The sequence below is a fragment of the Citrus clementina genome, unplaced genomic scaffold (assembly GCF_000493195.1).
Source record: "Citrus clementina cultivar Clemenules unplaced genomic scaffold, Citrus_clementina_v1.0 scaffold_8, whole genome shotgun sequence".
NCBI classification, from domain to species: Eukaryota; Viridiplantae; Streptophyta; class Magnoliopsida; order Sapindales; family Rutaceae; genus Citrus; species Citrus x clementina.
Window position 1 is genome coordinate 1,954,908 of NW_006262022.1, and position 122,244 is coordinate 2,077,151.

Here is a 122,244-nt window from a genome sequence, read left to right on the forward strand (position 1 = left end):
TTACATATTATTTTAATTTATTATTTTGAATGTTTAATTGGCTTTTTTTTTGGTAATTAGTTTTGTGATTTATTAGTTTGAGTTGATTTATTATTGTTATTTTTTCACTAATAATATTTTTTTTAAAATGGAAAAGATGAACAAAATTAATTGTTTAATTTATTTTAAGCATGCTAATTAAACTTGTAATTATTAATTAATTTATTAATTCTTATGTAGTTTCATGTTATAGTAATTCATATGTTATAATGTCCGTTAAATTCAAGTTAAGAAAAACTCTTCTTTCATTCTTTGCCAAAATAGATGGTGGTCAATCATCAAATGAAACAAGTTCTCCGTGCAATATTGATGCCTCAAGTTCTCTTAAATCTCAAAGAGCTGAATTTGAGAAAGTTGACATTCCATCTACTATTGACACCCCATATTTAGAACGTGATCCCAGATTACGCATCTCAATTAAAACTTATCCTATTGATAAACGTTAAAATGTGTGGATGGCATATATAAATATTGGATCATTCCAACTCGAACTACAAAAGTACCCATCAACTAAACATGGTATACAAAATCGTTGATTTTAATTTTCTTGGTTCTCAAAATTTCCTTATCTTGAGTATTCCTTATCAAAAGATAAAACATTTTGTTTTCCATACTTTCTTTTTTATGATACATCAACTAAGTATGATGCATTCATTGTTGATGGTTGTCAAAATTGGAAATATTTTTCTTGTGACAAAAAAATGTTTTTTTGCACTGCATGAAGGGAGTCATGGTTCTTTTCACAATGTTGCCATGGAAAAAAGGAGTAAGGATCCATTTAAACATATTGATAAAAGAATAAATGCACAATCTTCACAACAAGTTTTAGAGAATAGGTTGCAGCTAAAACCCTCAATAGTAGCTACCAAGTGGTTAGCAAAACAAGCTTGTACTTTTAGAGGCTTTTAGAGGTCATGATGAGTCAATTTATTATCTTAATCGTGGAAATCTTATTGAATTAATCAAGTTATTAGCAACAATGAATGAGAAAATTAATAAAGTTGTGTTAGAAAATGCTCCTGAAAATGCCCAATACATATCACTTAATGTTCAAAAAGAGTTATTGAAAATCTTGCTAATAAAGTGTGATACAAGATTCGGAAGGAAATTGCAGATACTATTGATTCAAAATCCATAATTGATGAATTCTATTGTTTGAAGTCGCGAAAAGTACAATTTTAGTTATATTTTTGTTTTCAATTACATTTTTATTTTCTATTTTTATATAATTATTTTGTTTAAATTAATTATTATTTGGTGTAATATTTCTGATGTCCTCATCTTATTATGTGTATTTTATTTTTTTTATAAAATTTTATGATCACTTTACAATATAACTTTTTTTTAAATATATCCTAGGGTACTTTAAAATCTTGAATCTGCCTTGTGCCTTGCAACAAGAAAGTATTTAATGTCACTATTAATTAAAGTGTTTCTTTGGGTGAGATGGTCTTGATGGTGAAACTATTACCTTAAACTTCTTCCTCTTTAATCTTTATTGTTTTTCATTATACTTTCAATCATTTGATCGTCACTCAAGTGAAAATCATATCACTAAGTTTGAAAGAATCATTACACTAATTATATTACATTTATACATCATGAAAATTATAACCACAAATTTTTGTACAAATTTATTTTGTACAAACTGATGTGGCATTAAATCATTGGTTAAATTAAATATCTCTTGGCCACATGATTTATTTATATTATTTTATATTTTCATTCAATAAATGAATTAATGCTATATCAGTTTGTACAAGATAAGTTTGTATAAAAATTTGTGGCTGTATCATCACTCTAAAAATTTATGTTCTAAACATAATATTATCTTCATAGATTAATATTATTAATTAATTAATTAATTATTATCTATCAATATATTAATATTCGTTAAATCAATAGATTTTTTAATTTATCTGGATGGTACTATATTAAATTATAATACCACGACATTAGTGTATACATTCATATATTCCATTACTGCATGTTCTTAATTAAAGGTGAAAGAACTTTCTGAATTGAAGTGCGCATAATTTCTTTTGCCTTTTATCACACTCACACACACATATATATATGCACAGCACATGCATGAATGTAGCACCATATCTCATCTCCTTGTAAAACATTTTTGGATTACACCACCTTTTATTTCCTAATCTTTATCTTTCTTTTTTTTTGTTTGACTTTTCCTTTTCAGTCGCAGTGGCCAGTGCCATTTTGATGGGCAAATTTGAGTTCAAACTTCCAACACATTGCAACGACACTATTTTCATGCTATACAATTGTTTGGCATTAGAATCTCTCCTTTTTCTTTTTTTTTGAAATGGAATTTCATTAAAAACATAAAAGCATTACAAATAGTTTAATAAGCACAGAGGTGGAACACGACTCAACTCTGCAGGACCTGACATAAAATCTTATGCTCTAGCAACAAAATGGGCAACAGAGTTCACAGATCGGTGCACAAACGAGAAATGAACTTCTCCTAAAGACATGGCTAGGGATCAACACTCCTCAATGATAAGTCCAAAACTATTAGGGTTGGAAAAATTCTCAGTTAGAGCTTGAAAAACTTGAAGGTTGTCTATTTCGATAATGACACTTGGCAACTGCAGTCTTTAGAATCTCTCTTATACATAAAAGTAGAGCAGATATATATTCTTTTATATATGAATGAAAATTTAAACTATGTCATAATAGAATTAATTTAGAAGATAATCTCAATATATTCTTAATCATAAATGTGTAAAAAAAATTATATTCTTTTATATACATAAATTTTATTCAATGTTACGTTCAATTCATTTTTTTATATTTTTATAATAGTTTAATAATAAAATTTATGAAATATATATGACTTTCATAATACTTTTAAAAATAAATTTACTAAATATTTAATTAATAATCTGCACAATGCATTACCAACTAGCCTAAGACTTAAGAAGAGAATCAGGCATAAAGACAATCAAGATTGATTCATCATTGGCGCTTGTTGATCAATATGCAAGTTTAACTTAACATATAACATAACATAATCTTTTATTCATATAATCATCGAATTTTCTTTTGAATTACGTTGAAAATCAACGATGACAATTTCTCTTAACTTAAGAAATTCAGCAAAGGTTCCTTCCGATGAGAGCAAGCTCCTTATACAACGATCTGTTATTACTGTTGTTATAATTATAATCATCATAACCCATAAGAATGTGATAGGCTTGCCGTCTTTTTGTATTGGAAAGAACCTCCCAAGCTTCATTAATAAGCAAATTTGCAGTCTCAGCAGCGACAGAAGAACATTCATCAGGACGAAACAACTGTGCCAAGCCCTCATAACTCTGCCTGATTTCGTCCTCTCCGGCTTTATGATCTTTGATACCCAGAACCAAATACCAGCTTTTGGTTTGCACTGCGACTTTGTGCACCATGTAAGAGCTTAAGTAGTTATCGAGGCCCTGAAGATTAGGGTTCTTAAGCCGTGCTGTTTTAATGGCGTAGAGTGCGGCATCAATGTTTTTGTTTATGAATAACTCCTCTGCCATGTCTCTGCAGGCTTCAGCTTCCATATTTATGAGCTTCGGGAATAGAGCCTCTGCGGCTACTGGATTGCACAACGGAGGAGGCATTGTTGAATTGAAAAACAGGGCCAGAAACAGAGAATGTAATGTTACTTCGTTGGGTAAGTGATAAAATAGGCTAGTTTTATCATGTAGAATAAGGATTCTTTTTTGGCCTTTTTTTCTCTTTCCTAGTAAAATCAGTAATCAAGATTTAATTTTAAATGTTGATATTGACAATCAACTAACTTTTTTTTCACTTTATTTACAATTAAACTATTTTTTGTTATTAAATTTAAAAAGATTAGAAAAGAAAACACTATGAGAGAATTTTTTTTTTTTTTTGATAGGCACTATGAGAAAATTTTAATCCTATTACAAATGTAGAGGCTTAATCCGACAACGTTTTTGGTTGGTGGGTTTGCAAGGTTTTGTGTTACTCCTTAATTGCCTAGGGGCGGGTAAAATTCTTGGATTCTTTTACCGAATTAAATAAGAAAGAGTGCGTAGAAATTAAGAAACGATCCACTAATAAGATTCTCAGAATCGGATTCGCCGAAGGGATGGCAATATATATAAAGATTCGAGGTTAAAGGATAGTTGATTATTTGACCTTCAACAATTTTCTCAATTTACGGCAAATTAGTGTAAAGATTGTAAACTATAAACTTTTTTCGGATCCTTTACTTAAATACAAATTTAGAGTCATGTTCACGCCCCACATTAGCATTTTCACTGGATGCAACTTTCAAGCTCGACAATGTATATGGGTTGAAGTTTGTGTACATTATGCTCGATAAAAGCAGCGAGAGAAGTTCCAATAAAATAATAGTAGAAGGAAAAAAATACTTCGAATTTTCATGTTTGAATTCCAATTCAAATGACATTTTCGTTCATTTAGAATCTGAGTTCTTCTGCTTATGAGAACAAAGAATTTGAATTAAACCCATTATATTTATTTATTATTTTTTCCCTTGCTTTGTGCTCAAAGAGATATATTCACAATTGACTAAAATTGTTGACTCCACCATTCAACAATAGTAAAATAAAATACTATTATCAAACAATAGAAAAACGAAGATTAGTAAAAGGTAAGGGTAATCATTAATTAAATTGTTCCTGAAGGTTCAAACCATTTGAAAACCTCAGGAATATTTGTTGCCCACAATCGAAATATGGTCAGATAACTTCATGTATCACTTGGGTGAGTTTTTATTTATGCTTGCGTCATACACATATAATCATTTAAGATAAAACATATGCCTTTTGTTGAATTCTCAATGTCATGTTTGCCTAAAAATAAGATTGTAGATTAAGGACCGTTTGGGAGAGTTTTAAGGAGATTTAAAAGTAATTTTAAAAGATAAAAGTTAATTTTAGTATTCGATAATTTTTTTAAAAAATTACTCTTGGTAAAATCACCCCATTCTCTACAACGAATTTTCGAAAACATGGAAAAAATAATTTTTAAATTCGACTTTGAGAATCAATTTTATACTTAATACAATTTCATATATATCCTTATATAAATTATACAAATTCAAAATTATCTTTATTAATTAAAAAATAAAATTGTTAAATTTAAAGGAATTATTATTATAATTACCAATTATATTGAGATGGCAAAATAACAAATAAAAAATAAAATTAATAATATAAAATATTTATCTTAGTTATCAATTATTATATACACATAATAAAAAATATTTTATATACATATTTGTATGTTTATATATGTTAAATAAAATTTATGTTCAACTCAATCATTTACGTTTATACAACAGTTTGTCACCGGAATTCCCCGCATCTTGACCGGAATTCCTTCTCATAACCAAAACCTTCTTCGTCTTATGAGGGAAACTCGACGGCAATGACGACGACGCCGACGACGCAGCAGGGCTCGATGTGTTTCCCCTAAACCTTCCTACTAATGTAGGCTTAGGCTTAGGCTTATCATCATTATTATCTTCGGGATCTTGATTCTCCAATTTGACAACAACGTTCATTTCAGGATCTTGATTCTCGGCATGAATATGAACAGTTTTATCAAAACCCATCAACAAATCATAAGCCTCCCTTCTTTTCGGATCTGACAACACTTCCCACGCTTCGTTAATTAACTTATTAGCAGTATCTGCCCTGACGGACGAACACCAATCTAGTTTAAACAACTAAACTAGAGCCTCGTAACGTTTCTTGATCATGTCGACTCCGGCGCAGTGGTTTTGTTGGGAAAATATGCACTTTAAAAGCATATTTGTTTATTTAATTGTAATAAACAATTTTTCTTATTAATAAAATAAATTAGGTATTTTATTTAAGTATGTTAATTGCATTAATATTTTGAGTAAAGTCCATTTGATCATATTATATGCATTTATGTGATCACCATGTGGATTCACAGAAGACATAAATACAAGTTATCTTATTATTAAATAAATTAGTTCGTAGTTGATAAATAAAGTTGGACACTTTATTTAGGTATAGACTGTAATGAATTTATTGAATGATTTGTCTTGATCATGTATGAATTTATTGATGTAGTACGACTACATTGAACAATATCACATATGAGATTTAATTAATTTTGTAATAACTGTCAGACTTATTAAATCTCATATGTATTGATTTTACTGTAATCTTAATCTTGAGTTAATTATGATTACATGATTGTAATTATTATTCCATTTGAGTTACCAATTGGCACGACACATACTTGTAGTCAAGATTACTCGATATCTTGGTGGAAACAATTATGAGTATTGGAGTTATAGATTAACAATATAGAATTTGTACAACACATCTCTTGATGGGTTTCCGGCACTTGATCATAGAATTATCTGACCAGAGTGTGTCAACATATTTAGTATGTTGAAAATAATCATTAGAGAAAACCAGTAAGTATTAAGGAACAAGATGTAATTGAGATATCGATTTAATTAATGATGTGGTACTAATGATTGTGCAATAAAGAAATCAATGTGACTTAAGACGAATTATTGTTCGAACATACAGTTGTGAAGGTCAGTTCCAATCTTATAGTAGAGTAGAGTTGGAATTAAATAATTAGGCTTATTTAATTACAGGCTTAATTGTTGTAGCCATTATTGTATGTTCCAAAATGATCCCTAGGTTAGCTCATTTAATTGGCTGCACCACTACATGACTAATAAGCGAGATAACTAGTTATTTAGGTCAAAAGCCTAAATATATTATTTAGTGAGAGGTTACATTTAATATGCTTGTGTGTAAGGGGTCTTATGTTATTTATAAGGTGGGCCTCCTATAGAAAAAGCAAGTAACCTGACTTTTGATTTTTATTATTTGGAGTCTAAGGTTTTCACTAAAGGGAGATATAAAAAAACTTATTTTCTCTAAATAAAAAAGAAAGAGGTCACATTATAGATATCAGAGAAAAAGATTCTCTCTCTCTAATTTCGAGAGAAAAATTTTCTCTTGCTAGTTGCTTTTAATGGTGATAAAAGCGGTCACACGTCAAGTACATATCAAACCTGAGTCATAACTTAGAAGATTATTTAGTCATAACCTATAAGATTATTTAGTGGTAGATCGTGATTTAACAAGAGTTGTGGTGACGAATCGTGATCTGAGAGTTTAAATCACTTCAATAGAAAAAACAAAGATTGTTTATCGTCTCAGATTTTCAAGATATAATTTCTAAATTATGAATTCTTATATATGGAATGAAATCGATTCTAAAAAAAAATTTAATTAAAAAAACTGATTTTACCCCAACAGGGCTCTGATCCGGAGCACCGCGTACCAACTCTTCTTCGCCGCTAGCTTGTGCACCACGTAACAAGCGAAGTGGCTGTTCAGCCCATGATGGTTTGGGTTCTTCATCCGCAGTCTGTCCACGACGCAGAGGGCGGAATCGATTTTTTCTTCTTTGAATAATTCTTTTGCCATGTGTTTGCTGGCTTCCTCTTCCGTGTCTGCCAACTTGGAAAACAGAGCCTCCCTGGCTTCTGGATTGTTAAATGGGGAAGAAGACAGAGACGAAGACGACGACATCTGTAACAGCCTCCATCGGACGCGTGGTAGATTTATTTGAAGGCTGAAAAAAGATAGGAGATTTTTTTTTCTCTTTTCAGTAGCAATCTCGTGTTTATTATTATTATTATTATTTAATTAATAGCAATCAAGATTAAAAATCAAGTTAATTTGATGTTTATGAAGAAAAGAAAATGGGGAGGGGGAGCTGGAACGCAAATATACTTATGAAACATATTCCTCAATACTCCTTTACTGTAATTTTCAAACTTAAAACTAATAAAGGTTACAAGGGAATCTCATGAGATAAAAGGTGGGTGCGGAATCACTAACTATTGCTTTCTCGCATCTTATATTTTTTTGGGGGGCCACGGAACCCCCCCATTACATCAAAGTGCTGGTCCTATTAATGTGAGTTACCGACTTTGGAGTTTTGACACTGGACACTGCTCCTATTACTAACTCTGTACGAAACTTACTACTATAATTTTAGACACTTGCAGAGAAATTGTGAACTAACATTCCTCCTGCACGCCATCCGCGTTGTCTAACGCCTTATGGACTTCCACTCTGCATGGACCATAAGCCTTGCAGCAAGCAAGAAAATATACAAAATTAGCCATGTTTAAAGCAGAGAGAAGCCAGAAGTAGTGATCATAATGACCCTTGTTGATATTGCTTGGAATCCACCCCTGCTTTCCTCTACTTCTTGTAATACCATCGACTGAATTCATTATCAAGCTCGCTACCAAGCTTGCCGCTGACAACCCCACTCCGAGATAGGCGGAGGCTATGCTGGACATGCTTTTAGGCAGCTCGGAGTAGTAGAATTCCGTCTGCCCAATCATGTTGAACGCCATGGCCAAGCCGCTGAGCACGAGGTAAGGTAGTAGCCACATGGCCGACATTTGCACCACGGCTCGCGGGTCATCTGAAAGTCCTTCATCAATTGCAATACGGCGGCGAACCGTCTCTGTGATTGCCCATGCCGCCATTGATGCAGTAGAGAAAAGCAGTCCTATCCCCATCCTCTGCTTCAAGCTTAGTTGACACGGCTTCCCTTTGATTTTTGATGCTAGAGGGAGAAGGATACGATCATAGAAACCGACCCATAATGTCAGAGTGATAATCGTAAATATGCAGAAGGAAGCAGCTGGGATTTCAAAGTTGCGACTGACGTGTCGGTCCATGGAGCTTGCCTGGAGTACTGGAAATGAACTTTGGCTGAGGGTCACACCAATCATTATTCCAGTAGACCATAAAGGAATTACCTTGATCAATGCTTTTAACTCCTCTACTTGATCGACTGTACAAAGACTCCATGGATCTGAGGCTCTTCCATCTGGAGTCAAGTCTTGTTCCGGATATTTGATTATGCAAGCTTTGTTCAAACACCTGGACATAAAAATAAAATTTAAGAAGATGCAAGAAAGAATTCTAATTTTCGGTAGCACCTGAAAGCAACTGCTACCTTAAATTTTCACTTGGCACGAGACGCACGGATCCTTCTCTGTGATGGTACCTTTCTTCCGCAGCCTGAGGTGATGATAACTTTATATGTCGATTCTTATACGAGGCAACAAGGACTTGAATTAATCCAGAAAGCAAGCTTGTGTTAGCTTTTGACTTGACATAAAAGGGGGAAGCCAGGAAAAAACAAAGAGCCGATAACAACATTATTGCGGCAGGAATTCCAAACCCCACCTTCCAGCCCAAGTTATCTTGAATATAAACAATTAAAGTTACGGCAACCATAGATGACGCCGAGACAGAAACATAATACCAGCTGAAGTAACTCTTTAAGGCACTTTCACTTTTACTTTTGATGCCATCTCCCTTTTCCAACTGCTCAGCACCAAATGCCAAAGAGGATGACCGTATGCCACCACCTCCAAGCGACATAAGACCAAAAGCCAAATACAATAGCATCAATTGAGACCCTGTAGCGGATTCACAACCATCTCTTAGTGGATGGTCACAAGCTAGAGGCCTTGCATGGGGGAAGATTGTCGTCAGCCATAACAGAACCATCCCCTGTTAGTCAATCATTCAGTCCTTTTATATTTTACAGCTTCCATAAAAAAGAACTATTGCGAAATGTTAATTAAGATTAACAAATAAGTATAATTTAAACTTGATAGCTACTTGATGCAAAATATAAATTACAATAAACATAAATTTTATCACCTATTGAGGAAAAGGGCCTTGAGGTGGTCGAAGCAACAAAAAAGGCAAAAGGTCTAGTCCACGCAATTCGAAAAAGTACCTAAGGGCTGATTAAATTCACAAGAAGCGCCACCAAAATGAAAACCGTAGATGTGAACGTGGAAGTGAAAGATTACCAAAAGGCAAGTGATGCAACCGAAACCGATCATCAAATACCGGCCCACGTAGGAATCGGCGAGAAAGGCCCCAAGAATCGGCAGAAAACTCGAAGCAGCTGACCAAAAGAAGAGTACGTTCGTACCTTCTGTTATTTTCATGTTATATTCTCTGCACAGATACAGTATCATGTTTGGCATAAACCCAGTACTCGCCATACTTTCAAATGCTTCATTTGCTGTCCACCAAAAATAAAGCAAATAAAATAGAATACACACAATTGATCAAAAGGGTAACAACATCAACATGCATGCATGTAGTATTACATATTAAAAGAAAAAGCACAAGATTTTTATTTTTTTGGGGGGTAAAATGAATAACTTACCTATGATGAAAGGCAAGGTTCTGATGCCACCCTTTGGGTTTTTGTTGATCAAGAGTGGCTCTGTGATCATTTTCTTTTCTTCTGAACATGTTTCCATTTTGATTCTTTGTTGCTGTTTGCTTGCTTAGTCTCCTGTTTCTTTGTGTTTATGGAGACTAATCTATGTAAGGAGATTTTACACGTAGTAGATAAGAGAGTGTATTGGCACTCACCGAAAGTGAGAAATGCTAACATGCATGTGGAAAGCACTGATACGATAGAAAGTGGAAGAACATCAACGATGCAACCAATTAACTAAATAATTTGTTTTCTTTTTCTTTCTTTTGAGAGGTACTAATTTAATTAAATAATTAAGATGCTGCGTATGGGGGAAAAATATTTTAAAAACAACTGTTTATCAAAGGAATAGCCAATAATCTGTGATTAGTTAATGAATTGGGATATTGTTTTGAATTCTTTAATCGTCCGATGTGACTTCCACTTTATGGGATGTTGGAAGTTACGCCTAGTCAAAAGAAAGAAGTGGGAAATTAAAAAGATAAATATGTAAATAAAGAAGTGGAATGACTAGAGAATGGCGGAATAACACACAGATCCCTCTATTTGTATATTATTTTATTCAAACTATACTTGGTCTATTTGCGTAAAACAGGTTCCCGACACCTTCGGAAATGATGGTTACTCTCATTTAGGGCCGAATTTGAGCAGTACATTAGTAATAGAGTCATGTCCTCACTAAACAGTCTAAACCTAAAGCATAATACAACCCTCGCTTATCTTATGGTGTGAAGTTTTGCAGCTCTCTCATCTTTTTGTATAAAAATTATTAGCCTAAGATTGTATAAAAAAAATTTAACCTCAATATAAAAATAGTCTCTAAAATTTTAATAGTACAAACTATTATTGTATTTCATATTATAAAGATCCCAAGTAAATATCAACAAAAGGGGAGTCTAGATTACTAAATATATATGGAGAAGAAAGAGTATAAAAAATTAATAAATTAAAGGGAAATCTTCAGAGAAAGGAGGATCATAATATGATTTTTTTTTTTTGGGTAAGGCATAGTCAAGTTAAGACAAAATAAAATGGGAGAATTATCGTCCCGTTCATATCATGACATATCCAGTGACCTAATTTAGTAGGAGGTTCTTAGAAAACATGAAGGTCAAAGGGTAAAAAACCGGCATTCTTGACCAAACAATCAGCTGCAAAGTTGGTTTCATGATAAATATGTCTAATGGACACAAATCAGTTCCTTCTTAGAAGATTCTTAATCGATTTTATTAGAGGCGTGTGCACATTGGGGCTATGATCTCAGAATCAATCATTTGAAGGATGCAAAGGTTGTCTACTTCGGCCTCTAAAAATCGAATGCCGCGGATCCATACGAGTTGGAGTCCTTGGTAAAGCCCCCAAAATTCCGCCATACAAATGGAACAAAATCCAATGTTCATCCCAAAACCTGTAACCCATTTTCTGTTGGAATCACGAATTAAGCCCCTTGCACTAGTTGCTCCATTAATAGACATGTCTAATGATATGATTTATTTGAAGAACATATTCATGAATACAAGAAAGATGACTGGACTAAGGTGTGGCTGCTCATATCTTGGCTATTTTAATTGGGATTCAGGACTTGTTTGATATAAAATGATAAAATGTGGCCGTTGTTTTAGAAAATAAATAGAGAACAAGGGATACAGACGTTATTATCTATGCTCAAGCTCAACTAAACAGGAGTTGCTGGAGTCACGACACCACATCCTTTGAATTTACTTAAAGTAAAACAGTAAAAATAAAAAAAAACAAGGGTTAATTTTGTCCTGTCTCCAAATGTTTCAACATTTTTTACCGTGTCCCCAAATATTTCAACAATACTCACTCCACACCTAAATCCGTTATTTTGACCATTTATTCTAACGGTCAAAGGGTAAATTTGAAAATTTATATCCTAAATATTATTTGATGATGTTAAATTAAATTTATTTAATAATTTAATTGATGGAATTATTATTAATTACCTTGAAATAAAATTTTTTAATGTAAACATTAATTATTAAATTAATATTTTATCTCATTTTATTTTTTTCTAATTCAAGATAAAAGGTATTTCGGATATTTACTTAAATTTCAAATAGCTCCGTTAAACATAACGATCAAATTAATAGAATTAGGTGTGGAGTAAGTATTGTCGAAATATATAGATGTGTGGTGAAAAATATTGAAACATTTGGGGGCGGCAGGATAAAATTAACCCAAAAAACAACGAAAATGCGACACCACATTCTTGGAATGCGGGCCACCTTATCCTCGCTTTTCAACTTCTTTTTCATTTTTTCAAACGCTAAACTTGCGCACTTGGTTACACGTACCCGTGTCGGTATTTTAGTATCGCTTTCAGTCAGTGCTGTGGTTGCCCTCGGCACCGTGGTCCCCGGTCGGTGGCGTGATGACGTCATGAACGAGAAGAATCTACGCATTAAAAAATTGGTTAAGTAGAATTTCATTAAATTTATAATCGATAAAGGTGTTAATTTGATTGAATAAAAATTTTTATTGTTCTCGATTTTAGGCTTGATAAATTAATAAATTAATTAATTAAAAATTTAAAAGAATCTCAATTTTCTAATAAGCTCCCATTAATACATAAATTAATAATTAACTAATTTGAATATAAATACTATGAGACTTTTATAAAATAAGTTTCCAATGTCCCTTTCTTCTTTTAGAAATTGATTTGACTTGATTTTCATCTTTAATTTTTGTAATGCTAAAAGAAATTCCAGCATGGTGTAGTCGTTTTATGACAAGAAATTATTTAATGTCAATATTGATTAAATTGTTTCTCTGCGTGAGATAGTTTTTATAGTAAAACTGTTATCTTCAACTTCTCCCTCTTTAATCTTTATCATTTTTCATTACACTTCCAATCATGTGATCATTGCTCAAAATGAAAATCATATCACACAGCTTGAAAAAGTCATTACTCTAATTATATTATCTCTATACTTCATAAAAATTTATGCTCTAAATGTGATATTATCTTTATAAATTAATATGATTAATTTATTACCTATTGGTAGATTAATATTCGTTAAATCAATATATTTTTAATTTATGTAGGTGGGACTACATTAAATTATAATATCACAACGTTATTGTATGAACTCATGTATTCCATAGCTGCATTTTCTTGATTAAAGGTGAAAGAACTTTCTGAATTGAAGTGCGCATATTTTCTTTTTCTTTTTTTTAATATATATGCACAGCAGCACGTGCATGAATGTGGCACCATATCTTATCTCCTTGTAAAACATTTTTGGATTACACCACCTTTTATTTCCTAATCTTTATTCTTTATTCTTTTTTTTTTTTACTGAGATGACAAAATAAAAAATAAAATTAATAATATAAAATATTTATTTTAATTATCAATTATTATATATACGCAATAAAAAATATTTTATATACATGTTTATATATATTAAATAATTTTTTTTTCAATTCAATCATTTATATTTATACAACAATTTAACAATGAGATTTACCAAACATATATGATTGTATAGTTGATTATTTATTTAGTACAACAATTTTTTAAAAAAAGATACAACATTACCAAATTTGCCCTAACTCATAATAAAAATAAAAGGATCTTTTATTGAGTGGGAGAATCAGAAAAAAACATATGAGATCATTCCAAACATAATTATAGTTATTTCTAATATTTCCCAAATCAGGCAAATATCTCAAATCCTAATATAACAATAACTGACTTAAATAAAAAAAAAAAAGCAAAAAGAAATTAAATAGTAGAATCTTTGACCTAAAATTGGGTAGGGTTTCCCAAGTGAACGTGATCTCAATAATCTATAACCCATAAGCATATTGTAGGACTCCCTTCTTATTGGATCCGAAAGAACATCACAGGCACCATTTATAAGCTTTTCAGCACTATCAATCATGACAGATGAAGGACATTGATCCTGCTGATGATCACTGAATGAATACTTTTGCTAACTCCTAATGTTTCTTGATTTTATGAAATCCAGTGCTGTGATCTGGATACCAAGAATCGTATACCAGCTCTTCTTTTCAGTTGCAAGCTTGTGCACCGCATAGGCTGCGTAGTATTTATCAATTGCTGAAAGATTAGGGTTCTTGGAACGTGCTCTCTTGAGGGTGTAGAGTGCGGAATCAAATTTTTTTTCTAAACTATGAACTCTTCAGCCTTGTTTATGATTACGGAGTGGGCCTCTTCTTCAACTATTGAGTTTTTAAATTTTGATGAATAATTTTTGCATCTTCCTCTTCTATCATTAGAGTGAAAGCCCTTGCGGCTTTTGACGAGTTATTGTTTAATATTTGAGAAGCCATATTCTCCAACTTTGATGAGATTATAATTAAGAAGCGTTTTCTGTTATATTAAAATATGGAGAGTCAAAAACCGACATCGGTTTGATTTAATTTTTTTTTGCATGGGTGGTGGGTTTGAAAGGGCGTGTCCAGTCACTTTTTTTCAATATGAATGTTATATAAAATATGGAGAGTCAAAAAGCGACATCGGTTTGATTTAATTTTTTTGCATGGGTGATGGGTTTGAAAGGTTCGCAAATAAACTCCTAATTTGACCAGGAGAAGGATCTTCTTCAAAATTAAATTACAATACGTACAAATTAATTGGATTGGGATTTGGTGTTGATATGAGATTTTGCTCACAATCTAAGGAGATAATGACATGCGCCATTTATTGTTGTCAATGGCCAAGATTTATTTTCCTCATTTATTTTTTCTCTTCGGTCAATCTTAAACGACAGCGTATTATTAGCTACTTCTACATATGGATTTTTCCCAAACTCAAGTCATGAGCGTAAAACACCAACAAAATATCTTAGCACCAGACCAGCCACCACATGAAGGAAAGGCTTAAAGTAAAAAGTTTTTTAGATTCCGATTTCAACAAGCAGAATAAACTTTGCCATTTTTCTTAATTTGCTTCTTGGGTGGGTTTGTAGAAGTTTTAAGATTTTGATTTCATTGAGCAAAAAAAGAACTTTTGTACTGTGTAATTGGGTCTTTGTTTAATTTTGTATCTCACTTTCTCCTTCATCATCTATATCTTCATCCTCACATAAGCGGAAGAAAGATTAGGGAAAGATTTTGATAAAATTTAAGAAAGTTTTCATTTCTTTTAAAAATACACATCTTTGACATTTAAAAGATCTAATTCCATATATATAGTGTCTTATATAAGTTAGTATTTGAGTGCTTTTACGTACATTCTTAACTAATAACACGATCACAAGAGCACCAAGAATGCCAATTTTCAATTACTATATTTTCAAAATTAATAACAACTTATATCATTCACTAATTAATTTTAGTATTTAACTGATCATAAAATTAAGTTTTGAGTTGTGAAATAATTACAAGTCGGCAATTTGATAGACAAAAATTATTTCCCTGACTTGAGCAATAAAATCAAACAAAACCAGGAGAATTGTTATAAAACAATCTTTTACAAGGAAAGAACAAAATTGATCCTTAATTATAGGAACAAGTTTGGCGATTTCGGTGGTGGTCTACTGATCTTGACAATCTTCCTGGTGACGGCACGATGATCAAGAAGCGGCAAAGGCGACGATGCTGTTGATGAGGATGCAGAGCTGGGGTTTCTGAACGTTTCTGATGATTTAACGAACTGAACATTAATAACATTATTATTCTTACGATTAGTAAAGCCCATAAGCAGGTCATAGGCTTCCTTTCTTCTTGCATCCGAAAGAACTTCCCAAGCTTCAGTTACAAGCTTGTTTGCATTCTTTACTTCAACAAAAGAGCACATGTTCGGCTGCTGAAACAATGTAGACAGGACCTCATAATGTTTATTGATTTCTTCAACTCTGGTGGCGCCGCCGCCGCGACCTTCTTTCAGGCCAAGAACTCCGTACCAGCTTTTAGTTTCGGATGCAAGCCTATGCACCAAGTATGACGCCGTGTATCTACCAAAGCCAGGAATGTCATTAGGGTTAAGGTTCTTGTTCTTATTAGTGTCGTGCAGTACTGCCACAATGGCACGTAGTGTGTCTCTGCATGCCTCTGTATCCTTATCGATCAAGTACTCTTTTGCTATGCCATCTGCAGCATCCTTATAAGCCAACGGAGAAGCCATCGTTGAACCCAAACTCGCAAATAAGACTGAGAGTGGAGCAGGTGTGTGTTCGTTTTGTTGGAGATGATGTGAAAGCGTCTGTATCTGTGATGTGCTTTATATAGAATCAAAATCCGACATCGTTTAGGTTTCCTATGAATGCACGGTTAGGTTTCCTTTTATCCGCTTGTCTTTAAAATTAAATAAGAAACCGTCTACATCAAGATACTATAATCAAAATAAATGGTAATTAAAATAAGGAACAGAGTCAAATGAGAGCCGATCTTATTTCATAAATTTTACCACAAAGAATCCAATTTTTTACAAGCAGATAAAAGATTTGTAAGATGTAGTAGCTTAGTAAGCAGATCAAGTTATACAACTTGTGTACTGAGATGGAATACTTCTATACTTTTTTTTTCTCTTTTCGCCCAAGTCATTGTCCATGATTGGAAAAGCACCATGTCCAACAATTTCAATACCCTCTGCTTATTCATTTTCAAAACTATGATGAAGGGAAGAACCTGCTGAGGTTACAGGGCAGTGAATAGAAGTCACTGGTCCTGGCATCTCGATTAAAATACTGGAACTTCCCCCACCAATGCCTGCCACAGTCTTGCCGCGTTGCGCTGTGGCCTAGACTGTGAGTGCAATCCAAGAAGTACGCAACAATGATTGCCACGGTTGCTGGTGACGAGAAAATCACTTGCATCATGTTGTTGAACTGTATGCACAGCAAAAATCAGAAAGTTAGCTTCACTGTTGTATGGCAAGTACTCTGAATATTGCTGTGTATCGATTATACGCACTGATGTTGAAGCAGTGTGCACAGGGTCGTGTCCGGAAATGTAAAGGTATTCGTTGAAGTAACGTGTCACGGAAAGGCCTATGAAGAGGGAGAAGCCTAAAATGAACTTTGACCTGAAGCTGTTGAGGTTGCAGAATTGCAGGAAACCTAAACCTGCCGAAGCTGCACATCCCACGGTTCATGACAATCAAAAAGTCAAGTCTAAATGTTACGTGTTAGTAGAGATCAAGTTACGCCCTATGCATACCCACGTAGGCGAAGAGGACACAGGACAAGGCTGCCACGATTGGCAATGGGATAGAAGCTAGAATAGCACCGAATTTGCCTGTTAGCAACATGCATTGTGACACCATCAGACTCACGAGTGAAAAAAAAACAATAGAAATGTTCCAGGACTAGCTTGTACTGCCATATGGAGTACCACACCTAGTACAGAGAAGAAAAGCATAAATCCTGCTGATATCTGAACAACTCTACGACTTCCATTCCGTGTTAATCCCAAAAGACCTGCATTTTCACTAGAAAAAAAGCAACAAAACTTTTGATAGCTCATAGTGTCTTGGAGATCATTTTGCCAGGATAGGGACATGCACTGGCTAAAACACCAAGCGCGGTAATCAAAACAAACTCAAAAAGTTAAAAATCTCCCTACACTGAAGCGGCGCAGCCACTTCCTGTGCCAAAGGCTCCATCCAGCAATAAACCTAATCCCTGAAATTCAATAAATCAAACCAATGACCCTGATTTTAGAATCCACAAATATGAAACATAGATGACAATAGTGGAATGGCGAGAATCCTTTGCTAATACCTGCCAACCAATGCCGCGGCTGAGTACACAAGGTGGCATAGGAGTGGCACTACCATACCTTGATGCTGCAATAAATGTACCCGTAGACTGCCAAAGAAAAGAATGAAACAAGTTGATCTCAGTAGAATCATAATGCAGATTCTCGATATACAGGTTTTGAAACCCATGGGCGATAAGCTGAAGCAAAATAATTTTCGCAAGCGTTCAAATTTATGATCTATGTCTTGCAGGTTCCAGCACCATGCTTAGCTCCCCACAAAGCCGAAAACATTAAAATAAAAATCATTTCATGATCTTCAATTCCCGTAACAGCTAGTCACATAATAAGAATTGCTCTTTATAAATCAAACCTCAATAATAGCAACAAAAGAAGCAGCCATCATGGCAAAAGCATCACCAGCATTGAAAAGAGGGGGACCCCATTGAAGAGGAAATGGAACCATTATCCTGTGAAGGAGAAGCAAAACATTGTTGAAGGTCATAATAATACCACTAGTCCTCAATGAATCATTTACGGTAGCTAATATTAGATAAATCTCTTTAAAGAAAACTTTATTGAAAAGAATAATTTTACCATGGAGCGGCAGTAATGAGTCCAGAGCGATCAGTACGACAGCTAGTTTGTGTGCTTGGAGGTCTATTATCATATAGTCCGGTTAAGGTCAAAATTTCAGCATATCCCCACACAATAGCAACAGTGAATAGGATTGCAAATCGGTCAAATATGGCTCTTTTGGATTTCATCACATGGGGAAGATACTGCATTGAATCAGCTATAAAAAAGGATTAGACAAAATAACACCTGGAGTAGAGAGAGCATAAACAGGACAATAGGCAGCGGTCAGGAACTTTAAACCGAGCACCCCATGCTATGTTCCAAGGCGGAGTTTTTCAAGTAAATATACAATTTCAGTTGACTGAAAGACGAGCAATTAAAGAATAGAATTGACCTGGGACAAAAGAACCAGTATTATCAATGCTGGGAGTCCAACCTCGATGCATTTTGCCAGCTACAAGCACAAAACAAAGGATAAGCTAACTTCTTCTGTTTTTGCTTTGAAGAAAGTAGCACAACCCTATGCAATTAGCAAAAGCACTTTAAATGGTTTGGGCTCGCTGTCTTACCTGTGGGAAGCCATGTGCATACAGTCCTAGTCCAGTTAGAGTTACTAGAGGGACCGCGGCAAGAGGGTTAAGAAATCTGCATCACAAGAAACCGAAGCAAGTAAATATTGAAATTACTGAATGCAATGAGGCAGCTTTCGTGACATTCTACCTTCCAAATATTGTTCCGAATCCAAAAAATCCAATTAGCATGTTGAAGAGTGATGCCATAATGAGTGCCCCTTGCATAGTTTTCATGGATTCTTTGAACCTCTGAAAAATGGAACCATCAAAGACAGGCACTTTGTTAACCATCTATGAGCTTAACAAAGCAATAACCAACCTGTTCAGGATCTGTGTATATGTTGAATCTATTGGAAGCAGCAATGGATATAGAGGTGATATTGAAAGCATAGGAACCACCCATCACCACAGGAAGCCGGGTTCCAAACGAAGTTTGCAAGAGTGTGTTTATGCCCGCAACAAAGAGCGAAGTGTTGATTACTTGAGCCTTCTCTACCTATTATTATCAAGATGATTAGTGAATTTGAACGAATAATAATTAAAAAAAAAATGCATCTAATTTTAGAAAGTTTTCGCTAAAAGTCATTACATTGCCTCCACCCATTAAAGGAACAAGTGTTGTCGGAATGATCACAGTGGTTCCAAGCATTACTAGATAGTGCTGGAATCCTAGAATCATTGCTTCAGCTGCAATCAATGTAATAAATATTAGCACTTAATAATTTAACATAAAAAAACTATGTATAAGTAAATCAGAGTACTGTAATTTTTCAAATTATCACCTTCTAAGATTAAAAAAAAGCACAATTCAATTAAACTAGAAGCAAAATTTGAACCGAAAAGAAAGCTTGGAAAGGAAAAACAGAGTATTCAAGCCATGGAGCCACACTGATTATATAAAAACATGAGGAAAGGCTGTAAAATTACACCAAGGGGGTGAGCTGGAGACACAAAAGTCGACGCCGGGAAGCTGTTCTTTAACAGGATGTGGCTGACACTCATCAGGTTTTGATGCCATTCTGCTCTCAAATCAACGACTTCCGCAGCACTTTGTGTCACTGGTTTCTGTCTTAAAGAGCTTCGCAGATAGAAGAAGAGTGTAGTCTAAGGAAAAGGGAAAGCACTAGTGCAAAAATGGGAACTATTTATTGCTGAATTAAAATCGTTTAAAAAATCTTATAATGATTCTTATAAGTTACAGAATATAAAGTACAGTCATTACATAGTTATTACTAATTCTTAATATCACAACTAGCCGTTATTCTTTTAATAAGGTCATAATTAGCTTAACATCAAGGCTTAAATTATAGGAAACGATATTCCATATAATATCACATACATAAACTAAGTATTATGCTTTGAGCAACTATGAAATTGAAAGTATCTTGCAGTTGAAGGAACTGATAGTACGCGCGAGGGCGTTGCCTCTTTGTTTTTGTGACACAGCTTTTTAGTATGTCTCGTTTTTCTTAATTTAAGTTTATAATATTTAATGCTACCGAAAGAAATAGAGAGAATTGCAAAAGGGTATTTTTGTAAGTTTTGCGGATCTTATGGGATGTACTTCATAGATTCAAATACCACAATGAGCATTACACGAAAACAAGTCACATCAAAGATTCCAAGTTAAAGGGCAATCGATTTTCCTTCAACACTATTTTCTTTACATCAAATGTCAGGTTTGTAACATAGTAAAGGGATTTCTGATCCTTTACTAGAACCTGTAGTGGCAAATTCTAAAGCATCTATAAAAGACTTGTAATTACAAGCTTGGCCAGCGGCTCAAGTTTGTTGCATCATCTCTGATTTTACATATTTTCAACAGAGCAGCCATTGTAAAACCTCCAAACTTAGAATGAAGGGAAGAACCTATTAAGGTTCCATGGCAGCGAATAGAACTCTTCGCTCCTGGTATCACGCTCAAAATAGCGGAACTTCGCCCACCAGTGCCTGCCACTGTCACGCCTTGTTGCACTGTGCCCAAGACTGTGAGTGCAATCCAAGAAGTAAGCAACAATGGTTGCTACAGTTGCCGGGGATGTGAAAATCACTTGAATTATGTTGTTGAACTGTAATCATTAAGGGAAAAAAAAAATAGAATTGGTTTATGGTACTCTTAGTAAAAAGTAAACAAACAATGGCGAGGCTATCAAACAAAGCTATGTGTCTACTATACCGATGTTGATTTAGTGTTCACTGGGCCGTGTCCAGAATTGAGCTGATACTGATTGAAGTACTGTGCCACTGAAAGGCCCATGAAGAGGGAGAATCCTAAAATAAACTTTGACCTGAAGCTGTTCAGGTTGCAGAATTGGAGGAAACTCAAACCTGCCGCAGCTGAACCCGAAATACAAAATCAGATGGTGTTGAGATTGCAGTAATTCACTCAAGAGACTAATTCAGCCTTTTTTTTAATTTTTTTTTATAAAGATGTAGACGAGATACATACCCACATAGGCAAAGAGGACACAGTACAGAGCTGCCACAATAGGTAATGGAATAGAGGCAAGAACAGCCCCAAATTTTCCTGTCAACAACATTAATTATGATACCATCGGACGCGTAAGTACCTCTTTTGCCATATATTTAACTAAAAATGAAATATGCTCAATTCTAAGATCCTATTTCAAGGGAAATGCACTTGAACTGTACTGAGTGATCAGTTAAGCCAAATTAGAGAACAACACAAGAAATTCCAGGACTATTTATATGGACACATAAAGAACCTCACCTAATATGGAAAAGAAAAGCATAAATCCTGCTGATATCTGAACAACTTTTCGACTTCCATTTCGTGTTAATCCCAAAAGACCTGCATTTTCACTGAAAAAGCAACAAAACCTGTTAGCTCACAGTTTTGGAGGTCATTTTGCTAGGATTGGCACATGCACAGGGTTACACACGCAAGTGTGGCAATTTCACTGACAGCTGTGCACATTCCGAGCTATGTGAGATTTTACAAATAAATCAAAGTATCCAATATTAATTACAGATTGCCATTAACCAATTTTACTGTTTCATTTGATGCACTTAATTACAGTTTATGCAGGTATTGAGATTCTATGCCTAAGCAGAGAGGAGTCATAGTGGAGATGCCCTCATCATAAAGACTTCTTTACAAAAAGCTATTCACTAACTTCAAAAGTTTAAACTTTCTTACACTGAAGCAGTGCAGCCAGATCCTGTGCCCAAAGCACCATCCAGCAAAAGACCTATTCCCTGGAATTCAGAAAATCAAACCAGTGATCTTGATTTGAGAACCCAGAATTATGGACTATATATAATAAAAGTGCACATAGCAGAATCCCTTACTTGCCAACCAATACCGCGGCTTAGTACAGACGGTGGCTTAGGGGTGGCACTCCCATATCTTGAAGCTGCTAAAAACGTACCTGTAGACTGCTCAATAAAAGAAGGAAAAAGGTTCATCTTATTAGAATCACAATACAAATTATCCTTCCTTATGATTTAAACCTTGCAGCACCACTCTTAACTGCCCCCCCCCCCCGTCCCCCCCTCAACAAACCAAACCAAAAAACAAAAAGAAAAAAAAGGCAAAACAGCTTGCATCATCTCATAATCTTCATTCCCAGTTAGGAGTTAATCACATGTTCAGAATAGTTCTTTATAAATCAAACCTCGACAATAGCAACAAAAGAAGCAGCCATCATAGCGAATGCATCACCAGCATTGAAACGGGGGCTTCCATACTGAAATGGATATGGAACCCGTATCCTACGTAGGAGAAACAAAATTAAAGGTCATAATAATGCCAGTACTCCTCAAGGAATCATTTGCACTGGCTAATATCAGATTAGATAAATCTCCTTTGAGCAAAGTACAAAAGAATAATTTTACAAGAATTTCAATTGGGCTGTTATGTATAAGCTCACCATGGAGCAGCTTTAAGAAGTCCAGCACGATCTGTACGACAGCTAATTTGAGTATTTGAAGGTTTATCATCATAAGCACCAGCAAGAGTCAAAACTTCAGCATATCCCCATACGATAGCAACAGTGAAGAGGACTGCAAGTCGGTCAAATATGCCTCTTTTGGATTGCAACATATGCGGAATATACTGCAAATTAAGAATCAGTCATCCACATTGTTAGACAAACCAAAATAAATTCAAGATAAACTCCATTAAGTGAACAGTGAAAAGGATCATTGTTTTTAAATTTTTTATAGATTTAAAGACAAGAACAACTAAGAATAGATCTGACCTGGGATAAAACAACCAATATGATTAATGCAGGGAGTCCAACTTCAATGCACTTTGCCAGCTATAAGCATTCACCAAAGAGAAGAGAATGTCATTTTCAGAAAAGGGATAATTGTAGAGGTGAAAATGCAACTCAACACAAAGAGTTATGCAGAAAATGGAAGTCAACAAAGACTTTCTAACCATATCACATGTAATTTAAAAGATTAAATCAGTGAGACACAAAGCCATAAAGATCCCTCGGTCGAAATTTCATTACAACAAAGATCCAGAACCAGCATTTTAAGATTAGTAATCTAATGGTTCTTGGGCAAACTATTCAGAGATGTTAATTAGCCTGGAATTCTGTGTCTGTGACCAGCTCATTGTGACATTGAGCAGCAACTAAGCATGATAGGAACAGATAAATGTTAGTCACAGAATAAGTACATTAAGGAGTGCAGGAGTTATTCTACTAATATCAAAAGTTGTCCCCAAAAATCCAGCATATGACTACAAATAAACATAAACAGCTGACTAGTAACAGAAGTGATACTCTTGACCGCCTAAACTTCAACGCTACGTTTTTGTAATAGGCAGTGTAAATTTATATAAGTTAGGGCACAAGGGACTTCATTTTTGAGCTGGCTGAAAATTCTTTCGAAGCCAACAGTATGGATGTAGGAAAAGAACTAAGAAAATTGCTTCTTTAACTCGGGAAATGACTCCAAACAGTTTGGAAGCAGAGAAGCATAATTAACATTAGCAAATAAGGTCATCGAAATTGAACCAAAATTCCCCATTTCAAAACAAGATGAAAACGTATATTAAACTAGCCATTTCTGTTTTTGCTTTGAAGAATGAAGCAAAACCCTTGACATTCTTACCCTTGGGAAACCTAGTGCATATAGACCTAGTCCAGTAAGGGTGACCAGGGGAACCGCAGCAAGAGGGTTAAGAAATCTGCATCACAAGAAACCGAAACAGAACCACAATATAATATCAGCTTCATGGCAAGATAAGACTTCACCGAATCTATTAAGGCAGTTAAGCTACATCCTACCTTCCAAATATTCTCCAGAAGCCAAAAAAACCAATTATCATGTTGAAGAGTGACGCCATAATAATTGCTCCTTGCAAGGTCCTCATGGATTCCTTGAACCTCTGCAAATAGCAAAAATTCATTATATTAATTAACAACCAACTCATCCTCTTGATATCCAAAAAATTAGAGAAGCGCAGAAGAAAACGGCAGACCAACCTGATGGGGATCAGTGTATTGCTTGAATCTGTTGGACGTAGCGATGGACACAGCAGGGATAATGAAAGAATAGGAACCCCTCATCACAACCGGGAGCCGAGTTCCAAACAAAGTCTGCGAGAGTGTGTTGATGCCCGAAACAAAGAGCAAATTGTTGATGACTTCAGCCTTCTCTACCTGTTCATCAAGAACATTACAGAAGCATTTGAGTCAACAGAAATTGTAAACATGAATTAGAACTTTTTCTCAAAACACTCCTTACATCGCCTCCGCCCATTAAAGGGACAAGCATAGATGGAATGATAACTGTAGTTCCAAGCATTACTAGATAATGCTGAAATCCAAGAATTATCGCCTCAGCTGCAATTAATGCAACAATTAATAAGAAGAATTTCATATTAAAAGAAAAATGCAAAACATTTTCCTTCACTTATTTATATTAGTTTCAATTTCTTCAGTCTATCTCTTATTCTTTACATGCATAGAGGCGTATCCAAGCAATGCATTATGCATGCATTATTTATATTTTGAACGAAAAGATAGAAAAGTTACGCCAAGGAGGCGAGCTGGAGACGCAAAAGTCGATGCCGGGAAGCTGATCTTTAACCGGAAACGGCTGAAACTCATCGGCTTTCGAACCTCCTCCTCCTCCACCGCTGCCCGCCATTGTTGCGCCGTTCCGCCTTTCTTTCCTTTGTTTCTGTTCAAGCAAGGAAGCTTTGCTTGTCTTCAGATATAGAGGCGAGAGAGCGAGAAAACGTGTCGTGCAAGAAACAGCCAGAGCAAGCACACTGATGACGGATTGATGATCATGGTGATGAGCTGAGACACTTAAACAATTAGGACAGGTTAGGCCGCGTCGTTATGACTTATAATCACTAATATGTTTTTGCAAAATTATACTTGTTTACTTATGAATTTTGCTACAGTTGTTGAATCGTTTCTTGCTTTGATTTATTAGCGGAGACTAGAGAACGAGAGAAAGAGATCGGAAAGCTACCTACTGCAGCTGCATGAGTGTGACAGATTCTTCACTGACACAAATTAAAAAGCTAGCTCTTTTTTGCCTTCTGACAGCATCCACACTGCAGAATTGAGATTAATTTTTTAAAAAAAATACAACAATGAACTAATTAATTAGTATATTTTAGAAGATGCTGAACTAACTTGTAAGTTTGATACCACCATAATTCAAAATAATAATAATAATAAAAGGGTCTGATACCACCAGCATGTTGTTTGTTTTCAAATGTGGAAGAGTATGAAGATGACATGGAGCTTGTTGGTGATGAGTCGTTTTAAAGCGTTACTACTTGCGTTTTGAGCTTTTTTGCCTTTCTTCTAAAAAGATTCGGACAATTCCAATGCTCGCTAATTGCCCTGAGAAGCTGAATCTGAATGGAATTTGAATTTTTTTTTTCCTTTTTTTAATAATTTGTTAATTCCTTACTAACTAACTTACAATGTCTTCAAAATATGCCCCAAAAAAAATATATAATATTCAAATAGGATCCGCTTGAATTTTACATGAACCGTAGGTTAAAACTTAGCATCACCCGTTAGTTACACTTCGATTTTTGAATATTGTTTTATTTTTTATTTTTTTGGTACGTATGGCGTCGCTTGTAATTATTACAGGATATTTACAGGTCAGCGCAGCAGAGATAATGTGACGGACTCGCAGACATCTCCCTGTCAGTACTCAGTAGCTGCAGAAAATCCTTCACACGTGTTACTAGACAAAGACCAAAAAGTTCTCGAAATCTATTAAAATCTCATATTTGCCCTCTCCACGTTTTACATACTTAAAGAAATGACAATTCAAAATAATAATAATACTCACACGTGAAATACGACACGAAGCTAATCAAATTAACCCCCCAATAATAACTTATATATCGAACTTTAGGTTAAAATTATTCATCAAACTTAACAATTGAGTTGTTGGTAATATTCAAAACTAACGAGATTTGATTTTTTTTATACATGTTTCAACAACAATTCAACCGAATATTCTTGAAATTTTGAATGGTAGATAAATTCGGACCTCCAAATATGAACATTTTCCCCTAGTGCATGGTTTTTCAATTTGTCAAGTTAATCCAAATTACTTAAAATTAGTTAACCATTTATGATTAAAGTTTTAAAGTGGATTTACATTCATTGCACTTTCCGTAGTTTTTTTTTTCCCCCCCTTTTCTTTTTGGGTTAACTGAACTGTTTTAAGTTTTCTTGATTTCCCACTCAAGCACTCAAATGGAGATTGATTAGAAATTTATTTGTAGAAAAAATAGCAATGTAGAAGGCACAAAATGCAACAAATAAATAATAAAGTCAAACGCTGGTTTCTTTTTGCAAAAGTTTGTCTTATAGACACGGAACTAGTAGTCAAAGGAAAGTGTGCCAACCATTATACTTTATTCCTGATTGATTTACTTGTTGAACAATAATAATCCAAATTGGACAATACAAAGGGGAATAACACATGCCCAATTTTGACGTTTATTTTATTCGTTCATTTATTTATTTTAATATTACTTTACAATATTTACAACGAGACATTTATAGAAACTCTTAATGACTTGATCAATTGTGTGATGGCGCAATTAAAAAATAAGCAGTGCTACACATCCCAACATTTTTAACCTAAAAAGTTATTCCAAATGATGTGGCATTTATCAATTAGTTGGTGAGATAATACAATTAATTCACTTAAATCTTGTAAATAATTATCAACCACTCAATTAATGACGCATCACTTGAGATCAAATATATATTTAAAAACTATACAGGCATCCTAAATTTTTTTATCCCAAAATTCTATCTCAAATGATGTGTCATTCATTGATTTGTTGATAATTCTTTAAAAAATCTTAGTGGGTTAATTTCTCACTAACCAATTGATGAATGCCACATCATTCGAGATAGTTTTTTAGGATAAATAATTTGAGATGTGAAGCACCGTAGCTCAAAACAAGCCAAATTTACTTTCAAGTTTGAAAGAAAATCAAGCCAACCAATTTACACGCGGCGAGTTGATGTTTTTATTAGTTAATCACTTTCACTTTTTTTCTTTTCTTTTTTTGATTTAGGGATTTATGGGCTTGGGGGTATCTTGGTTCCATTAAAGTGGGCTAATGAATAGGGGTCGTGGATAAACTTGGACCAAATGTTTCAGGCCCACCGTATTCTACATTTGAGAAGTCACCGTACATGATACAGTTCTTGTTCTTTGCCAACTTTGCACTTAATAAAGGCCAATTGCGTCTGTGTATCCGCCAAAAATAGTATTGGATTTTTCAAATCGTATATTAAAGCAAAATAACAATCTTTTATTTAATTAAAAAATAAAATCTAAAATCTAAACACATACAGGGGCAGATATTCTGTAGCGTTTGGCTATAGCCCCAACAAATTAGAACATACTCCATTTCATTCAATGCTGAAATTATTTTAAAATTATAATGGTAAGGCGCCGGTCGGGTCGGGTCATATTTTAATTTTATGATAATATATATATATATATAATCAAGTTAGCAAGGTTTTTAACTGGTCACACACAAAAGGGTGGTTTGTTGAAAACAAAATATATAATTTATTTTATGATTTATCACCTACTCTACGTTTGCATCGTCCAAAACTCCCCTAAATGAACCTTCCTATAAATTAAAATTCAAATACGAGTTGAGTTTGTCTATTGAATGATGACTTAAGACTTTATAAAATTAAGATAATTTTTTTAAAAAAAATCATATTCGCAGGCTCTCCTCGCTGTTTGGTTTGAAAATGGTTAGGGGGCCGGGCAGCCGAGAAATCATCTATTCAAATGGTTTTGGTGTCAAATTTTGAGTGGACTAGTAATTCATATTATAATTGTGTACAAAAATTTGTTATTACATAAGTAAATTTAGAGGATATTTTTTAAAATGAGAGTTCCCTTGTTTTAATAAAATAAGGACTAAATTAAACTATTAAAAAAATTACAGACTTAATACAGCGTGTTTTGTCACACAAAATATCTCGCCAACGGAAGATTCCACATAACTTCAAATTTATCAAGCTTTTTGTGCAACTAAGAGAATTTCTAGAATTCATTTGATTTGATTAATACTGAATTAACAGCTAAACTACCATTAATTTGTCTAAATGTGACAGGTTGCTTTCAAAAGTTTCTATCAAATATTGATTTGCCATTTTGCCTGATCCTTGCCTGTATGCACCATACGCGTGGCTAAAACGTTTTCCACGTTTTGTCAAAATGACACTCTTCAAAATAATGCCTTTCTTTGTATTTTATTCCACGGTTAATTAGCATATGGAAGTCAGTTGCTTTTTTATCTTTTAATTCCATTCACGTTTTAAAATTATCTATAAGTCCACACTTAGAGCACTACCCTAGCTTTTTATATAAGAGTGATGATACAATTACAAACGCTTATATAAACTTATCTTGTATAAATTGATGTGACATTAATTCATTAGTTGAATGAAAATATAAAATAATAGAAATAAATCATGTGGGTCAAGAGATATTTAATTTAACCAATGAATTAGCGCCACATCAGTTTGTACAAAATAAATTTGTACAATAGTTTGTAACTATATCATTACTCTTTATATAATATCATCAGAAAAATTGAAAAAAAAAATATTAGAATGAATTTTGATCAATACAATAATTTCAGGATTTTGGGGAAAGAGGAAAAGAAAAAAAAAACAAAAAAAAAAACACGTATCTTGTTATGCTAACGAACGAGGCAAATTATTACAAAATATGCTCAATTCCACAATATTGTCAAGGCTTCGAAAATTTCACAACAAGAGGTGCATAACGTTACAAAAACGTGATAAAACAAAACATAAAGTTTTATAGAATCGCTATAAGCAATAACACAATCATCAATCAGAGGTGATTAGATGATTATTTAATATAACTTATCTAATGATCATAAGTACTTATTTAATCTCATAAGTTCTTATTAAAATTTTTATTGTTATTTGGTTTTTTTTTTAACAGTAGAGCTTTTGATGACTAAATAAGATATTTTGCATTTACTAGTAAAAACTCAAATTTTAGGATTTTGAGAGTAGAGTTTGAAAAGCTTTTTTTTTTAATGTTAAAATTTCAAAAATATTATTTACTTGTTTAATAATTTTATTTCATTCTTTTCATAACATAACTTTAAAAAACTTGTTTGTTATAAAAATTTTATAATTTTGAATAAAAACTCTCATTGACAACGAAACAACTAAAATTTTTTAGGTAGAACCTTTGTTTATAAAAGATCTACTAACATAAATTCTATTTAAATAAATACTATTTGAAAGGTTATATCAAACCAAGCCTAATTAAAAAATGAAAAACACTTTCCTCTATTGTATTTTCAAGGATAAACCTATTATCCACAGTAAGGTCAAACAAATAAATTTAAATAAAAAATTGATAAGATAGACATAAATTACTTACCAAATATGATTTTTTTTAAAAAAATTTAAATAAGAGGTTAAAGGAAGTTAAAACTCTAATTTCCTCTAACATTATTACAACATCATCATTTATCTTGTGCACGTGCATCCTAAAGAGAAATTCTATGACACCTTTAATATATTATAATCAATTGATGCATACATAACATGTGTAATTAAATTTAATATAACTACTACTAAATACATATATATATCATATCATTATTTACTTATTATATGATTAAAATGGTACATCTGCTGCATTCTAAATTTTCTCATACTTTACAAATGAATCGAGCAATAACGTTGAGTACCTACGTATTGCTCAAAATAGTGTTGCATTGTTAAAAAAACATTGTATAAATCGAATCAATTTCTATTTTATAAATTGCATACGTTCACTTCCAAGAACTCTAAATTATATACATTATTTGCCATCTCAGCGACTCAGCCCCACGCTATCCCTCTTCCGGTATAAAATGACAGAAATTTTGATTCCATAACTTGAATGTCATTCTTCAAATATATATATATATATATATACATTCTATTTTAATCTAGAATTAGAATTGCACACGCGTCTACCTCTTTTGCATGAGATGGAAAAGCTTAAAATAGCACCCTATGATGACTTTGCATTAGTTCGGCTCTAAAGAGATTCAAATTATGAAACAAGAAACCCAAAGCTAAAGCTAATTATTCGAGCCCAAAATATGATCTGTTTGTTAATTATTACAAGAAGGCAATGCTAAACAAAAAAGAAAAAAAAAACATTATGGAAAATTATTATTATTATTATTATTAAGCTAGAGCTACAAAATATAATTGTGACACATAGCTAGCACGTGAAGCCAATTCAGCCAACGTGGGATGAGATTGTTCTCAAATTATATATATCAACCTCTCTAAATATTTTTAGGCCCTATTTAGTATTGATGTGTTATATCTTTTAAGTTACAATTATTGTGAAAAAAAAGTTGTAATTATAAAATAAAAATTAATAGTATGTAATAAATATTAATTTTAAATAATAACTTTGACAAAATTAATAAAAATATAATATATTTTTCATCATATAAGCATAAAAGAAAATTAACTTACCTTCTAAGTTATAACTGTTAGTGTTTAATAAATACTTTAATACTGTAATTTTAAAATTATAATTATCCAACCTTAATCCTAAATTGAGCTTTCGTTGTTCAACTTTTCCAGGTGCGTTTACTTGCTTGCACTTTTGTGATGTCCATTAACCATTTGGTGATATTGAGTTTTCAATTATTAAAGTAAGAGATGGATTGAAAGTTGGCCGGCCATTAGTAAGGTGAAAATACATATTTATTAAGTTAATACCACAAATATTTTACTAAGTTAATACAATTTCTATTTAGTGTAATTTTACAAGTTACGTCTGATACACCCCGAGCTATGTTATCACTGTATAAATTGATTCGCAATAAATCATTACTTGTTACGTGGAAGGATTGTAATATAAATTACGAATGTATATATATATATATATATGGTAAATGCTAAGTTACAATAATTGTAACATATATTTTTTATGTGAACCATACAATTTGTGGGTCCTATAATTTTGTGTGGTTCACGTGAGGGATGTATGTTACAATTATTATAACTTAGAGGCTCCCTCTCTCTCTCTCTCTCTCTATATATATATATATATATGTTAAAAGTGAGTTCTTTCCTAGAAAAGAAGCAGCAATTTTTAATGAATTTCTTTAATGAAGTTTACGAAACAATTATTAACAATATTATATTATAGACAACCAAAACTTTTAACTACAACCGAGGAAGGTATATTTAAACAAAATTATCGTATTGGAGACGGTAAACTGATGATACATTTATGGATAAATATTTGTTCACATTAATGCAGTTAGCGTACAAAACCAAAACTCAATGGTATGAAAAGTATTATTAGTTCAATAGTTTGTAAGAGGCAGATTGAATGATGTTGGTGTTGCGAAGCAATTATATGTTTGATGCATAAGTCGATTATTTTAAGAGCAATGTTGTTGTTGTTGTTGTTTTTGAATTCTGTTATATACAGATTGTTACTGATATTATATCAGATATTATAATTAATATTGATAATCATATTTTACAATTAGGACTACCGTCGTACATTGATACACTGAAACATTTGTCCAAATGTTTTAAACTCTATTTAATATTCGAGGAAGATGGATGCATACTCTACTCATATTTCGTAAGGAATAGATTGTCTTCACTCAATTAATTAATAATTGAGTAACTATTGAAACTAACCTCCATAAATTTTTTATGAAGACTCGAATCTTTACACTAAACAATGTTGTTTAGATTAAAATAATAAAAAAATAATAAAAAAGATAAAATATTGACAAATACAATATAAGATTGATGGATTTATTCATTTAATTTATAACACCGAAAACCTGACTCGGCCGGGTACATTGTTTTTGTCGACATTTTATAACCGTTTTGATTCACAAACAACTGTTAACCTGTACAATTCCCAAGGAGATAAAAGAACCGGATTTTGCTTCGACTGGACCATAATATAAAACAACAATTCTTGAAGGGTCATATCATAAATGTAATGAATTATAAAACTAATCTTCTTTATATGTGTATATATATATATATCGATATGGTTGGCTCTTCCCTTCATTGTGCATTTCCCTAAGCAACATCCATTTTATCGACGCGTTTTGAACACGTAATTTGCCTTAAATTACCATATTGGCCGAACTTCAACCTATCGGGACTCTCAGATTTACCACGTCATCGACGCCCTGATCTCTCTGTAATTTTCCTTTTTTAAAAACTATAAAAATATCTTCTTCATCCTCTCTTGCATATAAAAATTCGTACACAGCTCTTTCTCATCAACCTATTCTTCTTCTCATCCAATACTCGTAATAACTCTCAAACAAACCAACAGGAAAATAATAAATATAATAATAAGAAGAAGAATCAAATTTCTTTAGCAGAGGATCATCAGGAGCAATGAGTTACTACAATCAGAATCAGCCCCCTGTTGGTGTACCCCCTCAGCAAGGTCCTCGCATTCTTCAATTCATTCAAGTTGTTTATCTGGTTTTTCATTAATTTTTTATTATTATTTTGGATCTGGAAACCATTTTAAGTTTTTGTTCTTAAATTTTGGATCTGTTATTGACTTTTTTTTTTGTTTTTTAATTATGGATGTGTTTGGAAACGGGTGTTAGGTTATCCTCCAGAGGGATATCCGAAGGACGCTTATCCTCCACCGGGATATCCTCCTCAGCAGGGATACCCCCCGGGTGGTGGCTATCCTCCACAACAAGGATACCCTGCGCAGGGTGGCTACCCGCCTACTCAGTACGCTCCTCAATACGGCCAGCCTCCCCCCCCGCAACAAAAACAAAGCGTTGGTTGCCTCGAAGGATGGTGATTCTCTCTCTCTCTCTCTCTCTCTCTCTATTGTACGTGCATGTATGTGTACACTGTGCCGGACCTTTGATCTTTTGATTTGATAGTGTTCTTCGTAATAGAGAACTGACAAATTTGGGAAATCCCATCATACAAATCTGTAAATACGACGGGTCAACATGCAAATCTGAAATTATTTAGGTCATCATTAGGTGAATTTTCATGTTGGCTCCCCCCCGATTTACCCATATCACGACATGGCCTTCAAAGGTTTGTTAATTTCACTTTTGAGGCTCCCGGTTGTACTTATATGATGGTGAAGGTTCCGCGCCACTGGCGGTGGCGACCGGTGAGTGAAAAGAACTCGGTAGATCTGACTTCTGAGTTAACTCGTAGGGTGAGCGTGCGTACGTTAGCAAAACGTGCGCAGTTTTGGGTTTCGGGTTGTCTCTGTTGGGAATTGGGATTGGTTTTGACCGTGGTTCATGTCGAGGGTTGAGTTGTTCTCACATGGAATTAGGTGAGTTAGTTGAAGGTTGTTTCGGACATTTTACCAGTTACAACTCTATGTGGCAGTTTTTGTTATTCCCAAGAAATCCTCTTTGTCCGATGGCATTTTGGGTATTTTTGCAATTTTGGTAATCTCGTATAAGAGAGAATCTGAGGGTAAATATCTATTCACCACCTAATATTTTATATTTTATTAAATATACACTAGTTTTTTTTTTTTTTTTTGTAGTTTTTCATCTGAAATTTACAAAGTGTGTTATTTATCTCCTTTTCTGTTAATACCATTGAAGGATTTAACAAAAATATTAGTAAATTAAAAATTTTATCCATGAATGTAAAAAAGCTATTTTTATTAGTTGTTATTTTTGATACTTTTGAAATGTGCTGTTATTTTGGACGGATGAGAACAAACAGTAAACTCTAAGTTTTTCATAACTGGCTGTTATTTTTAATTAATGGGAACAAAATATGTTGTTGACTGTTTCTCATTACTGGTTTTTTAATTATTTTAATAGAATGCTAATTTTAGTGATTTTATATCTTTAAATTACCAAGTGTGATGAGTTTATATAGCTAATTTTGTAGCCGTTATTGGTCCCAACAGCTACAGTATATATATATATATATTTAATTACATTCAGGGGCAAAATAGCTATTTTATGAATATTCTATTGAGTTATCGGGTAAGTGATATATTTTGTAAACTTAACTTAAGGTGGATAATTGCAAAAGAAAAAAAGTTTGTGTATTTTTGATAAAGTTCGAACCATATGGTGGTCGGTAGACCCTAAAAATAATTAGTTGTATAATTAGGTGATGGCTCATTATTAGTAAATGTTATTCTTGCTATTATTTCTAGTTCAAAATTAATCTAAATTTAGCTGAAGCGTGATAATAACTACAAATAATTTGTGAGCTGTTGCATTGGTTAAGTCACTGCCGGCCCAAGGTTCCGAGGGCGAGTGCCTTCTCATCTCTCAATTTACAACAATCATTTAGCTTGGCTGCATTGTAACTTAAAAGCATTGATCACGAAACTTGGTTTTAATTTGGTTGTGTAACATTTGCAGTTTGGCTGCCCTGTGCTGCTGCTGCTTGCTGGATGCTTGCTTCTGATAAACAATGAGTAGCAGCTTGATTGAAGTTTGGTACTAAGGCGAATTAAATATAATTCAATTCTTTAGTGTCAAATCACCTGTTTGTGACTTGTTTTTAGTTTCTCATGTGTATTTTTTTTTTTTCTATCTTTCAAATACCCTTACTGCCGTTTATTTTCGTTAATAAGATTTGAGACTTTTGTTTGGAAGATTCCGTTTCTATTATATCATATGATCAAAGGGCAGCTCACATTATGTAAATAACCATTGGAGATTCATATGAAAGAAAGCTATAACAGCTGTATTATCTCTAGATTGTTCTTTTTTAATTTTCATTCTTTAGTTAATGGGTATCATTTTTGTCAACTTTTTGTACGCATATTTTAATTAATTGATTAATTATTAAGGGGCGGGGGCCATATTATGGACTGCCTGGCTGGAGAAAGGAACATATGCTTTTTTAGGTTATGGAAGAAGACAGAAGAATGTCTTTGTTGGACTCGTGAAATTTGATTTTAGTTTGGATAGAATCAAATGGCACTTTGCTTTCATTTCAAGGGACATTCAGGGAATGAAAACGAGGAAAGAGAAGATGAGATGTGATACTTGTGCTGTTTTCTAAGCCAAGTCAGTTGAAATAATTTTGCATCATTATCATCAATTCACCATCATCAACTGGCTCCTCCAAACCACAAAGAGACTCGCTAGTTGGTAATCTCACCTCCAAAAAATGAAAAAAAAAACAATAATTTGTTTTGGCTTGTTACACCTTGCTTGCTTATTGCCTATTCTATCGGAGGATGACGACCTATTCTTGCACTAATTAATCAGTTTCCACTACAAAAAAAGTGTGCAACTGAAAAAGTGATATTCCCGTTCAGCTTTGCCTTTGTTTGGCTTTTGGTAAAATATCATTGACCTCCCTAAATATTTGATTGAATCACATGAAGCTCCTAATTTCACAATTTATTAAGAATATCCTTTAAAAATTTGAAATGTTTCATAAACCCCCACTAAAAGCGGACGGCAAAATGAAAAAAGTGATTTCCGATCGAGCTTATTATATGTATTCAAGAAGTAAAGATAAAATTGGAATAATGTCGTGTTAAAAATAAACATACACGTCATATATTATGATCAACCTCATCTTTTAAATCTTGCAATAACAAGAAAAAAAAATTGCACAAAACCTCTACATTTCCCGTTCGACCAACAAACAATGGGTCATTATTTGGGTTTTAGAATAGATTAGAAATATGCCTAGTAGAGCTTGAGTATGTTGCATGCATGATTGATGAATATACTCTCTTTAAAGTATCTGTTTTGCACTAATTTTACACCATACGTTAGTATGGTTTTAATTGGTTTGTTCACCCATTTACTATGGATACTTGTGATATGCGGTGCTATATATGACTCATAGGTGGTGTATTTTTAAAGAAAAATGAAATCTCAAGAACCAAGGATTTAGCTCCCTTGTAACCCAGCCCAAAGGCCTCTCTCCACCTCAGCCAGTCCCCAAGATCTGTTTTAATGTGAATCAGATTAAAGTCACAAGGGTATTCATAATCCAATCCAATCTGCTTAATCCATTTGATTCGTAAAAAATTTATATATGGATTAATGAATTGAATTGAATTGAAAATTTAAAAATTCGCAATCAGTGAATTGAATATAAATTTATTTTTGTAAATTCAAAAAAAATTATTTAATTAAAAAATAGAACTTATAAATGTAGCATTACTATATACTAATAAATAAATAAATAAAAATATAGTTAAATTAACGCCATAGTATGTCTTATTCGATAATAATACAAAATAAAAAATAATTAAATATTTGAATAACCAAATAAGTAAATATATCTTCCTAAACATTAAAATTTCTAAAACAGAACAAAAACTCTAAGCCAAACAAAACATTTTAGCACATAATGCCAAACCTCTACCCCGCTGCACACACAAGTACTTATAATTTTTTACTTTTTTTCCAAGCTCTTCAAGATTCTTAATTTTTGTTTGTTACATCTAAGGTCTCAAGTTTCAACTTTTGTTTATATTTAAATTCATTATTTTAGTTAATTTTTATGTATTGATCTAAGCAAGTGTGATTTTTTTTTTTGGCATCTTATATTTTGAAACTTTGAATGTATTATTATAGCTTAATTTAAACAATTTATTTCTTTAATTTTTATTCAATTTAGAATTTAATCGGTAGTAAAATTATTTTTATACTAGATTTTTTAATTTAATTACTTCGGAGACTGAACAAAATTAAAAATTTTAAATTCACAAATCAATCTGTAAAATGGTGAATTGGATATGGATTGAGTCAAATTCGTATCTAATCCGCAGACATATAAATTGAATTTAAATTGAGTTTCATCAATATATGAATTTGATTGAATTAAAATTTTATAATCTGCAAAATCATAAATTGAATATAGATTAATGTCCAATATGTAAAATTGATCCGCGAATACTCCTAATTAAAGCCTCCGCAAGTAAGGCGGTAAACCGGTCATGAGAACCAATAGTGACAAATTTAATCTGGAAAATTAACTTTTCTATTTAATATTTTTGGTAATTTTATCAGCAGAATTAAAAAATAAAAAACTCATGATTCTTGAGACTGAAACTTGCAGTGGGCTCTTGGGCTCGTGGTGCGTGGTTTCTTTCATCTCCTAATTTATAGTAAATTTGTTCCTACTAATTTGTAGGTAAAATAATTTTTTTTTATTAATTTAGATGAGTCTTATAGGTTATTTGTTAAATGTTTAAAGTCTGAAATTTTACTAATTTCAAACTTTTTTAAAATTTATTTGTTTGTTTTTTATAACTTATATATGAATAAAAAAAATACATTTTTATGATTTTTATCTGAATAAAAAAAATCTGAATAATAAGTAAGTATTATATTTCAGAAATATCTCTATAAAATAACTTATTTCCTAAACTATAAAATAAAATCCTTATTTTTATTTTAATTTACAATGACATAAATATTAAAGAACTAAGTTTAAGATTTTTTTATTATAAAAACAAACAAGATGTCACTTATTTTTAAGTATTAAAAAAAATAAATATATAATTTAAATTTTCGTATTCAGACCAATTCAGATTTTAAAAATATTTAGACCCATTTATATTTCAGACTAAAAACACAAATTTTACCTTAGACTTGTTAGTAGGAGTCTGATTACAAAAATAATAGTAAAATTAAAACTTCGTTGCCACAAGATCTGTATTTTCAATCGAAATTCGTTTTTATATTTGGGATGACTATTTTGCAATTCGAAGACCAATATATATATATATAAGATTAAGATGAAGAACGATGCTATTTTTCGATAAATTAATGAAAATTGTGTAAGTCGGTCAGAAACCTAAGCCCCTGAATCGTGAACACACAGACACCTAGGATTTCGTTTGTAACAATCAAAGATGCACCCGCTTCCATCGTCCGAGACTGACTGAGTCCGTGCCCTAATTGCCACCTTCTTAAAATACCGACACGTGTACAACCACCTGTCCCTCTCACCCTCCGTAACCTTAATTATCATTTAACGCCGTGCCCTTGCCTCTCGCCTTTCCAGCGTAACCAATTTCACAAACAGGGGTCAGAAATTCCAAGGGGCGAAACACACGTGATCCGTTTCTCAACTGAAATTTGAACTCAAATTAAACAACAAACCCTAAAATACAAATAATTCAAATAAATTTAAAATTGACTGTAAGCCTCGATTTTTATCTTCTTCTTTTTTCCCGCGTAGCTTTAGAGTTCCCGGTAAGCTCCTGTCTTCTTCGTGAATTTTTTAATTAAATTTTGTATCTAATTGCAAATTTGTCAAATTTGTTGTCGGCTTAGGGTTTTGTGTTTAATCTTTTGTGTAATTCGCTGTTGTTGGATCAGATTCTTAGCTCTGGTTTATTATTTAATTACCTTGTTTTAATTTAATTCCTTCTAAGTCACTTGCTGTTTTAAGTGCATTATGAATTTAGTAGAATTTGATTTAAAAATGGTGATCTTTTAGCTGAAATCTTTCGTTTGATTCGAAGATAATGATCAAAATGATGTATTATTGGATGATAATTGGGAAAAAAAATTAGTTGTTGAGCGAGTTCAATAATGTGCTGATAATATTGTGCTTTACATACGTTTGCAGTTCAGATCCTTTCAGTAGTTTCTTTTAGCTATTCTTTATGGGTGCCCCGAAACAGAAGTGGACACAAGAAGAAGAAGCCGCTTTGAAAGCTGGGGTTATCAAACACGGCGCTGGCAAGTGGCGCACAATACTTAAAGATCCGGAATTCAGTGGCGTCTTGTATCTGCGGTCTAATGTTGATCTCAAGGTTATTTGTTTTTCTACAATTCTTGTGTGTCTATAATGCTAGGACATGCATTTTGGTGAACTAGATAATAGTGTTAATGGTGATTGATTTCTTTGGTTTTGATATGGGTTAGGACAAGTGGAGAAATATGAGTGTGATGTCAAATGGATGGGGGTCGCGAGACAAATCTAGGTTAGCTGTCAAAAGAATACCGCATATTGCAAAATCGGAAGAGAACTCTTTGGCTCTGAGTTCTACCATTGTTCAAAGTGATGAGGAAGAAATTGTGGATGCTAAACCACTCGCAGTTAGTGGTGCTACGCCACAGATTGCTGCTGCTCCAAAGAGATCTATTGTAAGGTTGGATATAGTTGTTGTTTCACTACCACGATTGTGAGGTTGTTGGTGAAAAATTTTTTTTCAGCTCTGTCACTTAAAAACATATCAAAGTAATTTAATGATGTGTTTCTACTTTGAAATACGTTATATGGTCCAAAATCCAATGCCTTTTGTGGTTATAATTTGTATGAAATGGAAGTATAGAACAATAGCAAGATTGTCTTTCCTTTTTGTGAATTGTAAAACATAAGTTCTTTGTTTTTACTTTTTATAGGTTGGATAACCTTATAATGGAGGCTATAACTACGTTGAAGGAGCCTGGTGGTTCTAATAAAACAACTATCGCTGCATACATAGAGGTACTTCTCTATTTGAGGGAAAGTTGCGTTTTGGAATTCTAGATCATGACATTGCAAATTGACATGTTCGTTGTTGGTCCTGGAGCTTTTCATGTGTTTTATTGAGATTATAATTTTTGGAAAAGATAATATGTATCTGCATTTTCATTAATTTATTGCGTACTTAACTGACCTTTGCTGAATATTTATTCTGCAGGAGAAATACTGGGCACCTCCTGACTTCAAGAGGCTATTATCAGCTAAACTAAAGTATTTGGCAGGAACTGGAAAACTCGTTAAGGTACTTATGTGCTACAAACCTGTGGTGTAATGGTAACTAATTGGATTCCTGGTAATGCTTTACTTGGATGCTAGGAGCCTCGTTGAAATCTAATTGTAATACGTATTGTTAGTGACTATGGATCTTTTAATCTTTTAGCGTTGTGTTCTTAGAGACTTTGGAACTGTTCTTCCGTATACCAGTTTAGATTGGGACAACATTGTTTGGAATTGATTTAAGTATGATATATCTACGACAATAGCTATCTTAATGGTATCTTAATTTTAATTGAATTTATTATTGCACAATTGCACCATTTTTTGGTTTGATGCTTGAGTTGGGCAAGTCAAGTAATTTTAATCCATAATTATGATAGGGTCATGCGGAATCTCTCTGTCTAGGAACTGGATGTAGCTTCCAGAATATTGGTTTGTTGTCCTAGTGACAGTAGTTGGACTGTGTCAGGATTGGATTTGATGCCGGGTTGTAATTTTTTTTCCTTGCAGATTAAACGTAAATATCGGATTGCACCTACTCTTCCTTTTCAGGACAGAAGAAGGAATTCAATGTTGCTTCTGGAGGGAAGGCAGAGGATTTCTCATAAAGTTAATAATGATGACATCAATGTTCTTACAAAATCTCAGATTGATCTAGAGTTAGCCAAGCTAAGGAGTATGACTCCACAAGAGGCTGCTGCGGCTGCTGCTCGAGCAGTTGCAGAGGCTGAAGCTGCTGTGGCAGAAGCTGAAGAAGCAGCAAGGGAGGCAGATGTAGCAGAAGCTGATGCGGAAGTGGCACAAGCTTTTGCAGCAGCGGCTATGAAAACACTGAAAGGAAGGAACAACAGCCAAAAGATGGTAAAATTCATTGCTATAAGTTGTTAGTAATGTCAATCATATTTGCTAAACTGTTTTTGCAAGAAAAAATTTACAAAAAAAAGGGTAAAACAACTAGTGATCCACCTCAGGAAAATATTATTATTTTCTAAATATTGGTTTTGGCTTGAAAAGTTCAGGCTAGAGATTGTCAACGGACAAAAATGAGTCATTACTAGATTTTGCCTATTGAAGTTTTGGTGAGAAGGCTTTTTCTAGCTTTTAAGTTGATGCAGCTTTTTGTGAAATGTGCAGATGATACGAGCTTGATGAATACTAATGGGCAACAACTTGCAACAGTGGGTTCAATTTTTTGACAGATTTGTTGTTTCAAGCAAGTCCTTTGGTGACATTGCCTGTATTTGTAAATATGTTTAGGCCTTTTCAGCAGGATGACCTTCACCAGCTTATTTTGTTAAAATGGTAGATGTTGTTTCCCTGTCAGAATTTTCTGGTATGTAGCTGATCTTCATTGAAATTTGGGAACTGAAAAAAGAAAATGTAGTAAATTGTAGAAATTATGGTGTAGAAAGGAATAAAAATAATTGGATTTCGACTGATCCCATGTCTTTTAGGTACCTCTTTGATGGAAAATGAATGTACTGTTCATATGCAGCATTGAATTTGAATTCTGCCCTTGTTTTTTTGGGGTTTAATAATATAAACAGAAATTATATTTGTAATTTATATAGTCAAATGGCTTTCCCTAATCAACACTATAGAAGAAACCGGTATTCTTGCACAGGCTACATGAGTTTTATAAAGAAAACAGCATTCTTGCACATAGGCCACATGGGTTTTATAAAGAAAACAGCATTCTTGCACGTAGCCCACGTGGGTTTTATCGAGATATTTTTAAGTAGTTTTATTTAATTTTTAAATAGATTTATTTAGCCTTTTAGTTTGAATTTTTAGAAGTGCTTGTTTCGTATGGTTTATCTAATAGTCATGGATGCTTATTTAAATATTTAATGCCATAAACTCTTTTTAATTTTTTTTGTTATTGTTTGATTTTTTTAGTAGACTTTTTAAAGTTTAAATAAATTATTTTATCTCTACTATTAAAAGGTCAAAATTTTTACATTTAGGGGTCGAGGTTGAAAAACTTTTTAAAAATTTAAAATGTTTAAAATATCATTTATTTATTCCGTAATATTATTTCATTTATTTCATAACATAACTTTAAATAATTTGCTTATTAAGGTAATTTTATAATTTTTAATAAAAGTTTTTATTGATAATCAAATAATTAATTTTTTCATTAAAATTTTATTTGTAAAATTTTTATTAACAAAAACGCTCTATTTGAAAAGATATAAACAACAAAGTGAGTTAAAAAATTAACTTACTTGTTTTTGATCAATTTAAATAGAAATTTCTAAAAAAAAATTATACTCTTTTTACATAAGATTTTATGAACACGCAAGTCCGCATTGCAATTAAGAATAAATATATATTGCTCCGGATTTTCCTAAACTCTTAGAAGGCAGCCTGTTGCCGCGATCGCCCCAAGTGCCGCCTTCATGTTTGAGCAGTAGCTCGACGAGCTTTGAAGTCACACTCTGTTTATTTAACTATGAAGAGTAAGCCAAACAAGTCTCGAAACTTACCCTTGCCAAACACGTAATTTCACATGGATATAAAGTTAACAAGAGGCAGCAGAACAAAGAGTTGTGATATTTTAATCTCTTTTAATTTATCTTTGCAGTCCTTAGTTATTAATAAATTCCATTCCCATCCCAAATTTTAAAAAACAAGTTCTCTCCCAATAGAGTCCATGTACTCGCTAATTTATCTCAGTATTATCACTTTTCGGTGAAGCATAACTCCAAAGATCTTACTCACTAAATATAATATAATCCATGCTAATTTAGTATTTTTTTTTAAGTGCTTGGTGTTTCTCATCAACAAAGAATGGATTCAAAGTGATCAGTGCATGTTGGTAGCCATCATTAGCTTGGTGCAATTTTGCCTATTCAGTTCCATGCAGCCAAAGTTGCACTTCTTATTGGTTGCGACATTGGCTTACAATTGTGATATCATTTTAGCTATGTTTGGTACTATTTTTTAAGTAGAGCTTATTTAAACGGAGTTTTTATAAGTAAAGTTTTTACTCAAAAATTTTAATTATTTAATTGTTAATGAGAGTTTTTAATAAAAATTATAAAATTATTTTAATAATCAAGTTTTTTAAAGTTATGTTATGAAAATAATGAAATAAAATTATCAAATAAGTAGTGAATATTTTGTTCTCCGACAGTGCAGACCAGACTAGTGTCTATTCAGGATCATCTCTGGAATTTACGTCGTCGGTTTCCCGTCAATATACTCAGATGGAGAACCAAAAAACATTTTCTTTCTCGGGCTATATAACCCAAAACAGACTTTCCTTTGGTCTAAAACAAGGTACCAAACCAGATAAGAAATTATCAAAAAGTTTTCTGATGCATAGGATCCTTGCAATGAGGCAAGTGCAGAGCATACTTCCTTAGGTTTCAAAATGAACAAATTTAATTCTTTATTCTTTTTCTTTCTTTAGAACTTTATTTGCAGAGAGAGAGAAGAGAAGTTTAGAAATTCATGGTTGAAAACACACGAGACTTTATTGCTTTCCAAGCTTCTATATTACAAGAGAGGAGAGAGCTCCTTATATAGGAGGAGGCTCAGGAAAATAGGACATGATCCCTATCTTTTACAAAAGAAAAAGTAAAAGTTACATCATGACACACCTTTAATTATTACAAAAAGATAAAGTGTTTTAATAATTAAAGGATGACGTTGACAAAAGCAAAAGCAAAAGCAAAGTGCAATAATTATACAAGACAAAACCATAAAGTAAAAACCATAAAGTAAAAACCATAAAGTAAAACACAATTATTACAATAAGACAAACGACTTTATGGAGATGAGAGATTCAGGTAGTCATCGTCAGATGAGCTGTCCGTTGCATCTGGGTCCGTATGCTTTGGGAAAAAGGTTTTGGAGAGCTTTGGATGCTTACATGAGGGACCACGGCATGGTGGACGAGGGCAATTATAGTCTCTGGGAGTACACTTTGGAGTTTACTGAGGGGAAGTTTGGGTGGCTTTGTTAACTTTGGTAGGTTGAGTTGGTGGTGCTGGTTAGAAGGAGGGTCCTGGTTGAGAGGGTCCGGGTTCATCCATTGTCGGTTGGGGAAACTGGTGGAGGGTGTTGACTTAGAGGGAGAAATGCATCACATGGGTCTTGGGAATCTTGGAACAGAAAGTCAGTGTAGTCTGGTTTTTCTTCCTTGATAATAATACCTGTGGACTTTGGTTTGGATATGGCGGATGGAGTAGGAATCATGATGAGGTCATGTTGAGGTCCTAAGGAGGTGTGGAAGATGTCTTTGTGTGGCGGAGTTTGGTGGTTTAACTGATAAAGGTAGTTGTGCAGGGTGGATTGGATTTCATTTTCAATGACAGCGAAATGTGGTGCAGTAAACCATTCATATACCTGGTTTTGAGTCCAAAAGAGTTTTGTATCTAGATGTTGGAAGTATGGTCTGTGAATGATAAAGACTGATGTGAACATTTGTGCTTCTGAAGCAAGCATTCGTTCAAGATTGTAAATCTCTAACAGCTGTTGGAGCTTCTTTCTCCATCATGGTATTGGGGAGAACCATTCAAGTAATGTCCAGGTAAGAGGTGGCTTTGTCTGGGTCAAGGAGGTGTTCCAAAGTGGGAGTAATTGGTAGGACTAACTTGGTTGCATAAAGGACTGTTAGGCACCAGATGTACCATAACACATCTTCAGTGGTTTCTCTGGATGGATCAAGGGTTAGACCTATAAGGAACAGATTTTCTGGGTGGAAAGTGGAAAAGGGAAAGGGTTCGGTGACAAGGTAGGCTTTCATGAAGAAACGAAAAAGAGCTTTCTTTGCAAATTCTTGGATGGCAAAGACAGAGGAGAAGTTTTTGTTAAAGGGAAAAGCTTTTTTGGTGAAAGCTTCTGGGGGTAGAGATGTAGCCATGGAGATGATCGGAAAGTGATATGTAGTGGAAAACAGGGTTAGAGGTTTCTCTGGTTTTGAGAGTTTGGAGAGCATATCAGGGATGAGGTTCTGGGATCCCTTTATATGCTTGACCGAAAAGTCATATTTAGCAAACCAATCTTTTAATCTGAGTAACATTTTTTCGGGAATAGTTTTACCTTTGAAATTGAGAATATTGGGGAAGGCTGAACTGTCCATTCGGATGAGAAAGTGGTGTTCGATCAAATGATACTCAAACTTTTTGATGTCATTCTTTACCGCTAAAATTTCTTTGAACACGCTATGATAATGCTTCTGTGTGTCAGAAAATTGTCCACTAGCGTGAGTGATAAAGTATTCTTTTCCATTGAGTTCTTCAAGGAGGATAGCACCCCATGATTCATCACTGGCGTCTGTCTGTAATATGCGCGTGCCATCTGCAATTAGCTTTAAAAGAGGCGGATTTTGCGCGATCTGTTTGAGAGTAGTGATAGCTCGTGTGTGGTCAGCATTCCACTCAGGAGGCTTCTTTTTCAATAAAGCCGAGAGGTGATGAGTGTAGCGATCCACATGTGGGATGAAGTCTCTGATGTAATTGATGATGCCGAGAAATTGTTGAACTTGCCTTTTGGAAAGTTGCTGATCTGGAAAGTGAAGCAATTCTTGAGCAATGTGTTTTCCAGGTTGGTAGTGGCCATCTTTGATGATCATACCAAGGAATTCAATATTATCGGTAGCAATGGTGCTTTTCTTGGCTGATAACATAATCCCATGACTTTGGATAATATCATAGAACTGAGTTAACAGCTGGCGATGTTCATCATGTGATCCTGAAAAAAGCAAGATATCATCAATGTAAATTAATGCATGATGCAGAATTGGTTGAAAGATTTTGACCATGGATTTTTGAAAAATGGATGGGGCTGTTTTGAGGCCGAAAGGAAGGACGGTCCACTGAAAATGGGCATTGGGGATACAAAAGGCAGTTTTGTACCGTTCAAAGGGTTCAATGCCTAATTGCCAGAAACCTGATTTTAAATCGAATTTTGAAAAGATCTGGGCATTTTTGAGAAAGGTAAACATGCTTTGTCGACGGGGTAAAGGAAACTTGTCATCTTGCAAAAACATGTTTAGTGGCTGGTAGTCAATGACGAGGCGTTTCTTTCCTCGAACAATCTCAGAATATTTTTCAACATAAAAGGCTTGGCAAGCCCATTGAGAATTTTTGGGTTCGATAAGGCCTTGAGCTAACAATTGGGAACATTCCTGTTGGGTTAGGAGTAAGTTAGAAAGACTCATTCCTGGATGGGTAGCTTTGGTCGGGTTAATATCTTCATTTAGTTTGAACGGTAACTTAATGAAGAAAGACTCGTTTTTTCACAATGGAGTTGGATGGGTGAACTCAATATGGGACTCTGGACAGAAACTCAAAAGTTTGGTTGAAATATCCTGGTAGGACGGAGGAGTGTCAGACAGATTGTAGAGCTTCAGAATATTTGTGAATGGTTTGAACATAGACTTGACTCGGATTCCAGTGGGAATGATCTGGAGGTGTTTGAGCTGGTGAAGGATGTCAAAACCTAACAAGATGTCCTTATTAGGAAGAGTTGAACCGATAACGTTGGTCCAAATGACACAATTGGGGAAAATTTGAATACCAATGGGCTTTTTGGTAATCAAAGAAGTGGTGAAGAGTTTGCCATTGACAGCTTTGAAATGTTCTTCAGATTTTATCCAGTTGTCTGGTGGGAGAATATGGGGGTTTAACATACTGCGCTGGGCACCAGTGTCGATGAGACCAATTGCTGGAATGAGCCTTTGGAATTTTGAGGGTAAAATCTGGAGTTTGATGGAAGGTATAGGGACAGTAGTGTCAAGGGACAATAACTGTTGGTGGAAAATGACTTGGGATTGATCACTGTCTGAGTCATCAGAGGAATTTTGTAGGGCGAACACAGTTTCATCATTGGGTTCATCTTGCTCAAAGAAATAGAATTCCAGTTCATCCTGTTCTGGAGAATAATCTGTAGTGGCTTGGAGATGCTCAACTAACCGAATAGATTTTTCTCGCTTGTTGGGACAATCTTTGGCATAATGACCTTTTCTTTTGCAGATAAAACATCTGCTTGATTTTTGCCTTTTGAAATCTCTGGAAGAGGATGACTTCTTTCTGAAGAATCTGTAAGGCTTTCTGGATCGGCGAGGTCTGGATGAAAATTCTGGATTTCTGAATTTCTTAAAATGCCTTTTCTTTTTAGGACTGCAATCACAATCCTTTTTCTTTTTGCATTTGATCTGCAAATAAGGCTTTTTGCAAGCACTCCGAAATGACTCTGTGTCTTTCAACAGTTCTTTGAAAAACTGCTTCTGCTCGCAAAGTTTATCAAGAAAGTTTTGGCAAGCTGGAAAATTTTGCCAAGAGAGATGTTGTCAAGGGAAAGATTGGATGCTGTGAGTTGTCGTTGTATATCTGGTTGGAGTTCATCTGGAAGGGAAGCCAGAAATACATGCTTTAATGTCGGCTCATTGAATCCATTAAGCTTATAGAACAGCAGGGACATGCGTTTGTAATGGAAATCAAGATCCTTAGCATTAAGGGAACAACATTTCATATTGAGATAGTCTCGTCGAGCAGCTTCAAAGACTGCAGAGGGGTCTCCAAGGAATTGATCATGGAGAACCACAAGGGCACTTGAGACTTCTGGGAGATCAACAAACTGTAATTGGCGATATCGGCCTAAAGAATCAAACCAATCTCTTAGAGCACTCGTAAAACGAGTAGCAAATTCTCTAAGGACTTATTGGGTTGTGGCTCCTTGACGTAGCATTTGGAGGTCAATCCAGACAGACATTTCATTAAGGCGATCACGCCATTTATGAGATGGAAGATCATCAAATGTGAACCAGGGACCATTCGATGATTTTTAACTGGTGGAACCGGTCTGGGTTTGAGCTTGAGGAGGTTGATTTGTGGTTGAAGATTCAGGCATTTCTTCCTCAACTTCAGAGGGAATATCAACATATGGTTCTGTATGATAGGTTTGGCCTTGAGGAGGTTGATCAAGTTGGGCCATCAAAATTCTGGTAATATCAGCGTAGGGCTTTTCAGAATCACTAGTAGTTACTGAAGATTCTGTGTCAGTCTCAGTATGGCTATCAGAAACAGCTAGATTGGAATCAGAAGTTTGGTCATCTGTGGTAGAAGAGGGGGCGACTGTATGAGCACTAAACTGGTGCATGGGTTGTTTATCCTTGGATTGAGAAGATGGTTGGGATTCAGTTGGTGGTGGAGGTACTGGTGACGATGCTGGAGTAGGACCAGGAGGATGTTGGCCATGAATGGTAATGGATGAAGGATGGAATGTGACGGGTCGGGGTTGAGGTTTAGGCTTTGGTTTAGGTTTAGGTGGTGGCGGTAAGGGATTATCCCGAAAAAGAGTATGAGTCATGCCAAATAACTTGGAATGATCATATTGTCTGATGGGGGGAAAGCATAAAGGCAAAATGGTGGTAAGTTGGGGCAATGGAAGGAATATGAGGTGATGTGGTGAAAATGGTAGGTCGCTGTTTTTCAGATTCAATCTGGTCAAGCTCAGCTTTTAAACGTCTGATTTCGCATTCCTTTTGGTCAAATTCTGGGCCATAATAGCGTTGGGCAAGCATAGCTTGTAACTCATAATCGAGTTGAGCAATTCTGGACTGGAGATTTTGGTGGATTTGCTGCATCTGTGCAGAGATGGAGTCAACTTTTGTCTCAAGTTGTTCAGTTCGTAAACTGATTTTCTTAACTTTGAAATTGATATTTACCAAAGTATCATTCTGTGCTCTGGCATTTTGGGTTTGCCAGTTGAGGACTGATTCAAAAAGTTTGGGAGGTTCTAGATGACCAGGTGAAGTAATTGGTGAAGAAATAAAGGGTTTGGACACAATATTTCGTTGGGAATATGTGTGAGTGTCTAAAGGAGGAAAAGAGGAAGAATAGTCGGTTGAAGTAGATGAGAACATCATACAAGCCAGTGGTGGTGTGAGATTTGAGATTGGTGATGGAATCTCGTATTTGCAATGCTTTGTAATCCATTTGAGTTCTTTTTTGTAAAAGGGTAATGGAGTTGGTGGAGGTGGAGGAGCTTGCCGTGGTTTGGGATCATAGTAGTGGCAAGAAACTGAAGGTTTTTTCTTTTTGGGTTTCTTTTTCCTTGTGGTGGCATAATCGTCATCTTTTTCTCAATCATCCTAGCAGGGACAATTTGGGTCACACATGCCCGAACCAGGGGCATCCCATAGGAAATGACCATTGTGCTTGGCTGTATAAACATGGTAACCTTCAGAATTGAACCCTGTAACAGGCAGATCTTCTTGGGCTGTCTGAACAGCTGTGATCATTGAAGAATAGGTAAAGGAGAGCCGATGAGGCTCTTATGGAGCACTTGAAGGTGGTTTAAAAGTCATTCGGACTGTTCCATCTTGGCGTCTTTCGAACATGCTTTCAGAGGTCTGAATTAGAGCTGTATTGTTATGGAACTGTTCATAATTGGAGATCCATTCAAGAGGCATAAGCTTGATGAGCTCATGACGGGGGAATTTGTCTTAAGATCTGGATGATGGTTGGGATCTGGTCAGATTCGGCTAAGACCATGAGGGTATCAGAATGATGGTCATGAGTGGGTAGATCTAAGGCATGATTTTGAAGCCTATAGACCAGTTGGTGATGTAAGGTGGCAATTTTGGCAGAAGAAATTTGTTCAGCACCTTGTATCTGAACTTGGACTTTCAATGTTGTGGGCAAATTAGGGTCTTGAAGGGAAAGATTAAAGTTGAGATAGAAGGTGAGTAAAACACTACCGGCATGGAGAGTTGTGAGGACAGTGCCAATAACAGCATCTTGGTACTGTTTAAACCGGGTATCAAGCATAGCAAGGCGTGCTGTAACCGGTAATCCTTTTCTCCCGTAAAGGGTAAAGATTAATCTGATGCCTCCAAGATGGAGGTGAGTGTAGCCTTCTCTTTTCCAGTTGGAAAGTAACTCGGAGGGAAACTCCATAGTGACATATTGCTCAGCAGAGGTGGCTTGAAGAGCACACTGATCCAGGCGGGAAGACTGGATATATTCTTTAGGTTGAGGGCGTCTGGTAGAGATAAGGGTGCGGATACTGCGGGTAAAGGAGCTAGGTCGTTTGTACAACTGATAAGGGCTAATAAGAGGATAGGAAGACTCACTGATTTGGGTTGATTCAGGGATATATGAGTATTCTGCAAGGTTTTTAATCTTATGGGTGGTATGAGAAGTGCAAGAGCGAGGCAAAGAAAGAGTAGAGGAGAGAGTAACATGAGGGGAAGATAAAGTGGAAGCCATGAATGAGAAGTTCTCTCTGCGCCTGAAGTCTAAAGATCAAGGCAGGAATAAAGACATAAATGATACCACTTTGGAAAAATGAGAGGGACGGTGGCTCTGATACCATAAAATTAAAAAAATTCAACCTCTATTTTCAAAAGTTTAAAATTTGAGCTTTTATTAATAGAGACAAATGTCTTATTTAAGTTTCAAAAACCCTACTAAAAAAATCAAATACCAACAAATTTTTTTATAAAAACTTATAAAATTAAATAAATACTTGTGACTATTACATAAACTATACCAATAAGGTATGAACGCAACTTTATCTTAAAACAATATAAGAAAAAATATAAAGTTAATTATTGGGGGCTGCTCATAAATACTGAGGGGGGTTCAGGTATCAACAGTACTATGCAAAACAAAACAGAAAAAAAAATTTTTTTAAAAGTTTTATTTCCCCTTTTGCCCTCGAATTCAATTCGCTTCTGCTTAAGCCAGTCGTCGGTCCTCCATTTCACAATTTTCGTCAAATTTCAGGTACCCTCCTCGATTTTTTTTCGTGTAAATGATGAAGTATTTCATTTCTAAACTTTCAAATCAGTATTTATTCATTTTTTTTTTTTTGGTTTCAGTAAGATAATCTCTTTTTCGGCGATGGATGAAAATTCAAAGGAGAAAGAAAACGAAAGCGAGGCTTTGATGGCTCGCATCCAACAACTTGAACACGGTACGATGGATTTCACTTTTATAAATAAATCAAATGTTATATTTTTTATGTGTATAAATAACTAAATGAAACGATTTGAATTTTATTTTTGTTTTGCAGAGCGTGATGAATTACGCAAAGATATTGAGCAGTTGTGTATGCAGCAAGCTGGACCTAGTTACCTTGCTGTCGCCACTCGTATGCATTTCCAAAGGTATTATTTATTTATTTATTTATTATTCTTATTATTATTATTATCATCATCATCATTTCTGACTGATTGTATCCGAATTAATGCCCTACCAGGACAGCTGGTTTGGAGCAGGAAATTGAAAATTTGAAAAAGAAGATAGCTGCTTGTGCCCGAGAGAATTCAAATCTTCAAGAGGAGCTTTCAGAGGCCTATCGAATTAAAGTAGAAAATTTCAACTTGCCTATCGAATTAAAGTAGAAAATTTCAACTTTCTGTCATTTAATTTCACTATGGCAAATTTTTTTTTTTTTTTGTGGGCTTATTATGTGATTTGTTTTCTTTTGGTGTTTATAGGGCCAGCTGGCGGATTTACATGCTGCGGAGGTGATAAAGGTTAGCATTTTTCCCTTTTTTATTTCATCAAGTTTTAATTGATTTATAACTGAAATGTTTTTACATGTTGTGATGGGAATGATTTGAATTGTAGTTTGATTTTATTTTGGTTCCAGAACATGGAAGCAGAAAAGCAGGTTAAATTTTTTCAAGGCTGCATGGCAGCTGCTTTTGCAGAGCGGGATAATTCAGTAATGGAGGTTGTGGCAGTCATTTTCTTTTAAGTTCTTTTGTTAATTGATGAACTCATAGGAAGATCTATGTATAAACATTTGTATGTGCTGTCCTGGGTTTAATATTTTAAGTGCTTTGAAGATGTTAGTTTGCTGGTGACAGGCTGAGAAGGCTAAGGAGAAGGAGGAGCTCATGTCTCAGAAATTTAATGAATTCCAGACAAGGTATCTTGAAGACCTTATATCTATGGAGCGTTCATTAAGTTCTTGCGATCGCTTGTAGTAAATATTTCCTATAGCTTGGTTAATTTGTCATGTTTTGGTATCTATTTTCCAGTCCGAAGTTATGAGGATATTTTCCATGGGACCAAAGTTGGATTGCTCCAACTTTTTCTCAGACAATTTTGTTCTTTTCTCTTAATGAGCTTCAACTTGTTATTGTTTTACTATGATGTATCTATCTTACTTTTGAAGGACTTAATTGTGTGTGGAATTAATTAAGGGATTTGGACGCTAATTTTATAATTGCTGTTTGTTAACTTTTTTTTTTTTTTTTGGTTTCTTCTGTTGTTCGAATATCCCTTAAGCTGAATTAAGTTTGTACAGGTTGGAAGAGCTGTCCTCAGAAAATATTGAACTGAAGAAACAAAATGCTACACTGCGGTTTGATTTAGAAAAACAAGAAGAGCTGAATGAAAACTTCAAGGAGGTAATAATCTAGGGTTTTTTTTTTCATTGGCAAGAGAATCAAATTCTTTATTGGTCTCTTTCTGAGTCGATCCTCTTATTTTGTTACTACTTAGGTAATGTCAAGACGCTCAGATTAATGGTGATATTCTTTTGTAGGAAATAATTTGATTTGAATATCATTGATAGACTTTCTTTTTTCTCCCAATGTTTTATTTTATTTTTTTAAACACAATGGGCTGAATATCCAGTTATTGGAAAATCAGAAGGTGCTGGTTGACTGCCTGTATATGTCCATTTTCTGAGTCAGTTTGAAGAAAAGTATCATTCTTGTTTTCTCTAATTAAATACCTGATCAGTATCTTTTCCAAATGGACCAATATTAATGATAAATTGTCAAAATATTGTCTTTGTTAAAACTCCTAAGGAACTGCCAAATCATACCAAATATTCGACTGTACCACATAAGGACAGGGATGTTCTTGTATGTGGGTGTAATTCAACCAATATTGAAATAAATATAGTGGTGCAAACAAGAGCTGGGCAATATCTTGACCTAGTAGAGTTGTACGTTTCATGACTACTTTCTTCCTTCTTCTTTCCTCTTTCCTCTTTCCTCTTCTTATATCAGTGTTTCTGCTTTCTTATTCAGACAGAGATTAATGAACCAGTGACTCTATCCAATGATTGTTTAGACAAAGAAAAGCAACATAATGACATTACAATTTGGGATCACGTCCTTCTAGGTTGACTGTTGATGTATGTCTCAAGATCACTTAATTCATGCCTCTTTTCGAGGATTTTAGACCTGGATTGATGAACTACCTGGAGTATTTCATTGAAGAAAAGTGAATTGGATTTTCCTCTCTCGAAAATTTAAGCATTTCATATGAAGTATTAGCAATTTGGAAGTATGATTGTGATTGTTATGATCTTGAAAGAACAATGTATTTTTGTGGCTTGAAGATGGAGCAGGAGATTGGGGCTATCTGTTGATTTGTTTAGTAATTTTTGCAAAATGCTACAATTGTTATGGTCCTTTTACTTTGCATTACAAGTAGGATGAAAATTGCATTTGAATCTCTGATCCAGAGCTTTTCCATATTTATGTGGTAAAAAAGGATACTTGCAATTGCAATTGGTACTGAAAGAGATACAAGATATGTGATAAGAGAGGTGCATTTTGGCTTTTTCAAGCCATCAATGGTGCATGTTTGCACATAATTGTAGCAACTAAAGCAATTGTATATTTTTCAATATTTAACTGAATCAGGCTAACTATGCTTTCCGCAATTTTTTTTTTGGGTCGCTATTGTCATACTGTTTCTGTTGGGAAAAAACTCTAACATGCATTAGATGCTTATTCTGGAATCTTTCTTGAAACTTCCTTTCTTCCAATCTATATTTCTTTAGTACTTACTGGGTTTTTCTCTTATATTGGTCTGTTAAAACAGGTTATTAATAAATTCTATGAGATCAGGCAACAGTCTCTTGAGGTACTGGAAACTAGTTGGGAAGATAAATGTGCATGTCTGTTGCTTGATTCTGCAGAAATGTGGAGTTTCAATGATACTTCAACCTCTAAATACATAGTAAGTTTTATCTCACTTACATTTCACTCTTATCTCTGTCTCTTTCTTGACAAATGTGCACGTCTCTTACAAGGTAATTTACATGGATATTATTGTTTAGATGTTCAATATGATGACATCTTGAATTTTTTGCCAAACTTGCTATGATGAATGTAATGACATTCTTAAATATTTTGGTAAGTCTAGCTTTTGAAATTGAAATTTTAATAAGATTGAGATTTTGTTTTCTACAATCATGAATAACTTTGCTTCAGACAGAGTGCATTGGAAGATGAGCTGGAGAAGACAAGGAGCTCTGTGGAGAATCTGCAAAGTAAATTACGTATGGTATGGATTTGGTCTTGACTCATGTTTGCTTCTCTGTATAAAAAGCATATATTCTATTGCATATAAATCAGATGTGGATGTTATTGTGGAATCTAGGGTTTGGAAATCGAAAATCATTTGAAGAAGAGTGTTCGTGAATTGGAAAAGAAGATAGTGAGTTCTTTAATTCCTCAAGATATAAAAATGTTATCCCAACTCTCATTTGCTAAGCGTTTTGATCTTATTTACTTGCATGCAGATCCATTCAGACAAATTCATTAGCAATGCGATTGCAGAGTTACGTCTCTGCCATTCTCAGCTTAGGGTGCATGTTGTTAATTCACTTGAAGAAGGAAGATCCCATATTAAGTCAATTAGTGATGTGATTGAAGAAAAGACCCAGCATTGTGATGATGTTATCAGAGGACAGAATACAGGGACTTATCAGAGAGAGACTAAACTAGATGAATTTGAATGTCGAGATGTACATATAAATAATGATGCTGACACCAACTTAGTATCTCAGGTATGTTTACTAGTGGCCTCAGCTGTAAACTTCTAATTTCTCTCTCTCACATGTATTTTATGTTAGTTTTCCTTCTGCTTGTAAGGAGATTGACTTTAAACTAGATTACTTCTGTGAGACTTTAATTGCAAGTTGATTAATTCTCTTAATGCCTGAGCTTATGTGCCACAAACTTGCAAGAGTGTAAATTCCTTTGATGATATAAGGCTTTAAGTGAAACTTAAATAAAGCTTTCAGCTAAATGGACTTTTACTGATCTATAGCATTTTTCTTTTTTAAGTTTTATTGAAGAAAAACCCTGAGGTTGGTGGATTTTTGAATTAGAGGAATCATGATATACTGCTATGAGGGAAATGGCTTTCTTGAAGTTTTGGACCAAATGCATGTTTGCATTTGTCCATGTATGCACTTGCTTAAGTTTTATCACCAAATTCTCCTTTATCTATTGCAGAGAAATGATCCTGCTTATTGTGACATTGAAGCTGATAGAAAGGGTGAAGCCTCCGAAACCCTTGCACAGGCGCTGCAAGAGAAGGTTTTGTGTACTTTTGTTTTTTCAGTTATTTATCCCCTTTGTGTTTGTACATTTTTCTTTTCAAGTTTCTTTTGAGCAAAACTAGAATGTTGTCGTTTATACTACTGTTGCTGAAATTGTGGTCTCTTTGCCAGGTTGCAGCATTATTGCTTTTGTCACAGCAGGAAGAAAGACATTTACTGGAGAGAAATGTGAATTCAGCTCTTCAGAAGAAGATAGAAGAGCTTCAGAGAAACTTATTTCAAGTAATTTGATGGTTTGACTACACACATTTACTTGAGATTTTACAACAGCACTTGATGACATAGAAAAAATCCCTCTTGAGATTTTCAAAATCACTTGCATTTTGTATGACATGAAGCATAGCTATAGCTGTATGCTTGTACCCTTATCTGATAGTGGAATTGCTTGTTGCTTTTGTTGGACGATAACGTTGTTTGAATAAGAATATCCGACTTTTAATAAGTTTGTTGGTTGAAAATTTTATTGATGGAGATGAATGTTTTGACGTTTCAGGTTACTACTGAAAAGGTAAAAGCTCTCATGGAGTTGGCGCAGTTAAAGCAGGATTATCAGTTACTACAAGAGTATGACTCCTATTTCTATTTCCACTGAATTATCAGTTTGACTTGATGCTCTGTAAATTTCATGTAGGAGCTAACATATTTTTCTTGATATATTTATATATTTTTCACCCTCATGCTTTGTGTTTGTTAATGAATGGACGTTTACGTTCTTTATTGATAATACTGTTTCTGTGAAACTTTAAGAGGAGTTTGATGCTTGGTTTTCTTTCTAATGGATTATCAAAAGTACCACTAATCAGACCATTACATGGTGGTAGGAAAATCTTTAATGAGATGAAAGAAGAAAAAGTTTTGGCTGGAAATGGAGAAAAAAGAATTGTGATTCCTGAAAGAGATGGAAGATTAAGAAACCTGCTGAAGAAAACAAATCTGAGACGTTGGATTGGCACACTAGATTTCAGTGGAAATGACGGTCAAGCAGACCTAAATACCCGTGAAGGGTTCAGCACCAGAAGGTCCAATAGTATAGATTTTGCCAGGTTGGTGAAACAACTTCTGATATTCCTTTGATTCGCAGAAACTTTATATAGTTTTCATATTCATGCATAGGATGTTCCTTATTTTGTGTGCGAACATGCGACAACAAATTACTTTAATATAGATTGTTCCTTCCCTTCTTCTGTTTCTCATATGATTGTTATTGTAATATTTGCTTCTCAGAATGAGGATTGAAAATGCAACCCTCAAAGAGAGCTTGGAAAATATGGATCATCTGATCTCTTCAATTCATAGACTTCGTCTCTCACTTTCCAAGGTAGGTTCTATTGTCACGTTGTGAAAAATTATTTCTCTAACACGTGGGATATTCATCTCCATTTTATTCATGGTTGGGGCTTAAAATAGCGATCAAGTTGAGTTATTCTTTTTTCTTTTTAAATTTATAGTCCTGGTTTTCAGCTATTATATAGTGAAAGTGCCATTATTGTAATGTTTAGCAAGCATGGTATCTCTTTTATGAGTATCTGATCTGCCTGTGCTTATTAGCAATATCTCGCTTATTTCTTGTATTGTCAATTTTGTTTTGAATGCTTTTGTTGAATTTACAGGTGAAAGAGTTAGCTACTTCTGAAGATACAATTGCTAGCATGTCTGAAACTCTTGATGATATCATTACCGAGGCAAAACTTGTAAAGACTGCCCTTGGAAGCTCCCTACCTGTTAGTTGGATAGCTGAGTCAGATGATGGATCAATCAATGAAAATACGGACAGTGAGTCAGGCGATATTCATGGAGACTCTAGCAATGAAAAGATGGATTCAGTTTCTGCTGCGGGATTTGAGATGGTGGAGCTCCTAATACTCGCAGCTCAGATCTTGAAGGACAGCACAACCAAGGAGAATTCCTGAAGTGGAAGCTGGTTTGAACTCCCTATGCTCGGATTTGTGAATATACTTTTTCCGGTTTGTTTATTCTTTTGCCCCAGTTGAGGTTTTGAAGTTTATCATTTCTTGTACATTATGTTAGTAGCCTGGGTGAAATGAAAATTTGCCGGTTCAAGTGGAAGATTTTGTGCAGCGGTAGAATGGGCCGGCATGAAACATGGGTGCAGTATTTGCCATTGTGAGGCCTGGAAGTGTGTTTTCACATTTGATTTGTCGCCTTAAATTTCAAATCTATTATGAGGGAGTACTTGGGATTTGAATCCCTGGGACACACACATGGGTATGGCAATTTACTAGTTACTTGTACAGTGAGCGATACCTTAATTGGTTTAATATATTTGATATTATGGTGCAGAAGCTCAAGTTCCAAATGTCTTCTGTTTATTTGATTTGTAAGTATCTTTATTTTGTCCTTCTAATCTGAGTGTTAAAGCTCCCTACGTTTTGCCTGAAATGCATTTTGATCAGTAGTTTTGCAGCATTTTGGGTGTGTTCGAATCCTGCGAAGAAAATATAGTTGACGTTCCTTGTTTGTAATTAGGTTACAAGACAAGAAAGTTGTATCGCCTGTGGGTGCTGGTTTGCTCGAAGTGGTAAAATTTCTTGGAATAGTTGAAAAGGTTTGATGTGAAAACCCCTCTCACGAGTAAAAATGAAACAAACGAACAAAATGGGCGCCTCTTTGATTCTTATCATGAGCAGCAAATGTCGTAACAATCTGGGCCAACACTTATTTCAAGCACACTCAAACCTCAAAGGAAATACATCAGTGCCACAAATCGTAATTGGATCAAACACCAACAACAAAGTTCAGAAATGAGTACGATTTACGCACAAAATACTACAAATAATAATAATAAAAAAATCCACTTGAAGTTATGATTCGGCAGCAATTTGGACAGGAGTTGGCTTCTCAGAGATTTGACTCTTCTCAAGATCACTCTCAAGCTGGCTGTAGTTTCCTTTCTCCCTGAAGAGTTGTATGTGATGATGCTTGCAGTAGAGTTTCCCCTCATGGGCAATATAATTTGATGGGCTGATGGTGCAACCTCCATGGCTGCACTTGAAGCAGCTCCTATGATATGCGGCGCCATTTACAGAAACCTATATATATGTATGTATGTATGTATCACATAAAACACCGGCAATTATTAGAATCAGAAGCTGCTTTGTTTATTCATTCAATATGGTTAAAATCGTATCAAACCCGTTTGAATGTTGGGCAAATGCATGAATGTTTGTTACCTTCTCAGTTGGATAAACAGTCCTATCGCATCCCACACATTTATCTCTGGTGCCCACAAACTTGTTGGAGACTTTCTGTGCATTCTGTTAGATGAGATTTAATGAATACAGGTTACAATGGAGCAGTTGAAACAATTATGATCACTTGACATAAATAAATGTGCTTAAAAGAATCTAATGTGACGATCTACACATTGCTTTATTTCGAGAATATAGTTATGAAGGGTACCTCATTTTCAACGAGCTTTTCAGGTTTCACAATCTTTGGTGTTCCTGAAAGAATACACAAGAGGCAATTATGTGTCAGATCAAATTCACCATAAAGGGAGTTCATAAATTTATAATATAAATTGGTTTTATACCTTCAAAACTCTTCTCCAGGCTGCCAGTTCTCTTGAAGAGCTGATCAAAGTGAGGCCTGCAATACAGGACCCCCTCAAAGGAATTGAAGTTGCTGAGCTGCAAATTAATGTAACATCAACACATGCTCAACATTGGCTTTAAAGAAAGAAAGAGCAAATACTTTTAAAGGGTTTGGTTTCCATGCATATACCTTGAGGGTTCCTTTGCAATGGTGGCACCGGAAGCAAGCTTTGTGATAGACCCGATTATCGGCCGTCAACTTATCAACAAGGTACACAGTTTTGTCACAGGCCATGCATTTTTGTTGGGTTCCTCCAAAGGGTGATGCCATGGCTGCTGCTTGCTAGCTAGCTAGCTTCCGGTCCAACCGAACCTCAGATTTATTATATTAAGAGAAGCAACTTCTTCTTTTTTTGTGTTTTATTGATGATAATGAGGAGAAAAAAAGAAACCAAAATGTGAGGGGAAAAAACCAGTGGAATTACAGTGAATTACGGGTAACTTGTAAGTGAATTTATAGAAATGATTGATAGGAATGGCCTGGCAACTTATCGCTATCATTTTGTCCGAATTTAAAGCAATCTCAATAGGAGCCGCAGTGCTGCAACTATACTAATTTTTTTTAAGAGAAACAAAAAGTTTTTTACTTTCTATTTCAAAAGCAATTTCTCTTACCAAATGCTTTTAAATACAATTTAAATTTGTATGAAATTTAAGATAAAAATCTCTAGGGACAATTATTTAACATGTGGAAGATCAATAAGGATGAGCCTTTTCCTTTTGTCAAGAGTGGTGGACCTCAAGGCAGCAGAATTTCATCATGAAGGGCTTAGCTGTATTCCTAGTTGGTTGCTTTTGCTTTGCTGTAATAATGGTTTTCTATTAGCTGCTGCATGATCAATGAGATTTTAGGTGCCAAACTGCCAATGAAATCAGTTGGCCCACTTATCAATCTCATAGTCAAGTAATTAGTTAGATCAATTATCTTCCCATTTGGTAAAACCATCCATCAAAATATTCTATTTAAAAGCTACAACATAATTATTAATGAACGTCGTTTTTAATTGGTGAGCTGTACACTATCAGAACGAAATTATGTTCGAGGTTTTATAGTATTTCCATGAAGAAATTGTAGTATCAATATACAAATGTAGCAGTAACGACAACCGGGCATTTGGTCTAGTGGTATGATTCTCGCTTTGGGTGCGAGAGGTCCCGAGTTCGATTCTCGGAATGCCCCATTTATCCTCCATGCATTTTACTCAAAACTTCTAAATCTACACATATTTTCTTCTTCCTCACACTTAGTAGATGATTTTTTTTACTCAGACTCGATAGAAATTTTTTATTATGAAGAACATAAGTAGTAGTACAATAACTCTCTGTGAAAAAAATGACTGAACCATCCAGGCACGAAAGTATACTGCTTAGGCATACTTACAAGGCCTATAAAGTATAAACGTGTAGCATGACATTCTCCACCAATAACAAAGAGGAAAAGCATGTTAATAAACCGCCTACATGTGCACATACTCACAACCTCTTTACGCATGTAGCATGACATTCTCCATCAATAGCAAAGAAGAGGAAAAGCATGCCATTTTTCACCAATAACAACGAAGAGGAAAGGCATATGAATGAATGCTAACAAGGCACCTACATAAGCACATACTTACAAGCCCCCGAGTTCCATTCTCGGAACGCCCCATTTATCCTCCATGCGTTTTACTCAATTTTCACATCTAAACTACACTCAAAGTTCATATTATATTCAAGGAATAATAAAATCATATGTAAAGTAAGATCCGATTGCAATGAACAATCAGTGATGCTTTGGAGATCGCTGGCCACATGCAGACATCTGATGCCACCATCAAAATATTCCATCTCATTGAGAAATGGCTGCAATCAACATCTTCAAGTCAATATAACTTAAATGACCACTAACTCTTTCATAATTTTATTTTTTAACAAATTGACATGACATCTCAGTTAAATTAAGTACAAAATAATATAAATAAATGGCATGGCGAATGGATATTCTCATTCAATCATTTGTTTTTATCATGCATCACTTTGTGCAAGAGATATGGGGGTTTGTCACTGAATCCTTTATTTAGTTTCTTGAGTGGAAACAGGAGATTTTGAGGTTGAAATCCATTAAACTATAACCTAAAAGAAAAAAAAAAAATAGTACTTTGTTATTTTGAAAATTATAAATTATACAATCAAACAAAATATTTGAGGACGCAATTTCCTCCCTATAATTTTTTAATTTTACCACTTAATCTTATGGTTTTTATAATAATTTATCATTTCCTTGATACTAAAACTTTCAGCAAACAATCCCTTTTTTATTTAGAATTTTGACGTGATGAGAATATTGGAGTATTATGAAAATTATAAAGAAAATAAATGGTTAAACAAAAAACATTGGGAGAAAAGTGTCAATATTCTCCTTTAATTAAAAAAAAAAAGTTAAGGATTGAGGCCGTGGCTCATCTTGAATCAACACTTAAGAGCCTAAGATTAGTAGCTGAAGCATCTCATGATTCGCTTTTTGGGAAAAATAAACTTATATTTCAACCAAATATTTGATTAGATGCCATCAACTTTTAAACAAAGTTATTAACTTAAACAGACATCAACTTGTTTAATAATTTAGTTGATTTAACAGCAAGTCGTCCTTGCTTTTTTGATTGACTGAAAAAGTATTGGATTCTTTCCTTTAAATTAAGAAGAGAAGTTATATTAAAATAGTATATTATCGGCTCTCATAGAAACAACCGAAATTAATTAACAGAAATAATAAACTAATTGAGGATGAATATATTAAAATTTTGTGGTAGTTGAATGAAAATAAGATAAAAAAAGGTAGTATAATAATAATTTCTCTTATTATTATAATTTTTTTGTTTCTTCGTATGGAGGGCATGTTCATTGTGAAGTTCAAAGCTTCTTTTCAGCTTCAAGACGGATGGAAAAGTAAAAAAATAAAATTAAAACTCTTTTCGGGTTTCATTGTAATACACCAGGCAACCCTTGTTTGCTATATCTATTAAAACGAGGCACAGAATTTAATTTAAAACAATAGACTCTTTTTTTTTTTTTTGGTTGTTTTTCTGCAAATGTATTAAATTTCGTTAGGGGCCCAAGAAGATAAGTTGTAGAAGATGTAACAAATTACACATATGTAATTGAACAAGATCTAAGCATCCTCAGTTAAATTTTTGAGTTAAATTTTTGTGAATAGAACTTGGCGGGTAATTGCAGTAATTTACATACTTAAAATATTATACATGTTTATCAAATATATGTATGTATTTGTTGATAACAAATAAAAATTGGGTATATATTGATGAAGCTTGGTAACAAATACATAACGCAAAACAATATCATAGATATATTTAGATTTGTCATATTTTATGTGTTCTTAATCTACTCGAAACTGTTAATGGGATTTGGCTGTGGTATACTATATATCTAGATAAAGAATTGAAAACTGAAAAAAAAAAAAGAAATTAGTATATTTGATTACAAGCTAGTTTCAGGGTCACTTTTTCTGAAGAGTAATGTTATACTTACATAGTTAGGACACATTATATACTCGTTAGTTAGTGTTGCAAGACTAACACATTAATGATAGTTAATAATAAAGTCGATAAGCAAAGATTGCTGAGGGTTGTCTCGAGCTAGTCCACTCAGAATTTTCTCGTAGACTCTAAGTTCTTAATTTATTTAAACATAATAAAATAACGACAATGCTATACTTTACTTATTCGGGATACTTAATTTATATCCTAATTGTTATTGCTTTATTTAATTGACTCAAGTGATAATTAGCTATCAAGTCTTATTTAAATGGTGAAATTCTATTGATGACATATTAGTTGAGATACAAATTTAGTATCCCAACTAATTAAATATAGCATTACTCATAAAATAAATTAGAAACCCCTTTTTCTGACTTAATACCTCCTAATGCCATTCAATCTTAACTCTATTTATCAAAATATTAAAACAATATTTTTATTAACACACACATGGCTAGTTAAGCTTTTTGTTAATTAAGATTAGATAATATACAGTGCTCTCCACTTTTCAAATTATTAAGAACAAGCATGTTGGGACGAGCATCTTCCTTTATTAACCTTACAGGGAGCCTATGCCTATCTTTCTTCAGCATGAGTAAAATTCATTTCACGTAGAATTTATTAATAAAATTTCTGAATACATACAATACCTGCAAATTTCTACTCGTAAAACTTTCACATAAGCATATGCATACATACTTACATAGCTTAGCACGGTTTAATATATGTCAAACTTTAAAAAGTAACAAAACCACTACTTACGCTTTACATGTACGTAACTGTGTATTCTCAAGTCTCAACTGTGCACGTAACGTTAGTATAAAATTGTTTCTCATATAAATTTTGCACTGCACTTACAGCACCGTACCAAAAAGTTCAGAGAGAAAAAGGAAACAATGCAATGAATAGTAAATAAATAAACGAAGCTGCTATGTGAAATAGCCAAGTAATGGAGCTAGGAATCGTAACTTTATTCATCCATCACTTGCTTTTTTTTCTTGCAGCTTTAAATCTCACAGCCTAAAATACTTTTAACTTGCATTTTGATAAGTTATTCTAGCTTTTAAACATATCTGGTGCGTCTTATCCTTTAATTATATACATGTTACCATGTACGCGGCAACCCCTAATTGGCTACTCTCTGGGTTATTTTTTTAAAGTACAAAAGTAACCCTACTACCTTAAGCAGAAACAACTACTAATATAACTTTTCTTGAGCCAATCTCGTATTATACAGTAGATTGCTGCATTGAGAAGCTTCCGTTTGCTCGCCTTGTTATGCACCCACTTTCACCCCACTACCATCAGAACAAAAGCAAATTACTTTCGGCCTCGCTTTCTATATAAACTCACCAAACACTGCCTCATTATTGCTTCATGCAAGTGCTCTTACAACCATTTCCAACGTAATAACACGCTACTTTGATCGACTGATACGCCGAAAATGAAGAACAAGGCTTCTGCTTTCCTGAAGCAAGTTCTCTGCTTCTTAACTTCCGTAGCTAAATCCAAGTCGATGGCCATTAAGAACAAAACCAGCGCAGCCAAAGCTCGACTCATTATGTTTTCTTTAATGAAGAGTAAGAAGGTTTTGGTGGGTTCAATCTCTAAAAAAATCCATGGTCTCCTCGGTCACCCTACGGACAAGGATGCGGATAATATTCATGATGGTGATCAAAGCAAAGCCATTGTTCCATACAATGCTGCTGCTGCTGTTGGTGCACTGGTCACTGAGCCACAATCCAGCTCCATTTGCAGTCAGTTGCTGCTGCAAGATGCGGAAGATGATGATGATAAGTACCCGGATCTAAGGCATTCTTTGTTTGATGACGAGGAATTTGAGTTTGAAGATGAGGGCAATGGATCGATCATCGATATGGTGAGGAACTCCAAGGAGGAAGGAGAAGATTTCAGCTTGGAAGAAGAGATTGATCATGTTGCCGATTTGTTCATTAAGAGATTTCATAGACAGATGCATTTGCAGAAGCTGGCATCTTTCAAGAGGTTTCAAGAGATGCTGGCCAGAGGCGTGTAATAGATTAATCATCAACTATTCATACATGCATTTGATACATCATATTTCTTGTTGCTAGCTCTAGCTACCTAGCTAGAGGTTTTTCATTTGTTTTTTCGGAAGAATCTGATTGCGTTTCTAAGTTACATTCATGTAACTTACAATCATCTCACATAAATTTTACTATTCATGTGAGGGGATTGTAAGTTGCATGCATATAACTTAACATTAACCTTATTATATATAATCTAGAGTTCCTAGGAATATAACCTTTTTGTACTACTTAAGTTGTTTTGGTGGTACGTTCACATTCTTGGCCAGTCACGAAAGTGGATTGATTGCTGTAACACTAATGAGTACTGATATATGTAAATTTTTTATGTGCATGCAATAAAATGCGCAGTCGGATTTCAACATGCTAGCAATTGTATTTCACAAATACATACAGCTGTCATGGGTGGACTGGATCGGCCAATCTGATCCAATCCAACCACCCCAAGACCTACGGCCGTGGTTTTTGATACCAAACACATAAAGAAATTCATAAAACCCTTAAGTCAACTCAAAACTATACAATGTGAAGCCTTTAGATCCAAAAAATGATAAATTCTACACAAGTTGCAAATGTTGACATCCTGATAAGGCAACCTGGGATCATACCTGCATCAGCAATTATGAGTCATTGTCAGTGTTGATATGTGACAGATTTTACAAGTGATGCATATGTTAGCATCAAAAGCACAGACTAGAAGATGATGAGTTCTTAACATTTAGCAAAACACGAAAATATTAAAAAGTAAGCTAAGCCTTCAAATGCCAATTAATTGGGCATTTGGTCTAGTGGTATGATTCTCGCTTTGGGTGCGAGAGGTCCCGAGTTCGATTCTCGGAATGCCCCTCCTCCATTCTGCATATATTACATTTTAAAATATTCCCAAAACTTTTATCTTGAATCAACTAAACTCATACAATATAAAATTTCAATGAACTAGAACCTTGCCAAATCCTCTCCCGAGTTCGATTATCGGAATGCCCCTCCTCCATTCTCCATATATTACATTTTAAAATATTCCCAAAACTTTTATCTTGAATCAACTAAACTCATACAATATAAAATTTCAATGAACTAGAACCTTGCCAAGTCATTACTTGAGCCATAAAACATGAGTGGTCATGGTGTAGAAGTGAAGCTAAACAGCAAATCAAGATTTCCCTCAAGCAAATCTGCCAAAATTTTTATCCAAAATCTCAGATGCAATTTCTTTCCATTCACATATACCGTACCAGGGATACAACATCAAAATTGCATCCAAAGCCAAGGTCCAGAAAATGCTAATCCTCCTAAGTTCAGGTAAATGAGAAACTGTAAGGCTTGAAGGAACAAAAATGGACATAAAATAACAAAAATACAAGATTAGACACGACAACCATAAACATTGGGCATTTGGTCTAGTGGTATGATTCTCGCTTTGGGTGCGAGAGGTCCCAAGTAATGCCCCTTAATTTTTACACTCTACATATCATTTTTAATTTTTGTGTAACCATTAAAACATACAAGTTCATGATCTGGCCTAAAGTCAACTAAGCACATTTAATTTGAATTTTGAATGGAACCAGAGTTGTTTCTTGAAAGATTCCTAACCAATATACTACCAAGAAATGCCAATAAAGCATAATGGAACTCACATATGCAATGTCTCAAAGACAGTCCGGAAGCAAATTTCGACATGAAGTGGAAAAATAATTTCAAATATGGGATATGAGTATATTTCATGGACTTGGCTCATGCAAATCTCCTGCATGAGAACCGAAATTCTCATGAGATAAAATGTTCCAAATTATCAACAACTGCTTCAGAAACTGGAGACTAGAAATTTTTTATCATAGGTTCTATGAAGATACCCTAAATGCGTGGAGGAGCAAAGAAAAGGTATTAATAAGAAACATAGTATGACAAATAACAAGCGGGCATTTGGTCTAGTGGTATGATTCTCGCTTTGGGTGCGAGAGGTCCCGAGTTCGATTCTCGGAATGCCCCTTAATTTTTTTATTTTGGTTACATGTTTAAATTATTCAACTGGGTGATGTGGTCTAAAGTCAACTAAGCAACTATAAAATAAAATCAATTCAAGGATGATTTCTAGCATGAGTTATGAAACTCATTTGTAAACTTGGCTAGTACAAATCTGATCAACATGCAAACCAGAATTTTCATGAGATACAGTTCAATATCATTGACAGGCTTTTGCATGGATGACATCAACAACTGCATCAGAAGCCAGAAAGTATAAAATATTGATCCTCTAGGGATAACTCAATAAAAATAACCTCAATGATTGGAAGAAAAGTGAAAAAAGCTTATTAAATAGAAATCATTTGATAAATCTCAACAAGTGGGCATTTGGTCTAGTGGTATGATTCTCGCTTTGGGTGCGAGAGGTCCCGAGTTCGATTCTCGGAATGCCCCTTCTTTTTTGGCTTTGTAAATTATATGTTATTATATGTTAAAATATTAAGTGACCTCTAATAAAAGTCTCCTCAAGGCCTGCAAAATAAAATTTGTCAAGATTCTTCGGCTAATAAATTGGGAAAAACAAACCTCTTCAAGGCAACCTGCCAAATACACTATACCCAAGCCATAAATGATGATACCCAAGCAAGCACATATGAAGTGCTCATGGTTTAGAAGTAAATTTGAGCAGCAAGTCTAAAGTAGACATCTGTCACCACCATGAGTCATGATGGCTGAATGCCCCAATGAGGCAGTGACAACATCCACCAACCATTATGTGTATTATGGATCAACCGAGGGTATTCCTGGAGCAAATCTGCCCAAAATATGTACTGCATATAAAATGAAAACAGCACCAGAGGGCAGAGACCAGAAAATCTTAATCCTCCTAACATAAGTTTCAATGAAAACCTACAATGTTTGGAGGCAAACAATGGTATAAACAAAAAACTAAGCATTACAACTATCAACCATTGGGCATTTGGTCTAGTGGTATGATTCTCGCTTCGGGTGCGAGAGGTCCCGAGTTCGATTCTCGGAATGCCCCCTAATGTAATATATCACTTTTATTGTCATTATTTTTTTGAAATAATTTTTTAATTTTCATTTTTTTAATTATTATTGGTATAACTGTTTAAATTATCCAAGTGTGTGATGTGGCCTAAAGTCAACTATGCAACTAAAAATGAATCTAGACAGCTATTTTCTAAGAAGATTCTCAGCTAATAAATTCAAACAACAGAAAATAATGAAGATATAGATCTCGAGGTGGCAGACTACCATCATACCTGTAACCAAGTAGTCATGTGGCAAGGACATCTGCTTTGATCTGCCAAACTCACTAATCCATAGCAATAAAACATACAGGAACCAAGATGCAGTGTCTCACAGCAGAGAAATAAATTTGAAAAGCAAACTCACAGATACTTTCCAATAACAGTTATAAATCTCATTTGTGGACTCAACATGAGATCCAAAATTTTCATGAGATACAAGGTGAACAACCGCATCAGAAGCCAGAGACTAGAAAAATATGTTAAATGAAGATATCCTCAGCAGTTCAATATTGTTGGGGGGGGGGCACTAATAAGAAATCAAATATGTTAGGTATCCACATGTGGGCATTTGGTCTAGTGGTATGATTCTCGCTTTGGGTGCAAGAGGTCCCGAGTTCGATTCTCGGAATGCCCCCTGATTTTTGGTCTCCTATTTTGATGTGGACGAACTGTACTTAGACTTGTTGGATGTCACCAAATAGCTCTCAGAGCAAAGACATCTGCTTTGACTTGTGCAACAAACTAATCCATGGACATATATTTAAGATGTGGCTAGTATAAATCTCAAAAGATGTGAACCAAACAGTTTCATGAGATACATTGTTCAAAATGCAATATCATATTAAGGCTTTTCCTATTTTATAAGGGATGTGACATCAACAACTGCATCAGAAGCCAAAGCATTAATATTGATCGTCTAGACATATGTTCGATGAAGACAACCTCAATGCTTGGAGGGGAAAAAAGGTATTAATCAAAATGAGTTTGCTAATTATCAACAAGTGGGCATTTGGTCTAGTGGTATGATTCTTGCTTAGGGTGCGAGAGGTCCCGAGTTCAATTCTCAGAATGCCCCCTAGTTTATGGTCCTCCACACCATACTGACCGTTTAAATACTTGAATATCATTTTCAGTTTTTTTGTTAAAAGTTTAAATTATTTAAGTGTGTGATCTGATCTAAAGTCAACTAGCAACTACAATATAATTTTTCAATGAATCCAGACGGAGCAGTTTTCCGGGAAGATTCTCAAACAAAAATATTCGAACAATAAACCCTAAAGCTGATGTATATAGTTTTAGTCATCAGAACAAATACATCAGACTGCTAGGCACACTTAACCCATGGTAATGAAGCACAAACGAAGTAAATTTGAAAATAAAGTCCTAAGTTGAATTCCAAAATGAATTATGAAACTCATTTCGTAGAACTTTCATGAGATCCATAGAATGATATATCATCTACAAGCTTTTGAATAAACTTCACAAAGGATATGACCTAAACCACTGCATCGGAAGCCAGAGCCTAGAAAATATTGATCCTCTAGAGATAACTTCAATAAATATAACCTCAGACCTCAGTGCTTGGAAGAAAAGAATGTGATTAATTTGGAAATAAGTATGTTTGTTATCAAAAACTGGGCATTTGGTCTAGTGGTATGATTCTCGCTTTGGGTGCGAGAGGTCCCGAGTTCGATTCTCGGAATGCCCCTTTTTGGGTTTCAAATCATCAACCTTCAACCTAAGTCAACTAAAACCTAACAATAGAATTTCAATGAATTCAGATACAAGGGTTTCTGACAATATTCTAACCTAATATGGAAAGTTAAACAAGTAGCAAGCCTTGATTTTAAGGAGGGGAAGGTATTGGAATCCACTTAACATATTGGTACCAAATTCACATGCAATTAGTTTAATGTTCTAATACCAGAACAACTAAAAAGCTATCTACTCACCATCAAGAGGCCTTCAGAAAATTAAAGAAAGGATAAGCCCAAGATGATGAATCTTAGGAGCACAACTGCTTTGACTTTCAACTGATGCATCCCATAGTTTTGGGATTTTACCACATCAGTTAGGTAAACAGTAACTTGATGTAACAACATCAGTATGTAACATTTAGCCACAGACTGCAGCAAGTCTTACCTAATAAGAGAAATTCCAGGGTAACTACCAACCAATGCAGGCAACTTTTAGACCATATGATCAACAACTGCATCAGCAGCCACAGTTCAGAAAATGTTGATCCTCTAGGCTTAAATTTAATGAAAATAACCACAACTGGAGGGGAAAAATTGTATAATCAGAAATTAACCGCGATAAGTATCAACAATTGGGCATTTGGTCTAGTGGTATGATTCTCGGGGCAAGAGGTCCCAAGTACAATTCTCGGAGTACCCCTGCAATTTGGCCTCTAGTTTAAAATACTAACTTGCATAATATTTTAAGTTCCTTATACTAAAGTCCAAATTTTGTAGCAGAGTGCTCAAAGTCAAAACTTAAAAATTTTTAGCGAGTCTGACATATTTCTTTTCTGACTAGGTTCCTAACCTATTGAAACAGATGAATACATAGGAGAAAATGGTTTCAGAAAAACTAAAATCCAATCTGTTACCTTGTAGTCAACAGAGAAAAGACGCATGCCTTTAACTTTGCCAATCACACTAACTCGTGGCAATTCAAGAAAAAGGAGCACAGTTTACTTAATCATGATGTAGAAGGAGATTCGAACAATCCAAAGACTCAATCAAGATTAATCAATAAAGAGGAAAAACAATTGAATGATAGAAAAAGGACTGGTAACATGGAATTGAGTATCAGCTTTCTGCTTAAATGCCCCATTCCACAAACAGTAGTCTAAATTCTTCTAACACCAGAGCAACACAAAAACCATCTAACAGCTGTGAAGAAAGATTCATCAAGAAAATATAGGATTTCTAACCACTAACTGTTTAGTCTTTTAATTTATACATCTCCTCATTTAAGAGTATTTCTACACCTTTTAGTTGTTAAAACATCCGATTGAATATTTGGTCAGAGACTGTTGCAAGCGGCTTCCAAGTAAAAAGGGTGACTGAAACTATTTAGGTAACATTTAGTTCATAAGCATCAATCAGCTGCAAAAGGAGCATAAACGTAGTGGGATATCTTGAGTTCAAATCATATGTAGAATATAAGATGTTTCTATCTTTGAACCAAACAAGGTTTATTTTCTTGTTCCACTTTTTTATTTTCTTTTATTTATTTATTTTTTTTTATATCAACAATAAGGCCAATTTAGATGGTGAAAAACATCTAGGGAAAAAAGGGGGGGGGGGGGGGGGGGCGCTGGTCGGAATTCTTTTCGATCACACAATCTCAAAATGTGTTTAATCTTTCATATCTCAGTCTCAGTTTACTTTTTCAGTGATGGCAGCAAGCACAGTAAGAACTATAATTCTCACTTTCTCGTACAAGATGTCATCTGTTTTATTCTTGGAAGCCAACGTTGGTTCTAAAATCAGTTAATTCATAGGGTTTTTAGTTCCCTTTGTTACAGTTCTAAATATGTGAGAGAGTAATCTGAACTAAAGTTAAAACCACAACTACAATACAAACTCATATCCAGATATATCACATCACTATAGACAAGATTATTTACCAATGAATCCAAAGAGAAAAGAAAAACCTGCAGATGTTGATATCAAGTTGAGTATCTACTACAGTACCTGAAATAACCAGTATAATCTGATATGAGCCAAACTTCAAGTCATCCAAAGGTCTGAATGCCTTTTGCACTGTGCTCCAACTGCAAAGAGACACCAAGATTTCATCAATAGCCAGAGACCATAACTTGACTATCCTCTTTGTGATTTTAGAATCTCTTGACCATATCCTCTTGGGATAAGCTCACTGAAAATCAAGAATAAGCACAAGGACAGAAGGTATTAGACTATATAAGACACTAATAAACATTATTAATGTCATGAAAAGAGCATTTGGTCTAGTGGTATGATTCTCGATTTGGGTGCGAGAGGTCCTGAGTTCATTTCCTGGAATGCCCCATTCTTTTATTGTTTTAGTCTTTGATTCCACATGCAATAAAAAGATAAATTCAAAACAATAAAGTATGAAACTTTTTTATTATTATTTTTTTTCCCCTGGTGGCTTTTAGTTTATCCATAAAGCCAATAACATCCCACCCTCCAGGGATATAATAAAATGACAGCATCAAAAGCCACAGACCAGAAAATTTAGTGTTAGCACAGCAAGAAAAGTTATTCAATATAATTTCACCATAACAATATTGATCAGTTGGGCATTTGGTCTAGTGGTATGATTCTCGCTTTGGGTGCGAGAGGTCCCGAGTTCGATTCTCGGAATGCCCCCCCCTTTTTTTTGGCTGCTGACATTACAGTTTAGAATATTCAACAAGCAAGTTAGCTATCAAGACACCCTTCAGAAATTTAAAGAAATATATGCACATTACAATTTTAAAATGTTCAACTATCAAGCAATCTATTAGACTTTCAGAAAATTAAGGGAAAGATATGCACAAGCTTATGAATCTTATCAGCAGTAAATATTTGTCTTTTAATTGATCAATCTCTTAATTTTGGGACTTCATCACATCGGTTAATTAATGGAAACTTTGACACAAATTTAGGCACATACTGAAATGAGCCATACTTAATTAGGTAAATTCCCGAGAGACTACCACCCAGTATGCAGGAAACTTTTAGAACATGACATCATGAACTGCATCACAAGCCACAAATCAGAAAATGTCAATACTCTAGGCATAAATTAAATAAAAGTAACTGCAACTGGAGGGAAAAGTGGGTTAATAGAAATTTACCTGATCAAGTATCAACAATTGGGCATTTGGTCTAGTGGTATGATTCTCGCTTAGGGTGCGAGAGGTCCCGAGTTCAATTCTCGGAATGCCCCTTCTCTTTTGGTTTCCTACAATACAGTTTAAAATACTAGCTTGCATAAACATTTAAGTTCCTTATAGTATAGGCTAACTTTTGTAGCACTGCAATCTGGCCCACATGCAAATCTAAAAAATTTCAACGAGTCCAGATGTACTAATTTTCTGACAAGATTCTTAACCCATAAATTGCAAAAGATGAATACACAGTATACATTGAGACCACAGATGTCTTAACTTGGCAAGTGCACAAACTTGTGCCAATACAAGAGAAAAGGAGCACAATTCCACTGTCTTATGAAGTACAAGTATATTTTGAGACCAAATCCAAAGACTCAATCCAGAATAATCAATAAAAGACCTGAATTGTCAATGTTTCTTACACTAAGTAGGTGAATTTAGGCCAATAAAAGATCTAGCAGAATACTTGTACTGTCCACTCCTAAAAAGGTTCTTTCATTCTTTAAAACATGGCTCTGTGCATCAGCTTTCTACATAAACATCCAGTAGGCTCACCCACACGCATTCTGTTAACAGTGGTCTAAATTCTTTTAACACTAGATCAACTCTGCCATGCATATGTGTCAGATAAAATAATACTACACTTCTCAAGTAGTATCCCAATATTTGAATCCTACGTACTGAGTGACATTCATCTACTGTAGTGTCAATTTCAAAAGATGTCAAATTACATACTAATCCCTCACACCATCCAATGGATAAATGTCACCATGCATGAGATAGACAAGGTTGGGATACAACTTCGGAAGTGTAGTATTATTTTATCATGACTTTTTTCATTTAAACTTATTATTCACATTTACAGCAGAGATCAGAGACCAGAAAATGTTAATCCTCTAACACAAGTTCAAATGAGAGAACTATAAACATGGTATACATAAAAACCTAAGTATGACATGTATCAACAATCAAGCATCTGGTCTATGACATGATTCTCACTTCAGGTGAAAGAGATCCCAAGTTTGATACTTGAAATGCCCCTTATCTTTTAGGGTTCAAATTATACAACTGTGTTATTTGGCCTAAACTCAACTAAGCAATTACGATATAGAACTTCAATGAAACCAAACAATAAAAGGGATATGACAACGACAATTACATCAGAAGCCCGAAAACTAGAAAATGTTGATCCCCTTGAGATAACTTTAAAAATCAAGTAAGATAAGTACTAATAAGTGGCGCATTCGGTCTAGTGTTATGATTCTTGATTTGGATGGGAGAGGTACCGAGTTCGATTCTTGGAATGGCCATGAGTTTTGGCTCTTGACATTACAGTTTAAAATATTTAACTACATATAACTTTTTGTTTGTTAGATAATTGTAGGTACTGATGTGCAGCCTATCCCAAAGTCAATGCTATAAAATTTGAGTGAATCCAGTATGCTGATTGACAATAACTTTACATGCAGCAGTCCAAATATTCTAACACCAGAACAACTCCTAATTTTGGGATTAGGAAAGATAAGCAGGAGTTTATAAATCATGTGAGCAGTAACTAATTTGTTTTTTAATTGATTTGTCTCCTAATTTTGGGATTTCATCACATCAGTTAGATAACAGCAACTCTGCCACAGGTACAGACTGCAGCAAGCAAGTTATACCAAATAAGATAAATTCGAAGGTGAGTACCATCCTATGCAGGAAACCTTTTATTTGAAGTAGGCTCACTGAAAATCAAGAAAAACAGTAGAATAAAATGTATTACCAGCCAATAAACATGGTAAGCATCCGTATCAGGACATGGTCTGGTGGTAGGATACTCACTTTGGGGTCAAGAGGTCCCAACCATTTGAACTATGGAATTTAAGTGTATCTGTCAACCTGACAGTACTTATTTTTCTAAAAATTGAAAGTTTGTCAGGGGGGCAAAAAAAAATTTCTCTAAGTGAGTGTGTGTCTACGTGCAAGCTACAAGTGCTTGAAACCATATTTTGTGTGTCTATTTTGAATAATATTATTCATCGTAGTAAAACCTTAGCGTGCGTTGAAAAGTGCTTTCGACAAAGCACTTTCAAGTAAAATCAGTTTCTGTTAAACCACCTGTAATGGCTCCAGGCAAGGCACCAATCACATGCTTTTTCAAAATAACAACTTTGATTTTTATTTTTTTTGGGGCAAACTTAAAAGAATAACTTGTGTAGAAACAATATAACATAAATACATAATAAGCAGCAAAAATAACCTATTAAATATAACAGTTAGAAGTAAACAACAATGAAACTTTTTTATAAAAAAAAGAAAAAAAAGTAGTAAATATGAACTAATTCGAATCAAACACTTAGAGACAGTAATACTAACGAAAGTTAAAAAAAAAATGAAACTTTTCTGGATGCTGTAAAAGTAGCTACTGACCTGAGTTGAGACTCTGTTTGGCAGGCGGGAAAATATAGGAAAAGAAAAGAAAAAGAAAATAATGAGCTAAAAACACTGAAGCTTTGGATTCTTTTTTCTTCATTAATTTTCCTTCTTTTTCTCGAAAGCCAAACGGACCGAGAGAGTAGCCTCTCGTCTCGTGGTTTACGAAGACTTGAGACTAGAACAGTCGAAAGTAAGAAGACCGATAAGGTGACTTCTACTTTTTATGTGGCGATTTTTTGCAAGCGTGGCACTTCACGAGGCCCCCAAGTTTTTATGCGCAAACATTTAGACATACATTCCTATTCGATTCTACTTTGGTATATTCTCTTTGGGTCCAACTATGGTGCAATAGTAGTATCATATTACAATTGTATCTAATTATTAGTTTTAATTATTGTGAGAGATTCAATGGCTAAGTAATTAGATCTAATGGCTAGGTGCAGCTGTGGTATGATACCACAGTTGCGTTGCACCATAGTTAAGTCCATTCTCTTTTACTTCAATCATTTTTAGTGGATGAGAACACTATATATATATATATGTGTGTGTGTATGTGTGCGCACGTGCACATATATATAAAACTAATTTTCTAGTAACTATTTAGAAAGTTCAGATAAATTCTGGTAAATTTAATATGTAATATAAGAGAAAAAAAAAACATTGCTAATGGACTTGTTAAGCATAAAATTATTCCATTAACTAATTTACATAACAATTACTTAATCAATCACCGTAAAGTTTTTTTTTTTGGGAAGGGCGGGGCTTTAAAAGTAATACATCTGTACATTATTTCAATTTCTTTCTTTTTCTTTATGAGGGAAAGGATTAAATGCGCCTTGAAATCTAAATGTAAAGCTACAGGATCATTTCTATAATACATTGAAAGTAATACGGCAAATCAAGATATATATAATATGCGTAATTAAATTTAATATAATCACTTCTTGTATAATAATTTTTTAAAATAAATACACTTGTGTCACATTATCATAAGATCGTTTGTTTGTTGTATGAGATGATACTATGATGTATTTTAAAATTTCTCTCTCCAAGTTTTGGTAGAGACATCCAAATGAGTTCATAGAACACAGAAAAGGGTGGCAAATTCGCAAAAAAAGGAACTTGTTTTTCTTTTTTGAATGACCAAACGATAAGCTTTCAAACCACTATTTTATTAAAAAAGCACAGCAAATACAGTACATGTTTGCAACACAAGGCACACCAATATAGATCTATACATGAAAGTATGATCACTTGGTATCTCAGCAATTAATACATGGGTGTTCCCAGATTCCTGATGTAAAACTAAACAAATTATGATTTACGATAAAAAGCCAAGTCGAAATAAAAAACTATGATCACACATCGACTGACCCGAGCAGACTAACAGTACGGCTCACTCAAATCATCCTGAATCAGTTGTTGAAAACAGGCTCCCATGTAGTTCAAAACTACAGGAAGAAACTCAACTCTTTGATTTTGAATGCTTTACAAGCCAATCAATAACCGTGTCAATGTTGGTAGAGTTTTTGCATGAAATCATGTAGCAACAAACTTCTCTATCGGTAATGGACTTCAGCCCCCTGCACAAACGGCAAAATTCTCAACACCACACAAAATTCATCAAGAAGATGCAAAAAGCAGTCAAAAAACTGAATCAAAAACATGCAGATAGACTTATGTTCTTTTCACCAGTCCATGATTTGCCTGACTGCATGTCTTCTGTTGATTTTGAGGCTAATCCATGTTAGGCACAAAATTAAGTGTTCTCCACTTACATTTGAAGTGAAGCAGTTTTATGCAAACGGGATATTTATTATGAAGCACCATCTGTGATCTTGGTCCATGTATTAGATATGAAGAAAAAATAATTTTTACAAGCAACACTGAAGAAAGTTTCTGATTTACAGGCTCTCCACTTACATTTGTTCCATCAGATCCTCTTTAGACAAGGCTTCTGGTTTATCAATCTTGTTTCCCAGCACCAGCAATGGGATACCATTCAGCGAGGTTTACTTAACAAGTCATGGAGTTCACTTCTTGACACAGGCAAGTTATCATAATCAGCAGCATCAACAACGTAACTGCAAAATGCAAAATCAACATTCAAAAGAACCAAGTGGTAAGACCAAAACCACTGACAGAAGTGGTAAAACAATCACTCAAACAGAGCACTACCCTCTTAATACTTGAAAAAGGTATTGATAGCAATCACTCAAACAGCAATTACTCACTCGATTCCAAACCAAAATAGGAGGAAGTAAATTATAAGGAACGAGGCACCAAACTAGTGTCTAGAATCTATACAAACTGAAATTTCCCTGGTGATAGGTACAAATTGAAAGCACCAAATTGAAATTCTAGATTCTATCAAAAGATTGATGAGAAGGCATCTAAAGATGATCACATGTAAGAATGCAATGTTGTCCAGAAATTTACCACAAGAGGAAGAAAATAATTAGCAAATGGAGATGAGAAGAAAAACAAGAAGGAACAGGAAATGATTAATCTTAGGAAACAAATTCAAAATAAAAGAATAATGGAAAGAGACCTTCCCGTACTCTGTTTCTATTTTTATTAAAGGCTTAAAAAAAGGGGTCTAGCAAGCAGGTTCGTGGTGAGTCAACTGTTGCTTGAGCTAGCAAGAAGCAAAAAATGACATTATTCATCCTTCATACTTTCTCTCTATCTCATTATTCATCCTTCATACTTTCTCTCTATCTCATTCCCACTAGGTGTTCAAATTATGGTGGAACAAAACCTTTTGTAAGTTAACAATGGATATCAAAGGAAATTGCTCAAAGAAACATACCCCAAAAGACTACTAGACACATATATATTGGAACAGAAATAAAAATCTTCGAGCATGCAAATGACATTGATTAAAAGAGTGCAGGGAATCCTCAGTATACATAGTATGGCCACCCTCTAAATTGTGTAAGAACTCGACCTGATGGAAAAACTTATATCTTAAAGACAGGATGATCAATGAGTGCTTAAGTTTTAAGACATACACAATAGCTGAAACTGCACGACAGTATCTCTCCCACATACTGCGAAACCGTGGTTGGCCTCCAAGATCCCACAGCTTTATTGTGACACTCCCCTTAGTCACTTTCCTCATATTAAATCCTACCTGTAGACAACAGAGATGTGTACATGAAATTCTCCACAGTAATAGACAGACTACAATTGCAACTTATCAAAAAGTACAAATAAGTTGTTGGCAGAGTGAATTCTCTGGTAAAATAAGAGGCAGAAGACAGTCCGCAGAAGTCAACTCACTGTTGGGATCATATCTTCACTATATCCACCAGTCTTCGGGTATCAACCAGAAACAAAAAATTGAGCCATCAGCATGATAACCAAAAGAGACTGGAGAAAAACACATAAGAAAGCAGATTAAACACTTCAAAAGAATATTTACTCACTGCAATAACATTCACAAGGGACGTCTTGCCTGCATTCTGAAGCCCTATCAAAGATAGCTCCATTTCTTGTTTAAAGAAGAGACTACAATGACAAAAGTAGAATAAATAGCAATGAAAAAGCATAAGCCAGCCGACTCAGAGTAGCAAAAATATCCACAACTGTGAGAATCAATGCAAGAATTTTAAAGCAAGTGAAGCAGAGAGATACAATATGATTAAAGTAGCTAATTGTCTGGAAGGCATGAGCATATCAACAGAATATTATGCAAGACCAAAGCAAACAACAGTAAATTTAATAAATTATTTAATGTTCTCCATAGACGCTTCAAAATCCATACAAAAGATAGAAGCTGCCACCAAGAAACAATAAGGTACGTGTTTGCACAGAAGATGTTACTCAAAGACATCATTCTATAGATGCTAGATTTGCAAAGTTGGCATTAAAATTGGCATTTTAATTTACAAAAGCGGTGCACAGTTTCATTTACACAGGCCAAAACAATTGCATTTAACTAGCTGATCGCTGCCAGAATTCTATCATCCTTAAAACAGAGCTAGAACACTAAAAATAAACACATTTTAAAAGACACGTCACATATAAATGATCTAAAAAGCATACAAAATAACTTCATTTTCTCAATCTTCAATTTGAAATTCAACAAAACCAAACAGTCATATTAAGGGAAATAAATCTAATAATATTTTATAAGGTTAAATTTTTACAATCTAACGATTCGAAATCTCAAAATTAAATCAACTATAACATTCCACCTTAGCTTTTGAAAAAGAAAAAAAAAATCATTCATTTTCTCAGCATCCAAACAGAGAGCTCACCTTCGAAGCCAGTTGAGAAAAGCTTCCCATAATCCCATCTTTTATTCGACAAAATAAGAAGCTAGGGTTTCGCCTTTGAAGTATAAAAGCTGGGAAAAAGCGAAAAAACTTTTCTTGCTTCTTTTCTTTTCTCCTACAATTCCCTTCCCTCGCTGTTCAAATCCAGAAATTAAATGATAAGATTTTTTATATTAAAAAGAAAATTACGGTAGCATATTTTAACAAAAAAATTAAGAATGTTTTCTTTTCTACGCATCCACGCGCTTTGCTTGGCGCGTTACGAATAGGGAACCAGTGGTGTTTAGGTTTTTAAACAGTGTGGGTCGTTACTTTGAGAGGCTAAAACACGCGCGAAAAGTAAAGCCAGGTTTAAACGTTGTCGTTTTCTGGTAGCCCAGCTTATCAGTTCGTGGGTTGCAATCTCCAGGTTGTCGATTAGTGGGCTTGCTTGACCAACGTGTGCGCTAGTGATTGGTTTGGTATTGACTTCATTTATATATTTTCTTTTACTAATATTATTTTGATACGGGAGGTGATATGGGCCACTGTTTTTAGATTATAATAGTAATGGAAGAAATCATATAATATTGGTTTAAAAGGATGAGGTGGAAAGTTGGAAGTAATAATTAAATGTATCAACGATGATTGATTTCTTTATCCCCTTTTTCTTTATAGATATAATTTTGGTCAGACTCTCATCCATTATTAGATAGATACCTCTATTTTCACTGTATTTTGGAGAAATATGTTTAACCCGGGCATCATTTTTTTGAAGTAATGAGTGGGGATCATTGCGTGCTCCATTAGGGAATCCGAATTGGTACCATATTGAAGGTACTAGCCCACCACCAATGCCTTCCAAAGCCTTGGATTCTCATATAATTATAGACTTATATAGTTTTGTAATTTTAATAGGATGTGAATGTCTAGTACAACAATAACTAAGCTTGCATTTTTTTTTTTTGAATACTGATTACAAATTATATTATTATATCACACAGATATTTATAATTGTTATTACAGCAGACATTACACTTACAATCAGATATATATAACTGAAATTTACATTATTACATTAAATTCTACTCGTATTTCGCAAGAGAGAATGATTTATAAATATTTTAGCCCCCACAACTCTTTTGTGGGGGCTTGAACGCTTGTGAGGGCAGCAGCTCAACCACTCGGCCAAACATCTAAAATCAAAAGGAATATTCATTTGTGGAGAGTAGACTTAAGAGCCACCCATAATTCAAAATAAAAGAGACTTATAGAAAATGCCACCCATAATTCAAAATAAAAGAGACTTATAGAAAATAGAAAGATTACACGTATAAATGGAGTTTAATATGTTATGTAGTTACGTGAGTGGAGTTTGAATTCTAATTTTTTGTATCACTACAATAAAATTTGTTTCAATTAAATCTTTATTGTAGGCATAAATTATTTGCCGGATGCGTTAATTTGTTCAAGTCTTAAATCATATTTTTCACTTAGTTATGTCACGGAGACTACACAAAATGCGTAGATGATTAGGGGATGAAAAGACAAAAAAAGAAATCCCTCGAGTGTACAGAAAAAGTACATACAACCTGAAGCTTCGATGGTGGGACCCTCTCTGGATCTTCATTCATCAACGACATGAAAGGAAACATCCTCGAAGGTATCACAAAAAATATTACATGTACAGAAAAACCCCAAGCAAGCTGCTTCTAGCTAGCGAGCAAGCTTTCAGTGTTACACTTCTTGTTTCACAAGTAATGCAAAGCATAAATAAGTACACTGAGTTTGCAGAAAGTATAACCACACCTTCTAATTTTCTGCTACATTTTCAACTCTCAGAAACTTCATGCGCTTTGCGCTTCCTGCATTTTCTTCGGCAACAGAATTGAAAATGGCTATTTTTCTGGAGATTTTCAATGGGCTGCGTCTCTGCGTTTCTACTCTCTGGGATCTGCAGGAGATTCGGTATGCCACAGTTTTCGACGACGTAAGTTACATTGCTACGACCATTATCATGGCGGCTGTTTCGTGTGTTGCTTCAATAAGACGTCGAGGATTAAATGTTTAAACACACTAGTTTTACTAATGTAACCATAAGAAAAATCTCCTGTATATTCTCTTGTACCATTTTTACTTGAGCATTATGGAGCAATATTGTTAGCTTTCGTTGCACGTTAGCAGGCAGCTCCACATGCTTGCTATGCAAGGCACAAAGTTTCTTTATCCAATACACCAAATTATTTAATTTAAAGGGCAGAATGGTAAACAGCTAGTTTATTGCTTTAGATTCCGCCATAAGAAGATTTATATATGTGCTCAGAGATCATGATAACTTAGTCAACAATTTGAACATGCATTGTCCTTTGCGGTCGATGTTTCGTGACCTTAAAACTGATAGAGGTTAAAGCATGGGTCACCGGGTGTTTCAAGGTTAAGTTGTAATCACCGTGAAACAATGAAAACTCAAAGAATCCTTTCATATCCGTTGTAGCTTCGAGAGCTCTGGATTTCCATTCAGCGAGCAATTTGTCCACAACATCTCCGGCTGGAGTATTTTTGAAGTCTTTATCAGCTAGAGGCATTACTTTGAAACCAGCAATTGCTGGTCCTGAAAAAGAAATAATCCCTTTAACTGCAGGATGAGCATAAGCCTCCCTTAGTATCTCCTCCAAGTATTGTGACTGCCAAGGAGGGCCAAAAAAAAAAAAAAAAAGCGTCAGCTAGGTATTGATTTCATTTCACAGCAACTATAAATTAAAGGCTGTAACACATCAAACGCAAACGAGCTGTTACTTTACCTGATTGGGGCCAATGTCCACATCAACTTCTGTAAGCCATATGGGCAATCCTGTTGATCCTAGAATGTCCAAAACAGATCTCATGTAAGCAATGTCTGGCTGATCAGAACTAAAATGGCCTTGCATTCCAATTCCTAGTGACATGCCTGCATTTCCCGGATATGATAGAATCTCATCAATTTTCTTCTTGTAGTTGACGGCATTTGATTCCTTATCCGCAGCAAGTTCAATTGTGTTATACTCATTCAAGAACATGATCGTGTTTGGGTCAAGCTGGTGAGCTATCCTATAAAACTCAGCAGAAGCATTTTCACCGAGATTATCCTCAAAGAATCTGAAGTGCAAATTCTCATTCACTACATCCCACGCAATTAGCTTTCCTGCATATCTTGAAGTCACTGAATTGATTCTCTTCGCAGCAGCTTCTCGCAACTCTTCTGGAGAAAGTTTTTTAACCCAGCTGGGCTGCTGCTTGGAATTGTCCCAGAAAATGTTGTGGCCTCTTACAGAAATGCCATTTTTTTCGCAAAATTGTAACATGGCATCCGCAATTGTATAATTTTCTTCCCCTTGTATTTTCTCTGTGCTATACCATTTCATTTGGTTTGTGAAAGTGGTGTACTTGAATCTTGAAGCAAACCAGTTCTGGTATTCTGTGCTTGTTAGGATATAATTATTCATACCGCATCCAAACGGGAAGTCTGACTTGATTTGCGTGACAGAAACCACGGCACCTTCTAATGCAGTTTTATTTGCAGAAGTTAACTGAAACCTCACCTTGCGCTTGCGCTCCTGAATAAGATGATGTACTATGGTTAACAATAAATGGAAAATTCAACCTGCTTCTATTTCATTCATCTAAGGGCTAGACCATCATTTACACAAAATATATGATGTGCGTGCGTGTCATATATTACCTTGTTAATGCTTTTGTCTTGGTGGGATCTCCATTGCTCCTTGGTAAATGGCTGCAATGAAACACTGTCAGCCCATATTTCCATTTCTGCATTCTTGCTCTGCATTTAAGAAAATAAATCTGTAAGGTTTGATGAGAAAATCATATCAATAAAAAGAAAGGAACACTTTTGAACAAGCCTTAATTAACCTCAAAAAGAATCTCCACAAGGCTTGTGAAGTTGGCAGCAAGGCCACCTTTAAGCAAAGACCAGCAGCCATGCTTAGCCAAAACTTTGCCGGCATCTATCAGTTTCCCGTCAGATGTTTTAAATACGGCAGCAACAGTGTCACTTCCGCGGCTGACTTGAATCCAAGCTGAAAATTCAATCAATGAAATATTATAAAGAAATACAAGCAGAGTTAATTGGCATATATCCAAATGAGAACGAGTTACCACTCACCAGAAAAACTATAGAGCTTTCCTTTTTCTAGTTGAACCTTCTGAGAGAAACTGTCCAGTGGATTTGTTCTACTGTGTGCTACAATATACTTGTTACCTTCTTTTGATGTTGCTTCTCTGATTGCTGCTTGTCCAAACGCGGTCCATCCTTCAGTGCCACGATTGAATTCTGGATTAACTATTAGTCCTCCTCCGTAATGAGCTCTCCGGGGCTCAGCCAAGCACTGGTTGATAGAAGTTCTTTTCCACATTATAACTCTTTTGTACATAATATATAATATAACGAGTGTACCATGGAAATGGACAGAGAGAATTAAGCAGAACATATTGGATATGTAATTTCTTCTTGCCTTTGTTGTTGCAGAATAGTCATACAACGAAGCGCAAATCCCATTTCCTGCAACAGATCATAAACATGTAATTAAATGAATACAAGAAACAGCACGAATGTTGATTAGAAGTTTCAAAGTCAATAATTTTTCTCGAACATACTAATACAAGTGTCATGTTAGCGAGTACTTAATTTTTGCGTACCTGAATACAGCAAAATGCAAAAGAGCATTAATATGCAAATTTGATCAGCAATGATCGTCATCTTTTCACTTCACTGTCAAAAGCTTTGCCTGAAATTAGACAGTACAGCAACTGGGAAATTTGAGTCCATATATGAACTAATAAAAAGATTAATATATAATAAATATAACATGAAATATGCATGTACGTGAGTACCAAGCTTTTAGCTCTCAAAACAAGGCAATAAAACAATATAATTAAAAACAGTGAAAAAGAATATGAGTGTTGACATAGACATGTGAACTTTCAGACAATGAATGCAGGACCAGTTTCAGAATTAATGACAGATTTGAATTTTTTTTTTCTTTTTTCGTTCCCGTGAAGCATTTTTGGAACGATACGGAAGTGTGCAAGTGCTCAGTTGGCTAAGATAAATAAATAAAAAATTAAAAGAGAAATTGGCAATATGTAGATTGATTTGTTGCTAGCGGGCATCTCTGGATTCACAAATTGCCCATATTGGAGTTTGTATGAGTTAAAATACTTAGAAGTATAAACAACGTTATGAGTTTCATTTTAGAATAGGACTATGTCAACACTCAACATATGCATTAAGGGTTACGTTAAATGAACATATTTCGATATACCTATTCTGTCGGGACTATAACATGATGTTTTAAAGCAAAAAATTAAACCTACAAGCTCGATTTTAATTGGACAGATAAAAAGCTCAATAATCAAGTAAATTTAGATGCGGTAGAGATTGTGATCGTTGCACAAACTCAGGCCATATGTCCACGCACTTTAAAATATTGTAGATTCAAGGTTAGACCTCATTCACTAGCTCTATCAATCATAGTCAAATAATATGCTATAGTATCAAATCCACATTGTGTAAATATTTGCACAGAGTAAAAAAAACAAAAAAGGCTCAAGAAACATATATCGACACTGATTTGCAAAACTCACTAACCATTGTTGAGACAAACTATATATATAGATAAACAAATAAGTAAAGGTTATCACACACTTTCTTCCTAAACTCACCTCACACAAAGATATAATAAAATTTTCCGTGACCTTATCTTCCAAAATTGGTTTGGTGGGGATTTGATCTCTAAACACATTTTGTGTATATATATATATGTGGTAAGTCTATCGGCCGAGTATCACATGCGTTATGGAAGGCAAAAGAATAGACGTCTTTATCTGCATATCACGCGTGTCATATGACCTGAGTCTTTTAAAAATGAACTGAAACACAACTGTATCAGAAACATAACGTCTAAGACAACATGCATGATACAGGAGAAACAACATGTGAATATATACGTCCCATGATTGAATATATACGTGTCACTTCAGAGAATTAATGGCTACTAGATAACTGGTATGACTTTCCTTACTCACTGTTGACTATCCCAGATTTCCTAATACCTCGATTACGAGGACTTGGCGGATAACCAGTAATGGATGGGTATATAACAAGATATTCGAGGGTTTCAATGTAAAAGTTGGGGGCATCTTACCAGGTAATTTTGTGTTGCTGCTGTTACCTACAATCATGACAAGTCCATAGTATCATTCTCGTGCGGGCGCATTTAGCAGAGAATATAGGTGAATAAATAGGAAGAGAGAGTGTTTTGAACTAGGTAAATAATTAAATTAATAGAGACTGCTAGCTAAAAACACCAAGAGATTATGAATAAAAATTTATTTCTCCATATGCGATGTCCAAAAAAGAGAAAAAAAAAGCCTTAGATTCATGCATAACAAATAGCAATATTAATCATTTGAATCCATTGATGATTAACGAGAATTTTTGCAGGGTAGAAATCATTTTAAAAAAAAAAAGTTATGCATAAGGTAAAGATAGAGCGAAGAATAAATGCTTACTTGGGTGGGTAGAGTTGATTGTTTATTAATTCTTTTTTCGTATGGGAGAAAATAAGAACATGCAGGGCTGATACCTCGTGGTGGATATTGAGATAGCTGGAAATGGTGAGTATTTATAGGAAAGTAGACTGAATAGTGGGGTTATAAAGATATGGGAATAAATTAATGCTACCTGTTTTTGGTGAATGTTCAATTCTCTGTCTTGCCAATTAGAGCTCAACACCACACAATGCCAGACGGGAGCTCTCTGAGCACAAAATATGCACTATTAAAGTTCAGATATTGTTTCGTTAGCAGGATCCACTTCCTTTTACATCTCCAAATCAAAACTTATGCAGTCAACATTCTATTTGTCAATTCATTAAATATTCGTTCCAGGAATTTCGTTTTAAGAAAAAATTTGTTTGAGAAATCAAAGTTGTGTTTTTTGTTTCTTTTTTTTTTTTTTTTGTCTATTGAAGATTTATTTAAGCACTAACTCTAATTTTAGCATAGTTTATTGTTTCCCCTTGCTGTAATATGTATATTTATATAAATTTATATATGCAATCTAGCCCTAATCTGATTAATCAAATTTGGTAGCTCAAGTCTCGTTGTTTTACTTTCGAGCTCTTACTTTCACAATAAGAGACCAACCAATTGAATTGTCCTTATGGATGTTTGTACTTATTTTTTCTTTTGTAGTTTATGGTACCAGAACATATGTACATTCATATAATAAATTCTTACCGTGCTTGTATTATTTTGAAATTGACCAATTTATATGATTATTATATTCGATGGGAGCCATAATGCAGAAATTATAAATTTAAATACTATATAACATGCTAGAGATAGCCAACAGGTTGGGTGGCACGTGGCATGACACAAACACATTTTGGTAGGGTGTGTAGCATAACACGACATGCGTGTGGGCTGAGTTAGGTTGAGAATTTGGAGAGAAATTCTACAATTCCTCAGATGTATTACAACTAATTAATGCATATATGACATGTGTACTTGAATTTAATACAACCATCACTTGCAAGATGATTTTTTAAAATAAATGCATACATGTCATGACACTATGTGCTTGTTATATGATTGACATGGTACCTCATATGTATTGTAGAATTTCTCGAATTTGAGGCATATGAGCATTAAAAATATAGCACGATTATAGATGAGATAACACATAGTGTGTGAAAATTTTTGCAATAAGTACGCTTCATTTGTAGGCTAGCTCACAAATCGTGAGCATAAAAAGCTCCTGGGTCATCAATAGTATAAGGTCAAAGTATATTAAAGTAAAATTTTTTAATGAAAAGTAAATTTAAAATTTTATGATTTTACAAATAACTTCAAATTGAAATTTTTAATGTATTTTATTAGCGTAGGTTTTTTTTAAAAAAATTCATTTAACTCTTAGTTTAAAAATATAATCTAATTATTTTATGTTTATAATTTATTAGATGAATAAATGATATCATGCTTTTAGTGAATAAAATTATAAATGTCCCAGTTTTGTAAATGATAAATCTAAAACTTTTGCTACTTTAATATTTCATTTATGAAAATTAAAAATTAGTCAAACAAAATATGTTCATTTGTTAATGAAATATATTTTAATATAAATCAAAAGTTAAGTTGTTAAATGTTATATTATATTTTAATATGAAAATTGTAACCAATAATGAATAATGTTATTATGGACTATATTTTTGACTCTATATACGTCCAAATTAATAATTAAATGTTAACATTTAAGAAAATTATTATTATTATTATTATTATTGAGAAATAATTCTAATACGGTAGGCTCAAACTTAGTAGTTAATATTACATTCTCTTACTATTATTAGTTCATTATTATTGAATATTGACTTGAGTATTGAACTTTTGATTCTATTCAATTTGACTAAAAGCACGTGAGCCCAAAAAAAAAAAATATTTATTTAGAAAAAGCATTCCTTAGCATACTTTCTCAAAAAAAAAAAAAAAAATACTTGTGTTTTCTCTAGAGCAGGCTCAAGCGTAGGCTCGTGCCTTTTGTTGTGCTAGGCGTAAATAATAAAAAGAAAAAAAAAAAAAGGCATAACATAGTCTGTTCACCTGACGGACCGTGCCATGCCAGCTCATAAGCTCTCATGGCCTTCCTTTCCTTTGAGGGGCCGTGCCGTGTTGTGTTCGCCATCTCTATAACGTACCGTTATACTAAGTGAGAGGGCTAACGACAGTGAGAACCATAATAATAGACATAAATCTTGTAGAAATGAGGAGGCCAACGCAAATGCATGGGAGACGAGCGGCCAACCCAGCCTACACACAGTTCTGCCCCCCGGTTATTATGATAACTAGAACAAAAAAAAAAATTAAAGCGCCGTTTGGGACGGCTTGGATAGTTTTGTGGGGAGTTAATGAGTTATAACTAAATTCCTAATATTGCGAAGCTGGTGGAATTATTTGCATGCTTATTTATTTATTTATATTTTGTCTTCTGAATGATAGATTATTAATTAATAATTACTATTTTATTTCCCTTTGTGTGAGTGCAAATATCTTGCAAAATCTGTTCGTCGCAAAGCAGTTCGGTAGTGAGTTACAGCTCGCAAAATCCCATCAAATGAAACGTCTAATAATTGATGGAGAATAATATATATATATATATATATAACATCCATTTTATGGAAGACCAATTCAATTGCGAAGCCAGTGGGCATGCATGCATTCTTGTCATCGTCAAATTAATGAAATCTCATCTCAGGCCACTAGCTACCAACCTGAAAGTGGACCAAATGCTAAATCCCAATGGTGTGTCAAAATTGAATTGGTTTCTCAGTCTCTTATTCAGTTGATCAATAATTTACAAATATAATAATATAATAAGCTACTTTTCTCCTCATTAATTAGGTAAATCATTATTAATTAATTTGGTTGACACCCTCTTCCTTATTAAAGAATTCGAGTCCTATAGTTGCAGGAGCTAGTAATATCTTAAAAAAAAAAAAGCAGCCTACGCCATGAGTTGGGTTACGATACATGCATGAATTAAAAAATGAAATCATTGTCATAAAATTACGCAATGGGTTTCACACTTGGTCCACTAATATGAGGTAGTGTCCGCATTAAGAAAAATGAGAACGCCCACTCGTCATGCGTGATTAATCATTAAATCAATAATACGAATTGATGTGACAATATTATACCATTGTTAGATTATGAAGTAAAATGTGTTTTGCATTTCTTAAAAATGCCTTAGGGCAAGTTCGGTGTGCCAGACTAGATTAGACATAATTGGATTAGATTAAATTGGATATGATGGGATTGAACTAGATTATAATTAGTATTGTCTTGTTTTTTATGTAGCATATTATTGGACTTAAGTAATTGAATTAATTAAGAGGGCAATTAATACACATTTGTTAATTATTAGATTTTTAAAATTATTTTATCAATAATAATAAATTAATAAATAAAAATTTTTATTTAAGTTTTATGTATTACATGTCATTTATAAATCTATCACATAGATGACATGAAGTTTAAATATTCAGAATATAAGTGAGATTTCATATTTTTATTTTGGAGTTAGAATCTGCGTGATATCTCATTCATATGAATGACATATCATTCAATTTGAAAATAGAGTATGACATGTTGTTTCATTATTTAAAAGATTATTTATGGCAAAGGGAAAGCTGGAGAGCGGAGAGACATTAATTGCAATAATTGAAATTGATTTTGGTAATCTCTTCTGCTTACTTTGATACTTTCTTATAAAAAGATTATCTACCCCTTATAATTTTATTTAAAATTAATAAACAAACCTAAATTAAAAGAATTTAGGCCCAAGGCACTATGCAGAGACTTTGATAAGCATTGATATTGTTTGAGATGCATTTGTAGGAAGCACCTTAAAGCTTTGAGCCATGGAGAAGATGGTATTAGCGGCCTGTCGATTGATCTTCACTTCGTAGTCTCCATGGAAAAGTGTGGTGTCGAAAAAACCATCAGCGTCTGTCTTCCCTTCCAACCTCTTTGAGCCCCATTCATGCAAGAGCTTGTCTACAACATCCCCAGTTGCCAAATTCTTGAAATTGTTGTCAGTTAAACACATCCTGTAACACCCACTTGGTTTCCATGCTGCCCAAACTACAATTCCTTGAACCTTTGGGTGAGCATGTGCCTCTCTTAAAATCTGTTCCAAGTACTGCGCCTGCTCACATAACCACAGATAAAATAAGCAACTCGATTACGAACATTATGATATTACTAACATTATTTAATTCATATATAGGGTTGAATAAAATAGACATTCTATTCGTCTTATTTAGCTTTCCTCTAGTTAAGATCTATTTTTTGTCCAGAAAATTTGATGTTACTTTCTTGTGAGATTTATATTTTATCTGGATTTTACACAAACGTCTAGAACTCATGGCTAGTATTAATTCCGCGCTGCATCAAGACTTCAAATTGAATTTCATCCAGACCATTTATGAAATCCGTATAATATCCAAATCAAGATAAATTACCTGATTAGGGCTGCTTTGAACATCAACTTCTGTAAGCCAAATGGGTAACCCTGTGGCACCAAGTGTGTCTATAGAAGCTCTCATGTAGGGGATATTTGGAGTACTGAAGTGAGACTCTAGTCCAATGCCAATCCGCAGATTTTGGTTACCGGGAAATTCGCTGATTTGCCTCAGCTTTTGTAAGTACATAGCTGGTGTTGCCTTCCCATCTCTACTGTCTTCAATAGTATTGTAATCATTCATAAACAATGTGGTAGCTCCATCTAAACTATGAACTCTGTTGAAGAAAACACCCGAAGCATTTTGCCCTAGCTTGCTTTCGAAGAAAGAAAAGTGCAGATTCTCATTAACAACATCCCAAGCAATAACTTGGCCCTTGTATCTTGACGTAACGGAATTGATTCTCTTATCAGCAGCCTTAGAAAGATCACTTGGAGAGAGTGAATTGACCCATCCGGGTTGATATTGCGGATCGTCCCAAAAGATATTGTGGCCTCGGACTGCGATGTTGTGGTTCTTGGCAAATTGAAGCATGGCATCAGATGCTGAGTAGTCTTCTCGGCCAGGGGAAGCTTCAGTGCTGTACCATTTCATTTCATCTTCAAAGGCAGTGACTTTAAACCTTGATGTGAACCAATTTTGGTAGGCTGTGTTGGTGAGGATGTTTTTGTTTATTGCACAACCAAATGGGAATTGTAGTTGCTTCTGTTCAATGGAGATATTCGCGTTCTGAAGAGGCTTGCCTTGTTTATCAACTGCTTGGATTCTCACATTTGTTTTATGATTCTGCTAGGATTAGTGATTTGCTTGATTATAAACTGATTGTTGCATGGATATTAACTTTGTCATAGAAGAGTAATTTGTTCAAGGGTACCTTCTCAATGCTTTGATGTCGCTGCGACCTCCACTCTTCTTGAGTGAATGGTTGTAAAGAAATACTATCCACCCAAATGTCAACAGAGGTGTTCTTGCTCTGAAAAGATTGGTATGGTTAATGAAATAAACCAAACTTAACTGCTTTCTTTACATAATAAACGCTACAAGAAAAGCATTTTTTGTCAAAAGCATTATCTCTATATCTCTCCCATTTAATTATCTCATTTAATTAGACATAAGCTGTAATCCAAAAAATAGAAGAAATTACACATGCATATTAGAGACCAGAAATTTAGGTCTAAAAGGGGTAAAATTAAGATAATATCCTAATTTTCTAACTCCTAGACACTAATTCTTTTTCTTAATAATCACAATAAGTTTCTTGAAATATATATGAAGTTCACATGTTATCAACAATGACCTTTATAATTATGATGTTAGTCTTTAGAGCATCACCGATTTTTTTTTTTTTCTTTAAATAATTGTTTACTTACTTATATGGTAAATAGAAATGTGAAAAATAAGTCCCTCCCAAAAGACTCTTTAAATAAAAATAAATAAATATTATTTTAATAAAAAAAATTCTTACCAAAATAATAGTAATTATAACATTTTTCTCTCTTTAAGAACGAAAAAGAATAACAATTTCATTTGAAAAGTCTTTTAATTTTTCTTTTTTTTTCCGCTTATGTGATTCTTCAAATAAAAAGTAAAATTTTATTTGAATAGCCTTTTCATAATGCTCTTATATACGTAATTGGGATATGTAAATAGTTTATATTTTAAGTGATGCAGTAATTATTAATTGACGATCGCTTATTTATCCATAATTAATAATGCTCTTGCTATCGAAACAACTATAAATGAGTGATAAATCAGATACCAAGTTAGTTGATTAATTATGTATCCCAACTATGCAAAGTGTGTGCGCGCGCGCGCGGTATTGCTCATACCTCGAAATAGAGCTCAGCTAAGCCTGATGCATCTGGTGACAGACCACCCTTAAGCATGGACCAGCATTTCGACTCGGCAACAACCGCACCAGCATGCTTAAACCCAGTAATTGTTTTGAAAACGGCTGTTACTGGAGCGGCCCCCTCACTCACTTGAATCCACGCTGCAGTAACACAAAGGCAAATTAACTTATCATATAAAAAGATTACAAAATTAATTGCTTTACTTTAATTCAATCAATAAATGTCGCAAATAGAGTGAAATTACCAGAGAGAGTGTAGAATTTGTTCTCTTCCAAGTAAACTTTCTGTGAGATGCTGTCGTATGGCTGGCTTCTGCCATGAGCCACCAAGAACTTGTTGCCTCCTGATTCTCTTTGTTCTATTTTTGCATTTCCAAATGCAGACCATCCTTTCAAGCCATGACTTAGCTCTGGGTTTTTTATGATTCCTCCACCGTATTGAGGTTTGTGAGGCTTTTCCAAACACTGAATCAGTGAAGAGATGAAAATAAAAAAATGTAAGCAAAAGATATTTTCTGATTCATGATTGTACTCTTGGATGCATATCAATTGAAACCCTTATATTTTCCGAACTTTGGCATGGCCGGAGCCCTTCTTGTGAATTTAGCAATTGCTAACAACCATGTAAATTTCGCATTTTATAGAATGTAGCAATCGTTGTTCGAATAGGATGATGATGATTATTAGGAATTTGATATGTATTTAAAAAATTAATTAATGTTTGACAATGAAGGATAAAGATGATTTGATGGAGAAAAAGCTTGCCTCAATGCTGGCTGTGTAATCATAGGATAAAGCAGCAGCTTCAAATCCTGGAAAGCAACGGCAGAGTTGAAAATTAAATCAATCAGAATCTTTTTTTTTTTTTTTTAAAGAACATATCTTATGGATCCCTCTAAATTACATGCATGTACCTTACAACCCTCTCACATGAATAGTGAGTGGACCCACATCATTCACTATTCATGTGAGAGGGGTGTAAGGTACATGCATGTAACTTAGCATTAGTCCTTATATAAATAATAAATATTAATGAACGACTTGTCATTCACATTTATTAAAAAGGAGCGTCAAGTCGTTTATACTTGTGCGACAACTGACAATCAAAATGACAAGACTACATACAGCATTTTATTCTTATATGATTAAAGACAACCCAGATATGCACGTAATTGAAAGAAAAAGATATGATAAATGTTTTTTTTAAAAAATACTTTTAATTCGAAAAATAGCCATAATTGACTTGGTGAATTAATTAGAGAATAGCTACTTTCCATAAACTCATTAGCATTTAATTAATATGGTTATTTTACGCTGTTTAAATACATTAAACCTTAATGCCACCTATTATGAGGACCAAAAATATCGACAACTCAATTGAAACTAAAAACACTGTAAAATAGAACTGCTCTTGGAAACATAACATATTCATGCCTTTATTTTTCTGCTAGCAATTGCAGAAAAAGTGCAGTAGGAAAAGGCAATATCGCTAAAAAAATGTTAACAATTGAATCAAGGACGTGTAATACTAATTCATAAACATTGGACTTGTTTACGATTACAAATAAGAATCCTAATACTCAGAAGATAAACTGTAGTATAAAATCTAATCATACAAGATAATGTGACGTGTTATATCACAGCCACAGGTCTAACATTTTTTTTTAATAGAAAAAGAACAAATATAATCGGATTGAGTTTTTCAATCCAGTAATGATTCTAATGAAGAAGACAAAGGAAAAGTTAAAATTTATCAGAAACGAACCTGCACAAAGGAGAGTACAAAGCAGAAGCTGAAGCAGAAGTGGATTATTTTTCTCTCTGAATGTCATTGTACAATATTCAGTATATTAAAACAATAATGCACGAATGGGCCAGGAACAAGAATCAACAAGAACAAAATAAAGAGAGAGAGAGAGAGAGGAAAAACAAAATTGATCAAGAAACTGGGGGTGCAGGGTAGGGAAGATTGAATAACAACAGTATATATACTAGGAAATGATACGTGTATAAAGGAAAAAAAAATTGAAAAATAGTATCTTAAATATTAAAAAATAGCGGATTTTCATGCCATTAATGATTTTATACGAAAATAGTAATAATAAAAATCATTTATTAAGATAGATAGTTTTGGTGAAGAAAATATATTCTATATGGTATCATTGTTAGCTTATAACTGTTGTGTTCTATATATAGTTTCGCTATTAGGATACTACCTCCTTTTGCTTTTAATGAATTAATGAGTAGAAATTATAATTGACTGATATCTCTGTATCATTCATTTTCTAGTGTATGTGTCTTCATTTTTTTTTTCATGCAGACAAGTTTTTAAACCGTATTGTTTAATAATGTCAGATTTTAATACTATTAAATCGTTCGGCTTTATAGTGTATTAAAAAATAACTCTATTAAAAGCGTGTTAGCATTAAAAAAATGAGGGTGCCTACATATAAGAATAATTAATCTCTATATTCTTCAAATTTGGCAACAATTTCTTACGTTAAGATCTTGCAAATTATTTTCTTTCTTTACCGGAATATTTTAGCATGTTATATTGTTTTCTCTTAGTCAAACTACAACATAGCTGGATCTATCATATAACACTCCCCCTTCATGGTTACAAGTTTCAAATTTGTATTGCGGATTTTGATTTTTTTTCTTACATCAATTGATAAATTAAATTCTAATGGAACTATTCTTAGATATAAAAATTTATATTTCAATTTATGTGACACTTGCTGTGTGTAATTTAATGATAAACGATAATTAACTTATTAATAATGAAAAAAAATCAACTTTTACTGATACGCCATAATGATTGACCGCTGTCACATAAGTTGGGAAATAATACTTTGTTTTCCAACTTTGTATGTGGAGAATTATTAAAATGGAAAGTGCTATTAAGATTAAGGATAAAATTTATTATTGGAAATGAACAATTTCATATTATGGACTTTCGATTTTTTTGTATATATATAATGGTGTTGCAACACTAATATATATCATCACGTTAAAAATATTCAATAAGAAATTAATTAGTGGTCCAACATTTTTAGTATTTTTATATTAAAGTTATAAATTGCATCATAAGTCAAAATTGAATACCCATATTATATATAAAGTCCAAATTGGGAGAATGTCACAGCTGCAACGTGAATACGTTATATCCCATTTATTTTAATACGTGGAGTACACAATTCTCTCTAATTTCTTTTGGAAATTAAAAAGAACTTTGTAGCTAACAATTGATAAAGCTTAATGGCTAATTAATTGTTGATTTTGTCACATTTGAAAAATTTGCTTAACAAATATTGTTGGTACAAAAGAGTCTATATGAATTAAGGGCACAAAACAAAATAGGCGAGCTCAGCTCTAATTTGTCTTTCACTTCGATGTAATTGCAAGAATTTCGCAGGTAACGTGCACACAATATTATCTTCCAAGAGAAGTTTTCAGTACACTGCTTCTAAGCTTGTGAAAAGCACCTAAGTGAAGCAAATTAAGGGGATATAAATATTTCCCAATTATTATTTATATATGAGAAACAAAAATCTTGGGAGGGGATCTAATCTATAATAATTTCTTCCACAAAATATGAACAATGATAGATATATCTTCTCAAAAGTAGAAGCAAATATATCTTTCTATGCGTGAAGATAGAGGCCTCATTTCTAATGGACACAAATTTTCAAACTATACTTGACAGGCTTCTTGAATGTACTATAACTGTATGAATTCATATAAATTCCAATGTATTTGCAGATTGCACCTTAAAAAAAGTTACAGAAGTATTTGATGTCCATGTTAATGAATACAAATTACCTGAAAGACAATTAATTTATATATGTTGATAATAATGTTGATGTACACAAATTTACAAAATGTCACTTGAAGGAGGTGGATCCTTCATCAACTGATTTTACTATTTTTACGTGTGATCTAACTCAATATGTGAAGAAAAATACTTGTCATTTATGTATCTTTCAAGGACACTTTGACCTATTGGTTCAAGAAAATATTTTGAGAGGAAAGTATGAAAAAATATGAAAAGATTTGAAAATTTCTAAATGGATTTGACATTATTTACTGGTGGTTATATGGGAGGGAAAAAAGGTGGGGATTCTCGTCCTTTGATATGATCCTAACTATTCATCTAGTTTGGGATGTTTTGATCTATCTAGCTAGATATATGATTTAAGTGAACTACCTGTCTTCTTGGTGATTCCTTCCTAATTCTGCTCATTTTGTTTCCTTAAACAGTTGGCGTCGTGTGGTTTGCTGATGGAAATCAACACCTACATCGTCAAATTAACAAGGGCTTGTTGCTATTTTAGAAGAATTATAAGCCTTTCGAACATCGTATTGTACTGTGATTCTAGATAACACATATATGAATCCAAGAGGTGACATATATTCATTCATTTGATGATGATATTTGACAATAATTTTGGGTGTCATCTTAGTTTTTGAGGTGTAAATACTAGGGTACTAGTTACTTGCAGCAACAGTCTTAATGTAATTTAATTGAAATTAGTGGGACTTATTTTTAGGAAAATCATGAGAATTGCACATCTCACACTAATTAAAAGTTAAAAAAGCATAGATCAATAGCAAATAAAGAATGGGGCAAAATATCACAATCGTAAACTTCTAGACCCCAAATTAAGTTTAAAACGATGCATACAAATTTGGAGGTAAATAATCCAAATTTTAACGTTTCGGGATACTAAATCCCTAAATACATGAAATTGATTGAATTCAAGAAACTGGGTTCCAACCCTAGCTATTAATTAATATAGAAACTTGAAGAAATTAACATTGCAGTTCGTCCAGATAAATCATTTGGCGTCACTTCAAAGCTGTGAGACAAGGAAGAATCCATTATAGTAGCTGGGTGGTTTATCTTGACTTTATAGTTGCCAAGGGAAAGGGAGGCTTCAAAGAATCCATTAGCATCTGTTGTTCCCACCAATTTCCTTATGCTCCGTTCATGCAGAATCTTGTTGACAACACCACAAGACGGCAAGTTTTTGAAATTATCGTCAGTTAAACACGTTGCGTAGCATCCATTATTACGCCTCCATGCCGACCAAATTATCATCCCATTAACATTAGGGTGACCATGCCCCTCCTTTAATAGCTGTTCCAAGTACTCTGCCTGTTCGGAATTTTCGCTCCATAGGGGGGAAAAAAATTTCAGTACAACAGGATAAACTTTTGGTCATATTAGATCAGAGGTTTCTGAAGAATTTCTAAATTCAATACCAACCTTGTAATTTAGACAAAAGCATATAGAAAAGTTCTCCAAATTTAACCCTCAATAGGATTCTATCCTATTCTCAGCCTCCGGAGCTTTTAAAAGCTTAAACCACGAATGATTTTTTACAAGAGAATGGCTATGGTTTCACGTTGCTTAGTGCAACGCCCCTGCCTTGATTGAGAAACATCTAAGTATTCAAGTTTTTCTTTGCTGACCTTCGTAAGTTTTTATTCTAACTCTTAACTTATGATATATAAATATGTAAAATATTCTAATATTTAAGGTGTTAGCAATTGAAAACTCAGTAGTGTAAGTACGCTGTACCAAACAATGTTATATATTACAACATACCGTTATCACAATGTTTTAAATAATTAACTTGTTGTATCATTTATAATCCAATAATATACTAGATTTAGGGTTAGTTTAGGAATGCTGTAGCTTTTAAAATAATTACTGTTAGTTGTGCTATAGAAATAATCCGCTGTGAAGAAAATCAATTAAGTGTTTGGTAAATTTTATTTCCAAAAGTACTGTGAGTTTTGAAAGTAGTTATAAATATTTGATAAATTTTACTGTTAAATTACTGAGAAAAAATAAATGACTAAAATGTACATAATGTAAGATAAAATTTACTTATACATATAAAAATATGTACATATAATATTTTTAATTGTGTATTATAATAATTTTTACTAAAAAAATTATAATATATTGATTTTATTTTTTATTTTAAAACAATTGATAATTAAATTTATAATATAGTGAAACAAATTTAATAATAATTCGATCAACAAATTGATATTAATAAATTTATATTGATGAATTATAATAAAAATTTATTAAAACATTGATTTTGTTTCCAATTTGAATAAGGATAATTTTGGGTTTAGGTAATAATTTTAAGGATATTTATGGAATTGTATTAAAGAATAAATTTGATTCTTAAAATTAGAATCTAAAAGTTACTCTTTACGTGCTTGTCAAAATTAGATATAGAAGAGGCTGATTTTGACAAAAATGATTTTAATTTTTTTTACGAAATATTAAAATTAACTTTTAAATTTTCAAAATCACTTTTAACCCTCCCAAAAGTAATTTGACCCTATTTCAAACGTACTCTTAATATCGGATGAATATTTTGGTATAAGTTATAGGATTACCTGTTTGTGGGCCTTTTTAACATCAACTTCCGTAAGCCGAAAGGGCAAGCCTGCTGCAGCAAGAGTGTCAGGCGAAGCTCTGATGCAAGGAAGATTTGGGACACCAAAATGAGACTCAAGGCCAATAGCCAATTTAACTTTTTTTGCCAGTATAACTTTGAATCTCTCTCAACTTATGCAGATACTTAGCCGGTGTTGATGCCTGATCTTCACTATTCTCAATAGTATTGTACTCATTCATGAACATCAAAGTGCTTGGATCCCATAGATAAGCATACTTTAAAAAAAGGGCAGATGCATCTTCCCCTGACTGGCTTTCAAAGTAATTGTTATCCAAATTTTCATTAATAACATCCCATCCGATAAGCTTGCGTTTTTATCTTGACACAACGGATCGTATTCTTCTTTCAGCAGCCAGTTTAAGCTCCCTATGTGAGAGTGATTTGACCCAATTGGGTGGTACTTGGCAACATCCCAAGGGATGTTGTGTCCGTGGACTGCAATTTTGTGTTGTTTCATAAACCAAAGCATGGCGTCGGGCACCGAGTATAGTTCTCTTTGCCTGGGGACTGTTCAGTGCCGTACCATTTCATTTCGTTTTCGAATGTTGTGTATGCAAATCTTGAAGTGAACCATTGTTGATACTTTCTGTTGTCGAGGATGTTCTTGTTTGAGGCACAACCAAATGGGAGTCTTCCTTAGATAATTAATATTATCACAGTTCACCTTCTCAATGCTTTGATCTCGATGTAACCTCTAGTCTTCTTGGGTGAAGGGTTGCAGTGAGATGCTATCGAACCATAACTCAACTGATGTGTTCTTGCTCTGCATAAGATTGGAGATTATATGGAATTATATATGGAATCAGTCACCGGTTAGTCTTTGTATTTTTTAAAATTTGACCTTTTATATTACTGGTATTACATTTACATCTCATATGTGTGAGCAGGAATATTTACCACACCTCCAAAATATAGAAAGTTTAACACTAACAAAAGTAACGGCAAAGATGTTTCAAGTAATTTTTTAAAATAATCAACTGGGAAATGATGTCTAGTCCTGGGGACTAAAGGACTGAAAGGGAAGTTTATCTAAGATTCCCTAGTTTACTTCACAACAGGATTTAACTTACTGAACAGTATATAATTAATCAACTCAAAAGAAATAGAGACACGATCATACCACTGATTACGTGTAGAGCTTGTCCCTATGCAAATAAAGCTTCTGTGAGATACTATCATATGGTTGATTCCTACTACGAGCCACAATGAATTTGTTGCCACCTTTTGACTCTCTTTGTTCCCTCTTTCATTCCCAAATGTTGTCCATCCTTTCTGTCCATGATTAAATTCTGGGTTTATGATGATCCTTCCACCATACTGCGGCTTGCAGGGATTTGCCAAGCACTCAACTTGAATGCACCCAAAGAAAAAAAAAATTCTCAGAATTTTTTTTTTTTATAAAGTACATTATGCAGTCATATTAAAAGTTGTTTGAAAGAAAGAGTCACCTCAATGGTGGCAGTGTAATCATAAGTTGTTAACGCATTAGCTTCAAACCCTGTAATATATCAGAATCACTTGATTTGTGACAATGAGAATGGAATTTGACAAATGAAGAGACAATTAAACCTGTAAAAAGAGGTTGTATGATGAATGGCAACAGCAAGATCTTCATAGCTGAACCCCCTGAAACTCATTTAATTAATTTTTGCTCAATCGTAAATAATACAAATACAGTATAAAAGTTTTTAAATGGGGACATTCACATTTTTGAACGTTTGAGATTTCAGTTAAATAGTAATAACTAGCCATTCAATTAATGCAGCTTGTTAGTTTGGGTATAGTATAAATTCAAGTCTTTAAGAGACTAATTAACCAAATCAGAACGTGTCAATTAACACGTAACATGAGGAAGAGCCAAAGGAGTTGGCTACTTATTTTCAATTGGATTGTTTAAGAACAAAAGCTAGGTAGGTTAGCTAGTTAAACGTCTTATTAGCAAACTTGTTAAACAAAAACTGAGGTTCTACGGAAAAATAAAAATGCCACCTAAAAATTATGGTGCCACCAAATAAAATAAATAATTTACTCAATAAATTGATTTGAATTCATAGTAGATTTTGTGAGATTAGAGATTAGCCACTCACAATTTGATATTTTGACCTTTTATTCTATGTCTTTACAAATTGTGAATTTTACTTGTATAAAAATTTTACTTTAAAAAAAAAAAACAAAATTGTTTTGTTTAATCCTATTAGTACGCTCTTCGTTTGAAACTTTAATAAAGCAGATCTAGACACCTCAAGTGCAAGCCTACAAGAGGATGCTTACGCAAAATTTCAAATTGAGATGAGTCAAATATAGTTCAATTAAATATAAGGGGAGGTTAATGATATTTTACCGCGCGTTCTCTGACCCGTAGATAATTTCATCTGAGCCCTTTCCCTCCTCTCCGTGTTAAGGAAGCATTTGGGGGTCGAGGGACGGTCGCTGTGAGACTCAGAGATGGAGCGAAGCGATGGCGAATGCGCATCGTCGAGCGAAAACCCAAGGCCATGGCAGTCTTATCACACCGTTTACACCAACGCTAAAGCAGGTACTCTCTGAAACGTCATTGAATCTTATACTATTCAAAACCTCTCAAATTTCAGTTTTAAATTAAATTAAATTGAATTAATTCTGTAGAGCCTATAATGTTACGTATTTGATTGATTTTTTTTTTTTTTTAAGTTTGATCGTTAGTTGCTAATGAAACGCCTCGTTTTGAAGGTATGGATGGAGTTGATAAGGAGAAAGTGCAGAAAGTAGTATATGAGATGAGCAAAGGATCCAAGTATTTTGAAAACGAGGAACGCAAGGAGGCGTTTATACAGCAGAAAATTGAGCACATGCGTGCTCGATGTGCGAAGCTTACGTCGCCGGTTATATCTCATTATCAGAAGGTTATTGTGAAGATAATATGTTCATAATTGTTTGTTTAATTGGTTACGTTAAGTTTTATAAAGTAGTTTATTGCTTCTAACTTTGAAATTATGTAGTTGTATGTATGTAATTGTTGTGCTTCTGCTTAAATTCGAAAGATTGATACTTGGCAGCTAATGGTTAACCTCCACCAATCTGCTTATCGTTGATAGCTAGTAATTTAATTTTGTAGCAGTTGAAGATTAGAAGCTTGAATCACCTCAGCTTCATATTTAAGGGTGTGTATGGGAGTGGTTTTGGGACTGCTCTAAGTACTTCTAGATTAGTACTTCTTGTATGAAGCCCAATTGTAGAGTTCACAGAAGCACTCCCAAAAGTCCAGATGGTAATATCTTATTGTGTTCATGTTGTTAATCAGGGACTAGTAGGTTGCTAGATGAATGGGAGGAACATGTTGCAAATGGTTGAATGAAACCAGTGCAAACAATCTTTTGGATTGAAAATTAGAAAGTCCTGTGGTTGAGATTATAGTTGATGAGAAATTAGTGCTGAGGATCTGGTGAAAATTACCGGTTTATTCTTTTTGCAGGTTGCTGATAAAAGAATTTTAGAACTAGAAGCCACACGTGACCTGTCAAGAAGTTGGCTACATGTAGATATGGATGCTTTCTATGCAGCTGTAGAAACTTTGAGCAATCCTTCGTTAAAGGGCAAGCCAATGGCTGTTGGCACTATGTCAATGATCTGCACTGCCAATTATGAGGTTTGAATTGCTTTCTGTAAGTTTCAAGGGGATCATGAATGATATTATACCAAATCTGTGAGTCCCATGTGATGATTAAGTCAACATCTCTTATATATTACTTAATGTTGTTTGGAACATGATCAATCTGTAGGCACGGAGGTTTGGTGTTCGTGCTGCAATGCCTGGTTTCATTGCACGTAAATTATGTCCAGAATTAATTTTTGTTCCGACAGATTTTACCAAGTATACTTATTACAGTGATTTAACTAGAAAAGGTTAGATTTATGTGTTGAAGGAAAAATTTCGGGATGCTGCATCAAGTTATTGCTTTCATATCTGTTAATTCAGTTTTGTTTCTCTATTAGTTTTCCACAAATATGATCCTAACTTCATGGCGGCTAGTTTAGATGAAGCATACCTTGATATAACAGAGGTCTGCAGAGAAAGGGGCATCAGTGGTATAGAAGTAAGTTGGAATTATTGTTTAGTTGATTTTCTAAGCCTATCTCATTTCTCTGTTCCTCAATTTTCTTTCCATTTTTATAGAGAAGTTCTATTTACGTATTTTAACTGATGGGCCTTTGTGATTTCCCTGTTCTTTTGACATTATGAAGATTGCTGAAGAACTCAGAACCAGCGTCTATGAAGAGGCTGGTTTGACATGTAGTGCTGGAGTGGCGCCAAACCGTTTACTTGCTAAGGTCTCTTAGTCCGTTCTCTAAATATTATTGCAATTTTCTATTTTGAGTAGATTCCCTTCTGCCTCTTACAGCACAATAAATTTTACTGTGATGATATTGAATGAAATATATCCAGTTTATTCCATCCTCAAAAATTTCAGAATTTCCCAAAAGAAGTAATTTTTTCTTATAAGGGAAATCTGAAAGAAATGATTGCAGTGATCTCTTTGTGTAAATGCCTATGTTCAATTTTGGTGGAGAAAAGGAATAACGGATGAAAGTCCAACTGCTGATTAAAGATAAATTTTGCTTCCTCAGGTTTGCTCAGACATAAACAAGCCAAATGGACAGTTTGTTTTACCAAATGACCGTATGGCTGTGATGACATTTATATCCTCCCTTCCTATACGAAAGGTATTTAAGCTATTTACTTACTTCTTAAAGCCGACTTTGCACCATCTTTATTAAAATTATTCTTTGTTCCCAAAATATCATGTTTGATGTGATATGTGAACCGCATGATTCGTTTTCTGTCTAATATACATTCTTGCAAACTGCATACAGATTGGGGGCATTGGGAAGGTTACAGAACATATTTTAAGAGATGTTTTTGGAATTAATACTTGTGAGGAGATGCTGCAAAAGGGCAGTTTACTCTGTGCGGTGTTTTCTCATTCAACGGCAGGTTAGCAGACTGGTCAGCTGTCTCAGCTTGTTCCACTTTGGGATTGTCAAAAGATATTTCTTTTTATTGGGTAGGGAGTGAGAAGTGCTACCGTTGGATATTATGCCAAAGATCCACACAGAACAAGAAATTAAGTCATGAATAAAATGATATGTGGTGTAACAAGGCCTTTCTGAAGTTCCCACTAAAAGTAACCATGAAGTGTTCAGTATTAATAATGTGACTTGTTTAGTGTCCGCAACTTGAATGTATCTTTAAATAACTTCGTCCACACACGTAGAGAAGTTTACTCAAAATTGGGGGCGTTGGTAGAATCATCTTCATTGGTTTTCTGAATTTACGGTTAAATATTACAGATTTTTTTCTCTCTGTGGGTCTGGGGCTTGGGAGTACAAATACCCCTCAAGCCAGGTTCCGCAAAAGTATCAGCAGCGAGAGAACCTTTTCTGCGACAGAAGACAAAGCATTGCTTTACCGGAAATTGGGTAAGTGACTCCAGAAACTTTTACCTATTTCCTATTTCAATGAACATATAATTTATGCTTTGACATGGAGCTGTTGCTTTTGTTTCTGGCATTATCAAATTTTGGAACTGTTAGTTGGTTTTTTTTTTTTTTTCAGTCTGATTAATTGGAGCTGTTGGTTTTCTTTTCAGTCTGATTAATGCTCCATCATTATTTTTTATCTAAGTTAAATGATAACTGCAAAACATTTAGCATTTTTAATATGATGTTCCAATCATTAACTGTCTGAGTTACTGAATGTTTCCACGAAAGTGAGCCTTATAAACATCATATTGCAGCTGAAATTGCAGAGATGCTGTCTGCTGACATGCAAAAGGAGGGTCTTCGTGGGCGAACCTTAACTCTTAAACTGAAAACAGCATCTTTTGAGGTACTTCTTGATCCTTATTGCTTCTTAGTCAAGAAAAGAAAAAAGAGAAAAAAAAAGAAGAAGAAAATTATAGGTAATGATTCTGGTTAAGGTTTGTGCTCATGTGCAATTCTTATTTCTTGATGAGGATCCTTACATATCAACTATTATCAAGCTTCCTTTCAACACTATTTTGTATGTTTGCCATTGTTATTTCTTATTCTAAATTTTTCTTGCCTGTTGTTGATGTCATCATTAGTTCTTTATTCATGCTCCTGATCTTAATGACCCCTGCAATCTTCAGGTCCGAACCAGAGCAGTAACTTTACAAAAGTATATTTCCTCAAGTGAGGACATCTTAAAACATGCTTCAGTGCTGCTTAAGGCTGAACTTCCTGTTTCTTTAAGACTCATTGGTAGGATTTCATCTTTTGGTTTATCTTATGTCTAACACAGTGGACTTGTATTTATTTGATTTGTGATCCCCACATACTCATAGATAGATGTGAATTGCTAATGTTGCACCTTATAGAGTTCTGAACTTTATAGCATTTATGTTTTTACTCAGGCCTACGAGTGACTCAGTTCAATGAAGACAAGGTTCGCGCCCCATCTGATCCTACACAAAAAACTCTCACCAACTTCATGACCTCAGGACATGCTTCTAAGAAAATCGTGGGTGACCAAAATTCCTTGGGTTCAGATATCAACGATGACTATTTGATAGACGATAAAGAGACTAGTGTTTCACTCGATGTCAGTGAAACAAATAATTATGAATTTGGAGATCCAGTTTGTGACAACAGCTTACCAGATCTAAATGATGAGAATTGTAGTTTTAGCAACAAAATAAGCGAAGTGGAGAAAATTCATGAAAATGAAGTGTCTCAATTGTTGGAAGGAAATTCTTTGGTCCTGCGGCAGGAAGAAGGTAGCTGCTGTGACGGCGTTGAGGAAGTGGATAAGGATATTACCCCAGACAATAAGGTCGGTACTTCATCCAATCAGAAAGATCAATTTATCTGGCTGGATGACTACAAGTGTTCACTATGTGGAACTGAGATGCCACCATCTTTTATTGAGGAAAGGCAAGAGCACTCTGATTTTCATCTTGCTGAGAGGCTTCAAAAGGAGGAATCAGGCAGTGACTTAAGAATTCTTACGCATAGGGAAAGGTGTGTCCGGACCCAAAGGGATCATATCGCAAGCCACAGAAAACGTAAGAAACAGAAGTTGTTTGAAAAAGAAGGCACACATATTCCCATTGACATGTTCTTTGCTAAGAGAAACCGAAACTTCTAGCTCTATGGCACTGTATATATTCTACTCCTAGCCGGCTATCCCTGTGAATATATTTGTATACAGTTTCCGCACACCATAGAAGAATTCAAAGTTGTAAGAATTGGTTGATTGTATTTATTTCATTAGTCTCAGCCCCATGTGTCTAAACAAAAATGTAATGTATTCTTATTTAAACCTCAGTAGTAAAAGGCTGTTTCGCAAATAAAACGTTTATGGTTTATATTATTATTATGCGTCTCAAATACCATTGAATTTGAAGTTGTCTCATGTTGCACCTCTAAAATTGGGACATGGCTACGGTGCAGAAGCTGCAAGTAACAGCTTCGAGCTTTCCCATTTCCATCGCCTTGCATTGGGACCTCTTTCTCTCTCCTCTAGCACCCGTGGAAGTTCCCATTGAATGTTGTCACTTACAGAAGCCGTAACATAGACTTCTCCCTAAAATTGATATAATTTGGCAACTTGCTGTGCCTAAAAAGTTTGGCTGTGCGTGCACGGGTACGCTTAAGGACAGGAGGCATTTGCGACGTGTCATTCATTTAAAACTTAAAAGTTGCGAGTCTATCTAGTTAAGGATAAGACGGCTGAATTTAACTAATGCTTTAGCAAATGAAGCACAAATGGAATTATTGTGCGCTGTCCCAAAATTGAAATGCTCTCATCCAAATCCAAGAATTCCTGCAAAAACGCTAATCTCTCCATCTTTAACGGTTCCGCTTTCCCAAATTTCACTAATTAAACCAAAAGCCCATTTGAATTCTCTGCAGAAAACCGCCACCCCAAGTGAGCTTAAGACCGAAGTTAAAGAAGCTGCTGCAATACCAACCATGTCTGATGTATTGGCATCATCAAAAGCACAAAATCTTGACCTCCAGCTTCAAACTCTTGGACCCTTTTTTAGAATCACAGCAAAAAGCTTGGAAACAGATAATGAGCTAGGGAGGGCTGAGGGGCTGATAAGGGTTTGGTTAAAAGGAAGAGTTCTTCACTTAGACTCTATTAGATTGAAGAGAGAGACTTTGGGCATGGAAAGATCAATATTTGGAATCGGCTTGTTCATTGGAGCTGTTGCTGTTAGATATGGATATGATTATGGGTGTACAACTGCTGAGTTGCTGGCCATCAATGACTCTGATCTTTACCATACCAAGGTTCTTGCTGTCCCCATTATTTAGTCTATTTTTAATGTTATTTGATGAAATTATATTACTTTTAGAGTTGTGTAATGTTACTGTATGAGTGTTGAACTTGTTTGTGCGATAGTAGAATGCAAGCTTGAAGCTCAAAATTCATGGTCGTGAAAGATGTGAAATCCTATTGGACAATATCGATTTGGTTGTTAGGTCAGTATTGTTGCAGTTGGTATCGAAGTTGTCTTAAACGCAGTGTGTGAATTTATTGACTCACACTAGTATGCAAGATCCTAGGGATAGATATTGACATCTTGCATCTGGGAAAGGCAAGCCTAAAAGTTTGTACGTACTAGGTCTTGTAAACTTAGCAAATGTTTTGAGTGAAAGAATCGTGTGCCAAGCTTCCAAGAGTGACAAAATGAATAATATCTTTTTAGTATGAAGGTCATTAAAAAGAATGTGTATGCAAGTGAACAAAAATATTTACCTAGTTGTAGAACTTAGACTATTAATAGTTGTGATATGTAACATAAAATAGACAATTTTTACTTGGTTATCAGGCTGAACTGTTACAATAGTTGTGTTTTGTCATAGTATCAAATTTCATAGTTATTGTGTTAAGAAGCTAGGTAAGGTAGTTATGTTCTGTGGTAAAAAAATGAGTTATATAAAATGTGTGGTGCAAGTGGCATGCACAAGTCAACTCAGTTCATCAGCCCATATAAAGAAGTCCATGATCATGTAAGTTATTTTTACCATGTCTTCTCCTTTCTCCATGTCATTTGGAGTATACACATCTTAACATAACCGCCTTTACTAGATTTTAAGCACAATAATACTTATTGATTTGGATTCTAAAGTTACCCCAAGACACAAATACCATGTTGATATTTACAATGAGCTATCTTTAAAGTTTCAAGAATCTAGAAACTGTAGATAACAAATACTTATTTCAACATCCACTCTTAACTTTTAATCTTCTAGATGTAATAATCAGTTAGATGGTTAAATGTGTATATAATTATGGATCTGAATTTTCTTCACTCAGCTTGTCAGGTTTTACAAAAGAATTGGGTTCAAGGTTGTGCATGAAGTGACTGGCTCAACAATGGGAGACTTGGCTCACATGTTAATATGGGGTGGAATAGGGACCCGGATGGATGCTAATGTTGAAGAACTTCTACTAAAATGGTGCAGTAGGTTCATACCACAGAATTGATTCCACAATGATCTTGTTGCTTGAACATCTTCTCAAGAGAAGTTGCTGACTCTTGCAGTACAACGGAATCGAGTTTGCTGACCTAGCCCAAACATTATCGGTAAGGCATTTTTTTAAAAGTAATAAAACTATTAGAAAACATAATTTTTCATCAGCTAATTGCCTGCAATCCGTACTCTATTTCACATTACAGGTACATCACTGAAAGCTTAAACAAGTAAAAGGACTTGTGTAGGACATAAGATGATTCATCTTCATCTTATGTCTTGGTCAGAGATGTTGTATGACCTTCATCTTCAAAGTGGCATTTGCTTCAAGTTGGCATCTGATTCATACATGATTCGGTTATTGGTGCTTGTAGAAACTCAGGTTTACCCAAAATCCATGATAGCAAACCAAAGCTTGAAAGTACAGTTGTGTTATCTTTGAAGCTACTTTCTCTTAACTGCTATTTTACCAAATGAAGATGCATTTTTTGTTTCAGCCTTCAACTGATATATACCACATTTTACATATATTTTCCCCTTTATTCATCATTTCCTAGTAGGCTTTGCTTGTTGGAACGTGAAATAGAAGGTAAAGCATAATAGGGGAAAAAAAGGCGTGAGTCATACCGCCCAGAAATGATGCATGGCAAACTCGATCTCAGAGGTCTTTTTCAATCCAGTGAATGCAGCAAGAGCCAAGCACTCAAAACTATTGAAAAGAATAACATCCACCAAGAAGAGGTAAAAAAAAAATAAAAAAAATGAAGGACCGAAATCACGTACGCTTTGGAGTTCCTAGAGAAGTGCTTGGAATTCCAGATTTGCAGCATCTGGGGGTATGCTTGCTTAGCAAGGCAAAGGTTGATAGGTCCCAGACAAAGCTAATTACAATTGCTAAATAAAAAAGTATTCTCTTATGATGAGAATTAAGCCATTGAATTGGATGAAATTACTTGTTGCCTTCATTGAATGTTGATGGAATATAATAAATAAAGTTGACCCACTTCTCCTAAAGTTTTAGATCAAGATTGATACGGAAACACTACTTACTACTTTAACATATCACAATTAACTAACTAAATTTCACGACTTATTCTTATGCAAACATGTGAACGTTAATCTAACTACTTGGATTAAGATGACATCACATCCATATTCCCATGAACTTCCTACATTTGCCTTGAATTTCTGACAGGACTATTTTGTGCGTGTCGTGGCTTATCAATAGCCCTCCTCTATTAGAACCTTGTTCTCAAGGTTCAATGCACAATGCTTTCTTGAGTGATTTTGGTTTGAATATTCGGATTCCATCGGCTATGTCAGTTCTAAGTCCTCCCATGAAAGTTCCTACTAGTAGTGCTTTTTGTGTTCAGCCTTGTACCTTGTTTCCTAGTTTCTCGACCTCTTTTTGATAATCCCTAACCCACCTACTTAATTTTTGCTTCATCAAAATCTTCACATTCGGAAGGACCGAAAAGTGCCCAAAGCTCTTCCTTAAAAGCATCGCATGTTACTATTTTCCCCTCTTCTTTGTAAGCTAGGTGTAGTCATTGCCACCATTGATTAGCCTCTCCTTCTAGGAGGAATTAAGTCAAGGGTACTTTTTGTGCGTGCCTTGATATTCGAATAATTGATTGACTCAATTAAACCATTCTGTTGGGTCGTCACCCGAATACCTTGGGAACTCAAAATTAGTTGTCTTGGATATGAACACATGTGGACCACCTTCCATGCATTTGCGATGGTCTTCCTCATTACTACTGAATTGGTCGCTGCGGTCATTTTTTCTGCTGGACCTTGCTTTAGTGGTAAGCAACACTTCAGGTAGCTTGTTGATGGTCTCTTCAATATGACGCAATTTCTCCAAGCCTATTTCCATTATACTCATTTGATCTTGAACTCCACCAAGTCTAACCTCTAAAGCCTCGATCTTTTCTTTTTTGGATGCCATTATTAAAAGCTCAGATACTACTGATATGTCCCGGTCAAAGTTGATTCCAATTGTTAAATAAAAAATGATTCTCTTATGGCGAGAATTAAGCCACTGAATTGGATGAAATTACTTGTTGCCTTCATCTATTCAATCATGAATGTTTAACAACACAAAAAAAAAAAAAAGGTTAATAAATGTTAAAGAAAAATTATGATTTGGATTGAAGTCTTCTTATAATTTGAGTTATATTGATCTTCCTAATATTTGTTTACACGGTTATCAAATTGAATGGTTAAGATTTATTTTCTTATTAATTGAATAATTAGATCAAAATTCAGAATATAGTTCAGATCAATTCATGAGACAATGTAAATCCATTTTAATAAACTAAGGGCATGTTTGGTTGCTGGGCCAAGAGTAGGACTAGACTAATTTTCAGGATAAATTTTTTTATTCTATTAGTCCCATTTTTCACGGGTCTAAGTAAGTCTAATTCTCATATCTTATTTTTGGCCAATTTTAATATCAATAATTTATTTAAGCTTGCATTTAATCTAGGATTAAATATCAAGACTTTAATTCAATAATTTATATAAACTATTATTTAATATTAAACATAAAAATATTCATTTATTTATTTATAATAACATTGTTTACTAATTATTAAATTCAACCATAAGTAATATAATTTAAAAATAATTAAACTAACTAAATACTTATTTTTATTTCATTAAATTAAATTTAATACAACTCTATCCAACATTATATGAAACAAAAGATAGCATTATATACAAATCCAACTATGATGCAATTGTGATATCATACCACAGTTATTTTCAACCATTTGATTTAGCTATGGTGACAACTGTGGCTGGATCTAATGACTGGGTGTAATTATGGTATAGTACCACATTTGCACTATTGTTTTGTCCATACACACACGCACGCGCGCGCGCGCACACTCACACACATATATATAATCAAGCAATCCCTATCTTACATGTATGTAAGATACATCTTCCTCACATGAACAGTGTATGTGTGGGATTCACGTGCTATTTATGTGAGAGGATGTATCTTACATACATGTAAGATAGAGGGATCTATATAATCAAATCTAATCTCATTAAATTTAATTCAATCTAATTCTAAAAGACAATCTAATCAATCCGATCTTCCAAACGTATCATATGGAAATGATTTGACCAACTAAAAAAAAAACTTAACTTTCAAGATTAGAATCCGCATCGTATGGCCCAGAGCGCATCTTTCAAACAATAAAATACAAAAACAAGTAGGTGATTGTACGAGATCGGGTTATTGGAAAGACTTATAGAGTTCGCATTTTTTATTCTCCCCTTTTAATTCACTATCACGGTATCAGGATACTACTGACAGAACCCTAATTCAATTCCCCAGTTATAGTCTAAACTGAGCCAATGTCTCGACGGGAGAGTCGTGATTCCGACTCCAGACGACACCGTTCTCGATTCGACCGTGAACCCAGGTGTCCGTTTTACTTATCCTTTGTATTTATGTTCTCTTATATTGTATGTTAATGGTTATATAATGATGAACTGCAAATGGGTTTCATGTTTAGAGGCGAGCCTTAATTGGAAAAAGTAAATAAATGGAGTTGACGTATGGATAATGACCTATCGTTTAAGGGTTTTTGGTTATTTGTTGAAATTGGGTAGGTGAAACTAATGGGAATTCAATGGTGTTTGAAAGTTTGAATTTTTTTCCTCAACTGCAAGAACCATTAGAAGATTATTATTTTAAGGCGAGAAGGGCAGGCTATTTGAATTACAAATCAATATATTTTGCATGAAAGTATATTATTTTATTTATTTTTATGCTTGGGTTGGATTTTCATTTTAACTTTGAATGGAGTTGTTGGCAGAGTTGGGTAACTTGTGTTAGTGACTAGAGGCTTTTAAATCCTGATGAGGCTTTTTTTTTTTTTTTTCCTTCAATTATTATTATCATCATCGGTGGCATTAGTCCTAAGAGGTCTCGGAGGGATGGAAAACCTGTAGCAGAGAGAGTACCCAGTAGCAATAATTTGGATAATGATCATACCCATCGCCGTCGGCTGCAAGCTGCAGTACCACTTGAGGCTCCGTCAGTGCCTTATTCTAAGGGTGAGAGTGGGTCTCTAGCTAAAGATTCTGACAAGAAACCTAATGGATTTCACGAACAAGCAAAAGGTTCTTCTGATCCAACTGAAGCTCCTCGGTCTCAATCTTTTTTTCAGGTTTTTGTTCAGTATGAATATTCATTATATTCATGTTTTATGTGTGCTTCTCTTTATTGATTGCATGATGTTTGCCTATATGGTGAGTATGTGATGGACTTGCTGCATATTTTAAAAATCTGTAAATGTTTTCTTTACAAGATATTACTGGTTTCTCTTAGAGAAAGATGAGTTCAAATAGTTCCTGGCTATGCTGGTTTCCACCCTTTAGGTAGTGGCAGTACGTGTTTCACATGTAAGTTTAGTGTGTCAGTCTAGAGTCTTGCTGGCTATGAATTCTAGCTGGTTGGATGAAATTTGTACATTTAACTATCTCCATATTTGAAAGTAATGGGGTTGGCGTGAACAAAGTCATAAGACTCTTAAGAAATTGCACCACAATTGGAAGCTTTCATGAGAAATAAACTAGAATGGAAAGATTATGGAAAAGCATGATTTAAACAATTAAAGTATGTGACTATTAACTCATATTAGGGCAGCGCATTGACAGAGTGGAGGAAGTAAGCAGTGAAAAAATTGTGGTTTGCTGGTTGCTTAACAGAAAATGAGTAGCTCCATTGAAAGTCTATGGTATTAAGACATATATTTATCTTCTAGATTGGGACCATTGAAGCATACTAGATTAAGTACGTGGAACGCAATTATTCCCTGCTCTTATGTAGATGGTTACCTGTATGAATATCTGCATACAGCGTGTCCCAAAGTTTATTGAGCCTTGTATCCAGGTTGACATAAAAATTCTTCTGCACTCTGGATTGATCATTTGGTCAATTAAACGTGCTGTATTTTTTTTGAATTTAATTACTTGGTCGTTATTCAGTGTATGCAAACCTTTTTTCTGGGCTGATGTAGCAGGATTCTTGTTCGGCTCCGTGCCTAGAACTATACAAGTAGTTCCTTGTAAATAACAATCTTAGGCTTGCCTGTGCGTGTCTTATTACAGCACGATGAGCGTAGTAATGCCGGGCAAGTTGGTAGAAGCTTCAGTCGCCGAGCTGCTGGTGGTGAGTTTCGAACTACATTTTGTTTTTTTTTTTTGGCCCGTTTATGGTCCCAAATTGCTCCCTTTGTTTCTTACTCTATAACTAATGGTGTGTTTGTGGTGGGATTAAGAAATGAGAATGGGAAATGGGAATTATTAGTAGTGTTTGCTGCAAAAACCATGAAGGAATGGGAATGCAATTGGTGATGGCCCTACAAATTTAGAAAGGAGGAATGAGAATCTCATTTCCATGGGGAGGTGAGAATGAGAATGAGAATGGAGAATGGGAATGAAGAGTGAATTTATATTTGTACCCTGGGTGAAAATTGAAAATTCCGTTTTACCCATTTAAAAATAATAATAACAATAACAACAGCAACAACAACAACAACAATAATAATAATAATTACTATTATTAAAATAATTATTGTTAATAATAATAGTCACAATGATTATATTAAATGATGACAATAATCAATTAAGGTCATTTTAGCAACTTGCAACAATTTATTCCCATTTTAAGATAAAGTTAACACATTTATAGCAATATAACTCATTTTAATTTTGATTCCTATAGCAAAGTAAACAAGTTATTCGTATTCCCATTTTTTTTTCTGGTTCTAGATCATTCTGATTACTAAAAACGCCCATAAATGTGCTTGTGGTGTGTCAGATGAGACATTGAGAGATGAGACATTGAGATACAAGGAATAGTTCATATTCTGATATTCTTTTATTAATTTTTTAGGGGGGTCATTGAGATACAAGGAATAGTTTATATTCTGATATTCCTTTATTAATACTTTAGTGGAAGCTTGAACATTGTTTGTTGTCTCAACCACATATCACTTACAATATCTTTCCTTTTAAGAGCGTGATTGGCGGAGGGATTCGAGGAATCAGAAATATGAAGGAGCATCAGACAAGAAAGAATCTTATGATACACGGCAAAGAGATGAAAAAGCGCAAGCTAAGGGTGATGACAAGAGTGTTTGGAGCCATGATGGATTCCACAAGTTGGAAGCTGATCTACAAGCACCTGCCCGAAAAAGACGTGCATTTAGAGAAGAGAAGATCCCATTGGACTCTGAAAATGCCGATAAAACAGCACTAGAGCAAGTCAACCTCAGCGCTGCTGAGCGACCTCCATTAGGAAGTGAAAGAAGGGAGGATAGAAGCCGCAATTCCCACCATTCAGAGATATATGATAGACCACCTACAAGAGAGAGATTGGCAAACAGGGAAGAATCACAGAGGGTTGGCTACCCATCAAGACAAAGGTATGGTAGTGGAGGTGGTGGTGGTTTTGGTGATTATAGGGGTAGAGATAGATATGACCGAAGGCAAGAGTTTCACTTGGGTGGCACTCAAGGTGACAAGTGGAAGCATGATCTGTTTCAGGAGGCTAACCGGAGTCCAACCCCGAAGGATGAAGAGGATCGGATTGCCAAGTTAGAAGCACTCCTGTCTTCATAAGGAAAAATTGCTCTCAAGAGTAGACTTCAGTTTGCATTACTGCACTTGTTTATGAAATTAGCACCCAACCCAATATATTGTGCTTGAATATCATTTCGGTGCAAGGTTTCCCATCTTTTTTATTTTTTATTTATTTTTTTAATGGGTGCTACTCATGTTGACGACCTTTTTGAATTGGATTTTGTTTTCTTTAATCTCCTCAAAATTTGATATTATGTTAATCAAAAAAATTTTAATCCAAATGATAATAATAATTATAACACTTTTCTCTCTCTAAGAATAATGAGATAAAAATAATATAATATTAAATAAAAAAACTATAAAAAATAACAAAATATTTCTTGTAAAAAAGAATTATTTAAAATACATTTTAGTAATATAATTTATTTTATTTAATATAATTTTTTAAATAAATAATAAATTTTTATTTAAATTTTTATTTGCTGATGCTGTTAATTTACCAAGTAACAATGAATTATTTAATCTCCTTACATATTCGTTCAATTAAATTAATTTTCCTCTAAACGACGTGGTTTCTTGCTGAATTTGATTAGCTTATATTACAATCGACAAACGACGTCGTTCCGCGTATCCCGCCGGAAAAAAACTTTCTGGCTTCTGACGTGAAGAAGGGAAAAACCGCTGCTTGAAGAAGCTGAGACAAATCGCTCGGTCTTAATCTTTACACTTAAGAAATCTTAATCAAACGCAGGAATTAATTAACAGAAGAAATGACATATGATTATCGATCTGTCTTCGACGGCGGAATCATCAGAGCCGAATTCGAAAAGGCCGGAATCAAACAGCACTTCATTCCTTTAATCTGGAAGTACGTATTTGCTTATTTATTCAATATTTTTGCACATTTTTTTTAAATTTCTTTTACTAGTAATTTTGGAGCTCAGGGAGTCTGATGTGATTTTTGCTTTGTGAATGGTTGATGATGATGATGAGTATAGGTACGTGATTGAAAACCCTAACTGTGAATGGGACGAATTTCCATCTTTGCCCTCCGCGGCTTACTCCCTCCTTCGCTCTAAATTCAAGCCTCTCACCTCTACTCTTCATTCCGTCGTCGACTCCAGTGATGACGTCACCACCAAGCTCCTCGTCAAGTTGCAGGTAGGTACCTCAAACAAGTTATGATTCTATGAGGATGATTTGGAAGTGCTATTCCAGAAATTGAGTGTAAGCACTCTTCTGAAAAAGCACTTATTTAGAAAGTGCTTCACCAGCAAATTGCACTCAATTTTAGCTAATATTATATAAAATATGCAAAAAGCAGTTTTAATTGGTGTCTTCTATATTGCTTATTACAATTTTATCTATGATGTTAGTAATGTATCTCAGCTTGTGTTGTGATGGATTGCCAGAATGGGGGTTTTGTGGAGGCTGTGATAATGAGATATGATAGTAGCTTGGGGAAGTATAATGGGAAGCCGCGTCCTGGTGGACCAAGATCGACCTTGTGCATATCATCCCAGGTAACATGAAGCATTTTTCTTGGACTGAAAACTAAAACCAATGGAGCTTGTTTTAGGTGTACCCCTGTTAACTAGTTTGAAGTTTATCAGGTTGGTTGTAAAATGGGTTGCAATTTTTGTGCTACGGGAACTATGGGATTTAAAAGCAATCTGTCGTCGGGAGAAATTGTAGAGCAACTGGTTCATGCCTCCCGTTTGTCAAACATACGCAATGTTGTTTTCATGGTAATTGTGTTTTCCATTTGCTGAGTTGTATCTTTACTGTATCAATCATCAGATAAACGTCCTTGAATGTGTAAAATGAGTTATTATGTATCATTTTGAGGCTGACACGGTGGTTTTGGTTATAATTCTCAAATCTCACCTTGGGGCTTTGGCTCAAATAGTGAAGGAGCAGCCTGGGGTTGGTTTGGGGTAGGTTAAAGTTCCAATTTTGATTATGTAGGAGGTGAAGGTAAGCCGAACTTTCATTACTGTAGAGACATTTTCAAAAAATTGCATCATGGATTGATGCTCGCATTCACTCAAGCATCTAGCTTTTGCTATTTCCTCCTGAATTACTTGATTATAAGCAGTTTCTATTTGAGTTTTTGAAGCATACATGTAAATAGAAAAAACAGATTTTCGTTAATAGCTTCTTTTATATGGGTCCATCCTGTTTCTATTAATATGCATATGATTGTGCTAGGGCAGTTCATAGTGGGCAATCAGCAATGCCTTCATAAATAATAGTAACAGAACTACATTCTCTATCATCCCTTATTGGAGTTTACCTCTGTGTTAAGATGGGTTGATGTGCTTCCAGTCGACTGCAATACAAATGGGCTTTCAAAAGATTTAATGCTTTTTCCTCCCTCTTTATTCTTTTTTATGTTTTTTTTTCCCTTTATTTTAGTTAAATGATACAATTTTCTGATATCATATTATACAAAAGCGAGGGTGCAACTTTGTCCAAAATTGGTGCTCTAATGTAGATGGAATTAATGCACGCTTTTCATTTTCTGTCTTGTTAACAGGGAATGGGAGAACCATTGAATAATTATGCTGCGTTAGTAGAAGCTGTTCGCATCATGACAGGACTGCCATTTCAGGTTTCCCCAAAGAGAATAACAGTGTCAACAGTAAGTGCACAAACTAACATCATGTTTTAGTGGCTCATGAATGTAGACGATACTTGGCTGACTAGCATCCCAATCGCAATTTATCTTCTCTAGGTTGGTATTGTTCATGCTATCAACAAGTTTCATAGTGATCTACCTGGTTTGAACTTGGCGGTATCCCTACATGCACCTGTTCAAGATGTCCGTTGTCAGATAATGCCCGCGGCTCGAGCTTTTCCCTTGGAAAAGCTCATGAATGCACTTAAGGAATACCAAAAGAACAGGTAGGCATATATTTACCATTAATTTTCCCACTAATTAAGTTCAGATTGTTCTTTTGTTTTCCTGGAATCATTTGAGCCTCATTTAGAACTCATTTGGTATTTCAATTTTTCAGTCAGCAAAAGATCTTTATCGAGTACATCATGCTTGATGGGGTGAATGATGAAGAGCAGCATGCTCACCAACTTGGCAAATTGCTAGAGACATTTCAAGTGGTGAGAACTTGAACTTAACAGCTGGGAGTATACGAAAGACATTTTTATGTTACATTTCTGCTTGATCGGAACTGCACAATTTTTCCAGTTTGACATTGACCCTCTCTCTCTCTCCTTTTGATTACTTAGCCGTATTGTGGAATGTCTAGCATATGTTTTTTATGATCATATTATGATCATCAGTACATTACAGCTGTATCACTCAATACTTCTTTTTCTTAAATCTTCTTCTGACCGAGTGCCTTGTGAAGCAGGTTGTGAATTTGATACCTTTTAATCCAATTGGTAGTGCCAGTCAATTCAGAACTTCCGGCGACAATAAAGTATCAAGTTTTCAGAAAATTCTCAGGGGCTCCTATAATATCCGGACAACGGTTCGTAAGCAAATGGGTCAGGATATAAGCGGCGCGTGTGGTCAGCTGGTGGTGAATCTACCTGATAAGATGTCTGCTAAGAGTACCCCGCCAGTGACGGATATTGAAGATCTTTGTATTAGATAGTCAAACTCCTCCAAAGACCCACTTCATTATCTCCAATTTTTGTTTCATAATTATTGTTATTATTTATTTATGTTCTTTTTTGTGTTTTTGTGGTTGTGTTTTTCGGCTGTGCCCAAATGATGAATGAATCTCAAATTTCACAGTTCATTATTCATAACAATCCAAACACGCTATACAATTGCAACTACGGAAAGGTTATGTGGCCATCATTACAATTGGTTTCAATGAGCCTGACCACCGTAAATATAAATTACATGAATAAATAATAATCTCAAGCAATTTTCTTTCTCAAATTCAAGAAGTTATTAGCTTCAATGTTCATCTGCTGAGGACAAGAATTAAACCTTGAGCCAGTACCAATAGCCTGAGAAGGAGCATTTACAGAACCTTTGATAGCGCCACTAATAAATTCAGCTCCGGATCGTTGCCCTGGAAATTCCACAGCAGGCTGCTGAAAATCTGACCTTGCTCGCCGGTGGGAAGATCCCTCAAACGAGTCTCCTCCGATTAACAAATGGTAGCTACGACTCGAACCCACAGAGAAGCTGCGGTAGCTGTGGTGTGGCTTTTGCTTCTTCATCGCATGGACAAGATATGGAATTAGCCCTTCCATTATAACCTCTTTTTTTCCTTCTTTGATTAGAGTTAGCTTCAAAGTCTATGAAGTTTTGGTTTGCCTATGACAAAAGTATTATGAACAAGTTCATGTATTTATAACCATGAAATGGTTCGATAAATATATTGGGATAAATACAATTTTGCTTTTGTCAAACATAATGTATCCTTTTGACTTTGGTGCTTACAGTTGGCAAATTAGATAGCAATTGAAAGTCATGGCTATTTCTAGTGCCCGAAACACGGTGTCCGTGGGAAAAAAGATGATCATTTTTGGTTTGACCATCTGACTTGTGCGTGCACAATTATCACGTTATTTAGTTTTTTAACAAGAGGGGTAAAATTTAATAATTGAACTTGCCTAATTCTATTGTCACTTGGATGGTATTGGACAGGTTCATTTACAGTTGGCGATTGAAATGGAAAGCAAATTTGACTTGGTGGTGGCGTGTTAGTGGCATATTTTGATTGCCTTGGCGGCTCTAGATTATTGAGGTTTGATAGATATAACTACAAAGTTATAATATTAAAATATTTGATAAATATTAGCTCTATGTCCTGAGAGCTAATTTGTTTTGATCCACGACTTATATGATGAAAAACTTATAATATTGTTACTATTTTTATCAAAATTATTATTTAAAATCATATTTATTACACAATATTAATTTTTATTTTAGAAATTTAATTTTTTTAATAACATATGTTGTTTAAAAGATGCAATATCTTAAAACCAAATAAAACCATAATTCTTAGTCAATTTTAACACGTGTTTGTAAAATAATGCCAATTTATGTTGCACGATTAAAAAATAATAATAAAAAAAATTCTTAGTCATTTCCAACAAGATAAGATCGGAAACATAAGAGCAAATTTTAAAATACATTTTGAGGTTGCTGGGAGTCAACGTCCTAAAAATTTTTTATCGATTATAAGGGTGGAGCTATCTTAACACATTAAAACACTTACTACACCCACGATTTCACAATAATTTTTATTGCCAAAATATTCAGTAAAAATATTACTTTTAAGGACAAAAGAAAAATAAATAAATAACAAAAAGTAAAAAGCCTCGCTATGGATGATACGAATTTTTTTCATGAATGCGAATGGATGACAAAAGAAACGCAAGATTTTTATTTTTTTAATTTCTTTTATGCTATATCTAAACGGAACATTTAATTGTAAACCCTTCAATGACATATTCCATAATCTGTTGTCATTCCATAATCTGTTGTCACAAAATTGTTAGATTCATCGGATTGCTTGAGTGTCAATATTGATATTTAGAATATCTACAATTTTGAATTTGAAAAATAATAAATAATTGAAAAAATACGTGATTAGTAGTCAAGATTTTGGCTATAAATAAAGGGGCTCATTCCCTCATTTGCTCATCCAAATTTGAGAAGAGTTTTCTTGTATTCAGCGAGAGTTTAGAGAGCTTGAAATTATAAGCTCTTGTTTTAGAGTTTTGAGAGTTTGGGTGTATTGAGATTTTGGAAAGTGAGCTAAAATACTACAATACTTATAACTCCTTTTTACTATTAAAATAATTAACAATTTACAATATACAAATAAGAAGTTAGAAGGTGAAGTAAATAGTAAAATAAAATGGTATGCTATAATATAACATAAGGATCAAATGCTATATGAATCTTTAGTTTGTTATAAACTAATTAAAGTACAAATAAAATTTAATTGATTATCTTTTATACTTTGTACTTACAAATGTAAAAATCAAGATTTTTAACGGACGATTTTGGAAGGGATTAATAGGTTCTGCTTTCGGTGACGCAATGGTTGTTATGTTGAAGGACTAATAAAACTATTGCATTCAAAGTTTGGTGGTTGAAACCATGGACGGCATATGGAGTCACTCAAATTATTTTTTAATTTCTCAAATTTTTGAATCTATGCACGCTTTTGTCTTTTTCCATAACAAATAATTATCTATATTTCAAATTGGAAAATTGACTTCAAATTTAAGAGGAAAAAATTAAATATTTCAAACTAATCATTTTTTGTTTAATCAATACACGAAAAAAATAAAAATAAAAAATTATAGTGAAACATAAAAATCCAACTACATTTTCTGTTAAAAGAGTCGGTATACTACTTCGTGTTCTAACGAAAGAATTGGTGAAAAACATGCGAATACCGTTTTTTGAATTCGACCCAGACAATGGCGTGACGTGACATATTTTAGTTGTTTACATGGATGTGTAATCCTTGATTAGTCAAATAGAAAATATTCTTTTTTCACTGAATATGAATTAACGAGCTTTAATTCAAACAAAAAATAATGAGCATTTTTAAATTAGGCCATACTTAATTATATCATTGCAAAAATTTCATAACATTTGACAATAACATAGTACTATCATGTGGGTGTGTGTGTATATATATTTCTATTATCCAAGAATTTGTAGTTAACACAGTAGGAGGCCGATAAGAAATAACAAAAATACATAACAAAATTATATGTAAAATTGGTACTTAATAGGTGCAGAACCTTGATCTACCGCTTATATAATGAAAATTTTATTATTTTTTTCATAATTATAAATTAAAATTTGTACTTATTATGTATTCACAATATTAATTTTTATATCTTAATTGCAGCCATTGCTCCACTGTACCCAAAGTCCTTGAAGAACATCTCCACACATAATTATTAGTCAGGAATTACTTGATGTCTCATGTCATTATGTTCAAAGACTATTGTGGTTAATTGTCACAGAGAAATTCTATAGTACATCAAAGGTTCCTGTCACAATTTGATGTAGAATCATTGGCTAATAATATCTAGACAAGTGACAAGAGAAATTTAAAAAATTTCAAAACAAAAATAACATATTACCCTCTTTTCATTATCCCTCCCAAATTCTCAATTTTTGAAAAGTTAAACAGACAAAACA

At 34.2% G+C, this 122,244-nt stretch overlaps 15 protein-coding genes, 1 long non-coding RNA gene, 10 other non-coding genes and 2 pseudogenes across 32 annotated transcripts; 18 read left to right on the forward strand and 10 right to left on the reverse strand.

Moving 5' to 3' along the window:
- Positions 1 to 7,969: 7,969 nt before the first annotated feature.
- On the reverse strand, positions 7,970 to 10,456 carry LOC18035320 (protein NRT1/ PTR FAMILY 1.2). Of its 2 annotated transcripts, none has more exons than XM_024178805.1 (4): positions 10,321 to 10,456; positions 9,956 to 10,173; positions 9,085 to 9,647; positions 7,970 to 9,008 (listed from the first exon to the last, which is right to left on the reverse strand). In XM_024178805.1, exons 1-4 carry the CDS (start codon positions 10,415 to 10,417, stop codon positions 8,129 to 8,131), a joined length of 1,758 nt encoding a protein of 585 aa, XP_024034573.1. In that variant the 5' UTR covers positions 10,418 to 10,456; the 3' UTR covers positions 7,970 to 8,128. The 2 variants fall into 2 exon arrangements, with proteins under 2 accessions (XP_024034573.1, XP_006422799.1); XM_006422736.2 differs by having other exon boundaries at positions 9,801 to 10,173.
- Positions 10,457 to 16,979: 6,523 nt separating this feature from the next.
- Positions 16,980 to 20,238, reverse strand: LOC18035524 (nucleobase-ascorbate transporter 4). Its single transcript, XM_006422737.1, has 14 exons — positions 20,148 to 20,238; positions 19,810 to 19,907; positions 19,540 to 19,716; positions 19,369 to 19,469; positions 19,218 to 19,293; positions 19,043 to 19,102; positions 18,667 to 18,851; positions 18,443 to 18,539; positions 18,093 to 18,179; positions 17,935 to 17,993; positions 17,709 to 17,800; positions 17,530 to 17,607; positions 17,284 to 17,444; positions 16,980 to 17,198 (listed from the first exon to the last, which is right to left on the reverse strand). Exons 1-14 carry the CDS (start codon positions 20,236 to 20,238, stop codon positions 16,980 to 16,982), a joined length of 1,581 nt encoding a protein of 526 aa, XP_006422800.1.
- A 516-nt stretch (positions 20,239 to 20,754) lies between these two features.
- LOC18033593 (nucleobase-ascorbate transporter 4) lies at positions 20,755 to 25,927 on the reverse strand. Of its 2 annotated transcripts, XM_006422738.2 has the most exons (16): positions 25,850 to 25,927; positions 25,683 to 25,767; positions 25,235 to 25,512; positions 24,945 to 25,042; positions 24,683 to 24,859; positions 24,485 to 24,585; positions 24,309 to 24,384; positions 23,444 to 23,503; positions 23,114 to 23,298; positions 22,859 to 22,955; positions 22,533 to 22,619; positions 22,381 to 22,439; positions 21,952 to 22,043; positions 21,670 to 21,747; positions 21,397 to 21,557; positions 20,755 to 21,289 (listed from the first exon to the last, which is right to left on the reverse strand). In XM_006422738.2, exons 3-16 carry the CDS (start codon positions 25,347 to 25,349, stop codon positions 21,071 to 21,073), a joined length of 1,605 nt encoding a protein of 534 aa, XP_006422801.1. In that variant the 5' UTR covers positions 25,350 to 25,512; positions 25,683 to 25,767; positions 25,850 to 25,927; the 3' UTR covers positions 20,755 to 21,070. The 2 variants fall into 2 exon arrangements, with proteins under 2 accessions (XP_006422801.1, XP_024034574.1); XM_024178806.1 differs by lacking the exons at positions 25,683 to 25,767; positions 25,850 to 25,927 and having other exon boundaries at positions 25,235 to 25,572.
- Positions 25,928 to 32,824: 6,897 nt separating this feature from the next.
- Positions 32,825 to 35,485, forward strand: LOC18034862 (cysteine-rich and transmembrane domain-containing protein WIH2). Its single transcript, XM_006422743.2, has 3 exons — positions 32,825 to 33,212; positions 33,382 to 33,583; positions 35,146 to 35,485. The coding sequence occupies exons 1-3, from the start codon at positions 33,161 to 33,163 to the stop codon at positions 35,189 to 35,191; spliced, it is 300 nt and encodes a 99-aa protein (XP_006422806.1). The 5' UTR covers positions 32,825 to 33,160; the 3' UTR covers positions 35,192 to 35,485.
- Positions 35,486 to 38,534: 3,049 nt separating this feature from the next.
- Positions 38,535 to 41,946, forward strand: LOC18035674 (telomere repeat-binding factor 1). The gene is made up of 7 exons (XM_006422744.2): positions 38,535 to 38,958; positions 39,338 to 39,524; positions 39,637 to 39,863; positions 40,117 to 40,201; positions 40,398 to 40,481; positions 40,967 to 41,317; positions 41,591 to 41,946. Exons 2-7 carry the CDS (start codon positions 39,375 to 39,377, stop codon positions 41,603 to 41,605), a joined length of 912 nt encoding a protein of 303 aa, XP_006422807.1. The 5' UTR covers positions 38,535 to 38,958; positions 39,338 to 39,374; the 3' UTR covers positions 41,606 to 41,946.
- A 9,127-nt stretch (positions 41,947 to 51,073) lies between these two features.
- On the forward strand, positions 51,074 to 58,140 carry LOC18033607 (myosin-3). 3 transcript variants are annotated; one of them, XM_024178918.1, is made up of 18 exons: positions 51,074 to 51,201; positions 51,297 to 51,391; positions 51,491 to 51,584; positions 51,677 to 51,785; positions 51,918 to 51,956; positions 52,073 to 52,156; positions 52,293 to 52,354; positions 52,727 to 52,838; positions 54,271 to 54,408; positions 54,667 to 54,735; positions 54,832 to 54,888; positions 54,974 to 55,240; positions 55,692 to 55,775; positions 55,910 to 56,020; positions 56,292 to 56,362; positions 56,620 to 56,841; positions 57,023 to 57,116; positions 57,409 to 58,140. In XM_024178918.1, exons 2-18 carry the CDS (start codon positions 51,319 to 51,321, stop codon positions 57,706 to 57,708), a joined length of 1,986 nt encoding a protein of 661 aa, XP_024034686.1. In that variant the 5' UTR covers positions 51,074 to 51,201; positions 51,297 to 51,318; the 3' UTR covers positions 57,709 to 58,140. The 3 variants fall into 3 exon arrangements, with proteins under 3 accessions (XP_024034686.1, XP_006422810.1, XP_024034687.1); XM_006422747.2 differs by having other exon boundaries at positions 52,736 to 52,838; positions 57,409 to 57,865; XM_024178919.1 differs by lacking the exons at positions 51,074 to 51,201; positions 51,297 to 51,391; positions 51,491 to 51,584 and having other exon boundaries at positions 51,728 to 51,817; positions 57,409 to 57,865.
- A 145-nt stretch (positions 58,141 to 58,285) lies between these two features.
- Positions 58,286 to 59,943, reverse strand: LOC18035373 (LIM domain-containing protein WLIM1). Its single transcript, XM_006422745.2, has 5 exons — positions 59,543 to 59,943; positions 59,352 to 59,448; positions 59,219 to 59,262; positions 58,990 to 59,073; positions 58,286 to 58,848 (listed from the first exon to the last, which is right to left on the reverse strand). The coding sequence occupies exons 1-5, from the start codon at positions 59,681 to 59,683 to the stop codon at positions 58,621 to 58,623; spliced, it is 594 nt and encodes a 197-aa protein (XP_006422808.1). The 5' UTR covers positions 59,684 to 59,943; the 3' UTR covers positions 58,286 to 58,620.
- Positions 59,944 to 60,520: 577 nt separating this feature from the next.
- Positions 60,521 to 60,592, forward strand: TRNAP-UGG. The gene has a single exon. It is a non-coding gene; the product is annotated as a tRNA-Pro (tRNA).
- Positions 60,593 to 64,307: 3,715 nt separating this feature from the next.
- Positions 64,308 to 64,980, forward strand: LOC18034416. Its single transcript, XM_006422748.2, has one exon. The coding sequence runs from the start codon at positions 64,390 to 64,392 to the stop codon at positions 64,978 to 64,980; it is 591 nt and encodes a 196-aa protein (XP_006422811.1). The 5' UTR covers positions 64,308 to 64,389.
- A 384-nt stretch (positions 64,981 to 65,364) lies between these two features.
- LOC18034849 lies at positions 65,365 to 75,492 on the reverse strand. The gene is made up of 5 exons (XR_002904257.1): positions 75,311 to 75,492; positions 72,863 to 72,969; positions 72,694 to 72,762; positions 71,733 to 71,812; positions 65,365 to 65,619 (listed from the first exon to the last, which is right to left on the reverse strand). It is a non-coding gene; the product is annotated as an uncharacterized LOC18034849 (long non-coding RNA).
- Positions 65,786 to 65,857, forward strand: TRNAP-UGG. The gene has a single exon. It is a non-coding gene; the product is annotated as a tRNA-Pro (tRNA).
- Positions 66,926 to 66,997, forward strand: TRNAP-UGG. Its single transcript has one exon. It is a non-coding gene; the product is annotated as a tRNA-Pro (tRNA).
- TRNAP-UGG lies at positions 67,355 to 67,426 on the forward strand. The gene has a single exon. It is a non-coding gene; the product is annotated as a tRNA-Pro (tRNA).
- Positions 67,947 to 68,018, forward strand: TRNAP-CGG. Its single transcript has one exon. It is a non-coding gene; the product is annotated as a tRNA-Pro (tRNA).
- Positions 68,591 to 68,662, forward strand: TRNAP-UGG. The gene has a single exon. It is a non-coding gene; the product is annotated as a tRNA-Pro (tRNA).
- Positions 69,032 to 69,103, forward strand: TRNAP-AGG. Its single transcript has one exon. It is a non-coding gene; the product is annotated as a tRNA-Pro (tRNA).
- Positions 69,665 to 69,736, forward strand: TRNAP-UGG. Its single transcript has one exon. It is a non-coding gene; the product is annotated as a tRNA-Pro (tRNA).
- On the forward strand, positions 72,321 to 72,392 carry TRNAP-UGG. Its single transcript has one exon. It is a non-coding gene; the product is annotated as a tRNA-Pro (tRNA).
- Positions 72,883 to 72,954, forward strand: TRNAP-AGG. The gene has a single exon. It is a non-coding gene; the product is annotated as a tRNA-Pro (tRNA).
- Positions 75,493 to 76,475: 983 nt separating the features above from the next.
- On the reverse strand, positions 76,476 to 79,770 carry LOC18035095 (annotated as a pseudogene).
- A 2,098-nt stretch (positions 79,771 to 81,868) lies between these two features.
- Positions 81,869 to 85,072, reverse strand: LOC18034993 (anti-sigma-I factor RsgI6). The gene is made up of 8 exons (XM_006422753.2): positions 85,053 to 85,072; positions 84,271 to 84,359; positions 84,087 to 84,133; positions 83,738 to 83,960; positions 83,485 to 83,651; positions 83,297 to 83,395; positions 82,380 to 83,171; positions 81,869 to 82,262 (listed from the first exon to the last, which is right to left on the reverse strand). The coding sequence occupies exons 2-8, from the start codon at positions 84,329 to 84,331 to the stop codon at positions 81,915 to 81,917; spliced, it is 1,737 nt and encodes a 578-aa protein (XP_006422816.1). The 5' UTR covers positions 84,332 to 84,359; positions 85,053 to 85,072; the 3' UTR covers positions 81,869 to 81,914.
- Positions 85,073 to 89,980: 4,908 nt separating this feature from the next.
- On the reverse strand, positions 89,981 to 94,340 carry LOC18034965 (anti-sigma-I factor RsgI6). Its single transcript, XM_006422754.1, has 7 exons — positions 94,274 to 94,340; positions 93,274 to 93,320; positions 92,754 to 92,973; positions 92,486 to 92,649; positions 91,531 to 91,629; positions 90,657 to 91,442; positions 89,981 to 90,340 (listed from the first exon to the last, which is right to left on the reverse strand). Exons 1-7 carry the CDS (start codon positions 94,338 to 94,340, stop codon positions 89,981 to 89,983), a joined length of 1,743 nt encoding a protein of 580 aa, XP_006422817.1.
- Positions 94,341 to 97,294: 2,954 nt separating this feature from the next.
- On the reverse strand, positions 97,295 to 99,762 carry LOC112096133 (annotated as a pseudogene).
- Positions 99,763 to 101,332: 1,570 nt separating this feature from the next.
- Positions 101,333 to 106,365, forward strand: LOC18035236 (DNA polymerase kappa). The gene is made up of 12 exons (XM_006422757.2): positions 101,333 to 101,529; positions 101,703 to 101,875; positions 102,445 to 102,618; positions 102,752 to 102,875; positions 102,966 to 103,066; positions 103,215 to 103,301; positions 103,599 to 103,694; positions 103,845 to 103,965; positions 104,322 to 104,450; positions 104,768 to 104,859; positions 105,143 to 105,254; positions 105,407 to 106,365. Exons 1-12 carry the CDS (start codon positions 101,439 to 101,441, stop codon positions 106,138 to 106,140), a joined length of 2,034 nt encoding a protein of 677 aa, XP_006422820.1. The 5' UTR covers positions 101,333 to 101,438; the 3' UTR covers positions 106,141 to 106,365.
- Positions 106,366 to 106,734: 369 nt separating this feature from the next.
- Positions 106,735 to 109,476, forward strand: LOC18035098. Of its 3 annotated transcripts, none has more exons than XM_024179462.1 (4): positions 106,735 to 107,291; positions 108,322 to 108,592; positions 108,686 to 108,900; positions 109,037 to 109,476. In XM_024179462.1, exons 1-2 carry the CDS (start codon positions 106,761 to 106,763, stop codon positions 108,490 to 108,492), a joined length of 702 nt encoding a protein of 233 aa, XP_024035230.1. In that variant the 5' UTR covers positions 106,735 to 106,760; the 3' UTR covers positions 108,493 to 108,592; positions 108,686 to 108,900; positions 109,037 to 109,476. The 3 variants fall into 3 exon arrangements, with proteins under 3 accessions (XP_024035230.1, XP_024035231.1, XP_006422821.1); XM_024179463.1 differs by having other exon boundaries at positions 109,040 to 109,476; XM_006422758.2 differs by lacking the exon at positions 109,037 to 109,476 and having other exon boundaries at positions 108,686 to 108,983.
- A 2,219-nt stretch (positions 109,477 to 111,695) lies between these two features.
- Positions 111,696 to 115,240, forward strand: LOC18034543. Its single transcript, XM_006422759.2, has 4 exons — positions 111,696 to 111,919; positions 112,417 to 112,669; positions 113,613 to 113,673; positions 114,523 to 115,240. The coding sequence occupies exons 1-4, from the start codon at positions 111,852 to 111,854 to the stop codon at positions 115,125 to 115,127; spliced, it is 987 nt and encodes a 328-aa protein (XP_006422822.1). The 5' UTR covers positions 111,696 to 111,851; the 3' UTR covers positions 115,128 to 115,240.
- A 391-nt stretch (positions 115,241 to 115,631) lies between these two features.
- LOC18034384 (dual-specificity RNA methyltransferase RlmN) lies at positions 115,632 to 118,755 on the forward strand. Its single transcript, XM_006422760.2, has 8 exons — positions 115,632 to 115,956; positions 116,087 to 116,249; positions 116,501 to 116,611; positions 116,702 to 116,836; positions 117,628 to 117,732; positions 117,826 to 117,995; positions 118,109 to 118,208; positions 118,463 to 118,755. The coding sequence occupies exons 1-8, from the start codon at positions 115,859 to 115,861 to the stop codon at positions 118,706 to 118,708; spliced, it is 1,128 nt and encodes a 375-aa protein (XP_006422823.1). The 5' UTR covers positions 115,632 to 115,858; the 3' UTR covers positions 118,709 to 118,755.
- Positions 118,756 to 118,832: 77 nt separating this feature from the next.
- LOC18035359 lies at positions 118,833 to 119,405 on the reverse strand. Its single transcript, XM_006422761.2, has one exon. The coding sequence runs from the start codon at positions 119,319 to 119,321 to the stop codon at positions 118,980 to 118,982; it is 342 nt and encodes a 113-aa protein (XP_006422824.1). The 5' UTR covers positions 119,322 to 119,405; the 3' UTR covers positions 118,833 to 118,979.
- Between the last annotated feature and the right edge of the window lie 2,839 nt (positions 119,406 to 122,244).

Excerpts from the sequence above, each read along its gene's own strand:
- LOC18035320 (XM_024178805.1), bottom strand. The coding sequence starts at position 10,417 with ATGGAAACATGTTCAGAAGAAAAGAAAATGATCACAGAGCCACTCTTG. Across the intron at positions 10,174-10,320 it reads AACCTTGCCTTTCATCATAG|CAAATGAAGCATTTGAAAGT; the intron begins GTAAGTTATTCA and ends TTTGGTGGACAG. Across the intron at positions 9,009-9,084 it reads GTGCCAAGTGAAAATTTAAG|GTGTTTGAACAAAGCTTGCA; the intron begins GTAGCAGTTGCT and ends TTTTATGTCCAG.
- LOC18035524 (XM_006422737.1), bottom strand. The coding sequence starts at position 20,238 with ATGGCATCAAAACCTGATGAGTGTCAGCCACATCCTGTTAAAGAACAG. Across the intron at positions 18,540-18,666 it reads CTCATTACTGCCGCTCCATG|GATAATGGTTCCATTTCCTC; the intron begins GTAAAATTATTC and ends TCTCCTTCACAG. Across the intron at positions 17,445-17,529 it reads TGTCCTCTTCGCCTACGTGG|CTTCGGCAGGTTTAGGTTTC; the intron begins GTATGCATAGGG and ends TGGGATGTGCAG.
- LOC18033593 (XM_006422738.2), bottom strand. The coding sequence starts at position 25,349 with ATGGCGGGCAGCGGTGGAGGAGGAGGAGGTTCGAAAGCCGATGAGTTT. Across the intron at positions 25,043-25,234 it reads CTCCAGCTCGCCTCCTTGGC|CTGAGGCGATAATTCTTGGA; the intron begins GTAACTTTTCTA and ends CATTAATTGCAG. Across the intron at positions 23,299-23,443 it reads TATTGGTTGTTTTATCCCAG|TATATTCCGCATATGTTGCA; the intron begins GTCAGATCTATT and ends CTTAATTTGCAG.
- LOC18034862 (XM_006422743.2), top strand. The coding sequence starts at position 33,161 with ATGAGTTACTACAATCAGAATCAGCCCCCTGTTGGTGTACCCCCTCAG. Across the intron at positions 33,213-33,381 it reads TGGTGTACCCCCTCAGCAAG|GTTATCCTCCAGAGGGATAT; the intron begins GTCCTCGCATTC and ends AACGGGTGTTAG. Across the intron at positions 33,584-35,145 it reads GTTGGTTGCCTCGAAGGATG|TTTGGCTGCCCTGTGCTGCT; the intron begins GTGATTCTCTCT and ends TAACATTTGCAG.
- LOC18035674 (XM_006422744.2), top strand. The coding sequence starts at position 39,375 with ATGGGTGCCCCGAAACAGAAGTGGACACAAGAAGAAGAAGCCGCTTTG. Across the intron at positions 39,864-40,116 it reads CCAAAGAGATCTATTGTAAG|GTTGGATAACCTTATAATGG; the intron begins GTTGGATATAGT and ends TACTTTTTATAG. Across the intron at positions 40,202-40,397 it reads CTATCGCTGCATACATAGAG|GAGAAATACTGGGCACCTCC; the intron begins GTACTTCTCTAT and ends TTTATTCTGCAG.
- LOC18033607 (XM_024178918.1), top strand. The coding sequence starts at position 51,319 with ATGGATGAAAATTCAAAGGAGAAAGAAAACGAAAGCGAGGCTTTGATG. Across the intron at positions 56,021-56,291 it reads TTCAGAGAAACTTATTTCAA|GTTACTACTGAAAAGGTAAA; the intron begins GTAATTTGATGG and ends TTGACGTTTCAG. Across the intron at positions 56,363-56,619 it reads GATTATCAGTTACTACAAGA|GAAAATCTTTAATGAGATGA; the intron begins GTATGACTCCTA and ends ACATGGTGGTAG.
- LOC18035373 (XM_006422745.2), bottom strand. The coding sequence starts at position 59,683 with ATGGCATCACCCTTTGGAGGAACCCAACAAAAATGCATGGCCTGTGAC. Across the intron at positions 59,449-59,542 it reads ATTGCAAAGGAACCCTCAAG|CTCAGCAACTTCAATTCCTT; the intron begins GTATATGCATGG and ends ATTAATTTGCAG. Across the intron at positions 59,074-59,218 it reads AAAAGCTCGTTGAAAATGAG|AATGCACAGAAAGTCTCCAA; the intron begins GTACCCTTCATA and ends CTCATCTAACAG.
- LOC18034416 (XM_006422748.2), top strand. The coding sequence starts at position 64,390 with ATGAAGAACAAGGCTTCTGCTTTCCTGAAGCAAGTTCTCTGCTTCTTA.
- LOC18034993 (XM_006422753.2), bottom strand. The coding sequence starts at position 84,331 with ATGACGATCATTGCTGATCAAATTTGCATATTAATGCTCTTTTGCATT. Across the intron at positions 83,396-83,484 it reads TTGTGGAGATTCTTTTTGAG|AGCAAGAATGCAGAAATGGA; the intron begins GTTAATTAAGGC and ends TCTTAAATGCAG. Across the intron at positions 83,172-83,296 it reads AAGACAAAAGCATTAACAAG|GAGCGCAAGCGCAAGGTGAG; the intron begins GTAATATATGAC and ends CATCTTATTCAG.
- LOC18034965 (XM_006422754.1), bottom strand. The coding sequence starts at position 94,340 with ATGACATTCAGAGAGAAAAATAATCCACTTCTGCTTCAGCTTCTGCTT. Across the intron at positions 93,321-94,273 it reads TTGTACTCTCCTTTGTGCAG|GATTTGAAGCTGCTGCTTTA; the intron begins GTTCGTTTCTGA and ends GTTGCTTTCCAG. Across the intron at positions 91,443-91,530 it reads GACATCAAAGCATTGAGAAG|AATCATAAAACAAATGTGAG; the intron begins GTACCCTTGAAC and ends TAATCCTAGCAG.
- LOC18035236 (XM_006422757.2), top strand. The coding sequence starts at position 101,439 with ATGGAGCGAAGCGATGGCGAATGCGCATCGTCGAGCGAAAACCCAAGG. Across the intron at positions 101,530-101,702 it reads TTACACCAACGCTAAAGCAG|GTATGGATGGAGTTGATAAG; the intron begins GTACTCTCTGAA and ends CTCGTTTTGAAG. Across the intron at positions 103,966-104,321 it reads GTTTTCTCATTCAACGGCAG|ATTTTTTTCTCTCTGTGGGT; the intron begins GTTAGCAGACTG and ends TAAATATTACAG.
- LOC18035098 (XM_024179462.1), top strand. The coding sequence starts at position 106,761 with ATGGAATTATTGTGCGCTGTCCCAAAATTGAAATGCTCTCATCCAAAT. Across the intron at positions 107,292-108,321 it reads CTGATCTTTACCATACCAAG|CTTGTCAGGTTTTACAAAAG; the intron begins GTTCTTGCTGTC and ends TTCTTCACTCAG.
- LOC18034543 (XM_006422759.2), top strand. The coding sequence starts at position 111,852 with ATGTCTCGACGGGAGAGTCGTGATTCCGACTCCAGACGACACCGTTCT. Across the intron at positions 112,670-113,612 it reads GGTCTCAATCTTTTTTTCAG|CACGATGAGCGTAGTAATGC; the intron begins GTTTTTGTTCAG and ends GTCTTATTACAG. Across the intron at positions 113,674-114,522 it reads CAGTCGCCGAGCTGCTGGTG|AGCGTGATTGGCGGAGGGAT; the intron begins GTGAGTTTCGAA and ends TTTCCTTTTAAG.
- LOC18034384 (XM_006422760.2), top strand. The coding sequence starts at position 115,859 with ATGACATATGATTATCGATCTGTCTTCGACGGCGGAATCATCAGAGCC. Across the intron at positions 116,250-116,500 it reads AGCTCCTCGTCAAGTTGCAG|AATGGGGGTTTTGTGGAGGC; the intron begins GTAGGTACCTCA and ends ATGGATTGCCAG. Across the intron at positions 118,209-118,462 it reads TGCTAGAGACATTTCAAGTG|GTTGTGAATTTGATACCTTT; the intron begins GTGAGAACTTGA and ends CTTGTGAAGCAG.
- LOC18035359 (XM_006422761.2), bottom strand. The coding sequence starts at position 119,321 with ATGGAAGGGCTAATTCCATATCTTGTCCATGCGATGAAGAAGCAAAAG.